This window comes from Marmota monax, unplaced genomic scaffold, assembly GCF_021218885.2.
Source record: "Marmota monax isolate L192 unplaced genomic scaffold, Marmota_monax_Labrador192_F-V1.1 WCK01_AAM20220418_F8-fsc00001, whole genome shotgun sequence".
Lineage (NCBI taxonomy): Eukaryota > Metazoa > Chordata > Mammalia > Rodentia > Sciuridae > Marmota > Marmota monax.
Window position 1 is genome coordinate 58,471,155 of NW_026693777.1, and position 144,179 is coordinate 58,615,333.

Genomic DNA, 144,179 nt, shown 5'->3' on the forward strand with positions numbered 1-144,179 from the left:
GCCAGGTCCTAGAGCAAATGTTGAGGTTATAATAATGAGTCAAAATGACAGGTCTCTCCCTGTCCTTAGGAGCCTGTAGTCTGTGCAGGGACAGGGGAGCAGACAGTAAGGCTGGTAAGCCTAAGAGTGCAACTGGGTGAGCCCTGGGTACGGGACCTATACATGCTATAAAGAACCATAGCTAGAGAAGTCAGAAACAGCTGCTTTAGGCAACCAGGGAGACATATGTGCATTCCAGGCAGAAAAGCAGCCTGTGGAACAGTCACAAAGGACATTATAAAGCTGGAAAGAGTGCTGAGGCAGCCGGAGCAGAGAGAGGACAGGTGGGTTGCAGAATGAGTTTGGAGAGGGAAGGAAGGGCAGGATTCCCAGGACTTTGTAGGAATGCTCTGGAGTTTGTCTTGACTCTAAGAGCCAAGGGGAGGCATTGGAGCTTTAAGTGTGGGGTGGGAGTGAGGGTGATATAGGGCAGGTGAGAGGGGTAGAGAGGGGTAGAGAGTTGCCTCCCCAGCGCAGCGGCTGGAGTTGGATGAGAGTGGACATGGTAGGGGGTAGAGCAGTGCCCTAATCAAAAGATGGTGGTGCAAGTGGAGACAGCAGCAGTGAAAATGGAGAGGTGCAAACTTCAGGAAAAGGCTTCGGAGCAAAATCAAAGGGGTTTGGTGAGGACTAGATGGAGAGTATGGTGACTCCCTGCCTTTGGGTGTCCACACTGGTGGGGGTGACCATGGGATGTTGTTCTCGAAGTGGACAAGACTGAAATGGGACCTGGTTTGGGAGGGCAGATGATAAGTTCTAATGTGCCCTTCTCCTCTCTAGTCCAGCCTAAGCCTAAGCCTAACCTAAGCCCATCCAGCACTCAGTACTGCTGTAATTAATCATTATCTGGGTAGTTTTGCGTCTAGTATGTGAATTTCCTAAACAACTATTAGTTCCATGAGGGTGATACTTGAACTCATCTTGTTCACCAGGAAATCTGCAAGGCTTGACTTGTTGGCATCCAGCAAATGTTTGTTGAATAAATTAGTGACCATCTGCCTCGCTCTGTCTGCCCATGGGAAATTACCATTTGAAACATTCACCATTTCTGTAACCTCCATGCATCCCCAAACAGAATTTGTTACTAACTTCTCATGCTGGAGTTGAAAAGCACTGGGCTTGGAGTCAAAAGATCTGGGTTGAAGTCCCACTAGTTATGTGCTGTGCTCAAAAAATGTCTGCAGATGAGTCAGAAATATATTCTCCCCCGTGTCAGGGCAACCCCAAAGCCAGCCCTGTCCCAATACAACCCAGCACACTGAGCCACGGCAAGTGTCATTTTGAAGGCGTTATCTCTAGCATGTGCAATAATGGCTTATTTCATCTCATTTTGTTTTTTATAATTTTTAATAGTGTGATCCTAGAGGGACCTCAGAGCAGACGGGGGATCTCAAGAAAAGGACTAGTTTTCCCCTAACAGTAGGTTTGCTTCAAAAGAAATTTCTCTAAAAGACATTCCTCTAAAAGACACTCATAGCTCATCAGTGCTTCTTTGGGAATAAGTCAGTGTCAGAGGGTTTAGGGTATAAGCTCTGAGTCACAGTGGGAAAGGGACGAGTGCCAACTCCAGCTTAGGACTCCTGTTCCCATCATGACCTGCTGTGTGATCAGGGACAAGCCACAATCCCCGCCAAACTGGACCTGAATCTGTGCATGCAAGAAATAAAAGCATTGCACTAGTCTGATTCTTATTTCCAGGTATTGTTGCAGAGGCAGAAGAAATTGTAGCTTACAAAGTTAAAGCCAAGAAGGGCTTGAGCCAGTGGCATGAGGCTGTTGACATGTTCAGGGGACATTATGAGCCATAGGCTCAAATCTCCAGCTGTTCAATCTTCTGGGTCATTTATGTCCTTTCCTCCGTAAGGTCTACCCTGAGTCTCAGCCTGTAGTAGACTCACCATTATTTCCCATCATGGCACACTATTTTTGAAAAATAACCTACACGAATTACCCAAGTTCAATCAAGTTTGTGTGATTGTGTTTGAAACATGTGTCTCTTCTCCTAGGCCTGATTCTATCAGTCTGTTCTGTATGAATAGAACTTAGCACAGAGCCTCCCAGGCACAGCAGGGAGGGAGATCTGCTGAGTGAGTGGATGAGTAGATGGATGGGTGAGAGCCACAGTTGACAGCTTCAACACCCTCTTCAAGGGGCCACCTGCCTCCTGCTTTTTGATGTGATTGTTCCCTCTTCCCCAGAAATGAACTCCCACACCCAGTCTTAGTGGAGGGATTTTTCCCTGTTTCCAGGAGAAAGACAGGGGTCTCTACTTCTTGCTTGCCAAACTTGGCTTTGGAATCTTTTCACTGATTACATGGCTGCTGTCCTGGTATTCTTTGCTTTTATGATTAAAATGATTAGAAATTAGCCTAGTTCTGAAGAGTAGTTTGGAACACGAGTTACTACCCAGTTTCTGGAGTAAGTTTGCCAAGACTTCCCAAACCACCATGTTCCTGATGATGACAACAACTTTATTATTTTGTTCTTGCTATTCACTGGATCTGTGCTGAGCATTTCCCAGACAATGTCATTCATCTTCCTAACCACCCTGAGATGTAGACACTATTCTTATCTTCGCTTCCCAAATGAGGGCACTGAGGCATAGAGAGGTCTTGCCCAAGGCCACACATGCAGCAGAGGACTGAGGGGTTTGGATTTCAGCAGTCTTGAGTTTGGAGACCTTGCTGGTAACCATCACCATTGGTTTCCTATTGTCTTGAGAGTGTGTTCCTTCAGTTAAGCTCTGCTCTAGCTGTGAGATTTCTATTCTAGGGTTCATATTGGGTCTCCAAGTAATGCCCAATTGCAAAGCGGGCGGGTGTGGAGAGGGCTGCTGTGTCCCGGGGAGAGGAAATATTTTGATTTTTGAGTGTAAATGGTGCATACAAGTTCTGCAAATTGTCCTCCAGGGGCTACAGGCTGTGCTTTCAGGAAATGCTCAAGTGTCCGTTCTGGACAGAATCAGCCCAGGGAGGAGGGGCAGGTGCCCAATTCCTGCCTGCCAAGTTCAGGCAGGCAGCCCAGGGTAGAGGTGACTTCCAGACCTTGGCTTCCGCGACAGAGGCCTGATGTTGGAGTTCTGATTCAGCAGAGGTAAACTCTCTTGTGCCATGGCATTTATCTCCATTTTAAACAATAAAGATAAAAACCAGAATTTAGGAATTAAATCCCAAAGTATGTCAAACAGCAAACCACAGCACCTAGAGGATTGGTGAGTATTTCATGAAGCACCATCTTAAAGTAACAGAAACTTTAAACACTACTGAATTAGTGCTTTTAACCCTTTTTAAATTGCTTGGATTTAAATCAACTTTTAAACAAGCCTGGAACCAATATGCTTTGTTTCTCCTGTTTGTATCAATCTTACAGCTGTTGCTTTGCTAGGATTAATTTGTCTCTGAGGGGTTTCAACACTATCCTCCCTGGTGTATTTTCAGAGCCCATAATGTCATGTAATCGGGACCATGTTATTTTTGTCTGAATCTCTGGGAGTGATGTAAGAGGAAAAAGGAAACTAGCTAACTCCCAACCATTTGACCAAAGGTTAAATTAGTCTTGGCCTTTCCCCAGCTGGACAGAATGCTGCTCAAGCATTTATTCCATCCAGCCAGGCAGAATGGAAGTCTTCTTCCTTTTTCTTGAATTGTTTTCCCTAAGATATCTTTTCCAATCCTGCCCCTAAATGATGTACCAATGCTCCTGTCCTCTCCCCACTCCCATCTGCCATCTTCACGCTGTATTTTATGGATCATTAGTGCAGTGAAGAAGTGCGTAGAACAGTCACAGCGGTGGAAGTAGACCCTGATGTGGGAACTGTATTTGCTAAGAAGGAGTTCCATCCACCCAGTGGCTGCCTAGAGAACATATTGCTTTGTCCCTTGGATCATCAGCAATGATGGTCTCAGGTATTGCTGGGATCTCAGAAACACCTAGGGGCTTTGTCTGTAGTTTCTACCTAAAACTGCCAAACAGTGCAAGCCCCAAACCCTGCCCAGCCTGCTTACCTGTTCCCCTGGTAAGATACATAGACTTGTCAAAGTTTCATTCTATTGAATTTACACTTCCTCCAGTAAAGTACAGGAGGCTCCGTTGGGATTGGGAGAGCACCTTTAAATACTAACATTTCTCTGTTGACACAGTTTACTTTGTGTTTTAAGAAACTTTTGAGCTTGATTTGTGATCACTGAATGATATACCAGGCCCAGGGAGATACTTCTGTTTTGTTTTGGCATATTTCTTTTATCAAAAAGCAGAAATTTATCAAGTGGTCTGGAAGGTGAATCCAACCTTCTGAAAAATCTTCTCCAGAAGTGGAGGACACTGTGACACAGTACAGTGAACCAGGCATTTGGAGCAAGAAGAGCTGTCAAAGCAACAGCTAACTTTTGAGACTGCACCAGGCTTATGCCAAGCACTTTATGTACATTATTTAGCTTTAGCTGGTGTAAAGGTCCCCAGAGGCAGGCACTTTTATTCTCTCATTTTCAGAGGTGGATATTGGCACTCGGAGAGCCTGGTTTATAGGCCTACAGTCCCAAGGGCAGCAGGTTGGAAATCAGTCTGAGGTTGCAGTCTTGCAAAGCTGCTTCCATGGGTAGGCTATGGACCCAGTCTCAGTTTCTTCTTCTCTAAAATGGTAGCTATGAAATTTGTTTTTCCTACAGATAGATGGTGATAAGACTCAAGTGAAACACAGCTGTGAAAACTGGGCATTATGAAGCCATGCACAACTGTTTGGTTGTTTCTTTTCTGAATGAGAAGTGTTGTGTATCGGCAAGCTGCAACTCTAAGTTTCTGTCTGTGGCCTGAGTTCTTGCTATCTATAGGATAGTTAAATGTGGTGGGGGCCCATCTGGACACTGATGGCAATATTTCACTCAAATGATGAAGTATAAAAAAATGTAGGGACAAGAGAACAGGAAAGGGATCTAAGAACATGGGCACTTGGTGGAAAAGAGAAAGGAGGAAAAATGAGATATCACAGTATTAACACCTATATCAGCCATTTTTATTATTTCTTCCTATCCTATGCCTGTTGAGACATCTTTATCCAATCAAACTCTGTTACATGCATCTCCCAAATAGCTCTTACATCTGGCTATTCTTCCCCTCTGCACTGTCTTGATTCAGTTTCCCATCCCCACTCATTTGGGTATTGCCAAAGATATCTTTGTCATAGATCCCTCCAATCTGTCTCAGTCCATCCTGCCAGGAGAACTCCTATTCTTCAAAGATTATCCCATTCCTTGAAGGATAGCATCTAATTCCTGAGCATGTAAGTACACTTCATGACCTGGACTCTGATGAGACCTGAACCTTAGGTGAACCACATCTCACAATCCTCTAGTGCAATCACAGTGAAAAGCTGGCCATTTCCTCTCTTAACTCTGAGCTTTCAATATTTGGGAGGTGGAGAGAATGTCCTTCCCTGCTTTATGTAGTGTGTTGGTCAGCTTTCCCGTCATGGAGACAAGAGGCCTGAGATACATTAACTTGAAGGGGAATATTTTATTTTGGCTCATGATTTCAGAAGTATCAGTCCATTTAAACACTTGGGAATTCAGGCACCATAGTACCTGGTAAAATCCTGTGTATCTTTCAAAGTCCAGTTTGCATCTGTCCTCCTATATTCTGTCTTTCCTTCCCAGGTGGGAAGGACCAAGTATTTTAAACTGGACATTTCTCTTTACTTGGCTTGGGCCTGGCCCTATGCCTCAGTGGAAGGCCCTTTTCCACCATGTCAGCAGAAGCTATACACCTTGACCTGTTCTCCAAGCCACACATGAAATGGATGCTGGATGATGGATGCTGGATGAAGTCACAGGGACACACAGGTGCACTTACCTTAGAACACCTAACACTGGCCGGCCTGTTAGTTCAATAGTAGACCAAGTAGGAACATACCAACTGATTGGAAAATGTCTTGTGTCCACTGCAGCAGGTGACAACTGGGCAGCAAATCATTTCCTTTAATATGAATCATGTTTGAATTATCCAACAGTATTGTCATTGTCACTGTCATTCTCCTTCAGAGTTTCTTAGATGCTTGTTAGTCATCTATAAATTCCTACTCCTAGTGTCTGGTGCATACAAGACACTTGATAGAGGTTATCTCAAAGGATGAATGAATCTCTGTGTTTGGAATTGGGCTCTCATGCAAGATGGCTCTTCCTCTTTTCTGTTCTCAACTCACTGGTTGGGTTCTATAAATTTTTGTTTTCAACAGCTGCAAAGTTTGCATTTTCTGCCTCATGTGTCGTACAGCTACTTCTTATTCTGAGTCGGGCAACTGGGTGGTATGAAATAGCTTAAAACAAACCGAAAACACTTTTTTTTAGTTGAAGTTTTTATTCAAATGAACACTTTTATTGAACCTTAAAAACCTTGGAAAGGTTTTTGGTTCAGCACGAGGTTTGAACAAGATCTCTGCCAACAAATTAATCCAGAGGAGTGGACCTCCACACCTCCCTAATTCCACTGTTCTCATTGGTCTAAGGAAAAAGATTGGAATGTTGTTGACTACACCATGTTATCCAAAAAAGCAAGATTTAGAACTATCCTTTCCATCAAGAAGAAACAATGTAAACTCAGCAGGCACAGACACGTTTGTTTCTCTTATTATTTTATTGTTACTTTTTTTTTTTTTCATGAAAACCTACTCCAGTTTAGTGGGATAACCACAGCTATTTTGGAGACACACTGTATTAGATATACAAGCCCTAAAACCAAAATGTCATAGACATTTTAATTGTTCCAGTTGACTATTCTTCATTGATTTATATATTCTCTTCTGATTTTTCCCTATCAACTATTATATATTAACCTAAAAATAGGAACAGATTTAATTTTGCTAGCCTAATGCCAAATAGGGATTTGATAGTGTGTGGTTAAGAGTTACTACAATAACTCTAGCCAAGTTAAAATGAATAACTTCCACAGAAAGCCTCTCCTAAGAAATATTTCGTGGGTTTAACAAGAAATCTAGGTGAAACCAATTTATTTTCTGAGAAGTTACTATACTGGGAACAATTACCTGGTCAGTGGTTTCCCAGGACCACATTAGGGATCAGTATATGGCAGATGACATATGAATCTCACAAGGAGACTTTTAAAGTTCTTCCCCAGAACCTGGCCCAGATAGATCCTCTGATTTGATGAATTTGGCAGGAGCCTGAAGACCTGTGCTCCTGCAAACCTTCCAGGGACTGTGATGCGCAGATGGGTTTGAGGTCCACACACATCCTCTCCCTCACTTTGCTGATGAGACTTAGGGCAGCTCCTTTGTGATTCTGTACACAGCAGCTGCATCTGGGGACCCAAAATGCAGGTGGCAATTCCCTGTTTGCTGGTATTCTGTGGCAAGAGCCACAGGCTAAAAGAAAATGTATTGGCCACTTGGAGCTGAAGTTTGGCATTTGTGGGCAGTCAACAGCCTTTTCATATGTAAGTGATTTGTCACAGATTACTCTGGAGTCATTTTATTGTGTAAGAGAAGTGGAATGGGCTAAGTGAAACCACACCCCAACAGGCTCTGCTCCCAAGAATCCCAAAGATTTTCTTAGACCCAGGTGGAAAGTACTGAGTCATATATATATATATATAGAAAGGACTGAGTAAACCAGGGATTGAACTCAGGGGCACTCGACCACTGAGCCACATCTCCACATCTCCCCTTTTTGTATTTTATTTAAAGACAGGGGCTCACTGAGTGCTGGCTTTGAACTCGTGATTCTCCTGTCTCAATCTCCCAAGCCGCTGGGATTACAGGCGTGCGCCACCACTCCTGGCAGAACCAAGTCTTTCTGGCTAGACTTTCCTCTTTATCTGGTTCGGGCTTGGATCTGTGCCTCAATGGAAAGTCCTTTTCCACCAGGTAAACAGAAGCTAGACACTTCAACCTATTCTCCAAGCTATAGGTCAAAGACCTGACTGAGGGATGAAGTCACAGGGACACGCAGGTGCAAGTACCCTAGCTGATTTGATCATTACTTCAAATGGTGGACCAAGGAGGAACTTATCAAGGGACTGGGAGATGGTTTGTGTCTCCTGCAGCAGGTAACTGTTGGAGAGCAAATTTTTTCCTTTAACATGAATCATAAACATTTGGGGCTTCTTTCTTTGCCATAGGAGATATATATATATATATATATAGAGAGAGGGAGAGAGAGAGAGAGAGAGAGAGAGAGAGAGAGAGAGAGAGAGAGAGAGAGAGAGAGAGAGAGATTTCACCTTAATTTATAGAACATTTTTAATCACTCAAACTGAGTGTATGATTCCCATATAGGTAAGGGAAATAATTTATGTTTAGAAAAAGTACCCGAATATTTACTTTCATCTTTCTTTTAGTTGTAAGGTAAAATATGTAGAGATAGAGATGTATATTTCTGCTTTCTTGCTGTTCTTTGATTTCTTATTATAATATGAATTGCTCCAAAGGCAAAATGATGAACTATGTGCCATGAGATAAAACTGTTGCCCTCGAGAGAAGGAATACTACATTAAGAGATTTGCATTAGGGGTGAAGATCATTTCAAAACTTCAACAAATCAGCAGTTCTGTCTTTGATCCAGACATTGACTGTACCTGGAATTATATAGAGACAAATCCTAGAATCATTGGTCTTCAAGGAAAAAAGACCATTAGCGAGCCCAACTTCCAATCCTGTATGTTCAGAGGAGGCACTAAAACCCCATCTCCTGTCCCTAAGCTAAGGTGGACAGCTGCAGGATTCCCTTGGTCTGGATCCTTTCTGCTCCCTGTCAGGCACATGGAACATAGTATACCCTGTATAGGAGACCTTGCCATCTGAGTTTCTCTTCTGGTGAAGTTGTAGCTTTCACTGCTGGATTGATTGGCATTCTGCTAACTATATTTCTTTTTCCCGAAGGAATTCAGATTCCTTTCCTAGCTGCCTACATAGGTCTTTCCTCTAGATCATTTTTATCATATTTGTTTCTTAGTAATTTATCTTGTGTTGGCTATGCTGATGGGCAAACATTATTGTGGTATTGGGGTCTCCATCAACCCCCCAAAGAATTCATTTTATGAACAAGTTTCTAAAGTATTTTTTCCTGTTGATAGCACTCACTGGTTACTATTATAAATGTTATCTGGGTTATTTCTTATAGTGAAAAATTTTTTTTAGTCTTTTGATATATAGACATATTCCCTGACACCCACTGGTCTCATCAACAAAGTGCTCTGAAGGTAACAGAGAGATGTTGAAAGTAAAACCTGAGTAGTAATGAGTGTGCTCGATCACTGGGACAAGCCCTCGGATACTCAAGAAAGGAGACATGCTACTGACACTCTCCCAGCTGTCTTTAAAAGATGATAGATCTGTAGAAGAATAACAAAAATACTCAGGTGCAGTTGTGAGAATTTGGTCACCCTAAGTCCTCTGGGAGGCGGTTGGGAGTCTGAGAGCTGGCTGAGCTAGAGGCCTGGCTTCATCTATCACCTTCAAAGCAGGCCCTGAGTGGCCTCTCCCAGGGTGGGCTGCACTGGCCAAACAGGCTGCCATTTGCATTTCTTTGTTGCACTGTTTGCATTTTGCAAGTCACCACCTGGTGAACCCCAAGGTAGAAGTTCATTAAAATATTCTGTGAGGCTGGGTAGTCCTCTGGCCTCTGGAGAGGGCTTCCTTGGCCCACAGGACTTTTTTCCAGGCTGAGACTTTCTTCGAGGCAGCTCCAGGCAGAACCTTTTTTTCCAGTCTGAGATGCTTCCATGTCTTCAGAGCCCCTCCCTCTTCTCCTTTACATCCCATCATTTAAGCCTCCTTGGGCACACCTGTGCCACTCTAAGAAGTCTCCCTTGATTGGACTTTGTGGGTGAGAGAGAGAGTTAATGCTTGACCTCTCACACCAGCTCGCAGCTGGATGGTGGTCTGAGTGGACGCAGTGTGGTAAACCAACACATCCATGCTGATGCATGCTCAGCACTTGACAGCAGAAAATTTTTTGTTCCCTAAGGCCTCTTTCTTGAGGGAATCAGTACTGACTCCCACGGAGACGAATATTTTTCTTTAATATTTCTATGTCATCTCCAGCTACTTCTGAACATATCTACATATGGACACCCCATGGAGTGGGGGGGCCCTCAGATAGTTTGTGGGATGTTTGGTTGAGTTTTGAAGAAGTTTCTTAAAAGGTAGTTTAGTTACATTTATCTACCACCCAAAATTAGTATAAAACTAGTATAAAAATGGAAAAATTTTTATAAGACAGATTTTTCGAAACATGGTGATGCCTGCATACGCTGTCAATAATACAAAATATATGAAAGCTATTCTTATTCTTTATATTCATATATTTGAAATATATGTTCTCATAAAATATATTTGGATCTGCCCTTATTCCAATTCTGAAAACAACAAACAATATTATAAACTTTTTAAATGGCTCATTTTTAAACATTAATTTTAAAGTTGCCATTTAATTTAAATCTGCTTCAAAACTCTCAGGCAAACTCAAACTCTGAGTGCCAATTTCTTTTTCTGTGACTTGGAGATAACAAGTGAGACCTGCCTTCCTCACTGGATCTTGGGGACCAATGAGATACTATATGAAAGTGCTTTCAAACACAAATGTCAGTCGTTATTGATTTATGTCTTTGGAGCATCAACTGGGAGCAAGAGAATCACCATACCCAGGACTGATTTTCTTTCTGCCCCAAAGCAAAATATTCATGCCATGAGTAAGGCTTTTGTTGGAGCTGCAGTTCTCCAACAGCAGTCTGGTGAGATGTGTGTAAAGAAAGAGATGTTAACATTTTACAGAAATGAAGCACAGTCTGGGTATTTTTATGCCTTGGAGAACTTGACTTTGTGTCATTAAAGTACTAAGATGTCAGAATCAGAATCTGGTGTGGGATCCAAAGTTGGTGAACTGTGTCCTTTGGGAAAGCCATTGAACTCTGACCTCAGTTTCCTTATCAGCTGAATGACAGTGGTCTCAATGTGGACCTTTCCAACTCCAGAATGAGGTGATTTCTTTCTGACCTGTAGAAGGAAGGAAGGTGATGGCTACACAAGCCACAGCAATAGGACCTTCCACACTTTGAGCCCTAAGCTTTTAAAATGTTTTGGCTCTTCTATCCTCACACCAACTCCCCTTGGCTACTATTATTATGTTCCTGTAAAGGATAGGGAAACTAAGACAACAGGAGGCTGGGGAGCTGGACTACATTCACAGAGTGAGTGGCAGAACAGAAGAATGCACCCAGGCAGTCTGACTTTAGATCCAGAACTTTGAACTACACCTCATGCTGAGAAAATTATTATATATACTTTACATTTTTGTTTTTTTAACTTACCTATTTAAACTAGTCTACAGACATGTTCTTATAAGAAATTGAAACTTTCCTGATAAAGCTAAAGTGCCTTTTGACCCTCTCTTGCCCATACCAAATCATTCCCCAGTGGTAACCAATGATATACATCTGGTGTGAATCTTTTCAAGTCTTTCTCTACACATCGATGTAATGCATATATATTCTAATCATATACAGTATATTTGGGAGCATTTTTAGCCTACGTTGTATCTTGCTTTCTAGTTTTTCTGCAGGAAGCTTCACTTAAGACATATCATTCTATCTTTTCTTGGCACAGGAAAAGGAGTAAATGTAGTTCATTCTATGGTTGAGCTACATGAGAGTGCATTTAATAAGTATCAAGGGTATCTCATCATTATGAATCTGCACTGTGCTTACTAGTAAGGATGAGAATCTTCTCACAAGACCAATGACCTTGCATGTTCATTCTTCTGTGAACTCTCTCTTTGTAGTGTTTGTTCAGTTTTCTATTGTTTGCCTTTTTCTTATTGATTACTAGGAGCTCTTTTTTCTAGATACTGCTGACTTGTCTGATGCACATTTTGCAAATATTTTTTCCTAGTCTGTTGTGTGTAGACTTTAAAAATACCATTTACAAATTCTTAATAAGTTTTGGGCCTTAGTTCACATTCTTGACCATTCCTGTGGCACTCTACACTGTGCATTATGCCCTTCTCTGGCTTTATAGGAGAGAAACGCAACATGCAAAAGATAAGAACTTTTCTCAAGTTTCACATAAATAGCACAGTCTGAGTTTCAAGCCTGTCTGCCTGAGTGCAGACTCGGTATTTATTTATTTATTTATTTATTTATTTATTTATTGTAGTTGTAGATGGACACAATAACTTTATTTTTATTTATTTATTTTTATGTGTTCTGAGAATCGAATCCAGCACCTCATGTGTGCCAGGCAAGTGCTCTCCCACCATTCTTGACCCCTTTCTAGTCTAATGGCTCCACTTGGACAAATGCAGGGATTATTATTATTTTTTTAAAAAATCTCAGTCATTTTATAATAGACTATAAAAATAAGCTCTTTAATCCAACCAGTACATTCTCGTCTAGTTTCCATTAATGTCATTTGGCATAACCATGGGCATCAGGCCTAGGAAATATAAGTTAAACTGTAAGCGCCTGCTGGCAGGCACCAGACCTGTTCACAGTGCTGTACTAAGCCTGCTGCAGTGCTGGGCCAAAGAGGTGCTAGGAATCAGTGAGATAGGGGGTCTGTTCCTGGCAGGCAGAGTCCTACTTGCCTGGTACTGGTGTCCATGAGAGGATCTGTGTTCTTTCATGTCTTTGGGAATGTCTTTTCACCACTGCCCCACAACTGTGCCTAACCTGGCCCATTGGCTAAGTGCTGTTTACCTAGATCCTGTTACCTACTCTGCCCTGTACTGGGTTCCCTCTTAGTCACCATTCACTGTTCCTCCTGGAATCTAGCAGAGCAGCTTTCAGTGTGCTGGCCACTCTGGTCCACTAGAGAAGCCCTGATGGAAATCAGGATATCATGGTCACGGAGCAAAGAAGTTTTCTTGAGTTTGGCATTGAGTTTATTCTCAAGAGCCCCTCTTCCAGGTCATGCCCCATCCACCTCTTTGCAAACTCCATTCAGAATTTCAGAGGGGAGCTCGACAGTCATTAGTTCCATTGCTGCCATGAGAGATTCCTGGTCACCTTCCTCTCACTTTCAGAGTCAGTCTTCAGGGTGCTACCAGCATCTCACTGCTTTTCTGATGCACACTTAATGAATCTACTTTTGGCATATGGATAGCTATTTCCCCCTTGAAGTTGCTACCGTGTACTTTGTTTTTTGTAACTTTTTACTCTCTTTTTCCTTTAAGTTACTGTCCTAGAGGGAGTCAGCATGAATTCTTGACTTTGGACATGCCCTTGAATCTTCTAGCTACATGCCACTGGACAAACAAAAATGCCTGATGCACATAGGCTTTCTAGTAAATCATAATGTTTTCACTCTCTGGTCTCTGACCTCCATTCCTCCTTCTAAAATCCTTTTTGGAAGCAAGTATGTATTACATAACTCAATTGTCACCTTCTCTATAAAACTTCCCTTCAGTCTTCCCCCAGTTCCTGTTTCCTTATCACAATTTATCACTTTCTTCCTTTGCCTCCCCACTGCAGGATTTCTTCTTCCTGATACAGCACTTTCCATATGATATTCTAGCGATTTGCTTATTTCTCTGTCTACCAGGTTAAGCCAGGAGTTCCTGAGGACCAATACTTCATGTCCCGATGCCCAGTATGCCCAACATCGAGCATGGGCAATTCGTTCTTGCTGAAAGCCTGGAGGCAGCTGGGGCTGCCTGGCTCCTGCACACACTGTGCATGGGGGAACCCTCCACCAAGCCTGCTGGACTGAAGGTACCAGGGAAGCTGGTTGGGCCCAAAGGTTGTGGGAATAGCCTGGAGCTGGGGGCAAAGAAGATGTGGTGGTGAGAGAGGGCCTCAGCCAGCAGGGCTGGGGGGCAGGTGGGGCGGAAGAAAGAAAGTCATGGGAAATGGGCATGGGTTCTGGGGGAGAAAGTAGTTGGCAGTGGGTGGAGAGAAGGATGGATGCTAAATGAGTAAAGCTAGGTTGGAGGAGGAGACTAAATGGGGAGTGGTCTGGCAGAGGCTGAAGGTTGGGGGCTCCATCACTTTTACTGATGCTCCTACCCCAGGAATACTGGATTCCAGCTCTTGCACAGCCACTTCTGACATCCTCTCAAATCTTGTTTGTTATCCATAAAATGGGGTTACTTATTCATACCTCTCACCCAGGGATACTCCTGGTGAGAGTTAAATGCAGCAATGTAACATGAAAAACTGTGATAAGCAAGAGGGCTGCATCTCCAGAAGAGGAAGCCAGCTCTGAGTCTTAAACTGCTTGCCCAGGGGTGGGGAGTCAGCGCACATCTGGGACCAGAACCCAGGTGCTGGTCCTAGTCAAGGCTCTCTCCCATCACATCAGCTGTCCCCAGGGGGAGTGAGGAATACTGGAGTTTCAGCAACACAAAGGAATTCTTCCTACACTTGCACACAAAGCCCACACTCACGTCCAGCTCTGAGGCAAGCCAGTTGGATGCTGAGACACAGGAAACAACCAAGCTATGAAGTAAACTGATCCAAGTGCTGAAAAGATAATTTGTCCAAAACCAGACCCCTGGTGAAGCTTCATTGTGTTATTTATTACTAAGAGCAGGAGTATGTGGAAACGCAGTGGTGCTGGGGCCATTAACAGAGGATTGCTAAGGTCATTACTGACTCAAATATCAAGAGTGAATGAAGGGCTTTTACTCTCTAGAACTTCCAGCCCTTTTTCTGGGGTGGGTTTTTCTTATATGAAATCAGTCAACTTTGGGAAATAATCTTTGCATTCAAATTTCTCAGGAAGGACAGAAGGAAGGAAAGAGGCACATGGCAGCCTCTCCCACAAGGGACTGGGGAGAGGTGCTTTCTACCTTGATCAGTTTCCTTTGGAGGCAGCACATGGAGGACCACACAGTTGCTCATCCAGCAACCCTGAAAACCTTGCCAGCAGGATCTGAACTTGGGAGAAGCCCTTCCTAACACCAGAAGGCGAAGGCAGCTTTTCCCTGAGGAAAGAGACAGGCTCAGAGTGCACATAGCTGTGGCCCTTCAAGCCCAGAAGAGCGCTGGCCTTTGGCAAGACAACAAGCAAGGCTGGCTGGCCCTTGGGGCACATCAGCACAAACCAAGAGCACCCCCTGAAACATCTGCTGTTGTTTCCCAAACACACCAAGCTGCAATGCCCTCATCTGTAAGATCAGGAGACACTGGATCAGGCCCCAGGCCTGTCTTGAGACCAGCTGTAGTATTAGCCCTCGGGCTATTTGTTACAACAGTAGAGGATGCTTTGGAAAGATACCAAGAAACGGTATCAGGTTTGCTCTGGAAAGAGGACTGAGGGATGGTAAAAGGCATTGGAAGGAAATCTTCCAATGCACATTGATTTTTTTTCTTCCTTTTGAATTCTGGATTTAATGTATGTAGTTAACTCTTCAATCATAACTAAAATAATTCCCACTTAATGTAAGATGAAGAGCAAGTAGAGATTTAAGGGGCCTACTTCAGTCTGATTGAATCAGAATAACTAGAGAAGACATGAGGCAGTTATTTTTAACCAGTTCTCTAAAGGTAGTTCTGATTCCAGGTTCAAGAACCACTGCCCTCAAGGACAACTCTTGCCTCCCCACTCAGGACCCCTGTTCTGTTGGTAAGAAAACTGAGCTCCAAGTGGGGTTCAGACGGGGCCAAATCACACAGCTGCTTAAAAACAGAACAAGTAGAATCCAGGTTTCCAAATGCCCAGATTTCAATAACACGAGCACCATCACCCTCATTTTCTCACTGCAGCCTCCCACATCTTTTTCTCTTCTCTGTATGAGGAAGACTTTTCTTGTCCCAGGCCCTTTGACCATCAAAACCTCTCCTTTCTTCAGCCCAACCTGGTACAGAGTGATACTATATTGAAGTGGCTACTAATGTGTTAATGAGTCACCTCATGAAGGTATCTATCTGGAAACATCTGCAATAAACTACTGTGCTTTCCTTCTGTGAAGTGATAGTCAACAGGATACCTGCTTTCCCAAAATTCTATCCTGGAAGGCTGAGGAATAAAAGCACTGGACTGAAGTCCCTAAGCCTGGGTTCGAAGGTTTACCCTGTTGAAGTCATTCCCCAGCCCACCCCCTCTCTCTTTCTCTTTGAATCATTTCCTACATCTGAGAAATGAGAGCATTAGATTGAAGAGATTCAAAGGTCCTCTTTGTTTCTTAAAATTCTATTATCTGATCCCTGCCTATATTGTTCTTTTTTGTTTAAATCTATGTTTTAAGCATGGTCACTGGATGATATCATTGTGCTTTTGGAAAACAGTTCCTGGTATCACTGGAATTTTTTTTGGCTCTGAGTGCTGAGGGGATGATTTAAAACATTTCAGGACAGCAAAGGGTACCATTCAGGGCAATTTCAATTTTGATTGAAGAAAAATTCAAAATTTCAATTTTGATTTGAAGAAAGAGTAATAGCAACCAAGCAGAAATAAAGATGAGAAAATAGCCTATTAGAATTGCAGAGGACCAAGCAGCCAAGCTGCACTTTAGCACAGATATACCTGACCTCTAGTGATTACTGCTCCTGCTAAGGGAGGAAAGTAAGATATCTGTTGGAGAAAGGAATGATGGAAAAGAGGTTCTGTTTTTCATTCTTTGCAGGTTCCACTGTACCAACTGGAGAGGAGTCTTGATTTAAGACTTCTCTCCTGCTAACATGCAGGTTTTCCTGAGGGAGCAATACTTTTAATTCTTATCAGCTATACACCCCTGAGTGTGTATGAAGCTATCAAATCTTTTCATGAGCAGATTTTTAAAAATGTGATAATATAAACAGAACATAAAATTTATCATCTTAATCACTTTAAGTGCACAGTTCTGTGGCATTTAGTAGGTTCACATTATTGTATAACCTTCACCACTATTCATCTCCACAGCTTTCTCATCTTCCCTGTATGCAACTCCATACCCCATGAACACTACCCCTCATTCCTCTCCCCACTTACCCCTGAAAATAACCATTCTGCTTTCTGTCTTTAGGAATTTGATGACTCTCACATAAGTAGAATCAGCATTTATCCATTTATCTTTTTTTTGTGTGTGTGTGATGCTGGGGATTGAACCCAGGGCCTTGTGCATGCAAAATGAGCACTCTACCAACTGAGCTATATCCCCAGGCCCCTATTTATCTTTTTATAATTGGCATATTTCACTTCACATTGTGTTTTCAGGTTCATTCATGCTTTAGCATATGTCAGAATTTTCTTCCTCAAAAAGGCTGAATAATATGTAGATGATTTGCATTAATATTATAGTGTTATATTAATATTATATATTCATGTATATAATTATAATATCCATATAGCTTTGAGCACCAGGAACATGACTCTAGTCACTTCAGGATTAGGTGAGTGGTAAAAGAGACCATTCAGTGTAAGTTCAGTTTTGATCAGAAGAATAGTATCAGATTTCTTCCAAAGAAAAGGAAAATGAAAGGAAATATAATATATATATATATATATATATATATATATATATATTATATTTCCATATATATATGGAAAAAATATTACACATAGCACATATTGCTCATCCATTCATTCATTCATCCATGGATGGGCACTTAGGCTGCTTCTGTCTTTGGCTGTTGTGAATAGTCCTGCTATGAACTTGGGTGTATACAATTCTGCTGGTGTTCCTGTCACATGCGTGTGTCGACAGGAGTAGGAAGACTGTATTTGGCAGGTTGGGTCATTGAGGACAAACTCCTCAAGTTCAGGGTTTCACACAGTCTTCCATTGAGGGGGTCCTCATTGCTGTGGACCTGGTCATTCCCTGACCCTTCCAATAGCAGGTGGACCACCCCTTCCAACTCCCCCCCTCCAACTCCCCACCCCTGCCTCCACACACACAGATTCTCCTTTCTTCCAAGCACAGCTCGGTGGCTCTGTGGAATATTTTCTCCTCACAGTGCTGCACCTTCCTGCCCCCCCAGCTGAGGACACTTATGCGTGACTCAAACCCATGTAAATAAGCACATCTCCCAAAGTCTTTTTAATGACCTTCAAAATTGGAAAGAATTTAATTGTAGGGTATGGGAACATCTACTGGAGTTGGATTTTAAAGGTTACCAAAACATTTCTGAACAATGTGTTGAATAGACAAGACTGAAACTGTGGTTTAATTTCCTGAAAAGAATTCCTGACAGGCTTATTTATTACAAGGCCCTTGATATTGCTGAGGGCAAGTGGAAAAAAAAAAAGACAAGTGTTTCCAATATATATGTGGCTTTGGCACTAATTTATTTGTTATCTTTGAGAGGAAAAAGAAGGGGGAAAAAGCCAAATCAGAATCCTGGGTCATCATGCCCCAAGCTGAGTCCTTAGGATTGAGTGGATTTCCAGCTCATTTTTTTCCTGGGTTTTTTAAGGTTATCAATTAATTCTGAGGGCAAGCCTTGTTTCTTATTTGCAAGAATAACAGTTTCTTGTGAGAATGAAACAAATAAGCAAATGCCCAGAATTGTCCTGGGCATTTTGTTTGTCTCTCTGCTGACGGTACCTCAAACCCTGCTTGGAAGAAGGTCCCATTTTCAACGCCTGGCAAACTGGCCCTGGCTCTTCTCACAGTCACATTTTGTGGCTACGGGGAGGAGAGATATTTTCCATAACATTCCTCTTTCAAGGGAGCCACCATCACCTTCCTGAGGACTGCCATGGTTCAATGTGAATATCAGATCTGGACAAGGCATTTCCACCCCAGAAAGAAGCCAGGATGCTTCTCAAGTTTGGGGATCATAACAACAATAATCTAATAATCATCTCAGCTAACACTTATTCAGCACAAGGTGGCAAAACCCTCCTCTAAATCAACATTTACCCACCTCACCAGCTGAACTCTGGACCCTTCCCGCTACCTGTTCTTTTAAATAGAACAGAAGCTGCAGCAACATCTTGTGTGTTAAGAAGCCTCTGGATCTCAGTGACTCAGCAATGGAGCAAAACCAACTGGACAGTGACATATGATTTTTAAATGGTCATTCACCTTCTAACTTCCCAACAGTTGCCAAGAGACTGGCTGCAGTCTCACATTCTGTCTCCCTTAATGCAGGGGTGCTCCTGCCTGGTTTCTACACAAGGACCACCTCCAGGAAACCTGAGATTTATGTCCTGGAACCTCAGCTCTAGTGAATACTGACTTGCTTATTCGGATTTATTCATTGCTATCATTTGTTTGAGCTGACAATGGGGGCCAAGCACTTTACAGGCTTGGTCTTGTTCCACCTCTTGACAGCTGCATAATTTTACTGCCCATTTTATAAGTAGGGAAACTGAGGGTTTGAATGGCTAATTTTTCAAGAACACACAGAGAGTGGTGGAACACTTTGGAATTTCTTTGCCTATTGAGGAGCCTTTTGGTTTTTGAGACAGGGTATCACTATGTTGCCTCAAACCCCTCAGCTCAAGTGATCCTCCCACCTCAGTACCCCAGTGCTGGGATTACAGGCCTGTAGCACTGTGCCCAGCCGAGAAGCTCTTTACCTTACTGACAATCTCCCCTTTCTCAAATTAGACATGTCAGACCTGAACTAAAAAACTAACCCATGCGACATGTGGATGACTCCTTTACACACACCTGCTCCCCAGCCTTTGTCTGATAAGCCCCTGGACAGACACATCAAGTCTTCTAGTATAGCAGTTTGAGTCTGGGAGCGGACCATGCTTCAGGCTGTGAATGTTTGTGGGCATCGCACCTCCCTCAGGGCTACCAGGGAGCATGAGGGAATTGTCTTATCAAATGGCATCTGGATTTTATTCCATTTTACATAAATCCTCATTGTTCATGCGTGAACCTAACTTGGGAAATGGAGAGTGGGACTTGGGCTATTCAGCAAACAGACAATTCCCTTTGGGTTTTCTAAACTCTGTCAAGCTAAGCACTATGGGTTCTTGTTCCTTGCTTCTCAGCTATCCCCGGGGGGAGAGCTGAGAGCTGTCAGAGATACCAATCAGGAGGAACTGGGGGAAGCACAGTATTTGTCTGATATCTTTCCAGAATCAGACAGAGGTCTTCACAGGGTCCCCAAATCCCTGCAATCAGTTGCAGGTGGGGTAGGGACAGAGGGTTCCTCTTCTTCCCAGCTCAGGTGTACTTGAGTTGGTATAATGTTTATGATGCCCAGAATGTAAAATATGAAACTAGATGCACACTTCTGAAGACAGACTGAGGAAACTATATCATAAAAGAAGTTAGGCAACTCAACCCCACTAAACAAATTACATCCATTTCATGAGGAGGACAAGGTACTGCTTTTGAGAAACAGACCAAACAGCCAGGCCCAAAGATCCTGAGGCCACACAGTGCTTCTGCTCCTGCAGGAGCGGGGCTCAGCCAGGTGGGTTTTCAGGCTCCTCCTAGCTGCATAGATAAATGGCCAAAGGAAACCTTATCCAGGCAGTTTCAGAAATCTTATCCAAGCAGTTTCACACCAAAGGCTAAACGGCAGGCTGATCTTCCTTTCAATCTGGCCAATAAACAAGTGACAATCAGGTGACACAGCTAGGAAGAGGGCCTCATGGGGCTCCAGCGGGGATTTTCCCCTGCTCTTGCTCCCTGCTGGTCTCCACTGGTGAGCAGTGGTTATAGAAGACATTCAGAGTGGTACAGCCTGCTGGAGCCTGCACATCTTACAATCACCCTACAGAATGTCTGAACAATGCTGGAATAAATAGGGCCAAACCTGGGGGAAAGTCAGACTTGCATACACACCCAGACCTTTGCTGGTTTGAGATATTCAGGAGATCTGGCCTCCAAGTGAAGAAGCCCTCCTCCAGGGTTTCTCACAGAAAACCACCCAGGAGTGCCAGAGTCTCTTTGATGGCCTCAAAGCTGGGAGAAAGGTGAAGAATTTTGTTGTCTTACATACTGGCCAGCAAGGCAAGAGACAGCATTTGGCTTTTATTTTTTATAGTAGCTTAGAGTTGTGTGTGTATTGCTGATGTCTCAGGCCAAGTGAAGAACAGTGTCATCCATGGTGTGGCTTTATCTGCACACAGCTCTGTGAAGCAGGCAGAGCAAAATGGCCATTGTGATCCTAAGAGGGTAGGAGGTGGAGATTCATGGAGGTGATGTGACTTGCCCAAAGACCATCCTTATAAATGGTAGATAGGGAACTCCAGTGAGGACTTCCAATCCCCCTTCTGATCCTTTGGTGTACTGTGCTTTTCACTCTGCCACATTGATAGCTGGCACCATGAGCAAAACTGTTACTCTGGATTATCCACTGAGCAGACCGGGGAAAGGACTACATTATCCTCTGTAAGTTGAACATCTGGGAAGGAGCTACAGTGAGATAGTGAAGCCAGCCACTATTGGTTGTGAGATACTTCATGTTGTGAGATTTACGAGGGGAGTAGCCATGTCTGGCTTGCTTTGTGTCCCTGGAACCTGTGCCAATGCCTGGTGTAACAGCTATTTGTGGAGGGAGAGAGGGGAGAGGGAGGGAGGGAGTTGGTGTGGCTTTCCTTGCACATCACTTCTCTGACCACAGCCTCCACTTCTTTCGCTGGGCTCTTGCTTCCTGGCCCTGGTCTTATCTTTTTATAAATTCCCCTTGCTGTCTCTGTATCTGGACTTCTGGAGTCATCCCTTCATGGAGTCATGCCATAGTCAAGTCACAAAGTTCTAATCTTGTCTCAATCACCTGCTAGAGATTTCTCTCTAGTTGTCTCTTTGCCACCCCACAAGTTGCACGTCCAAAGCCTGAAGTCCAGATCTCTCCTCAAAACTTTGTCCCATCTTTCAGCTTCTCTGGCAGTGGCACTGCTGTTTCCCAACTCTCCTGAGTTTGAAAATTCATTTATCTTTTCCTTCTTTCACATTCAGTCAAGTGCTTGTGACTTCTCCATTTATCTGTTGTTTCCTCTCCATCCCTATGGACTGAACAAGTGTAATGTCAAACTGACCTCCATCAGTCTCTCTCCTCCCACCCCCTTGGCTCCAGTCCAGTGTGCTCTGACCACTGCTGCCATTCCTCTCCAGCTTGAGCCCACCCTGACTCCTGATTTCCTACAGCTCCATGGAGCACCTCCTGCTGACCAACTGCCGGCACGCACTGCCTGCCCTTGCCAGTGCATCTCCTCATTATCAAGGGAGTATGCCAAGCTCAGCCCCACCCCAATCTAAAAGGTTGCTCCTTTTGCCAAGAATGCTTTCTTTCGTCTACCTTATTCAAATTCCTGCTGTGCACATGCTGTAATGGCACTGTTCCAAAGAACTGGTCGATTTTATCACTTCAGGCCCATCTCTTCCTCATTTTCTGCCTGATGGGTCAATGTACTGATAATAAGGTAGAGTCACAGGGAACCCCCGTCTTATATCTGAGTCTGACCCTGTGCCCCAAGGCTGCATTTTCCCATGCTTCATTAGTTCCTTTAAAGGACCAGATATCCTCAGACAGAGCAATGACTCCCAGTCCAGGGCAAGGCCTCTCTCTCTCTCAAAGTTGGATTTACTCTGGGGCTCAATCATCAATTTAGTTTTTGTCTCACAAGTTTGTCTCACCAGAATTTGGATGTAGAGTCTACGGGTTGGAAGTGGGGAATGTGGAGGTCCAAAGGGTAGAAAATATGGGTCCATTTGGAGTATATAGAAGACAGCTTTCTTTTTACAGATGCTAAAGTATCTCATCAGGTTGTCAGCCTTGGACTCCATTTCACTTTAGTAAATACAAATAAAGCTACTGTCAAGTGCCATCAACAATGTGAACTCTGCTTGTGTAGCCCACATTAGGGCTTAAAAACTCCTCCATATTTCAGCTTTCATGGAGGTGTCTGAATGAAAACTATCATTTAATCCTTTCCTTGCCACACAAAACTATTAGCACAAATGGATTTTAAAGGGTCAGAAAACAAGTTTTTGTTTACAAAAAATACCCTCCCAGAGTTATGCTTAGTGACCTTAGAGAGAACACAGCTAAAAACCCCAGCAGCCAAGGGAAGGATTCAAAGGTACCCAGTGTGACACAGACTTACAACACTGCCAGATCATCCCAAGGAGTACACAATATAAATGCTTTATTGCCAGCACAGAGGTTTCTTTTTAAGTAAATTAAAAGAAATAAATCTTCATTTCACATTCTATATTGCAGTTCAAAGGTAACTAGTTGGTTAATGTGTTTGTTCACTTGGACGCGCTACAGGAGAAGAGCAGGGCATTCAATGGAAGAACTCAGAAAGCCGGCATCTGTCAAGGCATTGGGCAGCTGAACGCACTTCCGTTTGTAAATAACAGCAAGGAGAGATTTCTTTAAAACATCATGAATACACGAGGATTATAAATAGAAAAGTGGTGCAGGTAGAAAGCAGAAAAACGCTCAATACAGAAGGCTATATATACGTTGCCCATACTCCATATACTCTAGGTTATGTTTGGTACTTTTAAATAAATGATCTTCATCTAGGTTAGAGACTGGCTTGGAGGTGGCAGCTGGAAAGAGAAGGAGAGGAAGTTAACACACCAAACCAGGGGATTACGGGAAAGCAGAGGAGCCAAGCTAGGAGAAGGAGGCTGGCCTGCTTCATGCCTCCCCCTCTGCAGGCTGAAGCTCACTGAGAGGCAAGAATGGTGTGTGGATGAGCCACTGGGTGTGAGAGGAGCTCTGGCAGAGCATGGCCACTGTGGCACGCTGGCATTCTACAAATAGAGAACACCCTCAAGCTTGGCCAGGTTTTCCAAGGTTGCTGCCAATGGAATTAGGGCATGTAATTTGGGCATGACAGGCCTGAGAGACACCTGCAGCAACAAGAGGTACAGGTGCTGGTGCACTGGGATCTGGGGTGCAGAAGAGGCTATGGGTTGTGATTACAGAAATAGTTCACGTGATAAGAATTCTCAGCTAGTATTGGAAATCAAATTATTTCTGCAAGGAATCCAACCTGAGCAACTTCCCAAGCCTACTTGAATTGTTTTTTGGGTTGGTTTTAAGATAAGCTTTGGAAGAGATATTACTCACCAAAAACAAACACACAAACAAAAAAACACTCCTTATTCCAGAACAACCAATAAAAGAATTACACACACGCACACACACACACACACACAATCTATAGCAAGCTCAGAAGCCATGAACTACACATAATGACCTCTCATCTGCACTGTCCTGATCTTATTTCACATGTGTTATTTATGGACATAAAAAAAAACAAATTGGGTCAGGAAGATCCCAAGTTCTGACCATGAGAGTGTCTGAAGTGCACCAGCTCCTGGCCTTTCTAGGCTGGTCTGGCTCTTAACTAAAACCATTTCGTGTTTTGCTTTGAAGAAATGGATGACATGAAATGGTAATTTGGCTGCAAAACCTTGGAAAATTGTTCCCGGCCCAAACATCTGCCCCAAATGAGCTAGCTGAGATCTCCTTGGAGGAGAGGGAGGGGTGGAAGAGCAGGGAGAACTGGAAGGAAGAAAATGAAGCTGGCACAAAGGCCACCTCTCTGGAGAGGGAAGTTCTTTGTGACAGCATCATGTTCTTTGCGACAGTAAGCAGCTTCCCTATTCTATTGGACGTGTCCCACAGCTTGTCCCCTTACCTCTATCCCGCCTTCCCCCATGCTTGCCTTCCCCCATGCTTGGTATCATTAAGGTGATCCCTTGCAGAATGCCTAGAAACCTGCCCAGCTGCTTTGTTTCAGTGGTGCAGTGACCTGCCTGCTACATGTCATCATCTCAACCTTTAAAGAAGGACCTTGGCTCAATTCTATTCCTGACAGCTGGGCCCTACAGAGAAAGCAGAGGGAGAGTGGTGTAGGCCGGCCATTGCCTTTCTTCTTGGCCTTCTTAGGAGTTCTTCTGGGGGATCTTTACAGTCACAGTCTTAACTTCTGAGTACTCGCGCAAGCCAAATTCTCCCCTGAAACACAGAAATAAGCAGAATCAGATGCCAGAACCCAGGCAGTCATGGCAGGGTGGTGATAGTAGTTCTAGAAAAGATTCAGTTTGTCACTTGTGAACACCTAGAGATTTCAAATAAAAATTCCTAATGGATGGGACATCCAGGCCTTCCTCTGAGGAGCAGAGAGAGCCCTCATCTCACATGCAATCATCATTTCTCAAAAGATAATTTGCCTCCATAATACTACACAGAAAGGCAATGACTCCAGCTACTCAGAGAGCCAGACCCAGGGTTAGCTGTTGCCAGAGGGCATGCTCCTTCCTGGCTGAGCACCAGGGGCAGTGGCAGAACCAGGTCCCTAGTCTTCCAATGTCTTCGTCCTGTTCCTCCCTCAGGCAGCAGTGGTTCCTCAGGATGTGGTGTGCTGTTCTTCCCCAAAGCCCTGCTCCTGCCTCTGCATACTCCTGGATGTTTGGATGCTGTGCCTAGAGAGCTAGTCATTGCAACTGAAAGAAAAGGCTGAGATTCTCAGAGGAGGATCCTCTCTGCTATTCTAAATTCCTTTTCATTATTCCTTAGATTCAATAAACAGGGATGAAGACCTAAGAGCCCACCATGGAAATGCAGAAATCATTTGCAATATCTTAAAAAAAAATCAGTAAGTACTGTCCGTAGCCTCACGGAATCCGAGGAAGGATTCAGGGAATAAAAAAAAAAAAAAAAAACAATTAAAAAGACATTGGGAACCATTAGTAAGCTTCCTCTTTAAGATTTTTTTTTGCCCTCTTCCTCTGTGGAATCTGGGTCAGAATCAAAGATTGCCAATCATCTTTCATTTACTGAGATATTACTATAGGTAGCCCTGTGCTGGGCTCAGGACAAGCCAAACTAAATAACTAGTCCCAGCCTCTGAAGAACTTGCAGGTGATTGGGAGTAAGGAGAAGATATAGTATGGTCACTCTCTAAGCGGAGACAGGGGACGCAGCCATTCCCAGTCCCCTGCACACTTGCCAGAAACCAGAGGGCAGGCATTTGGTGAAGCCTGCTTGCTGTAATGCTCCTTTTCTTCCACCTTGCCGTTTCCCCTCATTTTCACTTCATCTTAGTTGCCTTTTAAGAATTTTATTATAAAATCGACGTTTTAAATTTTTCTTTAAAATACAGGAAGTTTTTTCTTCTCCTCTTTTTGAAGTCCTTCTTAGTGAGGTTTCTCCTGACAGCCCAGGGAAAGGCACTCCCCTCCTCTTCTGTTCCTCAGAGCGCTTTGCCATATCTCCACCATGATGTCACCACCCTAGGGGAGCTTTGGGAGCACCTCTGTGTCCCCCTGAGCCAGAGCTCACTAACTTGCTTTCTGCCCCCACCATACATCATGGTCAGCCTACAGTGCCTGGCAGGGAGAAGGCACTCAATGTCTGTGAAAGGGAGAAAGTAAGTGGGGAGGTCTCATCCTATCGCCCTTTTTCCCAGTTCTGCCTTCTGGACATATGGTCTCCACCAGGAGAAAATAAAAGAACACTCAGACGTGTTTGAGTATGAAAGGATTAAGAAAAGCTCTCTTTCAAAATGGTCAGTTACTGCAACTGGGTTTTACAAGCGAGATTGGCAGTAAATAGTTCCTCCTGGTTCCTTTCAGGATCTGATAGCCTTATACAGGGTCCAATCACTGCTGCTGATTCCTCTGAACCCTGAGGGCACCTGAGTTTACAAGGCCCCCACCCTGGGACATCAGAGAGCAGTCCAGGAGAGCCTGGTAAGCATCCTGTTCTCTAGCCTCGCCTACAGGGTCATTCCATTTAGAGGAATGAGGCGAGCAAACTGGGACTGCCCTACTCATTACAAGGTTCCCTCATTAACTCCATGCAGGCCTTGGGTCTCTATGTTACCAGCTCAGCTTTGGCTCTCTCTGTAGTTTTCCCTGCCTTTAGGCAATTCTGAATTGTCTCTTCATCAAGGACATCATGTGTCTCCTGTTTGAAGTGAGGTTACTCCCTTCTCATTTCCTGGCTTGTGCATGCACGCACTTGGGGCAGACCCTGAACCACTTTTTCCTCCCACTTAGATCTCTAACTAGGTTGTGACAAATGTAAGGAAGTCTATGAAGTCAGAAACTCACAGTTGCTTTTGCACATGAATGTTGGATCCCACAGTGTTTGGGTGCATGAAGCAGTGGAAACCCTGCTAGTCTGGGAGTGTTTTTTCCTGGTTCCTGGGCAGGGATGGATTTCAACCCACTCCAAGAACAACAGATCTGTTGTCAAAAGAAGGACTTCCCAGGAGCTCAGGGCACCAAGGGAGCCATCATAGAGCAGACAATGGAGGCCTCATAGAGCAAAGAACCCTCCCTGCAGCTGGAGTCAGTGGATAGAAATACTAATGCCTCTGCCATTAACTGGCGGAAGGACCCAATCAAGTCACCCCATTCTCTTGGTGCCCAGGCATCTTCCTGAAAGTCAGCATGTATAAGCAGCACCTGAGAAGCTTGTTGAAACTGTAGGTTCTTGACCTTCTGGGCACCAAAAATTCTGTTTCCAGTAGGTCTGGAGGGGGACCCAGGTGGTCATTTGACCCACACTTTGGGAAGCACTCACAAAGTCCTGAAGTTTGGATTCTTCCATTGTTTCACCATCTCTAGAATCTCTTTGCTGCACTTAAATTCCCTGGCACAAACAGTTCCATAGCTCAAAAGGAAGATCCTCATGGCTGCTCAAGACAGGCATTTCACTGCTAAAGAGCCTTAATCTCTGTGAGGTCACTTTAACAGCTGTACAGCACAGGGCACACAAACATCTAGAAGCCCACTTGCCTGCTTCTTAACAGACTAGGTTACAGTCCCTAAGATAACCAAATGTGGCATACCCAGTGGTGAGAAAAAATGTCAGATTTTGGTGGCTCTCAGCAAGCCATTTTAGGAATCACTCAAATTCACCCATAATACAAATAAGAATTTGCTTGGGATATATATATATATATATATATATGGAGAGAGAGAGAGAGAGAGAGAGAGAGAGAGAGAGAGAGAGAGAGATAGATGGATATCCCTGCACTTTTATTTGGCTTGCAGCAGCATTTTTCAAAATGAGGTCCCAGACTACCTGCATCAGAATCATTCCAGAAACTTGTTAAAAATGCAGATCCCAGGCTCCAGCCCAGACCTACTAAATCAGGATCTCTGAGACTAGCTTCCAGATAAGGATGCTTAACAACCTCACCAGATTGCAGGTGACTTCTGGTGTGCATGTACACACACACACGCGCGCGCGCGCGCACAATTTGATCAAGTTTCCCTATCATGCTTTTCATTTTCAAAGCCTGCGTTTATAGTTACTAAAATGCTAAGGTTCATAGCTTTCTTTCAGTTTGTGACACATACTTTATAGCTTATGTTTTACCATCTTTCAGGGGGAGCTTAAATGAGAAAGGAAAAAAAAAGGATGGGAAGGGAGAAACAGACAAAATTAGTTGGGCAGGCTGAACCAAGAGAAACATAGCTCAAGTCTCTGACGCCCGGGAAGAAAAGGCCAGCCCATCAGACAACCTGCAGAGGGCAGCCCTCCCCACAGCTCTCTGTGGGAGAACTCAGTGCTCTTCAGCCCTCCCTGAAGCTTGTTTCTAGCAGTGTCACTTCCCTTCCCAGCTCCTCTGGGGGTGGGTATGGAGTCTATAGGTCATGAACAAAACAATTCTTCCAGATGGAAGGCTCAGTGGAATTTCTGGGGATGTATCAAATGAGATGTAAAGGTGCAGGTTCTTTTAATTGAAGTATTTCCTACCACTCTAGATCATTTAAGAAAGAGAGAATGCATTTGGGGGTAAGTAGAGACAAAGAACTAGGCCATTTATATAAGATGAAATGGGTCTCATCAAACAGCATCTTTTCTTATTTTTTCTCACTGCTGTGGGAAGGACACATCACTCCCATACCTAAAAGACAAGTAGAGAGAAGCTGCTCTTCTACTTCTTGGGCTACTGTTACATGTTCTGACACAGCCAAACAATCTTTTAGCAATGGGACATTTCCGATGGGAATATGCTGGACTAGGATAATGTCACAAGCCTGGATTCTGGCAGGAGGCTTGCTCATGATGAAGGACGAGAGTTAGCCTGGGAGGCTCCATCAGCCAGCAACCATTTTTTACAAGTATATTTTATGCCAGTGATTCACCCTGTTAATGATCTGTAACAAAACAGTCAGTGCAAGCAGCATTCCCAGAGCCAGTGACGGCCCCAACGTTTCAGAGACTGGATGAAGACAGCTACAGAGGCAGGAAATGAAATAACAAGCAGAATACATTTTGAAGCATAAAAGTGGAAAGTTAAGGCCACATGAGAGTGAAGAAGAGATACCTAGAGTATATAAGCTGAAGGAGTACTAGTGTGAACAGGATCTAGATCATTAATGGTTCTGGCTGGAAAGTCAGTGTGGGAACACTGAAGCCAGAAGCAAAGGATTCAAGGAGGACAGTTCCCCCTGGCCCTACGAGAGACAGGTGGAATTTCCTGGGATTTAGGAAAACTTTTGCCGCACTTCCAAAGCAACAGATTTGTAAAGAAAAAGAAGGAGCACCTACCTTTCACCTGCTTGAGCACTAATGGCAGCAGCTGACACCTTCTAAAGGCTTGCCAGACATTGATGGTGTCCAGCGTACTTAATGCCAACACTTAACCCTCATGACAAACCTCAAAGCAGTGAGTCTAATCCTTATAGATGAGGACACTGGGGCTTGAGGAGATTAAGTAATTTGTGCAAGGTTGCATAGGTGGTAAGCAGTAGAGCCAGGATTCATATCTGAACAGTGTGTGATTCTTGAACTGCTCTTGGCCTCAAAGGTATCTCTACTTAAAAGTATAATCATTAGCTGCTAGAAGTATCAGCTCAAGTATCTGTAAACCTCTGTTCTAGTCTAAAGGGTTCAGTGCACAATTTTCAAGTGTCACACTTAACTTTTCATAAAGTCCTTTACTCTTCCTCCACTGCTAACTTTGCTTTACTGTCCAAGTTTTTGTTTTTCCTTCTCTCTCTCAGTACTGAAGACAGAACCAGGGGTGCTTTACTACTAAGCTACATCCCCAGTCATTTTCATTTTGAGACAGGATCTTGCTAAGTTGATGAGAGTCTTGCTAAGTTGCTCATACTGGTCTCAAACTTCCCATCCTCCTGCCTCAGCCTCTCCAGTTACTGGGGTGCACCACTATGGCTAACTACCTTCCAACCTTGAAAACATATTCCTCTCTCTCCATCAACTCAAGTGTTCCTCTCCTTGAAAGGCAACTCAAATATCTATAATAAAGATCATATCTAAATGCTTCTGCACTGAAATCCTCCTGGAGTCTAGTTTACTTCTGCTACAGTGCTATTTTTCAGGGCATTAGCATCTCAGAAGGATTGTCAGGCTCTTATCCTATCCCTAAAAAGTCCCTGTGTCTGGCCCCCATGCTTCCTTGGCTGGATCCACAGGAGTTATGGGCATTCAGAGTCACTGAGACCTAGGCTGGAATATCAGATATGCCACTTACTATGTGACTTGGTCAAGCTACTTAACTACTCTCCCTCTTAGCTCCTCCATAATATAAAAGTTGGATGAGACAATGTTAGAAAAGAAGTCAGCATCAAGCCAGATAAACAGCAGGCATTGAATTAATAACATCTGCTTTGGTGAATGTCCGTCTGTCACCCGAGAGTTTATATGTTGGAACCTGATAAACCATGTGAGAGTCTTAAGAAGTGGGGACCTTTTGGAAGTGATTAAATCATGAGGGCTCCCTCAAGAATAGAAGTATGGAGTATCTGAATGAGCTCCCTTGTCCATTCAGCCACACTTTGCCTCTAGAACCTTGAGCAATACATTTCTAATGCTTATATATTATATAGTCTAAGGCATTTAGTTTTAACCGCTTCAATGAACTAAAGACACCTATTATTGTTACAATAAAATCCTTCGAACTGGTCTTCTTCTCTAGTGTCTGCCAAGACACCACACCCTCTATACTCCAGGTATCTTGGCCCTAAAATCTCTGGTAGCTTCTGGTTACCATGGAATTTCCTTTGAGATGTGATTTAAACTAACCTTTCCACTTATACCTTCAGTAGGTCCCCCCTGTTGATCCTATGCCCTAACCCTGCAATCCCAAACTCAAAGAACTTATCAGGACTGAGAAAGTGATATAAGTGAAGGGACTGGGAAGGGGCAACAGGAATGGTGGCCAACATTCACCCCAGGAAGCAAGAGGAATGGTGGGAACATGGGAAGCTGCAGAGCTCACAGCTCTGGTGATTCTTTTGTGGGGGAACTGAAACAAGAAAGAAATCTACATTTCATGTGAAGCCTTCTCATGTTGGACTGTTAGTTGAAGATTTTAAAACACCATGAAAGCAAAACATACATTTTTCTGGGCCAGATTTGACCCTTGGCCTGCCAGTTGGTGAAAGCTTATTGGTGAAATGTTATTTCCTCTGTGATGTCTTCTCTGACTCCACTAGACAAGACTGATTTTTGCTCTATATTTACACGATGTCTGACATACTTCTATAATAGCCCTTATTAAATAGAATTACTGGTATATTAATTTTTCTTTGTCCCCACTTAGCATAAGGGAGTTGTGTCTTACTCTTGTACCATGTAATACTTAGCTTATAGTAGTTTGTGCTCAACAAAGTGTTAGCTTAGTGAACAGAGGAGTGTCAGAAAATTCAACTATTTTTTGAGTGCTGTTCTAGGCCAACATTCAAAACCCCTGCGTCTCTGCAGGCATCAGCAAATGTGACACTTACATTTCTCTCCCATTTCCAGACATTTTGAACCCTCCAAAAGGGCTCTGGGCATTTAAGGCATTGTAACAGTTGATCCTGAAAGAAGAAAACATAGTACTGTTAGTATGAATTTTACCTGCAAAGAAATAATCCTATTAGCATGACATTTCTTTCAAAAGTTTTACTTTTTGTTTCTATTCTCCAGACAAAAACTTCATTTATAGTTTAAAATTTACTTTGATTTTCTTATCTTGACAGTAAGAAGTGTATCCCTTCTCAGGCTAAAGTTCCGATGTCCTTGGTATTCTCCATCCTTCCAGAGGATGTCTGTTTTACCCAGCCTCCTGGTAGCATAAGGCCCTGCTCTAACCTGAATGTAGTTTCCCCTAAGGGTTCAAGTGTCGAAAGCCTGGTCCCCAGGGTGGCCATTCTGGAAGACAGTGTGGAACCTTAAAGAAGTGCAGCCTAGTGGGAAGTCCTTGGGTCACTGTGGAGCTACCTCAGAAGGGTTTAAGGTAGTAGTTCTGTGCTCCCTCAGAGCTCTTACAAGTGTACAGCCCTTAGGTTGTTCTAAGATAGGGCCAAACACCTGAATTTTTCTCTTGTTTCCTGTCTGGCAATGTAATCTCTTCCTCCCACATGAGCTTCATCTGCCATGTGACATAATCAAGTGTCCCTTCCATGCCATTTTAACTTTCAGCCTCAAGAACTGAGCTAAAGAACTTTTTTTAAAAATAAAGTTAGCCTGTCTCAGGTTACTCATTATAGAAAAATGAAGTAACACAGGCCTCTATATCACCAGTGGAATTTGTTAGAGCCAGTACAATGAGATTGTTTCTGATCTTACCAAACAGTTCCAGCTTGCATTGCAGAAGACACTGTGAGGGCCTTGTTGATGTCATTAGTGAAGACAGCAGCTACAAGTCCAAAGTCCGAGTTATTGGCTCTTTCAATAACTTCATCCATAGTTTTAAACCTCAGAATTTCCTGCACAGGGCCAAAGATCTATAACAAAATAGTTTGACTCAATGAGGCTGCCATTCATTTACCTGTTTTCCCCATTTTAAAGCAAGTTTACTCTGCTTCTATTTTTTAAATGACTTTAGTTTAGCCCCATGAAACTGTACACTATCCCAAACTTCCCCAGAATAAGATTCTAACCTCAGACTTTCATATCCCCTCTCCCAACCTCCTTGCATCACTCAATTCCACTCTTATGTTCTTGGGGTGTGTTCCTTAGATGCAGAAGAGAAAGTGACATTCTCCCTGATCCCCCAAACAGTGTCTGGAGAACACTCCTCCAGAACTGAGAACTACTGCTCTGCACTACTAGCTGACCTGGACCAGGTCTCTCACCTCATAGACATGGGGATACTTGGAAGTTTTCTTTGCTAGTTAACAGCCTAGTCCCTCATCCTCAGGGGAACTGAACTTCTTCCAGTGTATTACTGAGGTGAGAGACAGGCTATTATAATTATTTTGCTGGCTGATAACAGTTACACTCACATAGCACATCACCTGGCCTCCATGTTGCTTGCCTGCCTTTTGGTTTAACTTTTTCCTTGAAAGTGGGATTTTTCATAGCCATGTTTATTGCCATTGTGAAATGTCCAAGTATAAAATACAAAGGACTAAAATTCTAAAACTGTCTACCAGAAATGCCCTAGAAACCATCCCAAGAAAGAGATGTGGCTTTTGTAAGTACTCTATACCTCCTCCTTGGCAATCCGCATGTCATCAGTGACGTTAGAAAACACCGTTGGCTCAATAAAAAACCCCTTTCGGCCCAGTCCTTTGCCTCCACATTCCAGTTTGGCGCCCTCAGCCACACCACTCTGGATGAGTTCCAGGATCTTGTTGTATTGTTTCTTATCAATCTACAGGAAAAATCACCTCATGACTCAGTAAAGCCTTCTATGAAAATGGAAACAAGCATGTTTTTAAGAGCCTCTCATTTATGATTTTTGTTTTCAAAATTTCATCATATCTAATCAAATCATATGAAACTGGTATTATTTACCAACTTTTGACAAACAACAGAGTTGGTATGGTTCAATCCAATATATGGAGGATTGCAATAAGGCACTGCCCTGATGATTTGGCCTAATCTGAAGTACCAGGTGATGATTTAGTAAATGGTTCAAAACAACAGAGACACTGGATAATTATTACTCATTATTTATATAAGGAAAGATCAACTTCTATCACCAAATGAATGATTAAGCAAGTTGAATTGATACTAAAATGACAAAAAAAAACATGAAACAAATAGATAAGTTAATACACAGCCTCTTTTGATATTGTCACATACCAAATTCTAGTGGGGTTTATTTTTAAAGGAATTCCTATTGTGCCTTTAGAGGAGAGGATTAAAATTAAAGAGTTTGGACAAACTTCTTAGTCCAGAAAAATGGTCAGTTTTACCCCCCCCCCCCACCAACACTGATAGTTATCATTCAGTTATTATGGTAAATAATATAAAAACCTATATTCATCTGAGTTTGAACTGCTCAGCTATAACATCAACTTTCTCCAGTGGTCACCAAATTGAGATGACATTGTCCTTAACCAGGAAAAGTCATGCTCTGGTGGCCCAGATGAGAACTGGTTCAGATACCCTTCTACAAATTCTCAGACCCTGTATACAGATTAAAATCACAGTTCCATTTCCAAATAGATCATGATGATTATAGTTAGCCTGTTCAGGAGGGACATTCATGGTCTTCCCCACACTACCACAATGTGTGATGCAATCAGAGTAAGAGATAACCCAACAGTCAGGAGGAAAGTAAGCCAGTCCTTTATTCCTACACATTTGCAAGCTTCAAGTGATCTCTGCAGACTAGCACAGGGTGAAGGAGAGAATCCTTGGCATCTGGTAAAGGATAAATGGCTCTGGGAAGGAGAGTCACCCTCCCTGAATGTGGCATCTGTAGGATGTCATGAAGCATAGCAGTTACGAGGACTGCGACTCAGTTCTAGGGTCAAGATTCACCTTGTCATGCTTAGGAATTTCTTTAAAGCTGAGAGACTCCAAATCAACCCCACAGTTCAAAACATCCTTAAGACAACACTAATCTCATAGTTTTTCAGAGATAAAATTTAGGCAGGAAAGGAGAAGCATAATAAATAATCTCTCAATGGCTACACTTCCAGCCATGAAGACAAGGTGGAAGAGTAAAAAGGCAGCAGGAAGATGAAGATGTTGCCTTGGCGGATCCCACCCTGTCCACGGATGTGGTGCTAGCCAGAGATTAAGTAAACAAGGAAACGTTTATGATTTCTCTACCTGAGGACCCTGCTCAGTGGTAGGGTCAAAGGGACTCCCCACTATGCGCCTCTTGGCCCGCTCCACACTTCTTCTCACAAATTCTTCATAGATGGACTCCTCCACAAAGATGCGAGATCCTGCAGTACAGCACTGGCCTTGATTGAAGAATACACCTTGGTGAGCCTGCTCCACAGCATAGTCCACTGCAAGAAAAACAGCTGTTTTCAACACCACTTTGCCTACAGAGGGGCCTATTCATGGAGATACTTCCCTCTCTTCTCCAAGGTCTCAGGTATAGCATCCTGATCACCATGGAGCATAACAGTGATAGCTCTGGACTGAGAAGCCAACTTAGTTCTAGTTCTCACTAGACCCTGACATTACTTGCTCTGTGAACTTGGGCAAATTCACTTCTCTGAGTCTCTTTCTTGTTAAAACAAAGACTGGACCACATCATTTATAACAACAGTCTTGATCCCACTATGCAAAGAGGTTAGGCAGAAAATGTAAAGGTGTGAATCTGCCAGGTGGTCAAGCACTGTAATGAAAAGACTAAAGGAAGCCAGTGTGGCTGGATGTTGTTATGTATGAATATAAGCCAAAAAATAAACAAGAAATCAATATTTTAATATTCAGTTTTTGTTTTCTAAGCATGGAAACTTGTATATTCTGTATATTTGTATGTTCTGCATTTGGCTTGTGGAATGCCAATTCACAACCCATAATCTACAAGGTCTTGTATATCTAATTAGCATTTTGATGATTAATCTGTAACAGCAATGGATCTTCCAAAGACACTAAGTTTCATCTATGTCGACACTGAATTATAGAATAGCATGTAGTTCATTCATTCCATCTCATACTTAAGATGTCAAGATAGTGTTGATAAATATGGTGTGTGCAAGTTGCTAAATGACTGACTGAAAACAACTGATGGCATGACAGTGGAATGCCTACAGTCCCAAAAGGAATAGGTATAAGAATTCTGATCTTGATAAATAGTGACTAAAGCTGAACTCCACAAATTTCAAGCTGGGGCTACACTTCAAACAACCTGCTTCACTTTCTGACCTTTTCAGTGGTAGAATTGGGAAGCTGTTCTGTCTTGAGGATGTGAAGAAGAAAAAAAATGACTGAATGAAATTATGCACTTTTATTCCCTGGAGAGCTTTTCAAAATAGAGAGACTACACCTGTACAGAGTGGACTAGATGGCCTTCTTCCTAGAAATACAGGCTTCCTAGGTTACTGCTTGAAGCCTCTATAAATTCCTCCAAACAAAGTCTATTCACTGAATTCACCTGAGTGTGCTGTCACCACTAGCTGAAAATCCTGGGAGCAGCAGAAAGGTATTGGGATGACTGACCAGAGAAGGCATGGAAAACACTGGTAGAGGCAGTGAAGAATTTCTTTTTGAGGTGCTGGGGATCAAACTCAGGGCCTCACACAAACTAAGCAAGTATGCTACCCCTGAGCCACAGTCCCAGCCCTAGGATTTATTTTTAATCACCTTCCAGCCATCAGGCTCAGTTGAGAAGTTTTAGAATACTTGAATCTAGACAGACAGACCTGTACTTCGGGTGTTTAGAGACTCAGAATATTGCTTCTTCCACCATATTCTGCTAATCAGGCCCTCAACTCTTCTACTCTATTCTATAATGTCACAGAATCAAAACAGCTAAGAAAATGAACTCTGCTCAGCACTCAGTTGATAAGAACTCTTCCCCAATATTAAGCTATTTTTCTCCCCAGGATATCTTGATTACCCTTAGCTTCAAAGATCTTTTTTTCTGTGTCATAGCAAGAGTGGAAATACAAAAGAGCCCCAAAGGGTGATGTGCTGGAACATGTGTGAGATCTATGGTTGACTTACAATCGGCATCTGCAAAGATAATATTGGGACTTTTCCCTCCAAGTTCCAGAGTTACTCTCTTCAAATTACTTCTTCCAGCTGCTTCTTGAATAAGCTTTCCAACCTGAAATAAAAGAAACACAGAGGGATTTTTGCACACCTTGCTCTTGAGGCAGTCAGCTCTGGCCAAAGCCAGCTCGGGCAACAAAAGAAATGTGGCAGTAGCCAATGCTAAAAGGCAAAAGAATCCACTGAAAGACACAAGGACAGCTTCTGTGGTCAATTTGGGTGGATAAGATATGAAAGGCAGTTTCGATACAGTTGAATGTCCATGCTGAAGTTTACTGGAGGGCTGCTTCAGTTTCATGATGGAAGACACAAGGCAAAGGGAGTTAAACCTGGAATCTTAATCACTGAAAGATTTCTCTAAAGATAAATGGCATGCAAAATGAGACTAGAGATTTCCATCACTGCATTGTGGCCTTTAGCTTGAGACTATGGCTGCCAGAAAAAAAGCCAACTGGCTCCACTTGAAAGACATAATGAAGATAAAATTGTGTGTGTATCTCTAAAAATGCCAGGTATGCTTTATCCCATGGTCCAAAGACACTATTGATATTACACCTTTGCCTCTACTTAGGGCTATGGTAAAGGGTTTCCATATAGTGGGAGAGAATCTGTCTCTACTTGTGCAATACTGTAGTGCCTATTTATCTAGAATCCAAGTAAACAAGAGGCTGAGTTTGGAGAATGCATTTGCCATTGACTCACATTTATGATGAAATATAAAGTTTCAAATTGGAAATAGGGATGTACCATCCATAGCCCTGCTCAAAGAAGAAGGCACTACCTCAGTGGCAGGCAGTGCTGTCAGGAGTCAGCCAGCAGCTGCTAACTCCATTAGGGTCTGCTTCAGCTGAACAGAGCTCCCTGTTTAAGGGGATGCCACCCTGGCGTGGCTCACATCCACTCACTAATAGTGGCAGGCCTTGCCCATTTAGCCCATCATATGACTCCTCTGAGGGAACTCATGTGTTCCACCATGTTCCAGATGTCTGGTCAAGGTTATCTCAGACCTGTACTATAGTTCAACTTCCCTTGTATCCAATCCCCTTCACCAGAGATCCATAGTAAATATCCTGCATCCCAAACTCCACATCAGTAACTACTCTGGGAGAACCAGCCTATAACAGGGTGCTACTCTACTGGACAACAGAGGTACTTTATGGAAAATGCTGAGCCAACCATACAGACAATTTGGTCTTATTGAGATAAAAAAAAAATGCTACTTGTGCCTGGAGATCTACTGAAAATTAAATATTTAAAAAGCTTGAAGAAGAGAAATGCCACATTCATGTTTGGCTCACCCAGCCTCTTGCTGAGATTCAGGAGGCCTAATATGTCTTCAGGCAGTGGAGGGTTATGGTAAGGACAAAAGGCTCTAGAGCCTGACTGCCTGGGATTGTTATTGGCTCACCCCTTACCAACCGTTTGGCCTTGGGAAATTATTTAACTTTTTTAAGCCTTGGTTTCCTTCTCTGTAAATGGGGACTACTCATACACTGCTGGTGGGACTGCAAACTGGTACATTCACTCTGGAAAGCAGTATGGAGATTCCTCAAAAAATAGGAATGAAACCATCATTTAACTCAACTATCCCACTCCTTGGTATATATCCAAAGGATTTAAAATCAGCATACTACACTGACATAGTCACATCAATGTTTATGGCAGCTCAATTCACATTAGCTAAGCCATGGAACCATCCTAGATGCCCTTCAACAGATGAATGGATAAAGAAAATGTGGTATATATACACAATGGAGTATTACTCAGTCATAAAAGAGAATGGAATTATGGCAATTGCAAGTAAATAGGTGGATCTGGAGACTACTGTGCTAAGTGAAATAAGCCAGTCCCCAAAAGCCAAATGTACAATGTTTTTGCTGTATGTGGAAGCTAACCCACAATAAGGGAAGAGAGAGGAAGGATAGATATTCAATAGATTAGACAAAGTGGAATGAAGGAAAGGAAAGGCGGGTAGGAAAAGGAAAGACTGTAGAATGAACCTGAAATACTTTTCCTATGTACTTATATGAATATATCACAGTGAATCCCACCACCACCATGTACATCCACAAGAATGGAGTCCTAATTAGAACAAGGTATATTTCGTGCTTGAATAATTTTATAAAAATTAATTCTTCTGTCATGTATAACTAAAAAGAATCATTAAAAATTTACAAAAACAATAGTGTGTACATCAAATTTAGAGATGTTCTGAGGATTCAGTGATTTAACAAAGATGGCCTTTAGAACCCATCCTGGCACACAGTAAGTGTACATACATGCTAACCATGCACAAGTGTGAGAAGCTAGGGGACTCTCTTCTCCCAAGTTATGTGGAAAGATATCAAGGTGACTGTAAGGACAGATACTACTGGACTTCCAAAGTAGGTCTCCAGATCTCCAAAACCATACATGCATATTAACTGCTTCAAGAAAACACCAGGTTACTCTCTGGCCTCCTTTCTAAAAACCCACACCAGTCTTCACTGTTACTCATTAGCTGGGTTAAATGCTTTTGTGTTCTCACTGTAATTCTGCCTCACTGTAAAAGTTTTCTAGAAAATATAACCTCATACTGAGAGATCCTAACTATGGAAAAGGAGAGGAGAATGATGTCTCTAAAGGAAGCGGAATTAGTTCCTTGTTTTGCAGAGTTACTTACCGAGATGTTAGGAAATGCTAACAGATCTTAAAGATAAATGGGCACTCTGTCCCACCAGCTAAATTTCCCCTTCTCTTGGATCTCTTCTATCTCCAGGCAAACTCCATAGGAGATGGGCTCAGTCAATGCACTGTTTTCAAACACATTCTCTTAAGAAAATGTGTATACACAAAGAAAAAAAGAATATGGTGGCCCTCTGCTCTCATAAGAGAACAGTGGTAAGTGGAAATTATTACTAGAGCCTGAGACACTTAGTAAACAGGGAAACTCATACCTAAGGACAACTTGAGAATCAGCAACCCCTCAACTCATGCCAGGAGCCAAGGGGAGCACCTGAAAAATGCTACTATCTGTGGCTGCCTGCTACTGTGAGGAATTTCAGGAGTTTCTTTCTGCTCCATATTAACTGATGTGGACACATTTTAAAGTCCTAGAAGGAAAGCAGGTTAAATGTTTTCTCAGAAGACAAGTGACTGGAATTCATGAGCATATTGTTCACTTGCAGGAGTCAGTCTATGGCAGACCCTTACATTAGAAATTCATTTATGCCTCTCAAAACCCCTATGAAGTAGGTATTATCTCATTTTAGAGATTATCATATATATGAGTTAAAAGTTAATGAACATTATCAGATAACTCATCTGGCCAACAGCAAAACCGGTTGGACTCTGTAGACTGACTCTAGGGTCTGAGCCTGGGGTCACTCCCTCTCCTTCCCTTTCTTCCATCCTCTTTCTGCCTCCATTTCTTTGTCTACTGTGTACCTAATTTTTGCCACATATCACCCCAATCTTCCCCTTACACTCAAGATTGATTTGAAAGGAAATAGGTATACGGCCTCTTAGAGACACAAGTCCCATTCACAAATAGTCAGTTATAAAAGTTATACTATAACTTTTTATACTATGTCTTCAAATTTACATTTAAGAAACAAGCAAGAGCAGGCAGAAACCATGGGTTTTCACATAGTGAGATGCTGCATAAACGTGCGAGGTAGGTGAAGAGTGCTGGCCCCGCTGGCATATTTTTCCCTTAGCCCTACTCCATGACATTCATCAGGCCTTCGCCAGGTTAATATATTTTGCCACCAGGAATGTCGCCCAGTGATTATTTTCATGACTACAGTAACTACTTGAAGATCTCATTCAGTTCATGGTCATTAGAGAAGAAAACCTAAGAATAATTTTTTCTGTGGCAATGCTTTGCCAGTCTTTCCTTAGAAACCAAATTTATGCTAAACACTGCAAGGCAAATCTTAGATGAATAATGTCTTTCCTCTTCATCTCTGGACAAAGGTCAATTTGCAGCTCAGCCTCAAGAAAGAACTGGAAATGTTAGGCCACTGGAGAACCACTTCCATCTGAAGTGGCCTCAGGATATAACATTTCTGAAAACTCCAGTTTTCAGAATTTCCTTCATTAAACATTAACCCCAATTTTCTCCAGGAAACATATATTCATGGTTCTACTATGTGCCAGTTGCAATGTTGGGCTTAGTTCCTTACCAACAAAGAACTCGCAGCTACAAGGGCTCCCAGGTAACCCTGGCAGGTGCTCAACGAATGTAGCTGGCTTTGCAGTCCACTTTGAAAAGATTTATCTGGGTCTCATTTAACATTAGATCTGAACTGATTAAATTATAGTTCTGTAACACTTTGCTGTTACCTGGAGTCAGACCATTCTGATCCTGATCTATAGAATTGAGCTAGGATGCAACAAGCTTCATTAATTACAAGGTCAGGCATTACATCCCTTCCCATGATTCTCAGTTTTCAGGTCAAAACCTTCTTTAGAAAATATATTACTTTTCATGAATTCTCCCTGAGAGTGGAAGGAGGGTAAATGACTCCAAACAGGAAGCATTTCTCATTATTATTACCATGAAGGGTACAAAGTAAATAGATGCAACACCAAAGAGGTGATTCTTACCAAAGATAATACATTTTAAAACAAAGAGTTCAGTGAGAACTGGTTCTAACAGACTAAAATGTTACTTATACAAATCCCATTCAAAGGTTTCCAAAGTCAAAATCTATGGGATTACAAAATCTAAGAAAAATATATTATAGACATAAAATAAGGTCTGGGATTGACCAACACTTATATGCAAAAGTTTAAGTGTGATTGTTTGGGATTTGTGCTATCATATTTAGACCATTCCCACCTGACCAGAATATAGGAGCGCATGGTGACATGAAGGAGACTTAAATTGATCTAGTTGATAGGGACAAGCTTCATGAAACTGATGCCTATTCAGATGAAACAGACAATTTGCAAGATAAAACAGATGGGCAGTCAGTTTGGGAAACCAAATCCTGTATATAATATGAATATAGATTTTTAAGATAAAGGCATAGACACTCAGTTTTGAATTCCTCATCTTTTTTCCTATCAGAAAAGGTTTCACAATGTACTATTAGTCCTTCCATCCCATCGCTGACAACCTGCCTGATTATAACCATATGTAGGTTTATGGACTACATTTTGGCCCATAGGGGTCAGAAGACCTATGCTACAAATTCTGGCTTGGCTCCTAAGGAAACTTCAATTTAGGAAAGTCACTTCATCTCCTCTGGGTCTCAGCTTCTTTATCTGCAAAATAGAGGCACAGGCAAAGCAGCAAATTTGTCCCTTTTACTCCGGTTAATTGGAGGAGTTAAAGAAGATGAATAGGACTCCTGGGACCCTTGCTCACTCTCAGAGTCCGTCTGCAATTATTCTGTGTTTTTCTTGCCTTAAGGAGCAGAAGTAGCTTTTCACAAGATACCACAGCTGCTGGGAATGGTAGAGAACCTAGTCTGTTTTTAGTTTCCCTGCACAAAGCTCATTATGAAAGAGTAAGTGATAGTGTTCCTATCATGTGGTTTCTTGACTCTGCACTCCCTGCAGAGCCTCTCAGCTTAATCTGGGTACCCCAGACAGGCAAGGGTAGTGAACTGGGGGCTCCCACGCACATAATGAAACTGGGCTAATTCTCAGCAGGAATACTGGCACAGACCAAACTCAGACTCCCACCTTCGTGTGAATAGGCTTCAAGATTGATATCAGGGACATCCCGGAAGAGCCACAATGTACAGGAATCCTGTTCATGGCGATGCAGCAGTGCAGGGGAATGAAATCTGGCTCTTAACAGGGAAAATAATTTGTTAAATTGGAAAAATAAATAAACTACAAAAGGCTCTTCATGCCTTCTTTATTCAAGACAGTTGCTTCCTGAACAAAGTTTCTAAAGTTAGAGAAAAATTTTCTTTTTATTAATAAATCACCCAAATTAGGGTGGGTTCCTCCTCCAAGATATGATACCTTTTTATGGTTTGTAAACCAAATGTCTACAGAGACATCAGTAAGCTAGTTGAAGATGCCTGTTTTCTGCATATATTTTCATTTCTTAAAAACCTCAAACAGACTGACTCTCTGCTTCTTCCCTCTTCTTCTTTCTAAAATTTCATTGTTATGCTTCCTGGTTTCAACCCTGATGAAAACAAAAGCCAAAAATATGTGAATTGGGCATTTCTTGTCTTTGTGAAATACCCCAAAATAAGCCAAATTCATCTGTTCAGATTTTCAATAGCAAGTAATAGGACCAAGGCATCCTTTAAGTGGTAACAGCAATTTCAAAACTTTATCTGTGAAATGTGGGTTATGAAAATCAGTATAGCCACCAGTAGCTATGGTTCTAGCCTTCTTTCCTATCATTTCCGTCACCACACACCCGTCACTCCAGCCACACAAAGCCACTTGCCTTTCCTGGAACACACTTCTGTGTCTTTGAATAAGATGCTTCCTCTGCCTGTAAAGCCTTTCCTTTCCTGGGTTATTTGATAAACTAATTCTTCCAGACCTAACTCTGTACCTCCTCTGAGAAGCTAACTATTCTCTCCATTCTCCCACAGAGGTTAGTTCCTTCTTCTCCAAACCCACAGTGCTTTGCACATAACTCTTGCCCTGTATTTGTGAGTGAGCTATCTTTCTCACTAGATTGAATTCATCAGGGGAAACTCTGTCTGGATCATTTTTTTCCTATATATATGTATACAAAGATCTTAAATAATATTTGTTGAGTCAATGAGCCAGAGCATGATGGTAACTCTCGAGGTCTCTGGAAATAGGGACAGAGAGGTGAGAGATACAAGAGATGGCGCCATGCGTTAGAACACTGGCTGCACACTGGAATTCGCAGGGCACTTATGCTCTTTTCTGTCTGGGATTTACCTCCAGAGACTCTGATCATCTTAGGAGTGGAACATACAGTCATGGTTATTTTTCAAAAGTTCCCAGTTCAAATGTGCTGCTAGTATTCCAAACCATGGGGTCAATAAAATCTTTAAGGGCATTTCTCTCACACTTTTCTTTTTCACCTTTTATCATTGAGTGCATTCTCCAAATATTTAATATGATTGGTGAATGGGCACATATTCCATGCCACTTGTTTTCAAAAACATTATTTTATTTACTGTTTAAAACAATGCTGGGGGGCTGGGGATGTGGCTCAAGTGGTAGCACGCTCGCCTGGCGTGCGTGCGGCCCGGGTTCGATCCTCAGCACCACATACAAACAAAGATGTTGTGTCCACCGAAAAATAAATAAATAAATATTTAAAAAAAAAATAAAACAATGCTGGGAGGCAAGAATTATTACTGCATTTTATATTTGGAAAAACACAAGATGCAGAGAAGTCAAGAAATGAGTTGGGATCAGGCACCCATGGAGTAGCAGAGCCAGGACTGGACCCTGGAATGCCCATATGGAGCCTCTGGCTCTTTTACCTCCACCACAACTTCTCTCTGTGGTCACTTCACTTCTCTAGATCTTCTGAGGATTAGATCCCCTCTTCTATGAGTGGGATTCTGACAATTTAGCACACTATCTATGACTAACTTATTCTAGATAAACTGTACTGTACACTTAGTCAACCTTTTGTTGTATAAGACTATTTCAGATTAATTTGAAAATAAGTATTCTGATTTCTTGGTCTGCTCTGACAGGAAGAAGTATGGAGTACTCGAGTCAAAGATACTAATGTCCCACCAATTAGGCAAGCTAAAGGGGGTGGGTATCTTAGAACCTGTTCATACTCAGGCTGAGTTTAGACAAGAGAAGAAACCTATTGCAGAATCCTTGATTTAGCATAGAGTAAACCACAGAATCTCAGCTAGCAGACAGAGACATTATTATGCTTTTTAAATTTTTCTATACTCATATTTTCATTAGTATTTTAAAAAGGGGAAGAAAGCTAATAATTTAAAACCTGAACATCCAAAAGTTCTGTTACATCAAACTCGTACTTTTTATTAAAATGCTAGATGATTCCCTAGCAGATTTACACACAACTTTAGAAAAAGGTCTATTAGCTCTTTTATAAAAACTAGGTTACACTGTAGCAGGGAACTTCCTTCACCTACAAAGAGGGGTGAGACCAAACAGGGGAGAGCTGACCCGATTCATTACTTAAGCAGCAGAGATGAGTTTGTATCATGCAACATGACATTCATCTCACTTAGGAAATGAAAGGAGAACACCAGCTGCGTAAATTAGAATCAGTGATAATACAGCTGTTAGCTACAAACATTTGTTTGGCACGAATCAATCTGGACTCTCCTGTAGTTTGCTTTGATGGTCTCTCTACTATCTTGTTGACTAATGATGAAATCATGGTTTGTTAATCTAACTGAATAAAGAAAACACTATATCAAGCAAAATGCAAACTGTTTTCCTGTACTTTACTGAAGTGTTTATTGATTCTGTTTATAAGAGCCCTTTCATATTCTCTTATTAAATATTTACATGTATTGCTTATGTATTTAGCTGCATAAGAAGAAATTAATCCTACCTTTAATCTGTGTAACTTTGTTTGCCTTTTAAATGCCTTTTGCTAAAATAAAATGGAAATCAGCCACCTCAAATAAGCTTCTTGTTGCTGACTATTCCAAACATTTTGTGTAACGAAAGGTCCTAATTCCCTAGGGTAATCATAACAGAAGCCACACTTAAATCCATGTTTAAGTGACATGTTCAGTCTGGAAGAATGTATATAATATCCTAAGTAGCTTACAAAATTAGAAAAGAATACATAGATGAAGAAATAAATAACTACAAACTAAAAAGGGGCTCCAGTATTATGTGACCACTTGATTTGTCTGTGAAAACTGTCCATCTGCTACTATTAACAGATAATTACAAGTTGGTTTTCATATTCTAGACAAATGCTTCTCCCTCAGGTCCTTTAGCATCTGCCAATGATGTCATTCCAAAGAAGAAACTAGGAGATACCTCAAAAGCCACAGAATTGGTTTCCATTCAAATGAATGTAAGCATCTCTAGAGAAATATCAAATGTAGACTTCAGTGGAAAACTTCAGCTGAAACTTGTTCTGTGTACACTGTAATTAGGCTACCTCACCATTGTGTTTCTAATGACAAAACACTTCACAGGGCCACCTTCTGCACCATTCTTTTCCCAATTTCCTCTTCTTTCTGTTTTTCTTCCTCCCTTTTTCTCGCCCCCCCCACTTCCTCATTGCATATTTCCAGTTTTGAAAAGTACATATTTTACATATTTAGCTGTTAATGTTCTTCCTGTAGAGATAAAAATTTCCTGTCATTATAAAGCTACAGTAATCAAAACAATATGGTAATGTTGAATGGACAGACACGTAGCCTAGTGAAACAGAACACAGAGTCTAGAAAAAGACTCACACAAATATGGAGAACTCATGCTTGAGAAAGATGCAAAGGCAATTCAATGGAGACAGGACAGGCTTTTCGAGAAATAAGTGTGAGCAGCTTGGGTTTTTAGCTCAGTAGTTAAGTGCTTGCTGAGCATGTGTGATGCCCCTGGGTTTGATTCTGAGTATGTGCGAGTACGTAAACACACATGCACAAAGAAGAATAGAAAAGAAATGGTGCTTGACCAGTATTCTATGTTTTTAAAAAAGGGAGAACTTCAATCTCTACCTCATAACATATACAAAAATTAACTCAAAGCAGATTATATGCCTAAATGTAAAACAAAAACTCTAAAATTCCTAGAATGAACCAGAGGAGAAAATCTTTGTGCTCTTAAGGTAAAGCTCTCTTACAAGGCCAAAAACCTGATTCATAAAATAAAATACTAATGAACTAAATATTATCAAAATCAAGAAGGTCTGCTCATAGAAAACATTGTTAAGAAATGAAAATTCAAGTCACAAACTGGGAAGAAATATTTGCAACATGTAAAGTTCTTGTAACCAGAATATACAAAGATCTTTCAAAATTCAACAATAAGAAGACAAATGATGCTCTCCCCCACACAAATTGGCAAACATTAAAAAATATACCTCACCAAAGAAGACATTCAGTGGCAAATGCACAAAGGAAAAGATGCTCAATAGTAGAGAACTGGAAATTAAAACCACATCAAGAGAACATCATACACCTAATTCAAATAACTAAAATTTAAAAAGACTGTCCATACTGAATGTTGATGAGGATGCAGAGGGGTTGAAAATATTTTACATTGCTGGTAGGAAATTTACTTGGAAAACATTTTACATTTCTTAATCTGCCATATCATCTAGCCATTACATTCTTAGGCATTCCACTCTTAGGATGTATATATCCAGATGAAAATTTGTACACAAACGTTTGTAGAGGCTTTTCTTTGTAGCAGCTCCAAACTGCTGAATAGATAAACAAATTGTGATTTATCCAAAAGGATGACTACTATTCAGCAATAAAAAAGAATAAAACACTGATATACACAGCATGGATGGATCTCAGAATAATTCTGCTGAGTAAAAAATAGCCAGATAGCAAAGTTTATACCATATGTCTCCATTCATATAAAATTCTAGAAAATGCAAGTAACCTAACCAGAAAGCAGATTGGTATCTGGGAATATGGGGGGGGGGGCGTGGATGAAGGGAGAGATGCAAGAGAGAGATTGCAGAGGGGCATTAAGAAACTTTTGAGGGCAGTGAACATGGCCATTATCTCAACTGTGCTGGTGGTTTCTCAGGTGGATGGCTACATATGTCTAGACTATCAAGTTGTACATTTTAAATATGTGAAATTTACTGTGCATAAATTATATCTTAATAAAGCTGTTAATAAAGATCTAATAAAGACTTAGATCTTTAAGTCTATGTGACTATTTAAAATACAGTTTAATGGTTTTAAAGTAAAAAATACATTAGGAATACATTGATGACATTCTAAAACAATTAGAACCTGAAATGGAAAAATAATGACAAGTGTGAAAGATGATATATCATGAGCTTTGTAATGTTTTGAACAACCAATAAAAAAAATAAAAATAATGACAAGACATTATTATATGATAATAATGACATCTAGGTAGAGATTTCCACTTTGTGGATAGAAGTCTAGGGCTCAAAAGAGAGATTAATAATTACAAGGGAGCTATTTTAGGGAAATTTCCTAAATGAATACTGTGTTGATTAACTTAATTGTTTACTTTCATATTGTTAAATAAAAATTTAAATAAATGTGTTAGATGAAAATAGATGAGTTAGAAAAAAACTGTTGGTTTTATGAGAAGGGAAGATAGTTGGGGTGGAAAATAAATAGTGATTAATCTCCATGTTCAGAAACCTATAGATATGACTAAAATGAACCCTGAAACTTTCCTAAGAATATTGCTTTAAGCAGATAAGGGCAAAATCAACAAAAATTGCTTAAGAAGATCTATCCAGTTGAGCCTGAAGAGTCAAATTGCTTAGGAATTCATTGGTGATTATCGGGGCTCCGTTGAACATCCTATGCAGAGGGAACTAGTGGTCCTAGGGGCATAATGATGCAATGAGATGGTATTATAGCTGTGCTGAACCTGCAAAATCCTCTGGGGCAAAGGCCTAGAGCACAGAAGAAACAGAGAAAACAGGAGGGAGAAGTTCATGAAGATCTCAGGTGATTTTTACCAAATATTGACTTTATGCTCTTACTGCTAGGGTAAGTCCAGTTCATCCATTTGTAAAATATGGGGTGATGGAAGGGGATCTTCATATGCTGATGCCTGACATACAATAGTGAATCAAAATGATTTCTATCTGAAAGATCAATCTTAGTTTTAAGACTGTCAAAGTCATCTCTGAGAAAGCTCATTAGTACCTTTCTGGGCTCAAAGGCTACTCCTGTATATGAGGAAGAGGAGTGAAGGAAAATGAAATTTACTACAGACTGAGAAGTGGCACAGGAAAGGTTATGTTATTCATTTTTGAGGTGCAGCTTGTGAAAATAAGTCTTACTAGTTTACAGTTGTGCTGTATACATCACAGTTACTTTCTGAGAAATATAATTGAAGGGGGACTCTGCTCACATGCCAATTATTCCCCTGTACTCATCAGCCATTTTACCATATCACAAACCCTATATTGTTTTGAGTGTTATGAACTTTCATATGTTTGCAAGTTCTTAATACAATAATTGCTTAGGAATTCATTTTGGACATTTTTTTTGTCTGTTTCTTTGTTAACTCATGAGTACAGGGAATGCTTTGGACCATGTTTTTACTTTGCTAAACAGATTGTGATATTTTTTCTTAAGATGCTCGGAGACAGATAATAGCTGGAATAAAACTATAAACTTACAAGATAATGCAAGTGATACTTTTCAGTTTTCACAAATGTTATATTTTAGCATAATCTAACAAACTTAGAACCATAAGTTTTTTTCTTAAAATAGCCTGGGAACATGTTGTGAAGTATGACCCAACTAATTGATTTATATGTAAACCAGTGATTCTTGAACATCAACAGATTTACAAATCACTAGAAAAACTGATTAAAGTGAGACTTCTTAGACCCATTTCCAAAATCTCTAACTTATAGGCTTGTGGATGGTGTGCATAAATCTGGATTTTTAAAGAGTACACAGCCTCCACTACCACCACCACTTTGAACAACTACTGAAAAATAATGATTACTACATTACATTTTTTCAGCAATGAAATTTTATCTTATGACAGAATTGGAATGTAGTCAATTCAGGTTGAAGGAATGACCCCCACTTTAGACCATTGCAAGTAATCTTAAGTGAGTTCCTTAATAGGTACTCTCTTCCAATATTCAACCATTGTAACTTCATATCATATACAACCACAAGAATGGGAAGTTATAATCCATGTATATATGATATGTCAAAATACAGTCTACTGTCATGTATGACTAAAAAGATTAAAAAATAGAAAACACAGTGAAATAAAAAAAAAACTCTCTTCCAGCATTGCATTCTAAATAGTACACTATTTCACCTAAAAAGAAAAATAATTCAAAAGCAATTTATCTAAGCAAGCACTGAGGCAATCTTCCAAAAAATGAAATAGAAGAGCAAACACACACACACACACACACACACTTACTAGAAGTCAAAAATATTTGTAAAGTACTTACAAAAGCCACAAAACAAATAAAGAGTAAAGCTGTCAGAAGAGAGCAGGAATTAGTTTTCGACAGATATATTATTTGCAAATGGAAAGTTCAGATTCAACTAATATTTACTGAAATCTTACAATGTGCTAAGCAACATGATTGGAACTTTCAAATACAATTATCTTAATCCACAAATAAGTCTGTAGGGAGTTATTCTTAACTCTTAGCGGATGAAAAAACGAAAGGAGAGACTAAATAATTTGCCAAAAATCATACAATAGGAAATCTGGGATCTGATCCACAGTTGTTTGAATCCAGAACCTCTCCTATTATACCACACTTCCCCAAACATAAGTTGTTCTATTAACTTCACTTAAAAATAAATACAAAACAATGACAACTAATATTTACTGACACCTTACTGAGAACCAGACTCCGTGTTAAACACTTTAAATATATTAGTTCATTCCACCCTCACAATCCATTTAGTATATATAATTCTTAATCTACAGACAGGAAACCTGAGGCCTGTAAAGATTAACAACATGTACTGTGAACAAATCCATACAACCATAAATAGATATTTAAATTAAGTCTAATTTTCTGATATCACTCTGACATAATTTTAATTGCTCTTAGGGTAAGTTAAAAACTGGGTTTGGAATTTCTTGTTGGAAAAGTGTGTTTTCCTCTACTTTTTTGAGAGAAAGGCAAAGTACAGTGTTGTGATAGTGTTTTTCCAAGTTTCATTTTAGCAAAGGACTGATGAGTACTTTGTTTTCCTTTAAGGGATTCTAAATAAAGGACGGAGAGAAATGAACTCCAGCTGAACTACATTAAACTTCTAAATTTACTAAACTAATTTTGTGAGGTGTTATTTGGTGATCATTAGGTTGATCACACTGATCATTAACTGTTCAGCTCAAAAATTATCTTTGCTTATGATAAGCCACTGGCATAGCTTTGGAGATGGAAATTAACTTGCCTGAATGTGATTGAGAGTAATATAACCTCAGAAACAGAAATATGGTTATGGGAAATAGCTATAGGGGAAAACATGATATTTTTTTCTAATTTTTTTTCATGAACTTTTGTGATTTCTGAAATATTAACTGCTTTCTACTAGAACACTGAAGTCACATATTAGTGACTGAGCATGTGGGGTTGAATGTTGGCTAGTCCTACCACCAAGTGTGGAGGAAATCAGTTACACAACTGACTCCTCAACTTGTCCCCTCCGGTATGACTTTTAGGGCTGAGGTTTCCCCATCGTCCACCTCTATACAGCTTTTTGCATCCTATTAAAGAGACTTTTAAGGAGAAACACACTAAATTAGTATAAAAACAGCATCTCTAGAGTTTAAATTCCCATAGAATAATTTAAAAAAGTAACTCTTTGTTCTTAAGAAAGAACACTGAAACCTAATCTTTCATCCTACATTTCAGCCAAAAAATGTGTGTGTATGTAATATATATATATATATATATATAGATAGATAGAGAGAGAGAGAGAGAGAGAGAGAGAGAGAGAATTAACAAGCTTTTTCTAAGTGCTGGTCTTTAATAATTGGCAAGGGAGATAATTTTAAGAATTGAATGATACAAGTATTTGTTGATTATCGGCCAATATCAAGCAACAGATTATTCACAAGGGTCCCCACAACCAGAATACCTTTCCTCCAAGTTCTATTTATACTTTGGTTCTCATGCCACTATAATTTCATTTTATCCAAAGATATCAATAATAAGAGGAAAGAAATTGTCATAAATTCTTCATAGTTGTGAATGTTAAAAACTGGAATTTAAGATGTAAAATTATCTTCTCCTTGAAATAGTTTATCTTTGAATAAATTAACTTTTCATTCAAATGTAAACATCTCAAACTGATGACATTTCTCCTAGATGTGCACACACATTTGAAAACCATGTGTATTTCTCCAAGGTCTAGTATAGTGCTTGGCAGATCGGTGCTCAATAAATGTTTGTGGAATTGGCTTGAGATAACTTAGTTTCAAATATTTAAGTCTTGTACCAGAGATTGTCAGATAAAAATCATCTAATGGATCAAATGAGATTTTTAAAAAGATGCAATTTTAAAAGTTAATTTTAGGGGAAGGGGGTACTGAGAATAGTGTCTATATCCTTTCAGAATTAAACACTTCTGACTATTCTTTCAACAAAACATGTTTCATTGAGAAACCATCTTTCCCAAGTATATCCTTTGACAGGTCATTCCTGATTTTCATGGATACTGTCTCCTACATGTGAGATAGTATGCAGCCAGCCCCTTAGCTAGGGAGGCAGCATAGCACTGTGATGTGTACAGGCTCTGAATATGACTCTTGGCCCTGTCATTTACTAGCATGTGACCAGGAGTAGGTATTTAGCCCTTCCCTGCCACACTCTGCTCATCTGTGTACCTCCTAGGGTTGATGTGGAGACATGGTGAGATGCTGTGTACAAAGCACTTAGCAAGTACCAAGCACAAAGTAAGTGTTCCACCAATGTTGGCTACTGACACCCCAAATTTAAAAGCTTAAACAGAATCATTCATTTTTAACAACTTTACTGAGGTGCAACTCATATGCCATAAAACCTGCCATTTTGTTGTGTACAATTCAGTTGTTTTGATTATAGGATATTTTACATCTCCCAAAGAAACTTCATATCCATTAGCAATCACTCTCATTCTCCCTTCCTCTCTGATCCTGACAACCACTAATCTATTTTCTGTCTATACATTTGCTATTCTAGATATTTCAGATAAACAGAATCATAAAATACGTAGCCTTTTGTTACCACCTTCTTTCACTTACAATAATGTTTTCAATGTTTCTTCAGGTTGTAGCATGTATTTATACTTTATTCCTTTTGACTGAATAAGATTCCATTGTATGGGCATATTACATCTTGTTTGTCAACTCATCACTGGATAGACATTTGGGCTGTTTCTACCTTCAGCAATCAGGATTAATGCTGCTATGAATATTTCTGTACAAACTTTTATATCCTGATTCAGTCTTTTCTTCTTTGTGTAGCTAACAAATATCTAAAATGCATTTTATTGTGCATCAGATACTATTTTAGGTACTGAGGAGAATGCCAAAAGGACAGACCTCAGAGGGAACGTCCTCATCCAAAATTGCATGTATGACTAGAAACTGCCATCTTCTAAAACTTATAAAATCAACACTAAACTGATAATGCAAATCAGCTCAAAGATAAAAGGAAGTTATTTATGAAATTAAAGCACTTCTTAAATATTTTGTACTAGATAAATCAAGGGCTTTTCTGTATCCAAATGTCCCTAAAATTGTACTCTTAAGACTCTAGTTATATCAACTGAAGTAAACAAAGGTGTAATCCCACTGACTATAAAATACCTAATGTGAGATTATGAGCATAGGGTGATCTGATCTACATGAAACCTAGAGAAAGAAAGCCAAAGGCACTGTCATTCTAGAGCCAAGGGAAACAAATAAGGAAAGTCATTTTTGCTAAAAAAAAAAAAAAAAACGAACAACAACAACAACAAAAAATTCTAGATCACAGTGAGAATGCAGTATGAGTTTGGGAAACTGAAAGCAGTAAGTGAATTTCTGGTAAGGAGACCAAAGCAGAACATGATGGTCTCACTCAGTTGATTATTAGAGACTTAAGCCCACAGAGACTGAAGTGACTAAAATGTGACCAGATGAGTACCAGAGGGAGGGAGTGAAGCCCACAAGTCTGCATGGGGGTCCATCTGTGTCTCTGGCTGAATGCTAAGCTGGTAGTGCAGAGGGAGAGTGAGACTGAGAAAAGAAAAATATCAGGTAATTTGCCTAATAATTGAGAGTACTCATTGAGGGATAGGAGACATTAAGTTCAGAGATGACAGAGTGGAAAGACCTTGTTGAATGCTGGAGGTATTCAATATAAACACTAGAAGGATCTCAATTTACTAATAAAAATAAACCAGTCATAACAAAGCTTGAAAATAAGTCTTGGAAGAGTTAAGCTGGATCTTAAGTAACTTAACTGTGTGTGGGGGGGCAGGGAGCCCACTCTTTAAAGAAAGACAACGAAATCTACATGTTTCAGTGTCCAGTATCCTGCCAAAACTAACAGAAGTGAAAAGAAGTATACCCTGGAAAACTATCAGTCAACAGAAATAGATGCAGAGATGAGAGAGATAATAATATTAACAGAGAAGGACTTTAAAAGAGGCATTAGAAATATGTTCACAAATTTAAAGGAAAACAAGGATACAGTGAGGAAGGAAAGCTAAGCTATATATACGTATATGAACTCACAGTTTCCAGAGCTTAAAAATGCAACATCTGAAGCACATCAAGCATTACAGAAGATAAATGAGCTTTATGATGACAAGCTATCTAGACTGAAGCACAAAGAGGAGAAAAGATGAGAATAAACTAAAAGAGACTCAGTGACTGATAGGATAATGTCAAGTGATGCAATACATAGGTAATAAGTAGAGGGCAGTAGAAGGAAAAAATACATCTGAAGAAATAAAAGTCTAAATGTTTCTGAATTTGATGAAAACTATAAACTTGAAGGACCAAAAATGTGAATGAACCCCAAACAATTTAGGAAAGAACAAATACATAGAAACACATCACAATCAAATTGCTGACAACCATTAAAAAGAGATATTCTTACATGCAGTTGGAGGAAAAGGAAACATCATACACAATGACTGTGGAGACTCATCAGAACACAGCAAGTCAGAAAAAAACAGAATGACATCTTCAGTGTCTTTAAAGTGAAGCAAAACTGTCCAAATAGAATTCCATATCCAGAAAAAAAGTTATTAAAGAACAAAATACAAATTGAGACATTGTCAGACAAACAAAAACTAAGGGAACTCTTCACTAGTAGACCTGCCCTACAAGAAACATTAGAGGTGTTTTTAGATAAATAAATAAATAAATAAGAAAAATATAAAGAAACAATTCTAATAATAATAATAATAATAATAATAATAATAATAATGCTACAAGAAGGGAAAGAGGGCCTACCCCAAAACAAAAGAGGGTCGGAATGGCTAATATATTGATAAGTGCAAAATAATTTTGCCCTCCCATTTTAAAAAAGTTGTTAAATATAATTAAATTTTTAAAACAGTAACAGTAGAAATGTATTCAGAGTCACATAACGTGAAAATAAATTAGGGACAAAAATAGAACAAAGGATATGATGAATGAAAGAATACTAGTGTGTGATTATTATATCATAAAGAAGAAACAATACAATTAATGACAGACTGTGATTAAGAAGCATACTGTAAACACTAAAGCAATCACTTATAAAACAGGTGTAGCTAATAATGTGAATCAGAAAACTAAATTAGTCAATGAATTCAAAAGAGGGTAGAAAAAGGTGAGGGGGGAAGACCTAGATGGACCGATGAAAACCAAAACAAGATGGGAGATTTAAACACAACCTTATCAATAATACATTAAATGTTGAATAACAACTACAACAGAGGACATAAGAGAGTACATATCATATTGTTATATTTATATGAAGTTCTGGAATAGTAAAATTAATAAAAAGGATTAATGATTGCCTGGAGCCAAGAGTGTTAGCTGGAAAAAGGCCTGAGTAATCTGTGGTGGTTACATGGATATGTATATTTGGTATTTAAATGGGTGTGTTTTAATGTATGTAACTTATACTTCAGTAAATTTCTTTAAAATGTTAAAAAATCTACAGTGACAAAACAGATCTGAACCCAAGAGCTCTGACGACAAGTACTTACATTTTTACTGACTTGTCATACAACTTCTTGTGAGGCCTGAAAGATGAGATTCCATCTATCTGTTCCATCTAACTTTCTACTACATGGTGTTGTAACATTTTTTTTAAAGGTGCTCAGTTTTTAGATTTAAATATCTTGGAAGAAAATATTAAGTGCTTAGAAATTATTAATAAAAGCCTAAGACCTATTTAATGACAAATAACTAAAGGGATTCCTACGTAGGAAGTCAATATGGTAAAGACTGTCCTTCCCTCAATTTAATATGAACATATAATACCAATCAAAATTCCAATGAGAGTTCTGGGGAGAAAGTTAAGATGCTTATAAAATCAATTTGAAATTTCATCTGAAATATTAAATGGTCAAAAGGTTTTGAAAAACTAAAAAAAAAAGGCATAATAAGGGGGTATCTTGTCTATCACATCACAATTTCTGAGACTTAGTAACTGGAACAATAGATAAATAAAACTATGAATCATAAAACAGAAACATGTAGACATGTAAATTTATCATATAATGTTATATTATATTAAAATGAGTTGCAGAATGATACATTCTTTAATAAATTATACTTAAATAATTGAGCACTAGTTTATTTTTTTTTTGTTAAAAAAACTAAATTAGGCTCCTACCTGTCATTATACAGGAAAATAAATTCCAGCAAGAAAAAAGATTTAAACAAAACAAAACCATAAAAATACTGAAAGAAATGGGAAGAACCAATGTGTATAAACTTGAAGGGGTTTCTCCAAAGGGACAGAAAACTCAGAGGCTGTTATGGAAAAGAATAAGACATAACTATACACAAATTTAAAACTGTGCATGGCAAATAACTTTTTAAAATGTTAAAATCCAAGAGCAAACTGTTAATAATATTTACAAATTATACAACAAACTTAAGATTAACATACTTGACATATAAAGAGATCCTATAAATGAAACCAAAACTTTAATGCCTTCTTGGTAAGCAAATTAAAATATAAATATCCTTTTATTTTGCAATTACATTTCCAGAAACATCCAATGGAATCTATCTCTCTCTCTCTCTCTCTCTCTCTCTCTCTCTCTCTCTCTCTCTCACACACACACACACACACACACTCACACACACACACACACACAGAATCTCTTTTGTATCTCCAAAGGCTTTTATTTCAATAGTTTGTATAATAAGAACAAAAGTGAAAAAAAAAGTTGTTGGTGTGCACATTAACAGAGGATTAAATACTAAATAATATTGATGTAAGAGAATGTCATGTAGCTATTAAAAAGAAAGAATATCTTTTGGTACTGGTACAACATGGTATCTGTATATTACACTCTTATTTTTATTATAAAGTTTTATTAAAAAATTACACTGAAGTGTCTTACCTGACTCTATCATGACCACTGTTCAATTAACAGAAAAAAAAGATTAAAGCAAGAAAAGATGCCTTAAGTATATCATGTACATTTTAAAAATATGTATATCTAATTCTCCAGTCTTTGAATATAAAAGCAAGGAAATGATGGTGGAATGAGATAGACATTATTACCCTAAGGACATGCATGAAGACACAAATGGTGTGAAAATACTTTGTGTACAATCAGTGACTTAAAAATTGTGTTCTACATGTGTAATATAAAATGAATTGTATTCTACCATTATGTATAACAAATTATAATAATAAATAGTTTAATTTAAAAATACAATTAGCCAATAAAGATAGTAAATAAGGCCCCAGTTCATTAATTTTAAATGCAAATTAAAACAATAAATTTACCAATAAAATTGGCAAGTATAAACATTAAAAAAAAGAGACAGATTTTAATTACAGTTCCTCTTGTCCTTTCTGATTAAACCACATCCTTAAAATACTTTGAAGATTTCTGGTTTCAGTTTCTTTAAGTGGAGTAGGGAGTTAAAAACATTTGCCAAGCCATCCAGGCTCACACTCTTATCCAGATTTATATTTTCCCCTAATCTTTTATTATTGTCTTTCTTGCCTACTTCTAATTGGTTGCAGTTTGTTTTTGTCATCTCTCCTTAATAAATATTTTTCAAAGCATTAGACTCAGTTCATCAGAAACAATAATTCCCTTTCATACTCTCATTTTGGTTTACATATTTCATTAAATTGAAAAAGTGTAACAAAACAAGTGTAACAAAAATTTTGGAGAAACAAGCAAGATTTACTCTTGACAAACATAAAACTAAATAATCTCTAAATGTAAATTAACATTTAGGACCATTAATCCATCTTTTATGAAATTTTTCATGAATTTAACAAGAGTCAGTTAAACCACATATCAATTCTCTATCAACTGATATTATCAACTTTCTAGACCTGTACTCTCCAACATGCTAGCCACTGGCCATATGTAGCCATGGAAATGTGGCTAGTCTGAATTGAGGTGTGTTGCAAATGTAAAACACATACCAGATTTCAAAAACTTCATAAGAAAAATAGAATGCAAAATATTGTGTTAATAATTTTCATACCAATTATTTGTTGAAATAATATTTTGGAAATACTGGATTAAATTAAATATGTTGTGAATATTAGTTTCACTTGTTTCTTTTAATTTTTTAGGTTACCAGACTTAAGTGACAAATGCTGCCCTTGTTCTCTTTCTTTTGGGGAACACTGTTCTGGACTTATAGACATCCTTTGCAATGATGATAGCAGTATCTGTGAAGTTCAACTTGAAACAATGAATCAGAGTCTCTCTTTGGGCATTTGTTACCTGAATCAAAGACATACTGGAGTAACAATTTATACATCTCCCTAATTACATATGTGATTCTAACATAAGGGATTTATAAACTTGATCTGCTACCTCTTTTGGTATGAGCTATAAAGTAAGAACAGTTTTCACATTTTTAAATGTTTGTAAAAAAATTATAGGTATTTTTTGATTTGTAAAAATTATGTGAAATTTAAACTTCAGTTCCTGTAAAGTTTTCCTGGCACACAGTCACACTCATTTGTTAATGTATTATCTATGACTGCTTGGTGCTAGTAATGCATAACTAAGTGGCTGCAACAGAGCCCACATTGCCTGCAAAGTGTACAGGACTTACTATCAGACCTTCACTGGAAAAAGTTTGCTGACCACTGCTCTGTATCATCCCTTACAGCTCATAGGGCATAATTATTTGCCAGTTGCAACTACAGGAAATCAAGAGAAGGAAATGCTATGTCTCAATTCTCATCTTTACTAGAGACTAGTTAAGCTTTTCAGCTTCTTAACTTGCTTCTGCCATATGTTCTTGAATCAAAAAAGTGTCCAGAACCACAACTTCTGAGACAATTTTTACACAGACAGTACACAAAAAAGCTCAGAGAACTGTGCATCCAATAGTTAAAAATGTCAATCTTTGCTTTCATATTCACCCATGTTCTATCTCTGAGATCAATATTACTCCTAAAGGGCTTGGGTACTAAGTGCCCGGTGGGTATCCAGCTTACAGTACCATCTTCAGTGTCATGTTCCTCCGCCCATGGTTTCTCAGGGACCTACCTCAGTAGAGCCTGTGAATGCAATCTTGTCTATGCCAATGTGAGACGCTATTGCTGCCCCAGCTGTTGGCCCATATCCTGGCACAATATTGATGACTCCAGGTGGAAAGCCAGCCTAAGAAAACAGAAGTGGAGGAAATGTGTTTTGTGAAGGTCCACACAATCAGACTCTGTAAAGGGAGTCGGAACCACTCCTGAAGTCAGCTTCCCCTACCTCTTTGATGAGTGCTCCCATGTAGAGTGCGCTGAGAGGCGTTTGCTCTGCTGGCTTAATCACTACTGTATTGCCACAGCACAGAGCTGGAGCAATTTTCCAGGCAAACATCAGCAGGGGGAAGTTCCACTGAAAGGGAAAACTCAGGGTTGATAAATGGAAAAATATTCCTCTACCACTTTGTTTCTAAGCTGTGACTTTTTGATTTTTTCTTAAACTAGTCCACATCATAAATCTTGTCTCCACAAAGCATAGATGTTTGGATTTTTAAAGACTTCATTAAGAATAGAATAGCAATGACCTTGAAAATCTCTTTTTTTCTCTCTATACAACAAATTACTCAGCTACCCACCAAAAGAAACTTCATGATTGAAAGGAAGTTTTTGTTTCTTTACTGCTGTTGTTTCATATGTTCTTAAAATTAGGCCTTTCGGTAGGGAATGCTATCAGTGGTAGAATGCATGCTTAGCATGCATGAGGCCCTGGGTTTGATACCCAGCACAACAACAACAACAACAGCAATAGCTTTGTTTCCAATAAGTTCTTGTGTTTGAGACTTTCTCTTAAATATAGGATTTTTACAGCAGGATTTGCACATTAATGTGAAATCTATTCAATATATAAGCACTAAAAAAGAAAATTTCTAGCCAGACAGGGTGATGCACACCTGTAATCCCAACAGCTTGGGAGGCTGAGGCAGGAGGATTCCAAGTTCAAAACCAGCCTCAGCAATTTAGCAAAGCCTTAGGCTACTTAATGAGACCCTGTCTCAAAATAAAAAATAAAAATGGGCTGGGGATGTGGCTCAGTGGTTAAGTGTCTCTGGGTTCAATTTCTGGTACTACCTGCCCCCCTGCACCGAAAAAAAAATTCTAGGGATAAATTAAATTTTTAAGTCAATGGTACTTCAAGATAGCAGTTTTTCTTACACACATAATCATAAAACACATATGACTACAAAAAATAAAGTAATAAAGTATATCTCCTGATGAGTATGCAAAAATTTTTATCTATCTCCTTTCCACAGAAAAATAATCCAATGATAAAAAATATATTCATGAGAATATATGAATTTGGGGCCTAAAATGGTTGAAACTGATTTTAATAGGACATCTAGTTTGTTTCAACATAAGTTCAGGCATGAGACTCATTACTATCAGGTGTCATTGATAATTTCATTAAGAAAGCAAGCAGAATTCCGAGTCCCCTGGCTGCAGCGTCTGACCACACTGTGTTTCTGCCTGAAGCCTCTCAGCTGCCATCCTTGAAGGATTCTCACTGGCTCTGGCAAGCCTGCAAAAATATACAAGTGTCTTGCCTTCACCAAACACCCAATTTCTTTTCCCCTTAGTTGTTTATAAACTTGGGAGTCCTCCATGATGTTTTAATTCCATCTACAGTATATAAATCTTGGAGAGCAGTAATTGAGCTGGAGCTGGCTGACAAACAACTCTTGTCCTGTCAGAGAAGCTGTAGCTCTGAGAGCCTGGGGAAGGGCAAGGGGAGCAGGTTTGAATCCTACAGTGAAGGTGACAGAACCACCCCTGAGCTATCTAAGCAGGAGTCCCCTGGGGTAGGAGCCAAAGAACTTCAACCAAACTTCTCATTTTCCCTTCTCAATCTCTTCTCATAGTTACCCAGGACTTATTGGTCATTTGAACAAATAGCAATCACTCTCCCAAATCTCTGACTCCCAAAATCAAGATTATTTTATTATGTCCTAAATTTGGAGAAGAGAAATCTTGTCTATCTTGTAAGAGTTTAATTGATTCTTCCCTTGAAATCTTGGCCAGAACTATTAGCTAGTACTGTTAAAAGATTCACTGATGTTTTTTATTGTGCCAAGGGTGTGTATGAGAAAGAGAGAGAGAGCAAAGGACAGTGTTTAATGTTCCAATCCAAACACTAAGCACTACATCTATATCCCTTTACAAGACAGACAACAGCCCGGCATGGTTTCAATTATGATCATGACGTTAACTGTACTGCTGTGTCTTCTGTAGCGTCTCCTATCTAGATTCTTGTGAAAAGAGACAGTGGGAAAGAATGGGATTGAAAAACTATATAAATACTATGCCTGGAAACATGGGGAGTCACAGTTCTAAAAAATAAACAAGCAAATATAACAAAGCATTACTTTTCCATAAGCAGAATGGACATCCACAACCAAGGGCAAGTTATTAATACACTGTGCTTTGCTTTGCTTATTTTAATCATGAGAATTCCATGACTTGAGAACTCAACTCCTGGTAACAGAGCTGAAACTCTATTAACCTGTTCAAATAAGCATTTGCAGGGAGGCTGTTGAAGATATGTCAACAACATGAGCTCAGTTTTTTCTTCCCAGTAATGGAAAACACACATAGCTGAGGACCATGTTTTATGTGTCTTTAAAAGAACTGGGTCAAATGAAAATAAATACAAGGTGCGAGGAGATACACTCACTGGGATGATCTGTCCACACACTCCAATGGGTTCGTGTCTCGTAAAGGTAAAATAGTCTCCATCTGAAAGAAATAAGCACGAGCATGGTCACTCCCAGCAAATTTAGGTTAGAAAAATAATGCACAGGGAGAACATCAGTGGCAGCCAAAAAAATAAAATAAAATAAAATAAATGAAACTGGATAAATTTCCTACTTGACTACACACAAAAGCTGGCAGAAGAGCGATCACTTGGCCTGGGGTACCTATGGCTAAGGCTCCCAGACACACAGAGTTGATGAGAGGACCTCTAAGGTAAATGAAGGACAAACTTATGACACTAGAAGCAGTCTTGGGTGGGGATGGGAAAGTTGTCAATTATTAAAAACTAAAATTTTATAGTAAGTATTAAAATAAGACGTAGGACACTTATTTGAAAAACTAGAGTAACACAAATGTTTAAGTAATTTCTAAGTATTAAAAATATTAAAGAAAATACTATTGGGCATATTTAAAATGTTGGGCAACGGGACAAAGTAAGGAGTAAAGTAAGATATATGCCAAGAAGAACTCCATCAATAACTTAAAGCTTCCATCCTTGAACTAGATGTGAAAATGAACCATACGGGTTAAAAGTAAAAGAGCTTGAGAGAAATTTAAAAATCTTGTTTTTCTTATAGAAGCAATAAACAATTTGGATTATTAGCCAGAAAGACCAAAACAAATTATTCTTTAAGGAAATGTCATGGCTTTTATCTAAGTAGTATTAAAAGCCTTCTTGAACTAACCAAACATTTTTAGCATATGGCTTTCCTTACCAGAACTGGGTAAAGTCTTTGTTTTCCCCCTACTGCCAGCCCTTTGGTCACTTCATTAGAGTTGTTCTCTCTCTCAAAACAGTCCCTCAGGGAAAGTGAAGACACTCAGCTAATATTCAAGACACAATTGTTAGGAATGCAGATGCAGGTGGGGACAGGAGTGTGTGGATTGGGGAACAAGAAAAAATGTGAAGGAGACTGTTTATCATTGTCTCACAATACATCTTAATCACTAATATTTATCACACAGATTTGTTTTAACTAAATTCAAAATTATGCATTTTAAGTATTTACAATAAAGTGTTTCCCCCCACCCCTCTTTTCTCCTGGACCTTTGATCTCTATCCTTTCCCAGAATTAACTGTTATTACTGGTGCATCTTTTCAAAGAACCTTTATTCACATACAAGTGTGTATCTTTTCCTTTTGTCACTTCTCTCTTCATTTTTCTAAAATACAAATGGGATTATGTTATTTACTGTATTTTATATTTTATTTTTCCTATAAAGCTAACACATCTTTTTAATAGCTGAATGCTATTTTATTGGCTGAATAAATAATAATATTACTAGGAATTCTCCTGAGGGACAGAGAGAGCTCAAGCTGTTATAAATAATGCTGCAAAGCCTATTGTTTTATACATCTTTGTATATCTGTGGAACTTTTTAAAATCAAAGTGTACATGCATTTTTATATATTTTCATAAATATTTGCCAAATTCCCCTTCAGAAAAGTTAAAACAATTTGCAATTTTAACAACATGCTATACTTTCTACTTTTTAACACCAGACTTTGATGTCAGACAATCTGGTACCTGGGGAAATGACAAATTGTTTTTATTTGTGTATAATGGTCTATGAGTGTGAGCACCTTTCATGTTTACTGGCCATTTTCAATTGTTCCTTCAGCTTAATCTTCATTTGCCATTTTTCTATGGGGGTTTTCATCTTTTTAGTCATTTGAAGAGCTCTACTGTTATTAAGGAAATTAGTTCTCTATCATATTAGGGCAAAGCTTTTCTGCTTATCTTTTGACTTTGTTTTATGGATATTACTTTAAATTGAAGAAATGAGGAAGTTGGCAGGTTCAGCAACTGTAGAGAATTTTTTTTAAATGTGTCACCATTTCAAAAAAAGTAGCCAATATGTGGGAACTATCCATAGGATGATAATAAGAAGTCTGAGTAATATTTTTTAAATCTAATTAACTATATCTGCTCTGTATGCAGAGAACTCATGGATCATCTGAAAAGATTCCATTTTTTACAACAGTACAGGTTATTACCTTCTTTCAATTTATGAATCTCTGGAAAGGGTTTTCTGAGGAAAAATAGGCTAAAGATGTTTGAACTGGGCTCTAGAACTTCTGAATTCAGTCTATATCCTCATCTGGACAGCGAAAGATGACACCTCGCATCGTACTTGTAGTTCCTGCCAAACTTGCAAACTATGCTTTTGACATAGTCCCAGCTGGGGCTGTGGCATACAGAAGTCATTCATAGCTACCATGACCCTGCTGTGAATTCCACTGAACCTTGAGATCAGGGTTACCTGTGGCTAGGCCAGTCCTTCAAAAGCCACCTTGACAATTTTTGCTACATCTAAGTATTAACTGCTCTACCACTTGCTTAATAATTTCTCTTAAATCAATACAACTTTAAAAAATATGTACATGACTACTTGTTAGCCTCACCTATGAAAAACTATGAAATAACAGGTTTTAAGGGCTAGCAATATTTTTTCTAATATTCATATATTCTTAAATCCCAATAATGAAGACTAAAAACCTTGACTAGTTTACTGTATAGAATTATCTGGCATGCTACCAATGCTATATGGTAAGCTACATAATGCCTTTGAAACTTAAACATGCACACAAAGCACCTTTGAACTATTATATACGATTCTGAATCAACAGCATTGGAGTGAGATTTGAGAGTCGGCTTCATTCCATGTGACCAAGTGATGCCAGTGCTGCCAACTACAGGCCACACTCCATGTAGGAGACCCAGAGGAACTGAGAGGGAAAGGGCAGTCCATAGGTGTCACAGTGACCTGCAGTGGCTTCAGAGTTATGTGAGCTCACTTTCTTTCACGTACTTTTGGCCTCTCTGATAACTCTACTACTCTATCTGAAAGGAGTTTAAAGTATAGGAGAATAGAAACACTGTTTTTAATACTTTCAAAATGTTCAAATAAGAACAAGGCTACATATTTGTATAGAACCTTATAAAATACATTCACAACTTTATTTAATTTCATACTCAAAAATATGAAAAAATAATGCAACTATCATTATCAATATTTTTTATGTGGTGAAGGTATGACAGGGAAGTTAAATTCAAAGTGATATAACTGGTTAAGTTGTGGCTCCTAAACTTGGATCTGGGTCTTTGGACTTCAAAGTTCTTTATCCGCAAAACATATTAATGACTCGTTTATGAGGCAAGTTGTGTAGATAACCAGAGACTTAGAATATAATAGAAAAAATAAATACAAATGGGATATAAAACAAAAGAAACCAGTGACACTCTTTTATAAAGAAGGGTGAGATGATTCTTTGAGAATATGAACATAGGGAACTCACATAGACTCTGGTATATTAAGTTATAAAGGGAACAACACTACAGGGCCACTTCCCTTTGGATGACTGAGTGGGTCCAGGACTGACAGCCTTTCTCCCTTCTATCCAGGCTGAGTCAGTTCAAAGGGGACACAGGGTCAATTCTTCCCACCACCATAGATCGTTATGGTTTATATATGAGGTGGCCTCAAAAAATTCATGTGTGGGACAATACAAGAAATTTCAGAGGTGAACTGACTGGGTTATGAGAGCCTGAACCTAAAAAATTCACCTGCATGGATTAACTGGGTGGTAACTGTGAGCAGGTAGGGTTTGGCTAGAGGAAGTGGGCTTTTCACAGTATTCCTTTGAGGTGCATGTTTTGCCCTGTTGAGCTGAGGTTTCCCTCTGCTTCCTGGTGCCATGTTTCCAGCTGCTTTCCTCCACCACACTCTTCTACCATGTTGTTCTGCCTCCGCCTCCTGTCAGACACAGAGCAATGGAGTGGGCCATCTATTGACTAAACCTCTAAAACTCTGATCCCCAAACTTTCCTCCTCTAAAATTTTTCTTGCCAGGTCTTAAGCATTTATATTAAGACACAGCCAGCAAAGAGAACTTCTGGGTGTTTCAATAATCAAAGATTAGTTTATAGTTAATGAAGCACATAAAAATCTTAAAATTAAATGCTTCATTATATTACAAATTTGATTGAACTGCGTGGATTAACTTCTACTGAGCATATGTGCACCAAGCTTATAATGGTATAATTCTATTAAGAAAAGTTTCTGACCCTAAAGATGGGTAATATAATAATAATTTTATATTTATGAAATATTAAGACACTGATCTTATGTTTTTTTGATGGGACTTGATTAAATTACACAGGAGCGAGTAATATTTAGTTAATCAGAACAGTTTAATTATTTGGATAATTCCTTTAAGGCAAACATTACTCCTTAAGGCAGATTTTGTAGCTGCTTGAAAAATAATTTCAACACAATTTTATTCTCATAATATCTATCAATGGTACATTCTATATATAAATTACAGAAGAGTACGAATGATTAATCAGTCTGTATAGTCCATAAAGTTAGAAAAATACAGAATGTTCCAGAAATTGAGGAGAAATGTATTAGTCATGAACTAATACATTAGTTCCCAATCATAATAGTAAAAGCATTTCAAGAATTGTAGTAAATTACATATAACTAGTAACAATAAAAATGAGTTTATTCAATAGCACAAAAATCTGTAACATAATTTTGTAAATGGAAGGTAATATTCTCATCTCTAAACTTCATACAGAATTACCTTTTGAGGAGCTAGTAAGCCTTTTGGTTATTCCAGGATTAAAAAATTAGACCAATTACACAAAATTATCCCAACATTTACCTTAGCATACTTCTATGCATGTTTAAGGTGGCACAGATCTTTCTGAACATTTTATAGCTACAGTGACAAACTTATGCCTATACAGACAGTGAAAATTTATATTAGCATAAAGTGGTACTAAACACTGTTCTCAGCTGTCTGCTGGAAGAGTAGAAGAAGTTAGGTTCCTGAGCCTGTCATGAAGGTATCTTAGCTCCACCAATATGGTCTTAGGAAAAAAGTCAGTTTACTTCACTGGACTTGGCTTCTCTGTCTATAAAATGAGAAGAGTGGCTTTAGGAATCCCTGAAGTCCTTCACAGCCTTAGTCTTTCAAAGAAACTGAAGCTGACTTCATGATTTCCTGTCATCACCAATTCACCAATTTGGTTCTTCTTCGGTGGGCAGAGAAGATAGTCCCTCACTCTCAGTCTAACTGAACAAGAGTTCACCAGATGCATTCACTGTTAATAGGACTAAATCAGACCAAGAATCTAAGTCACTATCTGTGTGAAATTTTAGCCCATTCTTAGCCTATTCTAACAGGCAAAACTGGAAAAAGTATTATATTTGACATGGTATATTTTAACCTTTATATATGCAAATATATCTTAAGGCATTTTAATGTCAGAATTCAGCTTAAAGTATGGATTACATTTTCTTACATACCATAAAATCAATAAAATTAATGGCACTCATTACTCAGAAAAATCTAAGATAATATAAGTCCATTAACTTTTATTTCTCCCTCAGTAAACTGAAAACAAGCTTTGATTCTTCCTCCATCACAAGGAGATTGTGAACAGAAGAGCACAAGATTATGATATGGGTTGAAAATAATCAAAATGGGAAAAATAATAAGTCTTCATCAAGGCTGCTACAAGATTAGATATAATAAAGGAGCACAAAGAAAGTGCTTAATAAATCATAGCAATGATTATTATTTCTCATTATAATTAGGAGTAGTCTTAGAAGAAGGTCATAGTAAAGCATAGCTTTATGGACAGAGAGAATGGCTCTGTTGGGTACTATTGCAGGAAACGATAGATCACATTATAAAGGGAACAACATCAAGACTCTTGTGAATCAAACTGATATTGCATAATTCTGCAATAGCTTCTTAATTGTGAGCCGTGGGTGGGGTGAAACAGAGAGTGATGGGAGAAGCTTCCAGTTCAAAGTAGGAAACAGCTATCTGGTTAATGGCTCAGAAGTGATAATCCTTTTCGCCTCTTGCCAGACAGTCTAGTAGCAGGCTACCCTTCAGGGGGACAAAGCAAGCAGATACCTATTCTCTACAAGATTACCCACTTGCAGTCAAAGTGTTCTTTCTAAAATGTAATTCTGATCCAAGCACTTACCTATATAAATAATTCAGTGTCTGACCATTGTCTACAGAATAAAACCTGTAGCCCAGCTGACTCAGGTCCAGAACCTTACTGTCTTCTATATCTGACTATACTTTTAGACCCACCAGCACACAGTACTCTCCTCCTTTCATGCTTTGCACAGGCCATTACTGCTGTCTGATGCTTCTACTTCCAGCTTCTTTTTAACTTGCCCTCCAGGTATCATCTTGTATATAGCAACTTCTCCAGGAAGCCTTAATAATAGGTGATATATCTCCCCTATGGAGTCTCTTTGAACTTTGTGCTTCTATATATGAATAGGCCACACTGAACTATAATTGCTTGTCTGCTTGTTTATTTTCCTTACTATTCTATGAACATCTTAATCATCTTTGCACCTTCACTGCCTTGCACAGGACTTGAAACCCAGCAGGTGCTCAAAATTTTGTTGAATAAAGGAATATATGAACAAATTAGTGAATTAATGAGAGGCTGAAGTTGATGGGTAGTAGAGGAGGTAAAAGAAACAATCTTCCTATTACATGGTACAGGACTCCAGCCTCCCTAAATAAGGAGTGAAATAGACAATAACAATTCTTGCCACTGTTTGACTCCTTTAGTATCAGAGGTGCTGAGATGGATGAACTGTGGAGTGTGAGTCAATGTATCCATGTAGCAAAGTAAAGTAGTCGTAGATTTAAATTTTTTAAAAATTTTTTCAGGTTATTTTTATGGGTGAAAAAAAATGTGTTCTCATCACTGACATTTTATGAAAGCCTCTTTCATGCATCTGACAGGCAGGGAGATCCACAACCTTTATTTAATGTTCCAGAATATTTGAGATTCAGAAGGGCTATCTTGAGAAAACTAGGCTCTAGATACAGTTGATCACCATTTTTTTGTGTGTGTGGATTCCATATTTTAGAACTTGCTTACTTGTTAAAATTCATTTGCAACCCACAAATCAGCGCTTGCAGCACTTTCAGTTGTTTACAGGTATGTACATGCAAAACAAACAAAAAAATGCAAGGCCAAAGGCACACTCTCAGTTGAAGTTAATGAAGTGACACTATATTATTGCTTTAGCTCTCATACTATGAAAATGGTGTCTTTTTGTGATCCATTTTGTGCCAACTTCTCACATTTTTTACTTCTTCTTTCCTAAGTGCAAGAGGCTGTAATGTATCTTAAGGAGAAAATACATGTATTAGAACAGCTTCATTCAGGCTTGGGTTACAGTGCTGCTGGCTGGTTGGCCTTGAATTCAAAATTCATAAATCAGTAATATATATTCAATAAAGGGCCTTTCAACAGAAACACATAAAATAAGGTCATATTCTGAATGACTGACAAAATGTTCTGACTAGAAGCTTGAAGCAACCTACTCCTGTATTTCCCCTAAGAACAGTAGTTCAATATCTACTATTTCAGTGTTCAAGGCAACTTCATAAAACAAACTAAAATGAATGAGAGAATGAAAATGAGAATAAACTGTATGTTAATCTAAAAATCGGCAAAGGTTTAAAGACCTTACAAATCATCTCTTCACCCTCTTACCCTACTAAATTAATCTCCATTATGCTTACAATAGATTAGGCAGAAAGAGACTTGGGTTTGAATTTCAGACTTGTTGCTTATTGGTCAGGTAAACTTGTTTAAAAAACTAAACCCTTACTGTCTCATTTTCTCACCTGTAAAATGGGCATAATATCTTTCTAAATCCAGCCTGTTTCAAAGGATCACAGAGTCATTAGGTCCTATATGAAAAAGAATACTTTATACTTTCAAGTGCCATGCAAATAAAGTACTTTATTACTTTGTTATAATTCCAAATATAAAATTATTATGTTTTGCAGAGAAACGTATGTAAGGCAATAAAGGCATCATGGTTAAAGTTAATGGCCTTCCTATATACCAGATTTCACTGGGGAAAAAGTGACCAAAAGAAAATCAAGCTCATGCTAAATTATGGACCCACTGAACAAATATCAAAATAAGCATGTGAATAATTATGAGGCCCTTTAACTTAACCTTCACATATGACGACCCTCCTGCTTTAGTTCAGTTAGACTCACAAAGCACTGGTGAGTCCTCATATCTCTTTCAGTACACCCTTTTTCTTCTTCCATCCAGTAGTGAAAATGAATTCTCTGGTGAAGTAAGAGCTAAGGCTCTAATGTCAAAATTTCAGCTGTAAAATTCATTTGCTCATGAAGTAGGAAAGCTATTGAACTTCTTTAAGCTTCTGTTTCCTCCTCTGTAAACTAAGGATGCTGATGATCGTGGTTTGCTCTTACAATTGTTGTGGATTTTCCCTACACTTATATGTAGACTATCTATATAAAGAAAGAGGGACACTGTCAAAATTATTGACAGAATTATTTGGCTCTCTGCTCAGTTCTAGCTACTAGAAGTGACTCATATCTGTATTATATGTGCCTGCTGTTTGTGTCTGATGATGAAAGTTGTTTCTGGTGGAGCCTCACATTTCCATTTTCAACATACTCAGATTTTCACATACCTACAGGAATGGTCATGCCGTGAATTTTATCTGCCCAGCCTGCATAATACCGAAGGGTTTTGATGACACCCTGCAAATCCACATAAAAAGCTTGCAGGAATGGTTTGCCACCATTTAGAGATTCCATAGTCTGTAGGAAAACAAATGAAGAGAAATTAAGTCCCTAGAACTTTCCAACAACATACTAAACTGTTTCTGGAACAAAAGGAAATAAAAGAGAAAGGATGCCAATGAATATAAATGTCAATGTATACCTGTTCAACTCTGGGTTTTCTAATACAGAAATTTCTAGTATTACAAGTCTTGTTGGTTGAATTTCTAGTAAACACCACAAAGAGTACATGTATGTATGTTCTTATATCTTTGTGTTTTCAGTAACCCCTATTCAAATACATAAATGCAAATTTCTATGATGATAATGAAATGTTCTGCTTATTTAACTAGCTTCTGTTATATTAATGATCAGAGTTGAACGGGCATTTTTTGGAGTCTACAGTAGTAATCTGAGTCCATAAAGAGAAATGGGGTCATGGGGTTTTCATGCAATTGATGAGAATATAAAACGTTCTCCACAGCTGCCAAGACCCCTGCTGAGAAATGGAATATTCACAGAGAACAGCAAGTTTATTTATTACCACCAAATAAACAAGATCTCCTCTAGGGAAACTCAGACTTTAACAACTTAAAGGCTGGTTTTTTTGTAAACATTTATGTTAACAACTACTATCTATTAAGAGTAAAGTGTCTGGTCCATTTAATAAAAATAGCAATATTAAACAGCTTTACATTATAAACATTATTATTTTAATAACATATTCTTAAACTGATTAAGTCTGTAACAAAAACAACGACAAATTAACACAATGGAATAAAGTTATTTTGAGTTGAGATATCCTAAAGGTATTATAAGTTTAAAAAATGAAGTAAACAAAAATATACATTTACAATTTCATGCTTTTCTCTATAAGGACATTTTATAACACATACTGGTATAAAATTATTTGATTACTGACAAAACTGAAAATGAAATACTCTTCATTCAATAAAATGAAAATACTATTTAGTGCAATTTATCTATCTACTATGTGTACAAGATGAAACTAATTTAAAAATATCATGTTATTTATCACTGTGTTCCTGCTCACCTTTATTAAAGGGAATCAAATTATTTCCCAGCACTTTTAGAACATTTATATGTTCTTATGGTGTGTATTACATTCTCCATCTAGCTAACACCGAGTCACGATCCATGCAGTTTAGAGTGAGGCAGAGTCAATAATCAGAATTTGAGCCACCTAAATGGTCCCTGTGAGCTGCTGACATGAGAGTCATCTAAAAATTGCCAGCCCTATATTACCCTCAATTGTGTTTACTTCAGATGCCATGTTACCTTCCATTTCTTCCATTAGGAGCTCCCTCTTGCTTCAGAGGCTATCTCTCACAAAAATTATTTCTCCCACAGCTTGGGAGGATTTACAAGCAGAAATCTCATTTAAGTGTGGTGGGAAAAGAGATTTGGTCTCAGTGAGAGAAGTGGCAGGAAAAGGGAGTTTCAAGATATGAAAATGTAACTGTAGAAATAAACTATATCATCTTTAGTACATGCTATTAATCCAATGTTGTAAATATTTCATATATGCAACTCAGACAAACATTTATTGGCCATTTATGTCCCAGGAACTGTGCAAGGAATACAAAGAAATAAATTATAATTTTGATTCTTAAGGAACTCAAAATCCAGTGAAAAGACAAATATATACATCAGTATTTTCCGAGGGTTCCTAAGAACTCAGTTTTACATAGCATTGGTAGGTTAGCCAGAAAAAGTGTGTTGAGACTCAAATTTCAGAAGTACCTAGTGGGCCTTTTCAGAGCATTTAACATGCTCAGTGTCTTGTGAATATCCAGGAAACAGCTTCTTCACCATGGATCATCTTTCTCATAAAATGAATAAACACTGTTGAATATTTTAATAGACAAATGTTACATAGCCATAGTCCAAAACCATCTCCAAAAAGGAATAATTTTTGTTTCGACACCCTGAAGAGATCCCTGAGGGTAAAGTAAAGGGCCATTGTAGGAGGGACACATAGGAAGGGTATTAAAGCTTCCCTCCCAAGACACAAGTCCCAACAGCAATCTGTTTTCCCAAGCCAAGGGAAGGATATGGTACTATGGCTTGAAGGCCCTGGATAAGGAGTCCCTAAATATTAATTGATTAACTGTGGGCCATTCAGGGGGAGATCCCTGGCATTTTGTGTACACATTCCTTAGTGTTTCCAGATTCCAAAAGGTTCGTGTTTTCTAAGATAACTTTTATTTTTAAGAAAATAGTAGCAACAAAACCCACCAGGGAAAAAGCAGCTTCTTATGTGAGGAAAATGATTATTCTAGTGAACAAAAGCTGCTGTGCCTACTGTCTCTCCTTTCTCTTGGCTCTAGAAAAATGGCATGGAAAATGGAGCAGAAAGTATGAGAGGTCCTTTGCTTTTGAAGGATTCTCTAGTCAAGGGGGGTTACTGCTAAACGGGTAAAAACTAGTTCTGATTTTCCAAAGAATCATTTGGTATTGGTCTTGTGCAAGCAGCCTGGAAAAGTTAGGCAAAGAAATTTTTAAAGATTTTTGTTGATTCTGAGAGAAATCCAAACTAATATTTTTGGACTATAAAAACACAACATCTAAAGATATTTTACTCAATAAAAGTTATAGCACCAATATACGGAGCTCTATTTAATGAAATAATGACTCTCCTATTGCCTTATGCTTTTTGCTTTGTTTATCAAGGAGTGGGAGATGTGGAAAAGGAAGATCCTTACTAGTCATAGAATGCTGATCTTCCACCTCCCCACTTGCTCCCTAAACTTGAATATGTCTAAGCATTCCCTGGGTTTCCCCCGATGTCTGCTTTACGGCATAATTTCAGAAAAACTAAGGAACACAAATTCCAGTGGGACGGTAAATCTAGGGTAAAGACTTCCTGTTTTCTTAGATTACTTACTGCAAGAAATGCCCTATCCCGTTCCACCAAGTCTGCAAGCTTGTCCAACAGACGTCCTCTTTCTGAAGCATCCATCCTTCTCCACACGGAACCAAGAGAGAATGCCAGGCGGGCTGCCTGCACTGCTTTGTCTATATCTGCCTGTTAGAGAGGAAGGGGCACAGCTGAATAAAAAAACACTCCAAATAAAAGATAAACCATCATCGTTCATGGAAAAAGTGACTCCTGAATGTCAATGATGGCATCTGGACAGGATATGCTTACTACTCTGTCTTTTGACAGTGGCTACTGCATAGGGAATCTTTTTTTTTAAGAAAGACATACCTTATCTGCTTCTTGAACTTCACATACTTGTTCTCCTGTGGCTGGATTATAGACAGGGAACACTCTTCCACTCTCTGAGTTCTGCCACTCATTGTTAATAAAGATCTAAAAGAAGAGACACAGAATGGGATTTGTGACATGGGTGATCAGAAGTCAGGTAATGGCCAAGAAGTATGGAAATATCATGGCAATAATACAAGTTCTGTATTCTTGTTGGTGTATAGTAGAAGTGTGGGATTTGAAGTGCTACGAGACACCCTAAACAGTATCCAATCCAGCCCCACCCCTAATTCAGGAATTTCTTCTATGATATTTTTGCTTCAATGTCATCCAGAGACTAAATACATTTCTTTAGAGAACATGTCCACTAATAAGAGACAAATAAGCTTAGGAAAGCAAGAGTCCTATGTACATATAAACCACACATTAAGAGGTTAAGAAAACAGTTACTGATAGTCCAAGCTCTGTGGATCAAAGCAACAGTCATCGTGCCTTAGATCCCAGTTTCTCTGTCAGAGGGTAATGACTTTTAAGATGGTGCTGGAATAAGAATGCACCTAATGCTTGGATCTTGAAGTGACTCTGGCCAAACTAACTAGTGAGTTAAACAAATTACACATATAAACCCAAGTGGGATTTCTTTCTCTTCAAGTGTAGGCTACATGGGTTAGCAAAGGAAAAGGAGTTATAACTTTCAAATAGGTCTCTCTCAGATTTCTCAAGAAGAGTGATTTTCTTATTTATGAAATGGAGATTATATTAAAATGGTGAAGAGGTTAATAATTTAGGAATTTACTCAAGCCAATTTCTCAAAAAAAATTAACAAATGCATTAAAGTATAAGGGAAAAGTTAGGCAAAGAAATATTTAAAGATTTTTTGTTGATTCTAAGAGAAATCCAAATTAATATTTTTGGACTATGAAAACACAACATCTAAAGATATTTTACTTAATAAAAGTTATAGCACCAAAATGAAAATTTCTAAACTTATGAACCAGTCAGCCAACTAATTTAGGACAAACAAAATGACAAATTGAATTATTATTCTCTGCCAATTTTCTTTTTGTTTTTACTAATCACAAATGAGGCTTAATAAGTATAAATCTACACTTCTAAATACCAAATTATAGAAAACATCCCAAGGTTTCCTTTTCACATTTTCTCCTCAATTTGATACAACAATGAGCCTATGTGGAAGAAGGCACTAATTAAACTAAAGTTTTCTTTTTCTAAATGTTTTTTAAGATAAAGGGAAATAAAATAACTTAAATTTGCATAGTACTTAATACAAACATATTAAGCACAAAAACAATGGTCTTGTAGTTGTGTAACATTTTATAGTTTATACAGATTATAAACATGCTTAATATGACACCTTCATTTACTCAATAGATACTCAGGTATTTCTAGACAAAGGAAAGGCAAAGATGATTAAGATAGTTTCAGTCCTCCCAGGTCTTACATTCTTTACTATTTCATTAAATAGAGCTCTGTGTATCTCAGGATATAATGGTTAATTTTCCTAGTATGCAAAATGTTAAGATTTCTTCACTGTTATTATTTTTGGTAGACCCAACCACATCATACTAAAAAAATGACTGTGCTGACAACATTGTTAGTACAGATAATAAATATGTCCACTTGAACATTTTCAACTTCTCTGGGCAATTTAAAAAATTTTTAGTTCTGTCATTTTTCTCTGACCAGGCCTCCATGGAGAAAGGTTTATCTCAAGGAAGTTAGCAGGGAAAAGTACAAAATTAGGCCTGGAACACTATGATGCAGTAAATTGAGTTAATGACCAAAAGTTTATGGGGACAGAATAAAAGGAAACAGGAATCAATATGAAGAGGCTCCCCAATGGCTAATACTAAGATAATTTAAACCACAAAATAAATAATTATAGCAATGGATGCTTACCCATAGAATGACAAGGTGTCTGAGTTCATAATGATATAATTTTTAAATGTATAACTAAACAAATAGGGATAAGGAATAGCTCTTCAGAGCAAATCACCACTTAACAGATATGAAAGAATAATGGAATTTGTTGTTCACCATTTGTCAAACACTACAATAATAATTGCTATAGGCAAAAATCATCAGTGGATGGCAAAATTAGTGGGAAAAAGTATAATGAAAAACTGGATGTTCATGTAATCTCTTAAATAATTTCCCTCAAGATACTCACTAATCACAAACGAAAAAACATAATAACTTTACATTCGAAAAATTTGGCCAACATCACCTTAATCAAGTGATCAAAGTTGACATCATTAATAATAAGAAAAATTGACATCATGTGCTCCTGATACAATACACCTAGAAAGACATCCATCACTTTTGTGGTATTCTTACCCAAAAGGCATAACTCATTTTAATCAAGAGGAAACATCAGTCAAATCCAAATTAAAACGTATCCTACAAAATAACTGGCCCATATTCTAAAAGTGCCAAGGTCATGAAAGATAACCTTTTAAAACTGTTCCAAATTAAAGGATGTTTGTGAGACATAAACCATGTAGCCTTGTATGAGCTCCTGGACCAGAAAAAAATAAAAGATATTATTGGGACAATTGGTAAAATTTGAATAAGGGGTTTAGGTTAGAGAATAATATTGTATCAATGTTACTTCCTGATTTTTACTGCCATACTATAGTTATATAAGGGCACTGGGGTGAAAGGTATATGAGATTTCTTTGTACTATTTTTTGCAATATTTTGTGAATCTGAAATTATTTCAAAATGAAAATAAAAATAAGAATTTATAAAAACTAGTGTCATCTTTTAATGTCTTTCACACAATAAAGGCCCCAAATATGTTAAATGAAAAAATGAGGAGCAATACTTTTTTTTTGTACAAAAATTCTTTTACACGGATTTGTGTAAAATGAAATAAACAGTTCAAGATCTACCTTAAAATATGGCCCAATGCTGTCAAATTATTCATTTAAATATTTACCTATTATTTCAACTTAAAGGCTTAGTAAAGTCAGTATGAAAAATGAAAAATCTGCTTTTCAGCTTGTCGAACTTCAGAAAAGGCATAAGGAAAAACATGGACTTTTCTACTCCAGAGCTCTTTGAAAGTACATAAGACTTGTGACCCTAGGTCGGACTGTTGGTCAGTTTCTTCATTTGTAAAATATACAAGTATTCGCTTATAATATTGTATGATTCTGTAATGCTGTAATTGAGAGCAAAAGAAACACATGGCTCATGAAAGAAGGTACCTGTCTACTCTAGATTTCTGAGAGGATAGAACAAATTAGCCCATAAACCTAACTTTCTTTCCATGATTGTGAAGAACTGTTCATTGACATTTTATGGGTTGTTGTCGGTATTAAAAGACATAATGGATGTGGTAGGCACTTAATGTTAACTGGAATGGAATGTCTGCTGGTAGAGGACATGAATCACTGTCTAACATCTTTCCTGATAAGATTAGAAATTCAATACCTCCTGGGCCAAGATAAAATCTGAAACACTGAAGAATGAAGACTACATTTGGGTAACAAATATTTCTTATATCATGCTGTATTTAATATAAAGGATGTATGTAACATAAATGTTAAGATTCATCATATTAAAACCCTATGAGCACACCATTCAAGTTAGTAGCATAATTGTAGTTACTTGTGTATTCCTCCTGATGCTTTCTTCCAGCTTGATCTACACTGCTACTTGAGGTACCCACTAGACTGGATTCTTCATTTATTTATTCTTAGATATTTCCCTTTTCTTTCCCTAATATACTAATTATTAGAGCAGGTTTTCACAGGTACCTGTTTTATCAATCTTGTAAAATATACTGTTCAGTCATCTTGATTTTTAAATAGTTTATCTGTTTGTTCTATGATAATTGAAAGCTATGTTGGAATTTCTCATTTTGGTTTGGTGGATTTGTCAGCATAAACCTTAGCTCCATTGTTTTATCTTTATAAATGTGAAGCAATTTTATTAAGGAATATGTTTGTAACTATTAGATTTTTCTGGTAAACTATTTATCATATAATATTACCCTCTTTATTACAATAAACTTTGGATCTTACAGCCTGTTTTGTTTAATATAGACTGAACACTCTTAATCTGAAAATTCAAAGTCTGAAATGTTTGGAAATCTAAAACTTACTGAATGCTGACATGAATGCTCAAAAAGTTTCAGATGCTAGAGCATTTCAGATTTCAGATTTTTGGATTAGAAAAATCAACTAGTAAAGTTTATAAAATATTTCAAAATCTCAAAAACTCTGAAATCTGCAATAAGGAATACCTGCATTAGCTATTAACCTGTATTAGCTTTGGCTATCTAAGTTTTTTCTAAGCCTCATGTATCATTCCCCATCCTTTTGCTCTCAACTGTGTCTTTACTATTTTGATGTAAATAATGCAGCCTTAGATTGTATTTTATTAATAATAAAAATGTCTGTTAACTAGTGAGTTTAACACATTTGCATTTATTATGATTATGACATGTGTTATTTTTGGAAATGATGCTATGTGCCTTGCCTCATTTTACTTTCTATTTTCTCCTTTCTTGCTTCTTTTAGTTAAGTTAGGTTGTTGGTGTTTATTTTATAATTTAATTATTCCTTTGGAAGTTGCATACTGTTAATATTCTTTAAGTGTTTTTCCATAGTATTTTATCATACATGTTTAACAACCTGAAATCTAAAGGTAATCAATACCTTAACCCTGCTCCCAAACAACACAATGGCCTCAGAATGCTAAATCCAATCACTCTTCTCCGAGAAGTTTGTTTTACTAAAGTTTTATTTTATATATAAAATGACTTCTTATTTTAAAAAAGGTTTTTAAATTTTTATTCAGATTAATCCTTAGAATCTCATTTGATAATTTGGGGTAATGTATCAATTCTTGTTTTCCTGATCATGTATTTAATTGCACCCTCATTCTCAAAAGATATTCCAGATGAGTTACACAGTTTTAGGTAGTCAGTAATTTTTTCACAGCACTTTATAGCTATGATTCAAATATTTTCTATCTTGCAGTGATGCTTATAATAAATCTGCCAGAAGCTTCTAATCATTTATTTGTTGATGACTTAGTGATTTGCCTTTTCTATCTTTCACTTTTCAGGTTTTGCCTTTTTCTTTGGTATTCTTAAATTTCATCACAGTATGTCTAATAATTCTGTTTCTATTTATCTTGATATCTATTCACTATGCTTACAGTATATATGAATTTTTGTCTAAATTCTGGAATATTCTTAATCTTTATTTTTTTAAATAAAATTCTATTCTCTTCCTCAAGAACTCCAATCATTACACTTAAGTCAATGCTTAATGTCTTTTTACCACTCATATTTTCTATTTCCTTTTCTCTCTGCGCTGCAGTCAAAGAATTTCTTCCAGTTCACTAATTCTCACTTTACCTAGATCTAAAATGTTTATATTCTTATTTCTAAAACCTATGCTTTGTTCCTTTTCAAAACTGCCAAGCCATTTCTTTTGGCATTTAAAATTAATGCACTTTAATTTTTAGAACAGTTTTAAATTTATAGGAAACTGAATAGATAGTATAGAGAGTTCCCACGTATCTCGTTCTCTCTCTCCATCATTATTCTCTATGATTAATATCTTACATTAGAGTGGTACAGTTATACTAGGCTTCACTCTTTGTGTTGCAGCATAATATAGAGTCGCTTTGCTACCTTAAAAATCCTGTCCTCCACCTACTCAACCCTCCACCCTTCTCCTAAACTCCTGACAAAAACTAATACATAGTCTTGCCTTTTCCAGAGTGTCAATTAGTTGTAATCATGGAACAGATTATTAATGCCTCTTCAGACTGGCTGCTTTCATTTAGCCATACACTTAAATTTCATCCATGTCTTCCTATGGCTTGATAGCTCATTTTTAAAATACTGCATAATATTCTATTATATGGATGTAACACAGTTTGTTTATTCACCTTTTAAAGGACAACCCTGATTAATCTAGTTTGCTTTCAGTCTGGAGTAAATATGAATAAAGCTGCTATTTAATACTGATTTGCAAGTTTTTGTATGGACATAAGTTTTCAACTTATTTTGGTAAAATGCCTGGGAGAGTAACTGCTGGATCATACATTAATACTATTCTTAGCTCTGTACAAAACTGCCCAATTGTTTTCCAAAATGACTGTTAGACTTTCTTTGCATTCTTGCCAGCAATAAAGGAGAGCTCCTTTTGCTCCACATCCTCATCAGTATTAGGTGTTGTTAGTCCTTTGGATTTTAGTCATTTTAATAGGTATGTAGAAGTATCTTTGTTGCTTTAGTTTGCAATTCTCTTATGCCATCTTTTCATATGCTTATTTTTTGTCTGCATATCTTCTTTGGTGAGGTGTCTATTTATACTTTTTTGTCCATTGTTTAATTGGGTTGTTTCCTTCCTTACTGGTGAGTTTTTAAAAACTCAGTAGTATACTTAAGATAAAAGTCCTTCATCAGGTGTATGTTTTGCAAATATTTTTTCACAATTGTAATTTGTCTTATCTCTTAACATTATCTTCTACAGATCAAAAATTCTTAATTTTAAGAAGTCCAACTTATCAGTTTCTTTCCCTGGGTCAGGATTTCGGCACTGTAAAACTACGTTGCCAATCATAAGGTCATCTAGATTCTTCTCCTATGTTATCATTAAGAAATATTATAGTTTTGCATTTTACATTTAGGTCTATGATTCATTTGAGTTAATGTTTTTGTGAAAGGTGTAAGGTCAGTGTTTTGACTCACTGGTCTGTAGAAGTCTAGTTGTATCAGTACTGTGTGTTCAAAATTATTGCCTCCATTAATGTTAATGCTGCTTTGTGAGTCAAAGATCAGTTAACTATTTGTTTGGCTGTTTTCTCCCTATTCAACTGGTTTGTTTGTTTCATTTTGTTTTGTTGTCACTACCACACTGTTTTGATTACTGTAGCTTTCTAGTAAGTTCTGAAGTTGGGTAATGTCTGTCCTCCAACTTTGTTCTCATCCATCAATATTGTGTTAGTTATTCTGGGAGTTTTGCCTTTCCATACAAAACTTAGAGTAAGTTTGCTGACATCCAAAATACAACTTACCAGGATTTTTATTGTGATTGCATTAAACTACAGCTCAAGTTGAGAAGAAGTTACACCTTAATAATACTGAATCTTCCTCCATGAATTCTCTCTCCACTTATTTAGATCTCCTTTGAGTTCTTTCATCTAAATTTTCTGGATTTCCTCATTAATATCTTGTACATATTTTAATGGATTTATCCCTATTTCTCTCTCTCTCTCTCTCTCCCTCCCTCCCTCCCTCCCTCGATTTTGCTCTCGCTCTCTCTGGGGGAATGTAAAAGGTACTGTGTTTTTTTATTTCAAATTCCAATCATTCATTTCTGTTATATAGGAAAGTAAATAACTTTTGTATATTACCTTTGTATTCTGAAACTTTGCTACAATCTTTTATTATCCTAGAAGTTTTTTTTTATTTGTTCTAATTAGTTATAAGTGACAGCAGAATGCATTTTGGTTCATTGTACCAAGGAGTTGTTTTTGTTTGTTTTTTGCTATAATCCCTAGGGATTTCAACATACATAATTGTGTCATAGGCAAAGATGATTTTATTTTTTCCTTCCTAGTCTGTGTACCCTGTTATTTCTTTTTCTTGACTTACTGCATTAATGAAGACTTCCATGATAATGTAAAAAGGAATGACAAGAGGGGAAAATAGGAGTGACAAGAGGGGATATCTTGTTCTAATATTCAAGGGAAAGCATTTAGTTCTCATTCATTAAGTAAGATGTTAGATGTAGATGATCTTTATGTAGATATTCTTTATCAAGTTGAAGAAATCACCCACAATTTCTAGTTTGCTAAGAGGTTTTATTTTGTTTTATCACAAAAGAGTGTTGTATTTTGTCAAATGCTGGGGGTTTTTTGCATGTAGAGACATGATCACATGATTTTTCTGTTGTCAGCAATATTGATGAAATACATTAATTGAAATTTGAATGTCAAATCAGTCTGGTGTACCTGGAATAAATCTCACTCACTTGTGTTGTATCATTCCTTTTATACAATATTAGATTCAATTTGCTATTTTGTTCAAGATTTTTGCATCTTTTTTTATTTGTTTCTGGTACTGGAGATTGAACCCAGGGGCCGTTTGCCACCAACCACATCTCCAGCCTTTTGTTTTTGTTTTTGTTTTTGAGATAGGGTCTCCCTAAATTGCAAAGACTGACCTCGAACTTGCAATCCTCCCTGCTTCAGCTTCTGGAGTCTCTGGGATTATAGCTGGGTATATCCACATCTATGTTCATGAGAGATGTTAATTTGCAGTTTTCCTTTCTTATAACGTTTTTGTCTGGTTTTGGCATTAAGGTATGATGGTCTTATAAAATGAATTAGTATTCCTTCTGGTTCTATTTTCTGAAAGATACCGTAGAAAATTTATATGCTTAGTAGTAGTTACCAGTGAAACCATCTTTATGTGATGCTTTTATTATTGGAAGGTCATTAATTATTGATTGAATTTCTTGAATAGATGTAGATTTATTGAGATGATCTATTTCTCTTTGTTTAGATTTTGGTAAAATGTGTCTTCAAAGGAATTTACCCATGTCTTCTAAATTATCAAAAATGGCATAGAGTTGTTCATAATATTCCTTTATTATTCTTCTACTGTCCATGGCAGTAGCAGTATTGGCTTCTCTTCATTTCTGATGTTAGTAATTTGTGTTTTCTCTCTCTCTTTTGGTTAGTCAGGCTAGATGTTCAGCAATTTTATTTTATTTACCATTCATATTTTTTCTTTGTGGTCTTTAGATATACATGACAATACAGTGTATTTTGAAATATTCAGCCATTTTATTGATTATTTTCAAATTTAACCAGTCTATGGTTTTATTGATTTTCTTTGTTTTCTTGTTTTCAATTAAATTGATTCCTGCTATAATTATTATATTCTTCTGTTTGCTCTGTTGTACTTTTCTCCTAGTTTCCTAGAGTGCAGCTTAGAACATTTTTTCTCTTCTAATATATTCATTCAATGCTATAAAATTCTCTCTAAATGCTTTGTTAGTTGAATTCCATGAAATTTGATATTTCATTTTCATTTTGTTAAAAATATTTTTTATTTCTCTTGAGACTTATTCTTTAGAAGTATGTTATTTAATCTCCAAATGTTGTGAAATTTTTCAGCTATTTTCTGATCTAATTTAATCCCATTGTGGTATGAGAGTATATTTTGTGCTATTTTTACTGTTTTAAGTTTGTTAAGGTATGTCTCATAGACATGTGGTCTACCTTGGTGATGTTCTATGTGAGCTTGAGAAGAATGTATACTGTGCTGATGCTGGATGGATATTTACAATTCCTACAACTGGTGATTGGCATATTTCCCTTTAGAGAAGATCTAACTTTCATATTTTCCTTCATCTCCCTATTCATTTTCAGTTCACTGTCTTAATTAACAAACACAATAAAAGTAATATATATATATATATATATATATATATATATATATATATATATAGAACTGACCTCATTATTTATATTTAATAGTTTAATATTTAATATGATCAATATAGATAAGAAAAATAAATAAAAAGCAAAAAGGTTAGAAATAAAAGAATATTGTCTTTACTCTAGGATGACATGATTGTCCATGTAGAAATTCCTAAGAAATCAACCAAATGCTGGATGGGTAAATTTAGCAAAGTTTTAGAATACAAGATCAATATACAGTCAGCACACTATCAGCAAATCAATGGAAAACCAACTTTAAATACATAAACACACATACACATACATACATACATATTCATATATACTCATTCAAGACAGTTGCAAAGTGACAGAAGGAATCTTTAGACTATATTGTTTAGTTTACTTCCAAAATGAAGAATCTTGTCCAGCACCTTTGGCAGCAACTATTAACATTTTAAAATATAAAGTTTCAGAAGTGGTAGTCCAAAGGAGTTTTAGACTCTAGTCACAATGCAACAAATTTGTAAGAATAAGGGACCTGAAAAACTTACTTTCCACATACTCCCCCGCTGTGAGGCAGGTTGATAGAATACAAATAGCATAAATTAGAACTGAGAAAGAAAGGAATATCCCTGAGTAGAAATTTACCTCCACAGAAAACAACAACTATGAAATGATTATTAAAGGGCTACTCCAAGCATGGAAATGCTTGTAGGTACTACTGAAAAATCCACAGAAGATGTGTACTCTGGAACTTATAATAAAGTTTCAAAGATAAGATTACTTTCAAGAAAGTTAAATAATGCTGTATACTCTGATTTAGTGCCAAGATGGATGGTAGAGATAAGCATCACAGGAGATCACTTCAGAGAAGGGAGGGATTGGTGTGGTGTGGCTGACATGTTAGATGAACACTTCAGGGAAACAAACAATGAGGGAGTCCAGTCTGGGGTAGGGAACAGGAAGGGTAGAAGAAAGAAACTCTATCCCTAATAAAATGCTTCAGCTGCCCTATCAGCCTCTCTTCCTTGACTTTGGCTCTTCTCTGAGGATCATCTGATACCCTGGTTTAAGAAGTGTGACAGAGAAGAAAGAAACAAAGTTGAGCTTCTCTCCTTCCCTTCTACAAGTCCCTTGACCTTACAAAAAGCTCAAAAGATTGAGCTGCCCCTGGCTTCTCAACACCAGCCTCTACCACAACACTGTCCTGAAAGTAAGCATAAAATCTTCAGGCAAGCAAGGCCCAGAAATCATGAAAATCCTTAAGAAATGAGAGAAATAATCAGAATCTAACGCATAAAGGTGGTCAAGCAAAGTCATAGACAGTAGGAACACACTAGAAAACAGGAAAAAAAAGTTTAACATAAAGTAGTCAACATCTATGAAGAGTAGTGGTAAAAAGGAGTGAAAATACTATGGAGAAAGCAGGAAGAAAAGATTTAAAAGATAAGGAAAATACTGAAAAAGAGAACAACAATTTTGATAAAAATACACAATTCTGTTAGAACAGAAGAGAAACAATAAAGTGAGAAGGGAACCAAGAATAAGGGAGGTGGGTGGGGGGTCAGAGAGAAAAGAGAACATGACAGGGCAAAGAGAAATTTTCACCTTTCGTGAAAGCTAAAAATGGAGACATTTGGTATTTTGAAATACGCAATGCTGAATAATTAGCTATATTTTCTTTTCTTTCTTTTTTTTTCACCATAGAAATACTGTTAGAAAAGCAGTAAAGCAAAGCCAGCCACAAAATAAGGTAATCAGTGCATGAAAAAAAAAAAAAAAAAAAAACTTGACAGTCACATCCTTGGGCTATCAGAATCCTTTATTTGCAGATACATAAGATCATGCTCTTGGTTTTGATCAATTTCTGTGTTTTGCCACTATCTTACACAATGGAGAGGGAACTGTACTATAGGAGAGTGCAGTATTCCTTGGTAAGTAATATCCTGATATTCCTAAGTATATATACCTAAGGGGAAAGGTTCTGAGACATGGGCTTCACCAGGCAGGTACACATGCCTATAAGCCCAGTTACTAGGGAGTCTGAGACAGAAGGATGGAGAATTCAAGGCCAGCCGTAGCAACTTAGTGAGACCCTCTCTCAAAATTTGAAAAATTATTAAATAAAGAGCTGGGGAGGTAACTCAGTGGGAGCACCCCTGGGTTCAATCCCTGGTACTGAAAAAGTAAATAAATAAACAAAGATATGGACTCCTATGGTTTCTTCTTATTAACGCCCCTTTCCCTCCCTCCTTTCTTTCATTTTTAATATCTGTCAATAGTATCTTCTGAGTGTTTACTATCTTCTAGAAGTTGTGCTTACTAGGGTCTCCTTAAATTTTTGAATTTTCTTTCTTAGCCAGTAAATTATGTCTTTCATTCTAAACATATCTGCCTATCTCTAGTGTATGCTCCCAGTGGTTAAGAGGGCCAAAGAGGTTCCTGTACTAGTCATCCCAAGAAACAAAAATTTATACTAAAACATATAAATAACAGTGAAGAGAAAATAAATGACTTTGTGCTTCATTCACTTGTAGAAAACAGATTTAGCTAAAACACACCCAATCATGTATAATCTGGGACCTACCTATTCTACTGTCCCACAATTCCCACATCTGTGCTACTGACATCTGTTTTAGGAAAAATAGTAAGAAGCAGTCAGCTTGAATGAGCAGCCTTGACAGAGGCACAGTGAATTACAGCATCTGTTGCTCTGTTGAAGCAACATGGCATTGGAGCCAAGTACACACCAATGTCAGTTGTGACATATTCCCAAATTGGAAGAAACTAAACTTGCCATCAGTGTTGTGGCAGAAGGCAATGGGAATTGCTACTGGTAATGGTTAATGTTCATTTCTTCCTGTTCCACTTTCTATAAACAAGCTAATGCCTATACAAGCTCATTACTGTAAACTGAGCACATTTAAATTGGCAGTAAAACCGGAGTATTTACTCTAGTGAACATATAAAGTGCCTCATCCAATGTTTTGGAAATGTTTCAAGTTTTGAAACCAAGCAGCTGGCAGCTTTACAAGCCAAACCTTACACTTAAATCACTCACTCTGGAAAGTTTTTTGGTGTCCCGTGTCAGGTAGTACCATTCAGCAGACATTCATTCCCCCACCCGTTGGATTCTTTTGCAATAAATTTGCATTCACAGGGCTTTTATAACTCTTCCAGCACCATGGATTCCAATGGCTGTTGATTAAATGTATATATTCTGTGCATTTAATCTGACTTTCATTATGGTCACTTCGTAAAACCGCCACAGACTGGACAAGCGATGACACATAGCAAGAACCTGGAATCCCTGCAAAGTCTCAGGTTAGGTTTTTTTCTCCTTCTTTATTAATAGTGACCATTTTGTGGCCTAGCTCTAAATCAGCAAAAGTATTTGACAGCAAATGTTCCTATCTATGGATTATATATAACCCGTCCTAAACACCAGATGAAAAAGGGATAACCCCGGGAAAGGAAGGGCTTGCTTCCATGTAAATCATGTTACAAATTGGACAACACCCAGAGAGTTCATTGTTCAGCCTCAATTGTGAAGGCCATTCCCATTTACTATTCCCCTGGAATCGATGTTAATTAAGGCAGACTGAGACCATAAATCAGCCTGGAAGTTTTACAATGTAACTCAGCATTAAGCATATGTATTTAAATAAAAAGTAACTGATTAACCACTAGAGTTTTTCCAGAAGTTGCCTAGGCCATTTCTTTATAATAGAAATGTCACTTTTCATTTTTGTGAAGAGAAGAAATGAAAGATATATCTTCTAAAAAGGTGAATTAAGGTCAGTTAAATGCCTCACAACGCCTTATTAGAAGGAAGGGAGAAGGTGAAAAGAAAGAGGGGAAAGGAGAGGGCAAAAACATAAGGGGTTATGTATAAAAGGGGAGGCAATTGGCATATTTGCTCTATTTCCCTTGAAGTCATTAACTCTTCCTTTATGAACAATCATTTATTATGAACCTACTATAGGTTACACACTGTGCTTGGCAATAGGGGATAAAGAATAAATAAGAACCAGTCTTTGCCCTTGAAATATGTGTTCAGCATTGTTAACCATAACACAATAATATGATGTGTAACAACACTCAAAAATATTTATTGAGTAGCTCCTATGCATCTATGCATATGCTCCAAAATAACATATTTTATATTCTAATTTTGCATAACTCCAGAGAGGCAATTGTGTACCTCAGACAAAGCCAATACCAAAGCAACCACATCTGCCAGAAGCCAAATGAACATTTCTCCAGAGAAAGGATGTGGGTTCATCAAAGAAAGCACTAACTTTCTGACCCCACAGTTGCAGAGACAGAATAGTTGATACCCATGTTCTTCAACAGCTGTGCTAACAGGGTACACCTACATAGTTCAACTACTGCTTGCATAGAAAAACCACCCGCAGTCAGATAATTTAGGGAAAGGGGTTTATTTTAGCTCAAAGTACATGGATAACACATAATATATTGGTCAGCTTTTCATCACTGTGACCAAATACATGACAAGAACAACTTAGGCATGGTGGTGCATGCCTGTAATCCAGTGATTCAAGAACCTGAAGTAGGAGGAGACCAAGTTCAAAGTCAGCCTCAGTGAGGTCCTACGCAACTTAGTGAGACCCTGTCTTAAAATAAAAATAAAATAAAATGGGATGGAGATGTAGCTAGTGGTAAAGTCGTTCTATATTCAAACTCTAGTACCTCCTCTCAAAAAAAAAAAAAGAAAAAGAAAAAACTCAAAGGAGGAAAAGTTTATTTTGGCTCATGGTTTCAGAGATTTAGTTCTTGTTGGCTGACACCACAGCTCTGGGCCCAAGGTGAGGCAGAATATCATGGCAAAAGGGCATGAAAGAAGGGTGTCACAGAAGAAAACTACTCTGATTATGGTAGCCAGAAAGCAGATGGGGGGTGGGGCTCAGAGAGAAGATGAATCCTTCCAGGGCACACTCTCAGTGACCCACCTCCTCTAGCCATGTTCTACCTGCCATTAGTCCATTCTAGCTAGTATGTACCGATTAGATTACAACTGGCTAGATTACAATTTCCATAATCCAACCAAATGGTTGATACATGGGTATTAACTATGCTGTCTCTTCAACCATGGGGTCAGAAAGCTAGTGCTTTCTTTGATGAACCCACATCCTTTCTCTGGAGAAATGTTCATTTGGCTTCTGTCTGGCAGATGTGGTTGCTTTGGTATTGGCTTTGTCTGAGGCACACAATTGCCTCTCTGGAGTTATATAAAATTAGAATATAAAATATGTTATTTTGGAGCATATCCATAGATGCATAGGAGCTACTCAATAGTCTTGCATTAACACAGGAGTTTTGGGTGGGGGAGACAGCTCATTTCCAAACCATAATACACATTCAGTAGGTAATTCAGACACAACTAGCATCAGTAGGTGCTCACCATGTACTAAGAACCTTCACCATTTCATTTAATTCATAAAGCAAATCTGTGATATAGATATTATTTTCCTTTCTAGAGGAATAAACTAGAATTTATGTTCCAAGTCCAAGACTACATGTTGCAAATAATTCATAGGGCAAAAAACTGATGCTATCAAAGCTCTTTCCATTCCCCTGAGCATCTCTGGATTCCCCCTCTTTTCTGCAAAGTTAGAACCTTAAAAATCTATGTTCTGTTTGACTAAAGGCAGTAAAAAAATACAATCAGTAATCAGACATTTACTGGAAAGTCAGAATTAAAAACCAAATCAATTAAGAGATTATAATAAAAGTTAACATTTGAACACTTCACACATATTGAATCTTTTAATCCTCACAACTACTAAATCAAGTACACACTCTCCTGATCCCTGTTTCATGGATGAGAAAGGTGAGCTTCAGAGACTTAAAAGAACTTGCTAGGAATACAGTGTACCTGGGATTCAAAACTTCAAGACTCTAGAATTTCATCTTCAGTTCTAGATAATTTATAATAGGGTAATGCCCTAGTGTAACTTCCTTCATACTGTATAACCTCTATGTGGCCATTTGTACTGTTCTGAAACACATTGATTAAATGTGTTTCTTTCTGTATAATCTGGCCCCAACCACTCTCTTCTGACTCTTCTGACACTCCTCACCAAGTATCTAAGCCAGAATAACATCTATACAACATTGTTTATGTATGTAAAAATGCACAAAGACAAAATAACACTATATTTTCCATCAAGAATATGTTCATATATAAATTTCAAGGGGAGGAGATGCCTGGGGAGAACCAGAGAGTTCTTAAACAGACCAGTGGCTTATAGTGTGCCATAAAATGAGGAGCCTGATAACTTAAAATCTGTGGGTGTAAATTCCTCCTTGACTTAGTTCATTCAACTGCTATAACAAAACATCACACAAAAATAACAACAAACAATAGAAATTTTTAAATTTCTATAAACAGAAATTTTATAAATTTTTATAAACAACAGAATTTTTTCTCACTGAGGAAAAGTTCTGGAGGTTAGAAAGTCTTAAGTCAAGATACCAGAAGATTCAGTGTCTGGTGAGGGCCCACTTTCTGGTTCATAGAAGGTGCCTTCTCCCTCTGTCCTCATATGGCTCAAAGGAATGTACTAGCTGTGTTATGCCTTTTTTATAAGGGCACCAATCCCATTCACGAGGCTTCCGTCTTGCTAATTACCTCCCAAAGTCCCCACCTCTAATACCATCAACTGGACATTAGGATTTTAAGATATAAATTTGGGGGAGACATAAACAATCTGACCATAGAACTCCCTATCCCCTCCTAAATTCTATACTAAAGCTATATCATTTTCTAAATATAACATGAACTTTTATGAGTCAGTATATTTGAAAATGTTTTCCCTCCTTTCTTTATCTGTCAAAACATTAAAATATTACTTATATTTCAAAACTCAGTTCAAATACAACCTCTTGGTAAGACTTCCCAAATTCTTCAGGCAGTGCTAACTGCTGATCCTCTGACACTTACCTACCTATAATATCGTCCCATAATCCTTTACCTACATCCCCCACTACCTTGTTTACTCCTTAAGGACAAATACTAAGTCATTGTATCATTTTTATTTTTGTAGGTATTTGTATTGCATAAGAAAGTACCTTCTTTCAACAAAAATAAATAACTAGATAGATAGATAAAACATGTTTTAAATTCCAGGAATCAAGGTTCTTGAAATCCTAGAACCATTTTATTTCACATCCCAGAGAAGCTGTCCTTCAATATACACTGAGTAACATCTCACATACATTGTATGCTTCCTATACTTTCTTGTCTGAATTTAGGTTAAGACAGTTTTCACCCAGAACACAGTTTCAGATAGACATTTTGACCACCAAAACAACAGAATTAATTTCCGGAAAAAGAATGCAACACCCCTGCTAAAGTCCTTGGGAATGAAGATTGTTCACAAGGCCCTGCTTTTTCTCTGGGGCACTAGACCATGCACTGAAGTTCTTTTGAGTGATTTGCAACCCGGATGGTCAAACTGAAATTTCTATCTCCTCATCTTATAACTACCAAGTATGGAGTAAAGTTATTTCCATAGTGTGTTATTTAATTATAGTACAAGGAAGGTGGGGTGGCTTGTGTTCTAGTCCTGGTTTCATGCTGAATGTCTGGCAAGTCACTCAGCTTCCCCAGTCTTCAGTTTCTTTGTCTATGAGACTACCAGACTTGGCCAGGAATATGAGCAATCCTCACTGCATCTTCACAAGGTCTCTTAGAAGGAAGGTTAATCTATGGCATTTGTGATACAAATCTTCTTTCCTACTCTTGGCAGACATTGATAATTGATTATGATACTTTTCAGCTAAACTTTTTAATACTTTTCTACTATTCATTGAAAGGAAAATACCATTTACTATTAAGTCAATTCCTGAACATCTGAGGTCCTGAATAAGGGACGTATGTGGCCACCAGTGGGCGCTCAGTGAGAAAGTTTATCTGAAGGTTTTTAGTTTTTTTTTTTTTTTGATGCTGTAGATTTGTCTTACTCCTTCTCTAAGCGTTTGTTTCATATCCATTTGAATAACAATATGTCTGTGAATACAAAGCAAAATTGAGGTGGAACAGTCTTACAATAAACGTTCAAATAATCTATGCAAAATCATCACCAAGGAGAACTGGAAACTTCTCCCCATACCACTCAAAAAAGTGGTTTTATTTTCTTGTTGTAAACTATTCAGTATGCTAAGATCATACTGCAACAATCAAGCACTGTGTTAAAGTACATTAATGGATGAGTATTTTTCTTGGTTTAACTGTAATAGAGGCTATTTTAGTTAGGAAGAGAGAGAGTTATGAAGCTGAAAGGGGCCTTAGAAGTAACCTATGCAATACACACAAACTTGTCAAAGGAAGTCTGATGACTTGCTCAAGGCCACACACTCCCATTTAGTGACAGAATAGTAACTAGAACTCCCATAACCTGTCTTGAAAAATGACAGACCACACATGACACCCATACAGACCCGTCACTTCTGTCATATTTCTCTTCCTAACTTTTTGCAGCAATTAAGGTTTCCATGAGCCTCCTGTTCCTTTTCAAATCCCCGTTCCAATGCTCTTTCTAAATCTAATTTTTGCTGATGTTTACTTGGACAGCAGGCTTGAGAGCTGGCCAGGAATATGAGCAATCCTCACTGCATCTTCACAAGGTCTCTTAGAAATTATGTAGCACAAGGAATTTGACTGTGTCTCTTTTTTCTTCAGTAAAATCAACACAGGTAAGTAGAATAAATTTTTCATTTTCTTTCTTGAGGGCAAAGTATGTTAGGAAAATAGTGTTGATTTATATTCCTAACACAACACTATTTAGAGATGAAGTCCTGTGACATGTTCTGCAGTGTCTCTTGGTGGACAAGCAAAAACCTCTGACAGAGAACAACTGCAGCTAAACTATTATTTTCAAGTAGGAAATTATTTTTTCTAAGCATCTTAAATAATACTTTGCTCTTACAACTACAGGACTCTGTTTGAGAGTTCATGGAGGGCACTTCAAAAACAATCCTTATTTATCCTAATGACTTCCCACAGAAAGGCTGGTTTTTTTAGATGAACACAGCAATAAAGGAATGGCCAACCTTAACTGATTTAGAAACTGGTTGCATCAAACTGAGGGTTTTTTCATATACTCCTTTCCCTGTAGAACCTGGGTGTCCAAGGTTGAATAAGAGAAGGACATCAAATGCTGAAGCCTTTAAAACATGAACACAACTATTTGGCTCACAGTTTCTTCTTTCAGCTAAGGGAAACAAAATGAAAAGTCATTAATGGCACTTTATTAGAGATAATTCATGTAAGAATTTATAGAAAATTTTATAGCATTTTAGATTCCGTATATGGCAGAAAATGTCATATATAGTATTTTCCTATCTCAGAAATTACATCTTCTCAATGGAATGCTTTTAAGAATTCTAACAAGGACAATGCTCCACTGCAACAGAGACTTTCTGCCAATCAGAAATGTCCCTTCCCAAATCATAAAGGAATAGGTATCTCATAATCTCCAAGGGAAATGGTCAGTTTGGTGAATGGAGAATAAGGTTGTGTCACTGAGTTAAACCAGGAAAGATCGTGAAGGTATTTTTTAAGCAAATTCAAGGTAATCGGGCTGGTCTGCATAAATTTATTTTTTCAAAAGAGACTATCAGGATAACAGGGTAATATGCAAGTCTGTTCCCAGCCAAGACAAGTGTAGAGTTGCTTAACTTACTCAAATGTGATAGTTAAATGTTATGAGGATTGTGTCTTTATCTAAAACAAAGCAAAGAAATGGGAATTATCACTAAGGACAAAGATGATTAACCTTGAATGTATTCCTTCATCTTCCTTATGTAACACCTTAGAGCAGAGGGAGAAGACTCAAAGGATCTCCATTTAAATCCGTCAGTCTTTCACTAGTACAAATCCTGGGCAAGCTGGAACTACTAAAACTCTCTGAGTTTTGTTTCCTTCTTTGCAAAAACAAAACAAACAAACAAACACCAGAAATTTGATCTACTTTATACAGCTGTTGTACAACTGGTGAAATAGAATGTAAATGTGCCTAAGGTTTAGCTGGCTAACATAGAAGCTTCTCTCTCTTTTCTAAATTTATTGAAGAAAGGTCTTCTGACTTCAACTGGTTTCTCCTTCTTCCTAACATAGTAAGGAATATTATGTAATTTTGTAATATGCAGTAAATGCTAAAAAGATATAATAAACTAAATCCCAAGGGAAAGAGGTTGGGCAGAAAAAGGAATTTAGATTGGCTGTCGACAGGATCAGATTCACTGAAGGTTGCTTTATAAATCTCAGTGGTTAGTTAAATAGAGAGCAGAGATGTTTAGAAATGCAAGCTGTATCACTTGGCCACTTTTGCAACAGGCAGTTAATTGAGGACAAATCAGGCTTAGCACACTTCATCCCACAGCAAAGTGGCCGTGACCACAGTACAGAAAGAGGATGCCATGAATTTTCTAATTGGGAAATCTAAACCCGAGGAAATTCTCAAAGCAGCAGGCATTAATAGGAGTTAGGCGTAAATAATTTCCTATCCTCAAAGAATCTTTGACATAAAGCTGCCATGTTTTATTTCAGTAATAAAAAGTTTTGTTTTTTTAATAGTAAATGCTTCAAATGATTTGTATTAAACCCTGCAGTAGATTGTGCCTTGGAGAGTTAAATATACTCAGCTTCTCACTAAACGGCTTTTGGTTCATCATAGGTGAATACCATGTGGTAAATCAATAGCCAGATTGATTTCCTATTTATAGGAAAAAGTTCAATTATTTTTCATTTAATGTATAAAATAATAGTTTGAAGACTTGTCACATGGTAGTTATCTCCCTTTACAAGATTAGTGCCCTGTAATCAAAGGCAATAAAGGTATTTTTACCTGAGGAAAAATATCTCCCCCTTATTTTATATTAGTTAAGAGTCTACCTATATAAAGTAAAATAATAAAGCAAATGTTCCGATCATTTATGGGGAAGGGAAACAAACTTCCTCTTGAAATATCCACATAGTTAAAGCAAAAGTGGTTCTATAGACTTCCATTCTGTGCTTTGCTTCACGCCAAAACATCTGGCTAAAAAGTGAAAAAACACCCAAATGGCATTGTATAGGAAAAACACCTAGATGATTGATTGCATTTTTCACTTTAAAGTCAATGTTTTGATATTATAGAGATGCGGCCTTTGTTCAATAGATGCAATCTTTCACTGGCAAAAAAAAGAAAGCATGGCTTTACAAAGACAGCTTTGCCAAGGACTAATTTTTCAATTCTAATTTTCAATTAACAGTTTTAAATAAAGGAACCAATATTATATGTCCTGAATCCCACTTACACTGTGTCCTAAATTGAAAGGCAGGAAAAGCTGTCACTAGAAAAGATTGCAAACTGGACTCCCCATGTATTCAGCACAAGATCAAACAAACAAACAAAAACTGGAGGCAACATCTTAAAACAACTTTAAATTATTAATCTAAGGTGACTGCAGCAGAATAAGGAGCTGCGTATTTTAAAAGTGTTGTATGCCCAAAACATTACACAAATATGCAATAACAAAACAAATTGTGTTCATGTTGTAAAGAGAAATAACTAAGGACATTAGCAGTTAGGTAGTAAAGATTCACCGAGCTTCTTACATATCCCTCTAACCTCAAGTTCTGTTTCTGAAAGTGAAAGGACACTAATGAGAATACAGAGACAAAAGGTCATTAGTCATGTTCTCCAGAGGACAGTTTGGCCAGCCTTAGGGGAACAAGGCTGGATTCAAAACTGGGAGGGAGGTAGGGGAGCCTGGTCCCTTCCCCAGATTGAGGCTTCTTGAGATACCCAGCACTATCTTGGATCATGCAGAGTAAAGGGCTCTGGAGAATTCCAGGGACCTGTGATCCAGATTTAAGGCAAAACTAGTGTTCCACTTGATTCATAATTCCAAGAGTTATGACAAGGTATTCTTACAACAGACCTAAACTGTCCAATTTTCCAAGCCTCCCTTTGTCACATGCCATGTTTTATCAACACCTGGATGGGATCTCATAGAGGTCTTTTTGGTCTTCATTAATCACAAAAATTGATGAAGGATCCTAAGATTCAGTTCTGTCTCTATTCCTCTCACATAATTTCTTAATGGATCAACTTCTTACATGTATAAAGAGTACTAGTGTGGGCTGGGGATGTGGCTCAAGCGGTAGCGCGCTCGCCTGGCATGCGTGCAGCCCGGGTTCGATCCTCAGAACCACATACAAACAAAGATGTTGTGCCCGCCGATAACTAAAAAAAATAAATAAACAAATATTAAAAAAAAAAAGAGTACTAGTGTGACTGAGGTGTGTCATTTAAATTTTCTGTGGCCTAATTTTGTCATCTGTAAAATAGGATGTGATTGCAAAATACCAAGTGATTGTAAGGATTAAATAAGGTGTTAGATAATTGAGAAGCATAGCATAGTGTATACTCAGACTTTTCATTGATTCTGGTTCTGAATGTAAACAATCAGTTTAAAGCAATGTATAATCTTAAAAAAGTCATCACAGGGCTAGGGATGTAGCTCAGTAGTGGAGTACTTACCTAGCATAGAGGAGGCACTGAGTTAATCACCAGTACTGGGAGGAGTGGGTTATTTTTTCATTCATTATTCTCTATTGCTACCAAGGTCCCTTTGCCAAACTATAAGACACACTGGGCAAAAGAACAAAAGAAAGAAGGTGGAGATGAAGGTCATCTAAGACATCAACTGTTCTCCCAGAATGTCTGATCACCGCTGTTCTAACAACGTCAATAAGACTGGCTAATACAAGCTGGTTTGAACATGTTAGGGCTGCCTAGCCCAAAGAGGGTCTGAGCAGTAGCCTGGGAAATGTACTTTGAGAGGAGAAAGCTCAGGGAAAGGGCTTTAACGCCCTCCTGTCAGTCTTGAGAAAGCAGAATGTAACATGATTTCTTTTTGTCTTCTGCTTGAAAACAAATGTTCCTTTGCCTATCTTCCCTCTGTTTAATTAGTCTTCTGTCTTTCTCAGAATTCAGTCTGTTCATTTGCAAATAGAGGACATCAGAAAGGCTAGTGGGTGTGGTGTGGGTGTTGGGGTGGAAGGAGGTTGAAGTGTTTATTTTCAAAGCCACAGGGGTCCCCATTTGAAAAAGCACCCAGCTTATCTCAATGTTTTTGTTTGTATGATTTTGAATTAGAAGGTTGGAGCAATTCATTTAGGAGATTAAGCTGTCTTTATAATGGGCCTAGTTGCCCTATTTATTCAATAGTATTGGTAGGGTTAAAAAAAAAAAAAAAGGAGTCTTTCAGTCTTTCTATTGCTGCACTCTTAGTTATTATTCCAGTGCAATGATTTTAAAGAATTCTTTCCTTGGGTCTTCCTTGGATTTCAATGCCAATTATTTTTACATAAAAATGATGTTTATTTGCTAGCCACAGATAAAGTTCACCACCTTGATGTTCAATGATTTAGTGTTGCCAGTTTTAGTAAGTAAAAATACAGGATGCTAGTTAAAATATGAATTTCAAAAAAACAAGGATTAAAATTTCAGTCTAAGTAAGTGTGAAATCACTGAGAGCTCATGAGGTATGCTTACACTAAAAAATTACTTATTTATTTAAAATTCAAATTTAACTAAACACCCTGGGTTTTATCTGGTAATCCAATCAGGTTTCCATAGATGTTACAAATGTTCCAAGAAGGCCAAGTGAAAAACAATACAAATTTATTTTCATTACTGCATTTAAATTTACTTTCTACAAAGTGCTTTACCAGAACAATAATTCCCAATTTATGAATACAAAAAGTGATACCTCAAGAAATCAAGTGAATTTTGATTTACAGGATAAGACCTGTTTCAAGGAAAATTTTCTCATCACAAAAAAGTAAAGCCAAAAGGGTAACTGCCATCTTCATTTGAATTAGAAGTTAATGTCTTGAACTACTATGTTTAAAGGTGAATTTCATCTCTCATTTATGGTGCAAAACTAACATCTTATGCAAGGAGAAGCATAACACCCCAGTTTGTATCTTAATGATGAAGTGGCCTTTGAACCATAAATGAGTGATTTCTCCACAGGAGACCAAACATTTGTTTGTGACAGTAAACAAAAAGCAAGCTGAATTTTAGGTAGCATACTAATTTCATGTAGTTGTTGATAGAATAATGAAGTGAAGAGAGGGATTTTTTTTCTTTTGATGAAATAAAAACTTTTGCCCTTGACATAGATCTTAGTAATAATTTCAAACATAATTATACCTGTATGTATGTAAATGATTCAATTCTTTCTTTTGTTTTTGGCTTTTACAAAAAGACAGAAAGGAACTGGATTGTTATTTTACAGTAATTCATTTACAAAGCCCCTGAATTAATAAAATGTGGAAATGAAATAAAAGGCCTAATTGTACATATGGGCTCCATTTCATTATCTTAAAATCAGATCTATTAGTTGTTAAATTTTTTTTTGTAGACATCAAGAAACCTTAATCTCTTTCTTGCTTTTCTTTTCTTCTTCTTCCTTTTTTTTTAAATATGAATCTTCCGAGAAAAGGAAAAAGAGACAGCAAATGAAAAGCTTAAATTAATATATAGTATTTGGTCAAGAAATTCCTATTTGCCATTTAAATAAAACATCAGAAAACTCTTTCTAGCACTTCATTTTGAAATACCCCTCATGCTGGAACTAAGACCTGCTAAGAAATACCACTGAAAGCTGCCACTTGACCCGGAATTCCTCTACAAGAAAAACTAGCCATAACTACATGAGAGGCCTATATGAGAAACTGCCGGAATGTCAACTTCATTTGCAGTGGCCCCATATGGCCTGATCACTCTCCCTGGCATGATAAATCACTGGCAGAATCCTTACCTTCCTACGTTTGATCTCTGCTCAGCAAGATGTGGTTTTGATGTGAAGAACTCCAGATCTCTTCGGTCAGAGACAAATAGCAGTGGCACTGACCTGCCAAGTGCTAAGTCTCTATTAGACCTGAGTGAAAAGCCGTAAGCTTCTGACAAGTTCCCTTGCCTCAGAATTTTCCAAGCCTCTGTGGTCTTCATGAGCTTAGCCTGGCAAAAAGGCTGTTGCAATGGCTTGGAGGAGAAATGTCAACAAGCCTTTTCTTTCCACCACTATCACCAAATATTACAATCAGTTTTTCCTAACACTTAAAGAAGGAATTCTTTTGGGAGTCATTGTTCTAATTTCTAGTACTAAAAGTTTAGCAAAACATGAAACATTTTGATTTTGATTTCCTGTGGATCTTTTCAACACTGCTAACCATTCATGTATACAAGGACAGTCATTAACAGAGAATTCCATAGACCACCCTTTGCTAATTATCAGCACATCCCTGAGAAAATATTTTTAACAAAATTGTTATGAGTACAAATTTTGGATCCCAGAAGGACTACAGCTAAATATTCAAACAAGTTCAACACTGTCTTCATAAAAACAGATGTGGAATCCAGAGAATTAAGAGTTCTAAAGAGTGGGGGTGACGTAGAGAAATCTTACAGCTTTTCTAATCCAATCCCTTTTATAAGTAGGGTGCATGAATAAATACGCATCTCATTCCATCATCTCATTTTGTAAGTAATAAAACTTCTGTCCAGGGAACTTAAGTGCCTTTTCTGTATTACAAAGCATTTTCATATCCCCAGGGCCTCATATAGAAGACACAATCAATTGAGCAATCAAGTGATTTTTCTCATTCATTAATTCAATAAATACTTATTATATAAGGAACTGCTAAATGAGCAGACAGAAGCAGCAGAGATGGGGTCAGAACACTTGTCTTCTAATGCCCACTTTACTGTCTTGTTCTACTCTACAATGCACCCCAAGGGTTTTCTTTTTCAAAGGAAAAGCAAGTGAGTGAAAGTGGAGGAGAGTTTTCTATCCTATACTGTGTGCACACTTTCTTTAAAGTAGGTTCATAAAAGGAAGCAAGTTATTCCAAAACATTTCACACTGGGATTCACTTTCTAATTCTAGAATTTTATCTAATTAGTAACTACACAAATGGAATCAAAGTATTATTTTCTAGTATGTATTCATATTCTCTTTCATTCAAACACAAAAGATGTATGGACCACACATGTCAAAGCAGCCATGATACTGGCTCTCATACAAATTCAAGTACAGGAAGAAAACTAGCTATAATTTTACCCCTTGATGTGACTTTCAAACACACACAATATTTAATAGAAATAATAAAAATAAGTATTTGAAATAAATATAAAATATTACATTTAAAAGATTTCTCATGATAGATTTGCTGTGTTTGCAAATCATGTGTTTGTCACAATAAAAATGACATCAGAAATATCAAAAATTGTAAGACTAAAGTTGGTGTAAAATTTTAGTTGGATGAAATGATAAGGAGTTCCATGAAAGCAATAAGTATGCTTGGTCTCATTTTAATAGCTGCACTATCTCAAAAGTCTTCCCCTTCATGCCACTCAGAAGCATAAAAAAAGATCCACATTATCTCTCCATAAAACTATGTATTGATTAAAAGCAAAATGTTTGGTTTTTGTTGTTTAATGCAGTTTATATACCCATATTTATTTATCCATGTCTATGTAAAGAGTGAGCAATAGTCTTCCTTAATTAAGATCATTAAGAGTTCCAAAAATTTTGTACATTTCTTTTCTAAGCCTTCTTTTTCTCTGTTGGAAATCCTGGTAATGATACCAGAATGTGAGCAAACCTCATCAGTCTTCTCCCTGCTGTTTACAAGACAGGATTTATGCTCAATGTACTGACTACAATGACACACATCACTAAGTGACTAAACTACCACCCAAGCTTTAATCTGAGAAATTTTTCACTCAGTACAAATACTTATCTGCATGGAGAAACATGGAAGAGCAATTATAGCCAACACATGTAGTCTTTAAGAGTATACCAATAAATACCCATTTGTGAAGGTTAATTTAATGCAACCCAGGCTGTTATCTGGAATAGTATATGTCACCAATTCAATCCATTAAGTAATTACTAAATTCTCAAGAGGGCTAACAGAAGTCAAATGTGGTTATTCCAGGTTCACTGCTTCTGGGCTCCCTAAGGACTGGTTAGGCCAACAGCTGGAGAAGACCACAAAGATTCCCAGGCATAACAAACAATTTATGAAAACAGGTAAATGAGTCTATCCAGAGGATGAAAGTCATCAAGGGCCTGTTCTGAGAGAAACACTTAGGGAAGCAAAAAAGAAACACAAGTGGCTAAGAATAAAAAGGATATAAAAAAGGTAAGAAGAAATGGCAAGTCTGCCTGGGAAATAAAGGAGAAAGAGAAGTATGTTTTCTAAAAGTGAAGACAGAGAAATCTGAAGACTAACTTAAAAAAGACAACCTGTCAGCAGTTTGGGGGTAGGATTTTGAGTCATTTACAATGAAACCTTAATCTTGTACCCCAGCTACCTCCTCGCTTTATCACTAACTCTATTTTAAAAGTTTGGATACTACATGAATTTCTGTATTCTGCATTCCTACTGAGGCTATATGTAGTGAATAGATCTGAAATGATTTTAAGAGATGATTGTTCATAACAAGTGAAATGCAATATATCCAACCAAGTCTTCCTGCAAGAAGTGTCTCTCTGTTATAGATTATAGACAAATACCCAAAATGATGGCATATGGGGGGATTAGACAAAAGATGAACTATATAGTAACATTCAATGTTAATCAAACATTCTCACTCCCAAATGAATCTTAATAACCATAATAAAAGTAAAAAACACTTTTCAAATGAAAAACAAGCAAACGGGTTATTAAGGGGCCTGTGTATTCAATTAATGACACTCCACAAACAGCCTTTTACCAAAGTCTAAAAAATTACATTTACCCAGGTGATTCATATCTAAAATGTCAAATTGTCTCAATCCATTTCCTCCTCCATTTTTTTATGGTTAAAATTATTGCTAATGGGAGCTATAGACAATATTAACTAAATTTAAATTTGGGATTTGTGGTCAAAGAACTGAGTTTGGTGCATCATATTAAAACACTCAGTAGAACTGATAGTTCAAATTAATTGGCTTTTTGTGGTTCTTGTGTTTGTTCTTGATGTTATAAGCAGAAATAGAAGAGAACTGAGTCCTGAAATTTCCACCCACTATTGTTACTGAGACTGGAAATTTTATTTAATTTTAATATTCTTGATTTTCTTACTTACAAAAGAAAAAAATAATACTATGTTCACATCATAGGGTTGCCAAAGAATTAAGTACTAGTCATATGTGAAAAGCACTTTCAATACTACATTTTTAAAAAGCTGTACCTATTAATAGCTATCTATAATAGTAAAATACAGGAAGTGGGCTGGGGTTGTAGCTCAGTGGTTGAGCGCCTGCCTCAAATGCTTGAGGCACTGAGTTCGATCCTCAGCATCACATAAAATAAATAAATAAATAAAATGAAGATATTGTGTCCATCTACAACTAAAAAAATTTTTTAAAATACAGGAAGGGTTCAACAAACATTTCTGAAATATCTATACTATAGACTGAGCCAGATGCTTCAGAAAGGCCAAGATGCATTAAAGTTTATAATCTAGTGAAAGAAAAATATAATGTAGAAGCAAAAATTGTATCATTTAAAAGGGCAAACAAATAATACTGTTTCTCGAAGAATTCAAGTTCATTATCAAAAGTAAGTTATGCAGACAATTTTGTTAGGTATTACATATATAGGAACACAAACAGAAGGGCTGAATTCAGTGTCAAGGCATACATGTAACAGCTTCTACAACAGCTTCTTTAGAATCTAAGGCATACACACATGAATCAAATCACTTATAAAACCCAAATACAAAGGTAAATGTGTAACACCAGCTTTAACTTTAAAACATAAGCTCAAGTATTAACAAAATGTGAAGTGCTAAAATGTTATTTTCAAGTTGGTACTAAGGAATAATTAAAATTCTTTACACTAACAGGATAAATCACAGTATTGAATTAGTTATTCAAGAAAAAGGTTTTCCTATTAGCAATTATTTTTCAAATTGTTATCTATACATGTTTTCTCCTATAAACAAACAACACATATTGAAGAACTCATTTATTTACCTTGGCCTTCCATAAATGGCAGCGGGGTGTGTGTGTGTGTGTGTGTGTTCACTCATGTGTGCACGCATGCATGCAAGAGACAGCGGGTCTTAGTGCAACAGTAGTTAACATTCAAACACAGTTTTAAGTGTTATAAGAAAAGTAGAGAAATAAAATCTTGATATGAATTTAATAATAATAATGACAGAGTTTTGTACAATGGCCCCTAATAGGTAGACTTATGAAACGCACTTGTGTCCTTAGTATAGGGAAACCAACATGTATTAAAATTGGACATCAGAGTAGAATTAATTTCTTATATTTTCCCATTAAGGAGAAGATCAGACTTAGAGAAAGAAGACCACACATTCTTGACCTCTTAGTCTTACCCCAAGATAGCACAGAATACAATTTAAAACAATTCCTTACACATTAATATCATTTGCCTTTCCTCTACGTTAAATCATTTGTCCTTCAGATTTGTCTACCCTTATATATAAGCAAATACCAATTCCAGGAAAGATAAGACACAAATGCAAAAAGCCAAATTTTAAATAATAAAAATGAAATAAAACTTTCAGAACAATGTAAGAACTTAGAATTTTCTTAAACAGTAAACAAAGAAAAGTTCCTCTTCATTTGCATTTAAAACTGTATGACAATTACACCAAAGAGAGAAGGGGCGGGGGCTTGGGAGGAAGGAAGGAAGGAAGGAGAAAAAAGTACAATGGGGAAGAAAATGTTTGTGTAGTACATATCTAACAAAGAATTACACTTCCAAATACATTACTACAAATCAGCAAGCACATATACACAGAAAAATAAGCAAATGATAAACTAGCCAGTTCACAAAGGAGGAAAGCCAAAATGGCTGGTAAACATGAAAAGATGCTCATTCTCACAAGAAATCAAGGAAATGCAAATTAAAGCAGCAGAGAGACACCATTTAACACATCAAATTGGCAAAATTATGAAATTCCAAGTATAAGTGAGATACGGAGTAATGGGGAATGTGGTAGACGGGTAGAGTGGATAGAAACTAGTATAATCATCTTGCACAGAAATGTGGCAAGCCCTAATTAAGTTGTAGATACACATCCTCTATGAGCCAGCAATATCACTTATAAGTATATATTCTAGAAGCTCTCTCACCAGGCATATTATAAGGAGACACATTTGGAAATGTTAAATGTAAATGCTGTTACACATGATTCTAACAGCAAAATACTGAGTATCTTAAATGTCAATAATAGAATGAATAAAAAAATTGGGAAACTGTCAAGGAATAAAATAATATGCAATGTTGCAATAAATGAGTTGGGGGTATATCCAACTACATGAACGAATCCTGGAAATTTGATGCTAAGCAAAACAAAACACATTGCAGAAAGATATATACAGCATGGTGTATATTTTAGTGTGAATAACAACAGCATTTATTATTTATGGATACTTATACATGTACAGATACATATACCTATGAGAAACATAAATGCCTCTAAGAATAGTGAGAAGGAAGAAGCAACAGGAAGAGCTTGTAGGAGGGTTTCATTGTAATTCTTTTAAAAAATTAAAAGTAATGCAGATGGTTCCCAACTTATGTTGGTTTGACCTATGCTTTTTCAATAAATATGCAGTAGAAACTACACTTCAAGCCAGGTGTGGTGGTGCACGCCTGTAATCCCAGCAGTTTGTGAGGCTGAGACATGAGGATATCAAATTCAAATCCAGTCTCAGCAACTTAGTCAGGCCCTAAGCAACTCAGCAAAATAAAATACAAAACAGGGCTGGGAATCTGGTTCAGTGATAGAGCGAGCGCCCATGGGTTCAATCCCCAGTCTAAGAAAAAACAAAAACAAAAACAGAAACAGAAACTACACTTCAAATTTTTATCTTTTTCCAGGTTGGCGATGTGTGGTATGATACTCACAGGTGATACTGGGCAACAGCAGCAATTTCCAGTCATCCCCGTGATAATGGTAAACAACCCATACTCCACAGTGCACTGTGTTGCTAAGGTAGGATGTTGGGTAGGTTGGATTAAATGAATTTTTGACTTCTGATAGTTTACCTTACACTGGGGTAATCCCATCTGTTGTGTAAAATGTTAAGAACTAACAAATCTGGGTATAGTTACATACATTTGTTGTATCATTGTCCAAACTTTTCTGTATGATTAAAATGATGGGGGAATGTGATGATCATTACTATCCAAAGTACATCTATGAAGGCATGAATTGGTGTGAATATACTATGTATACAACCAGAGATATGAAGAAATTGTGCTCTATATACGTAGTAAGAATTGTAATGCATTCTGCTGTCATATATAAATTTAAAAAATTTACATAAAAATAATTCATTTCCTAACAAATGTGTTACAATACAGTGCACTGATCACATGCCACATATGAAATGTCTCCTTATCTTCTGAATCCTCCCAGTTTAACTGATTTATGTCAAGTATTTAGCACCTTCAATCATGTACAACAGTTTCTTGGGGGCCTATCTTCACCTCATGCCCAAATGGGAATTCTCTTCAGTCTCCTCCTAGAAGGAACTGTCTCTATGTATCTTTTGGTGCTAGACAGTGAGTACCAATGCTTTCTACGAGGTCTTAATGAATGTTAATAAGCAAATAAATTTAGGTAAGCAAAACAGTGGCTGCTAAAAATAAAATTGGCCCTGAGATAATACAATTAGATAATCTTCTCTAAGAAAATCAAGTTATATGGTACACTGGATATCAGATTCTAAAATATAGATGAGACAGAATCCCAGGTTTCAGGTTTTCTAGGGAATTTAACCAAAGAGTAAGTTTCACACATTGAATCCAAGGCAGAAGACCAATTTTCACATCTATGAAAATAATATTTTAAATTGATCTAATTGAAAATAATACTTAATAATTCTTCATATTTCATCTTTCCAAAGTTGTCCTATTTCCTCTCTTCCTCCATACACTAAAATTTCCATGATCATATCCAGTCTATAGATTTGATATAAGTATAGTAGTGAGGCTGGGAGGAAGAGGAAACAGGTTATTTTTGCCTATTAGCAGGTTTGCTAACTTCATAGTATTTGGCCAATTCATTTGCCTGAAAGTAGTTCCATTCTACTTATATGAACAGCCACACAACCTATACCACTTTCTAAGTTTAAATTTTAGGAAATCCCTAGAAATGACATGGAGCGAAAAAACTTGAACCACTGGCCTTGAAATCAGTAGGCTTAGGCAAGATGAATGAGAAAATATAAAAATGTAATTTTTAATTATTTTGAAAATTTTCCCTATCTTTTATAATCAAGATTGGAAGGAATTTCCATACCCATGATATACTGAATTCTTACAAATGAGAGAACTGTTTCTCTGTCTCTCAATTCCCAGTTTCACCTGGAAAATAAGTTTTATCTTTCCAGAGATCTAGGGATAAAGAAATTGCTACTTTGGCTCTCCAAAAATCAGACAGTGAGGAGAAAAGAAAGTAGAACAGTACCTTCTTCTGCAGGTAACAGGGCTGAACTGAAGTTAAAGGAAGGCTTCCTTCTAGAATAAAATTCAGAACGTTCACTCCCAGACATTATAATTTTTAACCACATTGTACAGAGCTCAATTAACCCCCGTGTTTAGCCCCAGGGAAGTGTTGAGAGCCTAGAAGAAGCCAGGGTGTTAAAATTACCCAATTATTATTCCAATTGGAATTTTCAAAGCCTGGAAGTGTTTTCAAATTAAGTGATGCAACAGAGGTTTGCTGTAAATAAAGTCGTAAGAGTTAAGATTTAGAAAGGAAATAGTTTAAACATAACTCAATATTAAGTAAGCCAAACAAGTAATAAAGACATGCCACAGATGGGAAATTTCCAATTTGGATAATGTCATATATTTGAAAAGTTAAATAGACTAGAACTCGAGAATATGTCTGAAAGGCAATTAAAAATTAACCAAGATGACATTATGGCGATCAACTTTATGTACATTCGATTTGGTGTCTTGAGAGGAAATGAATGTCTTTGAAATGACCTGTCACAGCAAATAAAGGAAGGAAGCAAATGCTAGGAAGATTTTTAAAATAGTTTCTGCCTGGTGCTTTTACTTTCTGGAAGGTGACTGTCCCCCAAATTCCATGCATTATCTTGGGGAGTCAGAACAAGTTTCTTCACTTTTAAATTATATAAACCAAGACACATTCCCACTGCCAGAAGGTATTCACCATATGAAAATGTCCTCATATGTTGCTACACACCTCAGGTTTAAGTACTAGTAACATGGCAATATCTTTGTTCAAACTACTTAAAATACTGGAAGTATCTATTTCCAACCTGGTGTTTATGTTCAGTTAATTGGGCATACTGAGGTATATTAATGCTAAATTTTGGTACATCAGATAACTAATTTGTTATTAAAATACTGGATGAACAACTGTCTGGTTTAATGACTTTTTAGTGAAAACAAGAACTTAATGAAGAAATATGCAGGGTGTCCCACTTGGTAAAAATGTATTACAAACACATAAGGATTCCATGGTTACCCAGAATATTAAACTCTTATGAGTAATCAAAATAGTAAACAATAGCTTGTTTTATAAAACTTTATTAATCACACATTTCGGGTCTCTTAAAAATGGAATCCCATCAATTTGTAACCTCAAATATTATAATAATCCAAATATAATCATCACTTTATAAAAATGCAACAGAACTAATATTGGGTGATTATCACTGTATGCCACTTACTTTCACACAACTTTCTCATTTAGTCCTGATAATAACTTCATAAGGTAGGTGTTATTAATCTAAATTTTGACACATGTAAAAATTGAAACTCAGTGAAGAAACTTAACATACTTTTGACTACCACAACCCCAGAGCCTAGAACCATACCTGGCACCATAAGTTGAATAAATGTTAACTGTCCACATAATGGTAAGTACATTTTTTACCAGGATTTGATCAAAGGTCTGTTTTAACTTGGAGTCAAGGGCTCATACATTTTTTTTTTTTCTAAAATGTGGGCTATATGGTCTCTGCTGAAACTACTTGACTCTGCCATTGTAGTCTCAAAGCAGCTATAGTCGATATGTAATTGAATAGATGTGGCAAAACCAGACAAACAGTCTGTGGTTTTCTGGCCCTTGCAAACTATAAGTAAGACAACTAAAAAGACAAAACACACATTAGTATTTGTATTTCATTATTAAATTAAGAAACTCACAATTGGGGATTGTGTGTGAGTTCTGAAATGCTTACTGGTTTGATCATGATCATTATCCTTCACTGAGGTCAGAGAGATTCTTCATGTCCAACTTTTCTTAATTCTGGCTATGAGAAAGTCAAACCTCACAGAACAGGTAGTGGAGAATCTTTTACTCTGAAATAGAAAAGCTATCATCCTCTCCCCCCTTTTTTCTTTATAGAAATAAAGGACAAAGAAAATCTCCAGAAACCATAATTACATGTGGTTACACAAAGCCATGTAGTAATAGGCATGAGGGCAGGAGGACCTAAGTTATCTAAGGTTAACTTAGATATTTAGATTAAGTTATCTAAATCCAAGTCCTATGATGAAGTTGTTTTAGCTTCCCTGGGTTAAATGGTGATAATATATAGCAAAAAGTTGTATAGTTAACAAAAAAAGTGTTTTTTAAAAAGCCCAAATCCTCTATAAACATGCAGTTTGATTGATAATTTATGATCAAAAACAAACAATCTCAAGTAAAGGTTTACATTGAACTAGATACACACCTATTTAAAAGAAATCATTCGTGAAATAGGTAAGAATTTTACCCAGAACCAGAACAATTCATAGAAAAAATTTAAAAAACTAGTAATTTAAAGTCGAGAGCTTAAAAGTCACAAAAGGTGACTCTTTAAGAAGAACAGACCAACTTCATATTCCAGGACTGCATTAGAAGCAACACACACACACACACACAAATAAAGACTTAAACTCTCAAAAAATGTGTCACATACTTAAGAAAAGCAAAGTGTATGATAAGGAATACTTTATCAATTTTTAAAAGTCAAGGGCAAATCTCTCTTACCTTTTTTTCCTATTTATTTCTTTCCTTTGAAAGGTTTTGCAAGAATTAAATAAGATTTAAATGAAAGCACTAGATAAATCATTAAGTCTTACAAGTTCCTATAAAAATGTGACATTATAAGTATTATTACTATTTTATTATTACATTGATCAACTGAACTACTGCCATACTGGCAACCAATATTTGGCACTCAATCTTTCTCATAAGATCCTAAGCTCCTAGAAGGTCAGATGTTTCCATGATCCAACTAGAACAGTTAAAAGTATCATTGTTAGGAACATGGTCATTCAAATACCCTTTGAATTGAATTGAGATTGACCTCAGAAAACAGTATGTGTTTAATAAAAAATTGCTAAATGAATAAATAGTAGGCACACAACACATATTAGTTCTGATTTTTCCAGTTGATTGCATTTTTTCTCTTCTAGTGTAGCAGGTCAGTAATCAAAAATATTCCCCTTCCTGCCTCTGTTCTAGCTGCCCACAGCATCAGACACTGGAAGAACATGTAACTCTTTTTATCACTGTTATTTATGGGCATAAATTCTCACTGAAAAAGCAACCAACAGAAAGTAAGCACACTTATATGTGGGGGCAGGAATAGGGAGGATTCTCCTAGAGCCAAGAAGAGAAGATGGAGTCAACATATAAGTGGAAAAGTAGAGGAATATTTCAAAAACCTGGGAATCTGGAAAGGTTCTCCCTGCAGTCAGGGGCAGTCTGTAAAGCTCTGAGCTTTGATTCTACAACGTTGTGTATTCCTATAATATGATCAGCCATACAAAACCAGACTGATAAAACAGAAACAACTCAGAAAAACTTTAATTCATAATAGCTTAGCTAAAAGCAATCAGAATCCTATGCTAGCTGTTTAGCAGTCTTTTGAGATATAAGCAAGAAAGTGGCTCCAAATTGGTGCCCTTGACACTTCATGCCAGTTATCACTCTTTCTTGGCTGGGAGTTTTAATGAAAAGACATTCATTAATAAGAAATCATTTTAAAAATGTGGGGTCTAGCTTGCTGTATTAGGGAAAGAGAAACAAGCATATTCCAAAAGAGACATTGCTATCGATAATTAATCTAGTACGGATACTGGAACTTCAGAGCAGTAAGATTATTTTAAAAACAGAATATAATTGCCTGAAAGTCAACACAGAGCTAGGAGTTTAGCCTTTTGGGCATGCTTGAGGACTGAACTTTAATTCTATAGCATTTCTACTGGACCTGTGACAGGCAAAGGTAGTAACTTTAAAAATTAAAACTTTTCAAAAGGTACAAATTCTTTCAGAAGAAAGAAAATAGCTTTAAAAAAGCAGAAATATCCAAGATCACAAGTGCAAAATATTCTAAGTATATGCTACTTGAAATTCTCATAATCTGACTATATCTAAGTATTAACTCTATGTTTATCCTCAAATGACATTGCAAAATCATACAGAAAAATCATATTGTAATAGCCCTCAGTAAAACTGTATTCGTTTAACAAGATAAAAATGATTAATTAATGATATATCTGCTTGTCTTAAAGAACTATTAACTTATGTGAATATTGTGTTTGTTTTATATATGCTTTTCAACAGTCCCTAAAGCATATTTTAACCCATTACGTGTTTCAAATTTTCTAATGAATATAGTATCACTGCTAAAGGACATAACTATGCATTCTACCTTCTTTATTCTTCTGTTTGAAACTAAAAAGATAATTTCCCTCATTTATGATCCTAAGTGATTTTAAAAAGAAACTCTTCATTAACGTTGTTTTCTTTTTAAGTGTGTGTGGGGGGGGGGCGATCACCTTGGGCTTACCTAAGGATCAACCTCTGCTCTTCATGTTAAAAATAAAACATAAAACTGCTTGTCTTAGAAAATTTAGAATTCTCACTAAAGAGCTGAGGAGGAAAGCTGCTGGGAATGTTCGGTTTACAAGTTTTTGTGGAAAGAGCTCCCCTTTAGATTAGTGTTGCTCAATGTTTATGAGGGTTGTTTGTCAAGGCAAAAATAAGGTGCCTCCTCCCCTCAAATTAAAGAATCAAGTTACAATCCATTATTTCATTTCTGATTGTTTTTCTTTGTAATAAGTGGGAAAGTGGATACTGACTAAAAGTCTTCCCCCAACTAAAAGACTCCACATTAAAGGCTCCAATTAGCTATAAATCAGTTGTCTTTCCTACTGGGGAGAACAAGAGAGAAAAGAGAGGGGGTAGTTAGAGAAAAGAGAACTGGAAGAGTTTCCAAATTAAATTCTGAAAAAGATACCTACTGCAGACCTAAAACCACTTTCAGAGGCTGCTATTCTGTTCAAAAGTTAAGACTAAACAACCCTCCCAAATCTGAGGGTTGGGTCCTTTCTCAAATGTGTAGGTCTTGCATTTTAAGACCTCTGAAGAGCCGCTGGAGAGGTTAGAGACCCTCATAAAACAAAACTTTTATGCTGCATGCTTTCCCTGCTTGTTCCTAAGACCGAAGAGGTGCCCCACATTGGCACTATTGTTATGCAAACAATGCCTAAGGGCCATAACCATTAACGACCTCTCATTAAAATGGCCTTCAAAAATTTGTCACACCCTCTAAAAGAGCTAGCAGGTACATTAAATCCATCTAAATCGACATTCAAAACACGAATCATCCAGATAGTATCCTAAACTCAATCCATGTAAAATTTCAATATTGTGATGGTTTGGGGTATTTCTCTTTTCAGCCATTAAGCCAAGAATCAAACAATTTAACTTCTCTACAAAGCGTAGTGGATCTTGTAATAAGCATGATGGAATACAACTTTAGCGATATTGTGAGTACACACATAGGTTTAAGTTAATTGCAAGAAGTGTGCGACGGTAATAGAAAATCAAATAAGAACTGTAAAGTGAACTCCAAGAAATGTGGGTCTAAATCCCATCTATCCGAACCCCACCAAGCTATAACATTACAATTCCCCGCTTCATATATATATATATATATATATATATATATATATATATATATATATATATGTGATTCATTTTTTTTCTATGACGAATTTGTGGAAAGAAAGTAAAGTCAACTTACATTAGGTAGCAGACGCACATTTATATATGTGTGTGGTGTGTTTTTTAAAATGCAAGGCAACAACAAAATTCCTGTTTGTCAAAACCAAAAAAATGTCAAAGTTCGTTTTAAAAAAAGTTTTCAGTAGAAACGCAAACCCGAAAACTTGCACAAATATAAAGCTTCTTCAAGTTTCCCAGGAAAAAAGTCACACTGCTTACAAAACTCAAATGAAATCCTGACACTGGCTCTCGCTGTGCTTTTTATCAGCCAGGTTCCCGTGAAATTTGTCACACACCGGCCAGAGTGCCGGAGATCTGACCATTTCCTACTGGAAAAGCGCTCCGCTCGGTCCGGGCTCCGAGGACCTGCCGGGCGGCTGGGAGCGAGGACCGCGAAGCGATGGCCGGGCTACGCGGCGATCCGGCGGGAGCTCGGGTCTCCTCTGCGGAAACCGGGAGGTTTCCGACGCCTTCCCCGCGGTCTGGGGCAGAGCCGTTGAGCCCTTCAGCGAGCGCTGCCTTTAGGCTAGTCCCCGACGCGTCCCAAGACACGGCGGGACTTCAAAAGCCACCACCGCGGAGATAGACAGGGCGTCCGCTGCAGCTCAGGACGGCAGGCTTGCCCCAGAGACCCCGGCCCTCGCCCCCTGGAGAGCCTGATGAGGAAGGAAGTTTCTAGAAATCCTCCGTGGGCCGTGGGCGCTTACCTTGGTGTACTTGATTTCGAGGTTGGGCGTGGGCGACGGCAGGAGGTGCAGGGACGCCATGAGCGCGGCGGGGTCGGCCTTCACCTCGCCGGGCATCTCGATCTTACTGGAAGTCATGGTGGCGGGCCCAAGTGTCTCTCGCCCGCGGCGTGGGCTGTGCGGGCTGTGCGCGCGGTCCGCGGGCCGGGGGCGCGCTCGCCTGTATATAGGCAGGTGTCAAGCTGGGACTCTTCTTATTGGACGTGAGGGCCGAGGCGCGGGGGGCTGGTCCATCCTACCTAGGAGCCCAGGCGCAGCCCCGATTTACATAAAGCCCGGGCCGCGCGGCCCGCGCCCACCATCCAGTGCGCCCTCGCCGGGGTCTGCGGGGCTCGCTCCACGCCCACACGGCCGCCGTCGTCGACGGCCAGACTGCGAATTTGCTCGGGGCTCTGTCACTGGACCGTCTCCCGACCGTCCCCTCAGCGTCCGAAGGAACCGTACCTTGGCCCGAGTCAGGCTGGGGGTCGTGGCCCCCGGAAGCGGGGCAGGGGAGCCTAAGGGGTGTCAGCGAGAGAGCCAGGACGTGGAGGGTGACACCCGAGGGCCAGATCCCTCCCTCTCCCTCCCTGGGCCGGCCGAACACCAGTTCCCCTGTGGTTGGGATAGGGGAACGCCCTCGGTTCTCCTCCCAGGGGAAGGGGCGCGGTGCTCTCGGCAGCGACCCCCTCGCCTACACTTGTCAGGGTGCGCGGTGGGCAGAGGGCTACGGAGGGGTAGTGATGGGTGCGCCCCACATTCGGAATGAGAACCTTTGCGAGCCAGTGGCGCTTCGTGGCCCTCCTCACGCTGCTTCTCCCGCCTGATTGCTGCCCTCTGCCGGCAGGGACCGGTCCGGGCGCCTGCGCTGTGGCTGGAGGAGTGGGCTTGGGTCCTGAAGCTCTTGAGTTGTTGCGTTGTGCCATGGGCTACTTTATCTCTCCATATCCTCCTCTACCCCTTTCCGTTCCTCTCCCCAAAAACACCCCAAAACACCTGGGGGTGGGGGTCCCTTGTTCTCCGGATAACAACTTCAGCCTCTCATGCCTTGGATCTGTCCCTGCACTGCTCTTCCGGGTTGAGCGTCCATCTCCATAACTCCTAATTTTTTTCTGTAGTCCAACAAGCTACCTTCTGGTTTGTGGGTCAGCATATATGTGCAAATCAAGAACTCAAGAGAGCCGGTTGCTGTGGCGCAAGCCTATAATCCCAGAGGCTCAGGAGGCTGAGGCAGGAGGATCATGAATTGAAAGCCAGCCTCAGCAAAAGCGTGGCGCTAAGCAATTCAGTGAAACCCTGTCTCTAAATAAAATACAAAATAGGACTGGGGATGTGCCTGTGGGCACAATCCCTGTACCTCTGGGGGCGGGGGAAGAAGAAGAAAAGGAAAGGAAAGGAAGAAAAATAGAGAGCCATTCCAAGTTGGGCTTTTGGGGTCATTGGACTGAATCCACATGAAAGACCTTTAATAGAATCCTTCCCCCTCCTCATGCCCAATGTAGGCCTCAATGTAAAGCAAAATCCTACTGTGAAAAACTTTTGATCATATTTTTTTTCATGGAAGGGCATATTATTGTGAGTGTCTACTAAGCAACTCCTTGATTTACATTTTACATGCCATTTTCAGAACACTGGATTCCAATTTCTTTGGGTGTTATCAGAAAACCTTTGTGTTAGATACTTCCAGTAACTAAAACTGCCTAATGCTTGGTTCTTTCACGCTAAGCAATAGTGGGTGTAGACAAAATATTCAATTCTGGTAATAAACTTGTAGACATAGTTCCAGCCTCTCAGGATCCAAAGTCTCAATCCAAAGTGACTTAATTTACTACAGAACTTCACTTAGGCAGTTGAGGGGTATTGATTCAGAGGATTTCTAGGCTCCAAAATTATGCCTTAATTATGGCATATGTTCATGAGATACATTTTTATTAAAGACTTAGAAGACTGGAGATAGCATTGAGGAATAAGAAAGTAAGATCTTGGGGTTTGTTAGGGATAGAGAGAGAAGTTCCTGGCAAGGGAGAGCAAGGATCTATGTGGAATAATCCCTGGGGAACAAACATGGAAGTGTTTTGAACACTTGCATGCAAGGTACAGTGCTTGAGTCTGCATTATAAACTAGAGCAAGAGCCCTTGCCCCAGTGAGCTCACAGCCTTCACTACTGATAGGTAGATGACCTACTACCATGAGAACCTGTGAGGAAAATTTACAGAGTGCATCAATGGCAAGATCTTGTGGCTCCACCAAGGAAGAGATCTACTCTCAGGGGAAGTTGACCTTTGAACATGGCTTGAAAAGAGAAGTGAGTCTTCTTCAGGAAAGGGAAGGACACAGTAAACAGAAGAGTCTGCAAGAGCACAGGCAGAGAGATGTGAAAACATTTTTGGAGAGACATCAAATGTGGTTGGAAATGTGGCAAATGAGGCTGGCAAGGCAGTTAACTTCAGATTGTAAGGACCTTAATGCTAGAGGTACTGATAGGCCATTAAGAGCTTCTGAGGAAAAGGAAACTTTCATGGTTTGACTCAATAGATGAATAAGGTCAGGAAAGAGTCACAAACTAGAATAAATTGGTTTATATTCTCAGAGAGTAAGACAAGAGTTGCTTACTCTTGATCCACCTCTTGTTTGCTAACTCCTATTCTAACACTATGGCTAGAAACTCTCTCACAGAGGAAGGAACAGGATCCAAAATGATGGAATTATACAGAGTCATACAGCAAATAGATTTCCTTCACTCTGGCAGGAAAGGAAGTACTTCTTGGTTTCCTTTCACAAATAACTTCAAAGTTCTAGTTCAGAGACAGCAGCAGGCTAGTTTAAATGGTTCCCTCATGACTTCTTTTGTGTGACACTTACTCTCCCACTAGACAGTGAAGAGATACACACAGGGACTGTCTTCTATTCCCTTTACACCTTCCTCAGTTCCTAAAATAGTGTGGAGTTCATTGTGATTACTTAATAAGAATTTTTGTTGAGTGATTTGAACAAAAGACAAAGCATTGTTAACTACTTCCACCATAAGAGGAGGAAACTTCACTACATTCTGATTAAGATCATCTTTCTGATCTTAAACTTCGTTTTGCCATCCCCCATCTTTTACCATGCACTTTTCTATTTCAAGATTTCTAAGGTTTTTAATTTTCTTTATACAATAATCATCTGGGATGGGGAACCCTCCCCCACCATATTCAGCTCAGGCAGGATTGCAACCATTTTTTATCTAAGCTCTTTAATCCAGGTGGGGAAAAAGTTTATCAGAGAGCAGTGGATTTATTCTAACTATCATCCTTCTTTAGTCTACATCTGCTTGGTTTCTGCTCTTAGGACTTATATTACTTTTAAAGCTGCCTTCTTTTCTCACATTTCATTTTTCCTTCCTTATACTCTTTCTTTATTATCTTCTTTTATTGTCTTTCCCTATAGATCTGACAACAATTAAGGGTACAATTTTTGCCAGAACTGCCTTCACAATTCTAAGGTTTTAAGTGTCAGTTTTTCCCCCAGTTTGATGAAGAAACATTTTCCCCATCCTTACAATGTTTCTCCTCCTGCACTCCTCCATCTGTAATTATTTATTGTTTAGGATACATCTTGTTTGAAACCCCATGAACAAGGAAACCTAAGCTACAGCATACTGTATTTATTTCCTTGTGAAAACAATTTATTAGGCCTGGTGGAGCCAATATCCTGGAGTTGCAGAGGAGAAAAATAAATTCTTGCCTCATATTTCCTCACCTAAATAATAGAATGCAAAGTTGTAATTTAAAGGCATCAGCTTTATATGAAGTTTGACTTTAAGGTGTGATATCATAATAATTTAGACTTATTTTTAGATGCAGTTAAGGAAAGTAAAGTATTTGTTAATCCAAGAACCATGCTTTAGAAATCAAGGATTTCTAAAGATTCCTCTCAAAGAAGACACACTTTGTGTTTTGACAATAATTGCATGTCCAGCTTGAACGTCAAGCTTCAATGTTCAGGGACTCTTTCAGCCTTAGGTGGCTCACTTAATGGCCTTCCTGCTTCCATTGCTAACCACGATGACAGCCCACCTTTCTAACCAGATACACTTGCATTTTAATTTATCTTTAAAAATAAATCACATATTATAGCATTTCCTTCTTCTGGGTTAATTGAATCAGTTCCTTAAATGTCTCTAAGTCTAATGATTTGAAAGAGGCACATTGTTTGAAATATTTAAAAAATTAGCGCCCTTGGGTCGTATGCAGAATGATCTCAGTGCTTATTTCAGATATAAGTGTTTCCTAATGATCTCATTCATCTCAAATGGGATATGCCTGGTCACTTTATTTGAAATGTTTCCTGAAAACTCTAACAGGAAAGCTTAATGCAAAGTATATTTATAGAGAAATAGTATTTAATTTACTAACAAAATCTTATTAAAAACCTTTACATATTTTTATTCAGAAATGCTTAATGAAGTATTTTGGACCCATTATGCAAACTTCTATAAAATAAAATCACTTATTTTTATATTTGATGTCAATATTAAATTTTTATTTAAGATCTAAGTGCTCATTTAATTATTCTCTTCCTTCTTACATCCAGAAGAAAAGAGGCTGAGATTGTGGCATTTATTAACCATAAAAATTCTCTGGTTATTAAGACCCTCATTTCTTAATGTGGTTCCTGGTCATTATATTTTTTGGAGAAGACTATTTCTGGTTAGAGGGAGTGGATTACTAATTGGTCATGGCTCCAGAAATATACACTCTGATATATAATATAATTCTTCCCTTTTAAAATAAATCCTTCACTTTAGGGGGCCCCAGGAGTCTATTTTAAAAGTGGGAACTAGATTTGCCTTTGTTTTAAAGCCAGATTGTACTTCATCTGTATTGTAGAGGTTTCAATCTGGGTACAGGGATGAGCTCAGTACTTTATCAATAATGACACTTTAACAGATAGGAAAAAAAAAAATTAAAATTCCAGCTCTGCAGCCTTTCTCTAAAGCGTCTGAGGAAAAGACATTAGCTCCCTCTGCAGCCAATGGTGTGTATGTACAAGTGAATAGTGCCAAATGTAGTCGCTTGTAGTCAGTATATTTTTATGTGGTACTGGTAAGAAATCTTTAGGAGATTTAATTTTAATTACTTTAAAGAACCCATCTCAGATAAACAAATTTTAGACTGCAGTTATTTCAGAAGAAGGACTTTAATTAAAAGACATTTTAATTTTTTGGAAAAGAACATCTATCAGTTAAATTTGTCATAGAATATATATATAATACTTAGACCCCTATAGCCCCACTTACATAATGCTCAAAGCATTCAGTATCATAGAGAAGATAGGAATATCTTGGAGTATAGGAATGAAAGCAACTACTTTTTATCATGGCAGGCGAGTAAGAGTTACTAATAGTAAGATTCCAGAATAATTTCATTTCTTCCCCAGGTAAGTGTTTGGTTTAAGCTTGCTTTCCCACCTTTCCTTTCACATTCCTTAATTTACATTTTTCTTTTTACTTTTAAAATCCCTCACTCTGTACAGAACTTTTTAGTGTTGTTATTTACCACAGGATTCTCCCGTACACTTCTTCCTCAAGTCTTTCCCACAAATGTTCAACTCAGAGGATCTTTGAGCTTACGGAAGTCTCATGAACTTTGGTGATGTTTAGAACTGGAACCCATATTCAGATCCACTAGAAAACGAGGATAAATGAGCAGTTCTTGTTTCTTTCTTTGACTTGTTAGGTTGAGCCACTGAAAGGATAATCAGGGACACTTCACATGACTTGACCACACGGGAGGAAAAGTAATATTTTTCTTCTCGCCACACTATTCCCTATGTGAAAGGTAAGGGGGATAAATGGAAAGTATTCAGCCTTGGGACACAAGCATCCAATTTGGACATCCAGCATGCCTGGAGGAGGTCTTGCTTTAGGCACGTGTAGGCCCACTCTCAGAGCATCTGTGACTTCCTCACTGCTCTTGACAAATCTAGATTTTTTTCTCCCCTTTATCAATCAAAATAAGTTCAACTGAACAAATATTCATTGACTACATCGAATGTGAAAATAGAGGAACCAAGAGCAACTTATTCTCCCCCATATAAAAGCAAAGAGCAGTACGTGTGACACTATATCATTTTTTAAAATACTCACATACCTGCTATAGACAAATGTTGTTACCTTACTTGTATTTTGTCAGGGGTCAGACATTCATGGAACAGTTCAATGGTTTTCAACCCTTTCACTGGGTTCAATTATCATCATTGAGGAACTTTAAAAAATATGGTTGTTAGGCCCCACCTCCAGAGATTTGAATTAGGGACCCAATTTTAGAAGGAACCTAAAGTGTTGATAATTTTCACAAGGCTCCTGGTATCTCTAAGGCACAGCTTGATTTGGGAACCACTAGTTAACCCACAGAAGGTTAACACTGTGGCATTGTTTGACTCCACTTTGCAACTTCTCTATTGGAACCATGGATTTCATGCCTTCCCACTTTGTAGTATTCTTGCTTTGCTATCTTTAATTTAGTATTTGAAAAACACATCAAGCCTCAAATGGATTGACCTTTCTGCTAATGTATTTCACCTAAATTAACACAGGCAATTAACTAATTTGTATTAGAATTGTGCACTTTCCAGTTCACATTTATCAACTCTTAAATGCTTGATCTGGTGTTGCAGTTTAAATTTTTTATTATTACCCTTTAAATCTGAAGAAATGTCTTACATCTAATTAGTCAAACTTACATATTCAATTAATAGGTTCATTATGGACTAATGAATATGAAGGCAGCACTAGGGGAATATCTGCCTGCCAATTGAGAGGACACAACTTTTCTGCTATGAAAAAAAGGAAACAATCCTTTAAATGGCAAATAGCTTGAACTTTCCATTTTAACATTTCTGCATACTACATAGCTATTAGGAGTTTTATGGACCTGCTAAAATAGGAAAAACAGTATGTTGTCCAAAGATAACTGCCTTTTCAGAGGGATTCAGAACTCAGAATTGCAAAAGAAATATATTTGAAGACACTTTTTTGGTATAAAAATATAAAGGTCTAGATTGTTGTTCCAAGCTATCCAGTTTTTCAAACCTGAGTTTTTCATAATAAATGCTTAGGGGATTAATGATAAAAAATAATATCACATATTCAACAAAATATTAAACTTATACTCTTTAGGATTGTTTCAAACTTGTCTGATTTTATAGCTTTAAACATATGTCCAGGCATTACTTAGGAAATTGGATGTTCCTGTAGTCAGTTTTTTTTAATCTAGTAATTTAGAGATCTAGAATGAATTTCCACAATATTTTCAATAGTTAAACTTCTGGCTTTGTATTTTTCTGGTTATGAAGAAATCATCATCTTTGATAGTTAAGAAAAAGCCACCAGAAAAGGTAGGTGAGGACTAGATCTCACTTGAAAACTACTTTTAGATGTGGCAATACTATGATGAAAATGATCACAAATCATCTCCAAAGCATGAGATATCTTTTACATCAAAGCAAGAGATAAGCAATGGACCAATATTTGCAGCATTACAGTAAGAGCATTTCAGGACCTGCATGTACGATTCTACTGAGAAATAAGTCTTTTTAATTTTTTTTTATTTTTAAATCTACACTCCTTACATTCAAGCTGACACTTGATTATTAAAATCTACCTTGAATTATATAGGTGTGAAGTCTCAATATCCTTGCTAGAGTATGAAGTTTACATACATCAAATATTCCAAAAATGAATTACTGCAATATTCATGTGTTTAATAAGGATGGCTTCTCATGTGCCTAACACTGGCTAGATTTCCTGGGGTGGAAAAAAGCAAACTAAAAGTTCTGCTCTCAGTTTAAGAAATTCACAGTTTGATTAACATAAGAAAAGTCTTTATAATTGATTTTATAAATATACATCTTCCACAAGAGCATATTAAATGTGTTTCACTGGTGGTTTACCTTCTTTGGTATCCAGAAACTTCCAATGTGAGTAAATATTTCCCATATTGCTCTTGGTAGAAGTTAGGAGCACAGGAATTGAGAAAATGAGAAAAAAAATTAGCACCTGATGTGTTCAGAACTGGGAGAAGGATACATAAGCATAATCCAAGTAGAAGATGTGTCTAGCAAATTTTGTGAGGAATATATGGACCCTGTCTGTCATTTGCAATAGGACATTCAGGCTGTTTCGGATACTGCATCAACTGAAACCCTAAATTGCTGTCATGACAACTCATATCATTCAGGCCCACTAAAATGCTCTTGCTCATCTCTTGCCTTATATTCTAAAAATGAAAGACAGCATCTTTTGTAGAGAATGCTGGAAAGATCAGTGTTAAGCAGCTATCATCATTAAGAGTGTGAAGCCTCATCATTTGAGTAGGGGACCCATGGAAGTGAGAGAAATGACAAATGAATTAACTTGCACATCTATCCTCTCAGATAGAAAGAATGCCATAGATGCTTCAAAAGCACAAAGGTTATTTCTCAGAGGCACAAAGTGTCCAAATTTTGTGCTGCTTCTTGTGTTCCAGTTGACGATTTTTGAGTAGTCATAAATGTGGTGTTCCTAACAGCCTATATGATGGCTGAGGAATATTTTATTAAACAATTTAATACTTTTATATTTGTAACTTTGTAAGTCCAGACACAACCTGCATTGATATTGATTTGTTAAATGGGTAAGTATATGGACATAAAACTCTAGAATTACTAATAGTTCTATTCTTATAAAGATATTTCATAAGATGTTATGTTTTAAAAATTGAATAGTTAGCTCATTTCAATCATTTATTTAAAAGCTTGGTCATTAATTTTAATTTCTATTTTACTACTTAATCTTTTTAATAAAAATTAACTTAATTTTATTTTTGTTATATATTATTTTATTTTTATAGTATATAATAATTTATTTATAGATTATCATCTATAAATTCATTTATAGATTATTTTTATTAAAAAATTAAGTATATTGGAAAGAAAAACACTTTTTAAAACATCTATGAGATATGGGATAACAGCTCTGGATCCTCTTCTTCCTGCTGGGAGAAGTCTATCTCTGTTCAGTCTTTAAATAAAACTTGCTTTCTATGGCATTTCTCGGGTGTTTAATCTTCACATAAGGAAATGGAACTTGGCCCTGATTCTCATTACTGGTATCATATTTGGAGGTCTCATGGAGCTGGTCACCAAGTGAGAGTGCTTGGACAGAGAATTGAATCCACCACTCTCAGGTAAAATCCTGCCATCCTGAATCAAACTTCCAGAGAAACTTTTTCTTCCCAAGGAACAGAGGAACCATACTCCTACACTCTAATAGAAGACCTGAAATAGCTCTTATGCAAAGACAATGGTGATGTGTAAACTATTTTTCATCTCTTTCTTTATTATTTTAGACAAGTCCACTGAAATTAACTCTTTTCTAGATTGGGCTCAATAGTATGCCACTAGGTTACAGAAAGATAATTTCTGGATATGTGGACTATCCCTTTCCAGTGCTTCTGGGTTTACTTGGGGGGTATCCCCTTACAAGGAAGAAACTGGATAAAATTACAATCCTTAAGGTTAGAACAAAAAAAGGGAGACACTCTTTATAAACTGCTACTTGTGCCAATATTAAATTATGACCTATAAATGAAACTTCATCACAACCAGATCATGGAAAAACTTCCACTTTAGAAAAAACCAACCTTCAGAACTTTGTAACTTTGCAACTTTGCAACTGTTAAATCACATTTAAGCCCATCCACTTCTAGCTTTCCAACATCACCGCCTTTCACGTGTTGGTGGTGTTCACATCACCACCAATATATGTGAAAGGTATAAGGATGGTTACTATCAGCTTTGGGACAGATATATGTGGCTTACACCTACTATAGGGCATATAAACCAAAAAGCCCCAATCTGCTGGGAACAACATAACCACACCTATGACAAATGGCCTAGTGCTACTCAGGAATTAGGTTGGACCCCAGAGTCACTATGCCAACACATTGTGATTTCACAGGCCAATGATTGGTTTGGGACTAATTGGTTCTCTAGACCTGAAATTAGATGCAACATCAATGGGACCCAATGGATGTGTGGAACTAACTTATGGCCCTGGCTTCCCCCAGGCTGGATAGGAAGGTGTGCTGTTGGGTACCCCTGGATGCAAGGAAGATGGACACCAAGTATAAGGCAGCCAGTAAATCTCCCCAATGTCAGACATAGGTGTGGGTGATCAGTTTTTCGTTGGTATGATCATCTAGCTTCACTGTTCATTCCACAAATTGGCTTAGAAGATGTAAAGTGGCACATGGAAACCCTAACCAATTATACTCAAACTGCCCTCCACGAGGTTGAGGAAAGTATTTCTCTCCTTAACACAGAAGTAACACTCATGAGGAAAGCCTATCTGACATAACCGGATGGCTGTAGGTGTTCTCACTGCAGCCCAAGGCAGCACTTGTACTCTTATGAAAACCGGATGCTGTGTTTACATTCCTGATAACTCTGGCAGTGTAAGAACATCCTCAAAGATTTACATTCCCAGATAGAGGCCGTGTCCTCCCCAGTCTTGTCATGGGAAGAACTTCTTAGTTCCTGGTTCTCTGGTAACCTCCTGGTGGAAGACATTGTTACTGCCATCGTCATCATACTCATTGGCATGTTCACATGCTACGGCATTTATTGTTGCATTAATCTTATTTCAGTACTCATATCTTCTTGTTTCTCCCATAGATCACCTGCCTCCCAAATGAATTTACAATCTGTTGCTTCCAAACCAGACTTTTACAGTGGACCTCTTGACCAAAATGATGCCTAAAAAGGGAAACACAACTGCTTGCCCCTCTCAGCTCAAAGCAGCCAGAACAGTAATCATCCATTTTCCCTTACAGCAGTAAGGGTTCCCTAAAATTAGAGGGGGGGGGGGAATGATGCAAGAACAAAGGACAGGTAGTTAGTGTAGATAGATGATAGGGTTGGGTCAGGAAGACGGAAGCTGATTTGAAGGGAATGGAATGGTCAGACCTTCAGGACATGTCCCCCTCCCCCTTGTCGGTGGCCAAAGTCACCTGCCTCTAGGGGGGATTGGAAGCTGATTTGAAGAGAAAAGAATGTTAATACCTTCAGATATGTCTGGTCCCCTCACCTGTGTCCAAAGTCACCTGCCTCCAGGGGATTGTTCCTCCCAGCAGGGAATTATTAATGAGTATTTCCTGGGCTTTTCTAGGCAGACAATGGAAAATGGGAAGAAGTACCCCTGAATTGCTCCCTCCTGCCTCCCCCCACCATGGGTGGGATAGAAGGAATGGGCATGAGAAGTAAGAAACCTGGAAACTATAAGAAGACAAGATTCACTCCTATCTCCTCCCCTAGATACCAGCTCTGGATCCCCTTTTTCCTCCTGGGAGAAGTCTATCTCTGTTCTATCCTTTAAATAAAATTTGCTTTCTATTCAAAAAAATCTATGAGATATAACTTAGTATTTATGCTTTTATCTAATTCACATTCAAATGAAAAAATATCCAAATTTATACACTTCAAATAAAATTCACTTTTAAAGAAGCTTTAAATTATTACTATGAATAGTACAAATTATGTGAAAATTTTCAAATACTTCAACAAAGTAATTTAAAATTAAGGCCTGCACTGCAATTTGTGGAATGAATATATAACTTATGAATTGTGTATTTTTTCATTTCATAACTTATCCAAACATTGCTGACATATCAACAGAATGCTTAGACATACACTATTATAGTTAAATTTAGTAAGTATAGCTTTACCTATTTAAAAATTTTGTCATCACAAAGGTTTATGTGTCTAAGCAGAATAGAATATTATGTTTAACAATTTGTAAGTTTAGTTTAAAATTATAAAATATTTAGGTGTATGGTGTTTGAATCTCCATTTGTATTCTTCCCTTGGGTATCATAAATGTTAGGGGTAGGCCAGATATATAGAGTTATTTTCCTTCATGGGTTCATAAAATTGCTGGAATATAGAATTCTCTATATTCCAATCCCAGGTGAAGTTTCTGTTGACTGTCCTGTAGTAACCCTCCTGCATATTTTTAAAAATTCACTGAAAAAAATGCAGAATGAACCCAGAAACATTGCTTGAATTGAAGTAACACATTAATTGGCTCTTTATGGTTTGTGTCAACATTGTTGGAGTTTTTTTTTTCTCTTCACAACATTTTTCTTGTTTTCATTATCGAATAATAATTTTTAAGAATTATTATTCAAGGATTTAAGAAACCTAAATTATATTCCTAACTATTCTCCCATTCACTGTATTGAGTCATTGAAAATGTCCCTAACTTCTCCTGATAGAAAATGTCAGTTCTAATGTGAGTGTATCCCCTTAAGAATATGTCATAGCTTATATTTTAAAAGCCTATGCATTTTTAGCTACAAAAGGAAAATAATCTTTATCCATGTTGCACGGGTATTCTTAAAACCATGGAATAAAGTATTTGGGCATAACTGAGCTAAAGACATTGTGGTATAAGTGAGATATGATTACTGCATGACATCTTCATAATCTAACAAAAACAACCACAGCACCGTTAGTAACTGAGGAGTATAAACATATGTAAATCACTGTCTCATGTCGAAGAGTTCTGTGTCCCAACCAGCATGAAGCATAGTGCTGGCACTGGGTCCTGATAGGTGTGTAGTAATGTGGAAGACCAAGAGAGAGTGGTTCTGTCCATGTGGGGATCAGAAGAATGGCATTGGAGCTGGACCTATAACCTAAAGAGCAGAGCACACAGGCAAGACTAGTTGGGTGGCAGAAAGCCTGGGACCCATTTTGGAAAGAAAGGTTTGGTTATAATGTAACACACCTGTGAAGGCAAACTCAGGACATAGTCAGCCTTGAGAAGCTAAGAAATTGGTAGCAGAAGGGGAAGCTAGAGTAAATCAGTTCTCCCCCACCCACTCTTCTTACACACACACCCGACCATATGACATGGGTCAGGTGGTAGCAAATCCTAGAAAAGTGTGATGTGTAAGTCTTTGCCATTCAACACTGTAAAGATCTAGACAAAAGCAGAAAAAGGTCCAAAAGGTCTATGCATGGAATCAAAGGATCCTTAGGCATGGGAGAAATTCCTAGAGCCAAAGGAGAAGGAGGCAAGGTGATGAAAAGAAAAGGACTGAGAGGCTGAAGGTGCCACATAGGAAGAGCTAGCAGTGCACTAGCTCTAACTTCACTGGCCACAACACCCTGCAAGGAACAAACTGGGCTCTGTGTTAACCCTTTCCTCACCAAGGTCTGCATCTTCTATCTCATGCTTATCCCGCTCTTATGCTGTCCAGGCCCTTCTTATGCTTCTAGTGATACTGCTTTGGTCCAGGTCCCCTTTACCTCTTGAATAGCATATATAACATTGCCAAGTTTTATACCAATGAAAATGAATTTCAGTTAAGGATAAAATGATACTGGATCAGTTACTATGGCATATGGAAAGTGGGAATACTCTGAGTCACTAATGGAAGAAGAGAATATCTGGACTGTTAAAAAATTATGTCCTTCCTATTTCTGGTCTAGAAAAACTCTAGTCCACTCATTGCACTGTGGATAGAGTAGCCTTTCTACAGCTCAAATATGACTGTGCTTCTCTTGTCCTTAATGGCTCCCTCTGCTTAGAGGACAAAACCCAAGCTCCTTGACATGGCATAACCTGACCAGAGCTGTGACTTTGGAAAGCTAATTGTATAACCTTGTAAAAAAGAGAGAAAGCAGAGAAATTTAGAAATCAAGCCCAATAAAAGCTCTTGGCAATGTGGAACCCTGGTAGTGGGAGACTTCCTTCCCACTCCCTTTGGTCCTATGGGGTCAACAATAGCAGCAACTCTTGGGCAGTGAGAATGGAGGGTAGTAGGAAGGAAAGAGAGGAAAAGGAAAGACAATCCCATGAGAAGTTGCATATACAAGGGAACAGAGACACAGAAAAATTCATGATGTTCAAAGGAAAAACCAAAACCAATATAAAGCAGGGATCAGTGTGGAAAGAGTGTCGACTGAGGGATAAAGGAGCCAAAAGAAAGGATGTTAAGATGGTAGGTTGAAGGCAAAGGGCCAGGAAAGTCATATGGCAGAGTGTATTTTCCAAAGACAGCCTCATCAACACGTTATCTGATCCCTCAGGATCTTTCATTCCTCCATCTAGAGGTAAGGTCTTCTTGTAGGGCTCCAGACACCTCAGACTCACACACTATCCCTGCTATCTTCTGTATACTCAAAGTAACTGTGAATGATAATAAATGATGCTTGTTGTTTGGAGTCACTAAACTTGGGGGTAGTGTTTTTATAGAGCAATAGATTAGGGATACACTCATGTCAAGCAGTTACACTTTATCTTGAACACACTGGGGAGCCAGTGAAGGTGTTGGTGTATGGGAAGTGGAATAAGAATTGAAAATTTGAACGGCAGTTTTGGTGGCCATATGGAAATAGATAGTGGGGGAAAGGTGGCTTAGAGGCTGGGACCCATGACTATTAGAGATTTCCAGGTCATTTATGATGGCCTAGTTTTTCAGGATGGTAGTGCAGAAAAGTGTTTTAAATTTTGTTGAGTCAAAAACTTTCTTAAGTTTGGTTTTGTTTTGGAACTTTCTTATGTTTTTGTACCCAAAAGGCAAGAATTGCTTAAGAATAGTGAAATTCTTGAGCTCATTTTCTCCCATTTCCTCTCCCCGTCTTTTCCTTTGGTCCCTTACCTAAATCCAGAGCCCAGACTTGTAGGGCCTATTTTCATGATGCCCTCATTCTTCCTTCTGATGTCTAGTGGCTGGCGACCCACTACTGCTAATTGGTATCTTATTCCTTCTCTTTTCTCCAACTATGAAGATCATGGTGTCACAATCTCATGATCTTGAATTTCCATTGCCTCTAACTCATCAGCATCCCATGTTAAAGGGAAGCTTTCTTCTGGGGTTTTGCAGGGCATGTAGGAGGATATATGTGAAAGAAAGAGGATCTCAACTATTGGAAGGGTAAATCCTGGCTTTTTTAAAAAAAGAAAACACAGATGAATATTATGAGTATCAAATCATAAGACTTATATGACTCATACTCTTCCATTCTATTTTGACAGTGAAGATATTATAAATCCCAAAGAAGTAACAATGCATTTATTAATACAAAAGAGTTGGTTGTATAAAGTAATGTTAATTATATAATAGCATTCACTACTTAAAGCAAGACTCTTTAATTGCTACCAACTGTCTGGTATTTATGGTTGAATTTAAAAGCCTGAGGGATATTTAGGAAAATGATTCAAGCCAAAATAATTAATTAAGAGTTTACTTCCACCTCATTTAGGCTTCATTCTTCCTGCCAAATATTAAACTGAGAATAGTTGGCAAAAAATCCTAAATGCATTGTGATGCTTTCTTGTTTGTCTTAGTAGGATTTCTGACTCAACTTTTTCAGAATTTATTGAGAAATTTCTCTCTACCAGGCTTTTTCATATTCATAATCTTACTCATTCACATCAGGCTTACAGAATAGTCTTTTAATCTCCATTTTACTTAAGAAGCACTTTCTGACTCTAAGTTAAATGACATGCTCAGGGTTAAATGGCTGTAAATGATCAAGCAGACCCTTGAACCTAGGTATTTTGACTTTCAAATTCAGAATTCTTTTCTCTATGTGCCAGAAAGTGTTGTGGATTAAGACCACATCTTTACAATACATTAACTTCAGGAAAAAAAACAACAACAACTCGCAATTAGAATCATTTAGTTTGTTTTCATTAAAACAGTGACAAAATACCAGATCATGTTCAAATGGTAGAGCGAATGTTCAGATTTTAGCTGCTAAGCCTTGTATTGTGTGAAAGCTTTCACTAGTCCTCTGTGGATGTTTGTCCAAGCATCTCCATCACTCCAACTCTATTGGACTTTGAGGACTGGCAGGCTGGCCTGGTGCTCAACAACCCAGAATCTGGAGTCAATCATTGTGCTCACTCTCTAACTCTGCTACTTGTTAGTTCTGTGACCTTGAATAATTATTTAACCTCCCTATGCCTGAGCTCATTCCCCTTTTAAATGTGAATTATAACAGTGCCTGGAGTTATATTTAGGATTAAATGAGTTCATGTTGATAAAGTACTTAGGATATTGCTTAGAATATACTAAATGCTTTATCATCATCATCATCATCATCATCATCATCATCATCACAATTCCAGGAACCTAAAGGCAGTAAATAATTATAAGTGGTATGGTAATTTAATACCACATATTTATGTGTGTATAGATAGATAGATAGATAGATATAGATATGAATACAGCTGTTATTTTTTTTCTTTCACAGCCTAATTTTCAAACCAAGATTTAAGGATTTCCATTGTCTATACTTTGAAGACTCTCTCTCTTCAATAATCATACTAACTAGACAAAATATGTGGTGATCTATATTAGTTTGCTTAGGCTCACATGACAAAATACCACAACAGGGACAGCTTCAATAATGCAAGTTTATTCTTTTATAATTTTGGAGACTGGAAGTCCACAATTCAGGTGCCGATGGGGTTGTTTTCTCCTGAGACCTCTCTTGTTGGCTTGCAGGTGGCCACCATCTATCTAGCTGCCTCTTCCCATGCACACACATTTCCTCCGTCTCTTAGTGTGCCTACTTCCCCCCCCCCCTTAAAAAATACCATTTAGACCAGATTAGGACCCACCTACTGGCCTCATTTTAACTTAATCACTTTGTCTTGGGGTATAGTTCAATGATAGTAGGCTTGCCTAACATGCGTGAGGCCCTGAGTTCAATTTCCACTACCACAGAAATAAATTTTAAAAATAACCACCTCTTTAAAGGCCTTATTTCCACATACAGTTATATTTCGAGGTGGGGGAGGGATAAGATTTCAACATATGAATTTGGGGAATAGGGATACAATTCAGTCTAATAATGACTGATTATTTTTTCTCAACCTGTCTACTGAGTGGGAGCTATGATCCCTTGCTAGTTTTACATGAATTCTCACATTCACATAAAGAGATTGTCCCAGGCAGGAGGATACTTTCTCAGACACTTGATTGAAACATGGTAGCCGGTAAATCCTCTTAGGCTTTCAGCTGGATTGCTGAATTCTAAGGGAAGTTTCATGAGAAGTGAAGCCACCAGTGTGGGTCACCTGTGCAACTGGTCATTGACCTACCAGGTGATGTTAAAAATACATGCAACATAGAGCCCAGGGAGTCCCAGAAAGTGGGTCTGCTGGAAGATAACAAAGAAAGTCAGAATAACTTTTGTGGTTTTAAAGGGTTCTAGAGTCATTTAACGTGAAAGTAATTGGCTTATTCTAGGCAGTCATTAGAAGACCAGAAAGGAAAGAAGAGAAAGAATGAAAGATATGGTTAAGAATGCAATCATAAGGAGAGCCCTGTGTCACCTCTTGTGTATCTTCTAGGTCTGGAATGTATAAGAAAGTTTATGTGACAACACAGGCTCCTGCAATGGGCTTAAGCAATCACTGTGATAATCCTATCAATCAGCCTTCTGCCTGTTCTTTCGCCTCAGGAAGGCTTAAGTTTCCTTGATAACAGCAAACACCAGGGTAAGCAATGAAGGTGAGAAACCACTGTTGGTTATTAGTTATTAATGATCAAAGCTAACACAAAGGACTTTTAAATGATTGTTGATAACTTGAATTAGTTCAAAAAGTGATATATGAGGAGAAAGAACATCAATGCTAGAATTTCTTCCCATGCAATGGTTGCCTAGTTTTAGCTAATGGGGTAAGGTAGATTTGTAAACACTCAGAATGTTTACATTTTGATTGCATCTGTGGAAAATCTAATTGAACTGCAGAACAACCCAAGTTATTCTCGGGTTTGCTGGCATAGAACTATCCACAGATGAATCCACTTTCTTGTGACCTCATTTTTGTTCACACATAAATCTTCTGAAATACCTCCCTAGACTTTCTTCAAGGTGGGCATAACCAGATAACATGTTGTTTGGTGTAATATTTTACCCCATTTGCAAGCTGTTTTTCTCACGGACTCATTATTAAAGCAATCGAGGCAACGGGTAGTACAGTCTATTCAGTTCAGTATCGGCAGTCATCAAGATGATCTTTTTGATTTCCTTTGTGTCTCCCCCAAATTTACTGACTTCACACATTCTCATTTTATTATTACTTAAAACATTTCTGCCTCCTAAAGTAAATGTTTCTTTTGATCAATAATACTCAATATTTCTTATTTTTTCCCTAAGATTTTTTAATCCTCTTATAGAAAGAAATGAATCCTAGATTTACTCATATTCTCTGTTCTGATCTTCTCCTAGTCATAAGACAGTTATGAGTCAATGAATCTGGCTAAGATCATTACAATTATTATTATTATTTTACATTTATTTATTTATTTATTTTTATATGGTGCTGAGAATTGAACCCAGTGCCTCACACGAGTTAAGTCAGCACTCTACCACTGAGCCACAAACCCAGCCGCCATTAAAATTATTGATAAGATTACAAAATAGCTGTAATGTAGGCTGTGAAAGAACTTTGGACTTAGGTTTATGGGAATCTGGATTTGTATTCTAATTGCAATTCTGAGAGTCCACAAAACACATAAATTCTTTTTCTTTTCTTTTCTGTTTTTGTTTGTTTGTTTGTTTGTTGTTGTTGTTTTGTTTTGTTTTGAGACAAGTTCTGTATCTTACCTTGTTGCCAAGGCTATCCTTGAACTTGAATCTTCCTATCTCAGCCTCCTGAGTAGTTGGGATTACAGATAATTGCCATTAAGTCTGGTGCACATAAATTCCTTATCTCTCTAAACCTCTTCCTCCTCCTCATATCTAACACGTGAAAACAAATATCTCCTTCCGAGGATTATACTGAGAATTATAAAAATTATTACTTATAAAAGTTTTACACTTAGTACAGGGTCTTACTTATATTAACTACATGGTGTATTTTGCTTAAATCTAAACATTTGTATTATTAATCTTTTTTAAGAGAAATTTTATCATGGAATATTTCAGACATACCCAAAAAGGAAGGTGAGAACTATAATGAATCCCAAAATACCCATTACTCAGCTTTAACACTTGTTAATAGTTTGCTTAACTCTTTTTTGTTCTCGCCTCCACCATGTTTTTCCCTGTAATATTTTAAAACAAATTCTAGATATTATGTTATACTATATGTAAATGCTTCAGAATGCACCTAGAATTACCACCATAACATTATTATAGCTAAAAGAGTTAAGAGGTGATCTCTTAATATCATCTATAACTCAGTTTATATGCAAATGTTCTTGTTTGTCTTTTTATAGTCAATTTGTTGGAATAAGAACTTAAACAAGGTCCACATAGTGCACTTATTGTAATATCTCTTAAATTTTCTTTATGCCATTGATGTGTTAAAAAAAATAAAAACTGATTATTTATTTGTAGTGTTACTTAACTTGTTCTTTTATCTTCTATATTTCCTATAAACTTGGTGGTTGGATTAGATGCTTAGTTAGATTAATGTTCAAATTTTACAGGTAAGAATACTTCATAGGTGGTGCTAGAGTTTGTGATCTTTTGAAGATGAATAGGGATATATATTTTAAAATCAGTCTTGGAAATCTTTACCATAACCCAGGCATATCGTGACCTTGACAATACTCTTGATCAATAGGTTTACTATGAAACTCCTTTAGCTTACATTGTTCATTGCATGTGACTGTACTAGTTTCTTATTGCTTTGCACGCCTGTTTTTAATAAAGGTACTATTTGGAAACTATGATGTCCCTAAGTCTCATAAACCAACGATTTTTTTTAAAATCACTTACCATTTGTTTCCCATAATTGTCATTGCCTTAGAATTAGTTGAGTCACAGTATATTTAAAACAATGAGTCATTACCTCAAATGGAGTGTAATAGGAATTATTCAGAAGATAATAATCATCTTCATTGTGGTCATGCCTTAAAGATAACTGAAGTTTTAGATTCTGGACAATTCAGAATCCCCAAATAGCTTTCCCCTAATTATCCAGCTATTTTTTTGAAATATTCCCCCCAGCAGTTTCACTATTAAATATTTATTGATTCCCTGTTTTGGGTAGGTCATCTGTAAGAGGAGCTGCAGACATATAAGGGAAAGACATAACCCATGCCTTTAAGAACTAAGTTTGTTAGGGAAGATAGTGAATGCATAAATAGTTATAATGTGAAGCAGGTGTTATAGGAATAGCAAACACAAAATACAAAGAAGTTTACTAAACGTTTACTTTACGAGGCTTATAGGGAAAGTATTTATAGAAATAAAGATGAAACTTAAAGATTTAGTAGGATTTTTGGCCCTTCAAAAATAGGAAGGGTGTTTTGTGCAGGAACTGATAAAAAGAAAAAGATATCTGAAAAGCTTTAAATCACTGGGTATGGTTTGCTTATAATTAAGAGGTAAGAGACAGGAAAATGAATCAATATGGAGATTACTGCAGATCAGGCTGGTCAGCTTCCTTCCTTCCTTTCCTCCTTCTTTCCATCCTTTTCTCCCTCCTTCTCTTTTTTTCTTTCAGAATATAACATAAGCATTGAAGCAAGATAAAAGAAGGAAAACTTTTAAGATGAATAGAAGCATCATGATTCACAATAGCCGAAAAGTAAAAATAACTCAAATTACTATATAAACGGAGATGCAAATGTCCTGCCTCCATACAATGGCATGTTGCTCAGTCATGGAAAAGATGCAGGACTGCCACATGGGTAGACTTTGAAAACATGCTAAATGAAAGAAACCAGTCATGAAAGACATACTGGGGCTGGGGTTGTAGCTCAGTGGTAGAGCGCTTGCCTAGCACATGTGAGGCACTGGATTTAATCCTCAGTGCCACATAAAAATAAATAAAGAAAATAAAGGTATTGTGTCCATCTACAACTAAAAAAGTTACAAAAAAAGACCATATATTATATGGGTCCATTTATGTAAAATGACCAACACAGACCAATCAATTTGCACAGAAAGTAGATTAATGGCCGACATGAGCTGAATGGGAAATGAGAGATTTGAGGGGTGACTGCCAAGGGGAGCAGAGTTTGTTTTGGAGGTAATGAGCTGTTCTAAAACTGCTGATGGTGATGAATGCACACCCCTGTGAATATACTAAAAGGTACTAAACTATACACTCTACCTGGGTGAACTTTAGGATATGTAAAATCTATCTCAAATAAATGTCTAAGAAAAATATGATGTAGTTATTGGGGGAAGGTCAATGAGGATGAATACCAGGAAAGAGCTCCAGAATTTGATGATTAAAAGTTCATTGGTAACCTTTAAAAAGGGACTTTCTTCTGTAAACTGGAGGGAGCAGAAGTGAGTGGGTGAGGAGGAAGTGGAGGTCAAGCTCTCATTCAAGAAGTTTGGCCATGAGAGGTGAGGTCAAAGGCCAAGAGTTCCTCCAACTTCCCTGTACTCAGCTTCAACATTTGCTTTTCTAATATTCCCATGTATAGTTCTTACTTCTGAATAAAAGCATGTATTTTGAACTAGTGTTTGTCTCTGCACCTGAGTTGTTGGCTCACTTTCCACCCTTAGCCTCAGAATCTTGCATCATTTTTTTGTGTTGGCTCCAAACTACATCATGAGGAGACATTAAACAAACACAAATTGAGGGACATTCTGGAAAATAATAGACCTGTAATGTTTAAAATGTCATGACTTGATCTGTCAAGGTCAGGAAAGAAAACTAGATAAATCCTCACAATTATAGACTGGCATACTTGTTATAAAAGATTCTATTGGGACAACTGGTGAGATATGAATGGGATCTGAGGATGGTATAGCAGCAATATACCCATGTTACTTCGTATTTTGTAGAATGTTCTGGGTGGAGGCAATACTAAAGAAAATGAAAATGAATCATCATTTTGGCAACTTGTTCTCAAGTGGTTTAGGAATAAAACTTCTTTTTTACATCCTTGCAACTTTTCTGTAATTTTGGGATTGTTTCAAAAAATAGAAATATCTATGAGAAATAAAAATAAAGAAATCATGGAAAGGTAACACTTCCAGCAACCTGCAGATGCAAGCACAAATCCTTTCTGAAGGAACTCAACTTTAGTCTAGGTCTCCAAGAATTCCCATGTGTTAATCCCTGGTTAAAAAAATCACAAAACACAAGAAAATAAATTCTCATGAGGAAGATCCAGAAGAAAAAAAATCCACAGCAGAATTAAAACCAGAAATCATTCAAATATTAAAAATACCGAAAAACATAAACATACATGTTTAATGTGTTTATGAAGTACAAAGGATAGATGATCCGTTGATACATAGATATACATAAAACCACGTAGGTTTGAAAAAAGAGTCAAATAAGAATTCTAGAAAAGAATAATATAATAATTGAAAGTAAAAATTCAATAACATGTTAATAGATAAGATATTGTTTAAGAGAGAATTAGTGAACTTAAATATAGATTCAAATAAAATGTCCAGAATGCAGTTCAAAGAGCTAAAAAGAGGGAATATATGAAAAAGGTCAAGAATTATGGAGTTTAAAAAATGAACCAATGTTTTGTTTTCCCTTCAGAGAGGCATAATAGAATTGGATCTTTATTTGTGGTGCTGAAAATTGAACCCACTGCCTCACACATGCTAGGCGAGTGCCTTACCGCTGAGCTCCAGCTCCAGCCCCAGCGTAATAGAATTGGAATGAGGCAATATTTGAAGAGATAATAGCCTAGAATTTTCCCAGAATTGTTTAAGGTGAAAAATAAATAAATAAATAAAAATAAAAGAGCAGAGTACAATAGCATAACCAACAAACAGTTCATTTTACCAGGAAAATGTTTCCAAAATTATATGCACTAATAAAGTGCCAATATATGTTCATATAAAGTAAAAATTGGCAAAATCACAAAGAGAAATAGGCAAAGCCACCATTAATTTAAAAGATTTTGACATAATTCTCCCATAGCTCTCAATCTTTCAAATTGATAGATCAAACAGGCTATTTGGAAAATACACATTTAAGCTTTAACAAATTTAAAAGAGATGTATCATGAAGGTAATTTTTTTTTACAATAGTGTAATCGATTTTATGACTAACGTAAAATAACTAGAAAACCATACCTTACAATTCAACATTTAAAACACACCTCTAGACAACTGATAACTAACATAAAAGGAAAATAGAAACCAATAAAACTAAACTATAACAAAAACTGCTTAAAAAATCATTGTCAGATTTTTTGGATAAAGCTGAAACTGTACCTACAAAGTAATTAAGTGTAACTGTTTATTTTATCAGTTACTAACTAATTTTAAAGCATGATAATGAAGACATTGTGGTCTTAGTGCAAAGAGAGAAAAATAGGTTAATAAAAGAGAATAGTCTATCCATACATAATATATGTGTGGATATTTTGTATATTGCAAGGCAGGGAAGAAAAATAAGTGGTGCTGGGTCCAATTGGATATCCACATGGGACAATAAAGATCTCATGTTACACATTAAATTAACTCCAGGTGGTTTTCAGACTTGAATATATAAGGCAAATCAATAAAGTTTTCAAAAGATAAATATATTATATTTTCATGACTTTAGGGTTGGGAAACACTATTTAAATGGAAGCAAAAAAGTATTAATCATAAAGCACAGATCAGCAAATGATACTATATTAGCATCAAGAAGTTTTCATCAATATTTTAAAGTTCTTATCAACTGGCTTATAATGTCACTCCAGTAACTGATGTGATTTTTCACTTTTTTTTTAATTGAGGGGAGATTGACACATAAACATCATATAATTTAAAAAAAATAATAACTTTTTATCAGGAGACACCATGGAGAAAATGCATTGTTAAACCAAAAATAGAAGGAATATATATGTAACAACTAGCAAGGGCTTATATCCAGATATATAAAGAACTTATGCAATTACATTTTAAAAACTGGACCAACCAACAAGTTTGAATTAGAGACTCGAAAAGACATTTCAAAAAAAAAAGGGAACCCAAATAGCTAATAAAAATATAAAAAGAGGATCAACCCCATTATCAATCAGGGAAATGCAAAGCAAATTTATAATCATCAACTACTATATGCTCACAGAATGGCTAATATGAAAGAAGATTGACACTACCAAGTGTCCATAACAGCGTAGATCAATGGTAACTGGATGCTCTACTAACAGGTATAAATCATTATAACACCTAGCCTAATTTAGTAGCATTAAAGAAATTCATGCCGTATCACTGAAATTCCTGTATATAGGTATATATGCAAGAGAAGAGGGGTAACATGCATGTGGGCATGAAAATTCATGTAGAAAAAAATGTATGCATTACAAAGGGTAATGAATTATTTGCTGTCCTTCTCATTAAAAGGCAGAGCTATTCTCTTCCTTTTGCATCTGCTCTAGCTTTGACTGTTTATTCAATAAAATGAAGTGGAAGTAATGTTATGCCAGTTCTGGGACCAAGTTTAAATAGATCCCAGAAACTTCTGTTGTTGTACCTTTGGAAGCTCTGAGACTTCATGTTAGAAGTCCCATTCTCCTGCTAAGAAGACAATATAAGGAGACAATCTAGAGAAGTTCTCAAGAGTTGGAGATACTATAAGATACTATAAGAGAGCACCTTTCTTAAGAAATTGTAAGAACATTCACAGATTAAACATAGAAGTAACATAGAAGGAAAGAAATAAAAAAGATAAAATCAGGAATTAATGAAATAGAAAATAAACATACAGTAGAAAGAGTCAAGAAATCAAAAGTTGTTTTTTAAAAAAACTAATAAAATTAACAAATACTGGTGAGATTAATCAAGGAAAAAAAGGCAAGATAAAATAACTAGTATCAGGAATGAACAAAGTTATATCCCTTTAGCTATTGCCATCTTTAAAGAATATAGGATGTTATAAATGACTTTATTGTAAAACATTTGGAAATTATGATAAACTAAAAAACTATCTGGAAAAAATGTACCTTACCAAAACTGACTCAAGGAATAGAAATCTGAATGTTGCTGTAATACTAAAGAAACCAAATCAGAGTTGTGATAGTCAGCTTTTTGTCCCTGTGAAAAAATACCCAAGAAAAACAACATAAAGGAAGAAAGATTTATTATGGTTCATGCTTTCAGAGAGAAAGGGGCCATGGACAAGACAAAATTCCCAAGGTCAAGGCCTCCAAGTCCCTTCAACTAGATCCTACCTTCTACAGTTCCATCACCTCCCAGTAGCCCATCTAGCTATAAAGCCACCAATGGTTTAATAGGCTGATGAGGTCAGAGCCCTCTTGATACAATCACTTCCCAAAGGCTCCATCTCTGAATATTGCTGCAGTGGAGAGCAAAACTTCATCATGTGAAATTTCGGGGGATATTCCAGATCAAACCATAAGGGGTAAAAAAAATAATAATAATCTCAAAGAAAACTCCAGACCTGTGGCTAATTCCACAAAACACTCCACCAAATAGATAAAGAAGGAACTCTCCAACTCATTTTCTGAACCTGTCATAATCTTGATACCAAAACCACATTACAAAAGAGGAAAACTATAGGTCAACTTCGCTAATGAGTGTACTTGCAAAAACCATGGACCCAATATTAACAAACCTAATATAGCAGAAGATACAAAGTATCATGACCAAGTAGAACTTTTCCAGGAATGCAGGACTAATTGGAAATTAGAAAATCATGTAATGAAAGAGCATTATTAACAAAGGAAGAAATCATAAGACCATCTCAGCAGATGCACAAAACACATTTAATAAATGTCAATATCCATTCATCAAGAGAAAAAATAGCAAATGAGGAATGTATGGGAACTTCTTTAGTTTTAAAAAGGGTATCTATTTTTTTTAAAAGCAAGGATATACTTAATAGTGAAATAGTTAAAGGATCATGGGCAGGAAGACAGTGGTTTCTGTCACTACTTCTATTTAACTTGTACTTGTGGACCTAGAAGATACACGGGAAAAATATAGGAAAAAAAAGGTATAGCTACAGGGGAGGGAAGGCATAAAGGTTTGAAAGTCACTATTCATAAATGATATGTTTGGACACATAAAATCCAAAAGAACTTAGGAATTAATATTAAAGTATTAGAATTAGTAGGAATGATAGATACAAAATCAATATACCAAAACCAATTGTATTTCACATGATCAGTGACAAAAAGAAAATTAAAAATGTTTAAAATGATAATCATTCCTAACAATCTGAAAACATAGAGTAGCCAGGAATAATTTGAATAAGAAATGTACAGGACCACTTTGGAAACACAATTCTTTACTGAAGGATTTTAAAGAAGACATATAAATGGAATGATATTTTATGATCATGGTCTGGAAGACAGTATTGTAAAGATGCCAATTTGTCTCCCATGATTAATGCATTCAATGCAATTCTAATCAAAATCTCAATCGATATTTTTGTGGAATATGACAAGCTGATTCTAAAATACAAAGTTCCCTGGAGAATCAGACACTCTTGAAGATGAAGAACATGGGTGGACTTGCTCTAGTACTTAGCAAGATTTATTACACAGTAATCCAGTTAGCATGGTATTTGCTTGGGGATGAAGGAATAGACTACTAGGATGAATATAGAACCCAGAAGCAGCCAGAAGAGTGTGGCAGAGCAGGGAAAAGAACAGATTTTAAACAAATGGGGTTGTCCATATGGGGAAAAGATAAAATTCAATCCCTACCCAATACCATACATAAAAAATCAATACTAGACAATTAAAATCTGCACATAAAAAGCAATATTAGAAATATCTAGGAAGATTATGTAGAATAATATCTTCCTGACCTCAGAGTTGGGAAGGATTTCTTAAGCAATATCTAAAACACCATATAGGGAAAGATTGATAGACTTAACCCCATTAAAATTAAGAACTTTGGGTCATTAATTTTGTGTTTTAAATTTTGTATTCCTTTTCTTAAGGAAGATGTTCACATTGTATAGCTTCAAGCACCACAAAGCCTGGATCCATATCTAGTTCTTTTAAATAATACCTTTTTTTTTTCCTCAATGAATTCGACTCTCAAAGACAGTATTCTAGACATAGAATATTTTCTATTTCCTTCTGAAGCCTTTTCTATTTTCATCTTAACCTTCATATTTGTAATGATTTCATGGAGATATTTTTCTTTCTCAACCCAAGCAGGGTACCATAGTATCTTTATAACAAGGACTTCTATTTGTTTTGATTTGTTCAGGAATAAAATAGCATTTTGTGGAAGAAACTAGGACCCAGGACTCATATCTCAAACCATGATCAGAAATGATGTAATGAACAAACCAGAACTAACTGAAGACCATCTGAGCCTATTAAAAAAGGATACGGTTCCAAGAACTATGTAATTCTGCCACATCTCTTCACCCAAGTGAATTTGCAAACAAAGAGGCTTATCTGACTCTACCTAACTAAACCTGGCATGCAACTCACACACTAGTGCTCTGTACCCCAACTGGAACTGACCTAGTTAACTTTACAGTTTAAAGTTACAGTCACCAGCTAGACACAGTGGCACATGCCTGTAATCCCAGGTGCTTAGGAGGCTGAGGCAGGAAGATCACAAATTCTAAACCAGCCTTAGCAATACAGAGAAGCCCTAAACAAATTAGCAAGACCCTGTCTCAAAATAAAAAGCCAACATCATTCTAAATGGAGAAAAATTGAAAGCATTTCCTCTAAAAACTGGAACAAGACAGGGTTGCCCCCTTTTGCCACTTCTATTCAACACAGTCCTGGAAACTCTAGCCAGAGCAATTAGAAAGAAGAAAGAGATTAAAGTGATACAAATAGCAAAAGAAGAACTCAAACTATCCCTATTTGTTGTCAAAATGATTCTGTAGTTAGAAGACCCCAAAATTCCACCAGAAAACTTCTTGAACTCATAAATAAATTTAGCAAAGTAGAAGGTTATAAAATTAACAGCCATAAATCAATTGCATTCTTATATATCAGTGATGAGTCAATTGAAAGATTAATTAGGAAAACTATCCCATTCACAATAGCGTCAAAGAAAATAAAATACATGGAGATAAATATAACAAAAGAGGTGAAAGACCTCTGCAATGAAAACCACAGAACACTAAAGAAAGAAGTTGAAGAAGACCTTAGAAGAAGGAAACAGCTCCCTCCCATGTTCTTGGATAAGCAAATTAATACAGTCAAAATGGCTATATTACCAAAAGCACTATACAGATTCAATGCAATTCCTATTAAGGTTCTGATGAAGTTCTTCATAGAAATAGAAAAACAGTCATGAAATTCATTTAGAAAAATAAGAGGCCCAGAATAGCCAAAGCAATCTTCAGCAAGAAAAGTGAAGCAAGTGGCATCACAATTATTCTACAAAGCTATAGTAACAAAAACAGCATGGTATTGGCACCAAAACAGACATGAAAACCAATAATACAGAATAGAAGACACAGAGACAAATCCACATAAATACAGTTATTTCATAGTAGACAAAGGCGCCATAAACATACATTGGAGAAAAGATAGCCTATTTAACAAATGGTGCTTGGAAAACCATATGTAATAAAATGAAATTAAACCCCTATTTCTCACCTTGCATAAAACTCAACTCAACATAGATCAAGAACATAGGCATTATACCTGAAGAAAAAATAAGCCCAAATCTCCATCACATCAACTTAGGAACCAAATTCCTCAACAAAACTTCTAAAGCAAAATAAATAAAATAAAAAATTAATAAATGGGATGAATTCAAACTAAAAAGCTTCTTCACAGCAAAGGAAATAATTAAGAACATGAAGAGAGAGTCTACAGAATGGGAGAAAATCTTTGCCACCTGTATCTCAGACAGAGCATTAGTCTCCAGGATATATAAAGAATTAAAAAAAACTTAACACCAAAAAAAAAAATCACCTAGTCAATAAATGGGCATAGGAACTGAACAGACACTTCACAGAAGAAGAAATAGGAATTGTCAACAAATATATGAAAAAAAATGTTCAGCATCATTAACAAACAGAGAAATGCAAAATAAAACTACACTGAGATTTCATCTCACTCCACTCAGAATGGCAATTATCAAGAATACAAGTAATAATATATATTGGCAAGGATGTGGGGGAAAAGGTACACTCATATTGTTAGTGAGACTGCAAATTGGTGCAACCACTCTGGAAAGCAGTATGGAGATTCCTTAGAAAACTTGGATTGGAACCACCATTTGACCCAGTTATACTTCGGCATATACTCAAAGACTTAAAATCATAATACTACAGTGACGCAGCCACGTCAATGTTCATAGCAGCTCTATTCACAATAGCTAAGCTATGGAACCAACCTAGGTGCCCTTCAACATATGAATGGATAAAGAAAATGTGGTTCATATACAGAATAGAATATTACTCACCTATAAAGAAGAATGAAATTAAGGCATTTTCCTGGTAAATGGATGGAACTGGAAACTCTCATGCTAAGTAAAATAAGCCAATCCCCCAAAAACCAAAGTCCAAGTGTTCTCTCTGATATGTGGATGCTCACTCACAATAGGCATGATGGAGGGAGGAGAGGAGGTTCACCAAATTGGAAGGGGGGATGGGGAATGGGGAGTGGAGGGGATGGAGGGGAGAAGGGAATGGGAAAAATAGTAGAATGAATCAAATATGACTTTCCTTTATTCATATATGAATACATGACCAGTGTAACTCCACATCATATACAACCACAAGAAAGGGAAATTATACTCCATGAATGTATGATATGTCAAAATACATTCTACTACCATAAATAACTAAAAAGAACAAATATTAAAAAAATTTAAAAGGGCTAGGGATTTAGCTCAGTGATTAAGCACCCTTGGGTTCAATCCTTAGTATCAACAATAAATAAATTAATTAAATTTAAATAAAGTTAGAGTCACCAATCTCTCTGATAAACAGAGTAAAGGAGATTAAAATTATTCTGCCAACCAATGTCTACCCTATATCTTTGACATGAAATGTCCTTCGGGCTCTAAGACACATTCCCGGTAATTTAGTTGGAATACCATTTCATTCAGGTTGAGGCTATAGTAACCTGAATTGGTGTAGGTTCAAATTATGCCTAGACGGGTCCCTTCAAGGTCCACCGTAAAGGACCACATAATCATATATTTCTTAAGCTGTGCTGGCCCTCTGTGGTTATAAACATGCACATTACCCCAGATTGTCAAAGATTTTTAATCAGGTTTATTTAGTGAGCTGAAGAGCAAAAGTCCTCAAGTGCCTCAGATGTGTCCCAAAGCCTCAGCAGCTACGTGATGTTTTGGACTCCACGGTGTCAGTCACTCTCACTTTAAGATTTCTTAGCCAAGTTGGAAATCAGAGATCTTAGGAGACCAAATTCAGAATCAATCGAGACATCAGACACAGTGTTGTAGACAGAGATGTTTTAATTTTAGCATTTTGGTGAAATGGAGATTGTGGTTTGAACCTGTCTCCGAGTGTCCTTACTCACCCCTCTGAATTGTGTGGCTCCAAACTGCAGGCCTCTGGCAGGCTGCCCTGGGAGCTTGGCTCCTGAGAGCTGACCAGAGGCCCCACCCCACATTCAGCCCTGAGAGAGACTCCAGGAGGAGATCAGCCCTCCAAGCCTAGCGCCTTCTTCCAGACTTAACCCTAAATTGTAGCTTCTCCTCAGGGAGTGGGGAGGGCTGGGGTGGTAGGGATGGTCTAGGAACAGTTCTGCATGGGACATGAGGGGAAGCAAGTGGAGGATTCTCCCCACCTAAGATCTGGCTGGGTACCTGATTCTTCAGAAACCAACTTCTCCTCAAAAGCACATACATATCGCCGGGCGTGGTGGCATACACCCGTAATCCCAGTGACTTGGGAGGCTGAGGCAGGAGGATTGTGAGTTCAAAGCCAGTCTCAGCAAAAGTGAGGCGCTAAGCAACTCAGTGAGACCCTGTCTTTAAATAAAATACAAAATAGGGCTGAGATGTGGCTCAGTGGTTGTGTGCCCCTGAGTTCAGTCCCTGGTACACGTACATATTACTTCACACATTTGAGTCTGGCATTGCAGGGCACAAGTCTGAATCCAACTTGAGTTTTGTTTCTTTGACGTAACGTGTTTTTATTTATTTTGCTTCTATGTTTGGCAGATTTTAAATCTCTTGTTTAAAAAACAAAATCACTCAATTCTGGCAGTATTCTCACTAATTTCTACCGATGCTGGACAAGCTCTGCAGACTTGTGCACAGTCATTGTACTTCTCTCCTGTTAGTTCCATCAACACACAGAGCTCTGTCTGGGACTTTGCATATGTGGTTCTCTCATGAGGAAGCACTCTTCCTCATCCTAGTTTAGCTCCACTCTTCAGCTCTCTATTCAAATGTAACTTTCTCAGAAATCCTTCTTTGGGAATCTAAACTAAGCAGGTACCCCCTTGACTCTGCCCAATTATTCTGCATCACATGATACAGTTATATATCTTTAATATCTTTATGGTATATAATCACAATGAGTATGTGTGTGTGTGTATAATTTATATGTATAATATTAAAGCTTAATGATATATTTACATTTATAAAATCATATTTATATATTTTTATTCAAAAATATATTAATATGTTTTGTTTATATAAACAAATGCATAAATTAACAGCAATAACATATACATATGATAATTTTAGTATTTATTTATATAAATTATATAATTACAATTATATAAATTATACAGCCATATTTACATAAATTATATAACCAGGCTTACATAATTTATATTGTAAACATACTTTTTATGTAGATAAGTCATTGTGTGTTTATATTATAGAAAAAAGTTTGGATATAAGTTTCTTTTCTGCATGTTTACTTGATGAATTCTTTCATTAACTAGAAATGCCTTCATGTATCATTCTGTTTGAGTTTTACTGACATATTGTTTGCTGTTTCAGTTTGCAGATTCAGTTTTCCACTTACTTTAGGGACTTTCCAAAATATTATCTCTACATTTTTTTTGTTTTGCTTCTTAAGCTTTTTACAATATAGATAGCAATTACCCTTATGTTGGTTTGTCTTTTCAATTTCCTTCTCTCTAATTGCTTTAATTTTTTTTCTCTGATTTTTTTCCGTTTGGTTCACTATGAGAATTAAGGATTTTAGTAATTAGGATATTAGTCAAGTCTATTGGTTCTTTGCTATTTCTAATTTACTTATAAGATTTTTAATGAAGTTGTTTGGTTCTCAATTTGTTCTTTAATTCTTTAATACCCATCTTTATCTCCTGCTAACTTTAAAAGTCATTTCTTCTCCGAAGGCTTATCTTATTGAATT

The 144,179-nt window shown here is 37.6% G+C and overlaps 1 protein-coding gene across 3 annotated transcripts; it reads right to left on the reverse strand.

Annotated features, from left to right (window-relative positions):
* Nucleotides 1-23,006: 23,006 nt before the first annotated feature.
* Nucleotides 23,007-112,506, reverse strand: Aldh1a2 (aldehyde dehydrogenase 1 family member A2). 3 transcript variants are annotated; one of them, XM_046461792.2, is made up of 13 exons: nt 111,928-112,506; nt 73,659-73,763; nt 73,335-73,475; nt 70,336-70,465; nt 61,737-61,798; nt 59,292-59,420; nt 59,079-59,192; nt 36,733-36,835; nt 34,879-35,063; nt 33,302-33,466; nt 32,437-32,594; nt 31,611-31,685; nt 23,007-24,855 (listed from the first exon to the last, which is right to left on the reverse strand). In XM_046461792.2, exons 1-13 carry the CDS (start codon nt 112,042-112,044, stop codon nt 24,783-24,785), a joined length of 1,557 nt encoding a protein of 518 aa, XP_046317748.1. In that variant the 5' UTR covers nt 112,045-112,506; the 3' UTR covers nt 23,007-24,782. The 3 variants fall into 3 exon arrangements, with proteins under 3 accessions (XP_046317748.1, XP_058440823.1, XP_046317749.1); XM_058584840.1 differs by lacking the exon at nt 111,928-112,506 and adding an exon at nt 111,240-111,435; XM_046461793.1 differs by lacking the exon at nt 111,928-112,506 and adding an exon at nt 97,965-97,983.
* Between the last annotated feature and the right edge of the window lie 31,673 nt (nt 112,507-144,179).

Bases quoted from the DNA above. Each gene is read 5' to 3' on its own strand.
- Aldh1a2 (XM_046461792.2), bottom strand. From the start codon at position 112,044: ATGACTTCCAGTAAGATCGAGATGCCCGGCGAGGTGAAGGCCGACCCC. The intron at 35,064-36,732 runs GTAAGTCAACCA...TTTTTCTTGCAG, and splicing joins TATCTTTGCAGATGCCGATT to TGGACTATGCTGTGGAGCAG. The intron at 32,595-33,301 runs GTATAGAGTACT...ATTTTGTTATAG, and splicing joins TGCGGATTGCCAAGGAGGAG to ATCTTTGGCCCTGTGCAGGA.